The 144179-nt window shown below is 44.7% G+C and overlaps 1 long non-coding RNA gene across 1 annotated transcript; it reads right to left on the bottom strand.

Moving 5' to 3' along the window:
• Positions 1-81648: 81648 nt before the first annotated feature.
• LOC146821777 (uncharacterized) lies at positions 81649-110012 on the bottom strand. Its single transcript, XR_014962774.1, has 4 exons — positions 109955-110012; positions 82966-83051; positions 82575-82635; positions 81649-81867 (listed from the first exon to the last, which is right to left on the bottom strand). It is a non-coding gene; the product is annotated as an uncharacterized LOC146821777 (long non-coding RNA).
• Positions 110013-144179: the final 34167 nt, after the last annotated feature.

Genomic DNA, 144179 nt, shown 5'->3' with positions numbered 1-144179 from the left:
TATCCCTTAGCTGTATACACGGATTAGCGTTGGGGTCCAAATACACTCCTAAATCCCCCTGGTGAATCCAGCTGATAATACTATCACCCCGCTTTGACACATAAATTTTCCCCGATGCCATCCTGTCTTTATATTCAATCAATCCCACAAAATAACCATGGAGTTTTATTGGCTCTCCACCATATGCCAAAGGAATAATATCAGGTTTCATTAAATTGATCTTTCCTTTGAGCTTCGAGTTATAGAACTCATTAGAGACGATGGTAATCTTTGCCCCAGAATCGAATAGTACTCTCGTTTTTTCTCCATCTACTACGATTTCATCATAAGGACAAGATTTAGTATTACCTTTACTGTCAACCTGTATTACTATCTGCCCACACACATGATCTTCCGACTGTTCTAACTCCCTTTGGTATATTTCAACTTCTTTTACCTTAGGTTTATATTTTGTTTTGCATAACGCCGTAAAATGCCCCTTTAATTTACATTTGGAACATGTTTGATTGAGCGCAGGACATTTCTTGTCATTGGCTAGGTGTCCAGCTTTGCCACATCTGTAGCATTTTCTTTCAGACCACCCCTTTTCAGGATTTCTTTTTACTTCATTATTGCGATCTTTAGTCTCTACTTTCACAGTTTCAACTTTAGACCCTTTTTCTGCGTCCCTTTTAATAACGGCAACACACTTTAACGAATGCTCAATTCGTTTGGCAATAGTCAACACCTCATCCAATGTCGGTTCATCCTTTAACCACAATTCCTCTCTAATTTTCTCAATAGTGCACCCAAACATAAATTGATCCCTAATGCGTTCATCCGTCAAATTGTCAAATTTGCATGATGACGCTAATTTTCTTAGTTGGGTTATGTAATCCTCAACAGTCTCCTCAGCTGATTGCATCCTCTTTGCAAATTGATATCTTTCTAAAATTGTGCTAACTTTAGGAAGATAATGTTTATCAAGTTTCTTAATACATACTTCATAATCATTCAACCTCCCCGCCTCTGAATCTGGAAGATCTGGCAAGTGATCGAATACATCCTGACCTTCAGAACCTAAACAATGCAGAAGCAGAGATGACTTCCTTTCTGCGCTCAAAGATGGTCCACACACTCTGGCATACCTCTCAAAAACTACCTTCCATTTTTTCCACTTAATTGGAGGTGACCCAGGACATGACAAAAAGAAAGGAGCAGCCGTAACATTCTGCATGTTTGCGTGATTTGACTTCAACCAATATGAACCTAAGCGTTATCAATAAGAATGTACTATAGCATACGACCGTAAGTATTAATCTCCTTCTATTTTTAAAAACACTAAAATTTTATCACATACTATTATAAATAAAACAATGTTTAAGAGGACTCTTTTATGTGTCTCTCCTGATGAAACTTCCTTTGCATGCTTTTAAAAATAAAAATTGGCACCTCCCTGCGCGCAGGAAATGAAAACGTTTTACAGGACACTCTTATGTGTTTCTCCTGATAAAACTTCCTTTGCTTGCTTTAAATTGAAATCGGCACTTCCATGCGCGCTGTTCAAAGATTGCCGATAAAGTTTGTGCCGTTGCTAGGATACAGAAACCAAAATGGCACCCACGCACACGCAGACAATAGCGTGGTACGTGATGACACCCTCCAGAGCGTTCGAAAGACTGCTGATGCTGACGCTGCCTGTGCGTGATGACACCCTTCAGAGCGTTCGAGAGACTGCTGATGCTGACGCTGCCTTCCGACTGAAGATTCGGATCGTGAACGATGAAGGAAGCTTTACGACCCGCTGCACTGACTCTGTTCCCTGACGACGCAGAAGCAGAACATGGAACGAACCGGATAGAACAAAATTCAAGTTCCAGGTAAGAAGGAATCACGCCTCTCGAGCTCCCAATGTTTACTTTTGAATTTTTAAATATCTTCACACGCCAGAGAACGACAACAACGTAGTTTCAAATAACCTCACATCTCATGTTCTCAAATTCTCCCTCGCTCTCCGAAGCTCTCCGATGCACCATAAAAGCACAGGAACAGTCTACGCATGTATAAATATACACACGCTACCGCAACACTTAAACGTCGAAATCCTCACACATGTTCAAGGTGCAACAACGCGATGAAAAAGCCTCGTATGATTAAAAATTGATGTTCCACCGTTGCTCGCAGCTTGTAGGAATGTGCTGATGATCCAAACACCACATGTGAATTTCTTTTTTGAGTACTCCGTTAAGATGAATGGCCTTCAGACCCCTGAATGTCCTTCAATTGAGGTAAAACACGAGTTGTTTTAAACGGAAGATCAGAAGTTAAATTCCTCCTTTAGACTTTAAATGCAGCCAAGTTGTTGTTGAGATCTTCTTCTTTACTCCTGTGCCGACTACGCCAGTGAAGTAATCCCCATATCCAAAGAATAAGGTAGGCAGGTAAGTAGTTGCAGTGAGTTTAATCCATGAAAGAAGATCCCATCCATCAGGCAGCATTACATCAAACAACTGACTTTACAGAACAATCCTATTTACAACATTCTATGACATCAGAGATTCCAATAAGACATGGACATGTTTCATGTTGCTAAGCAACATCTCAGTGTAGAATGCCACACTGTAATTCTCAATTGAGAGGAGGTAGATCAGTCATGTTTAGTTCCTATGGAATTGTAATGCTAAATCCTCCTTAAGGACAAAGTCAGAATTATTGATTCAATTTTGAAAATGACACCATTAGAAAGTTACATTGAACAAGAAGAAAGAATGCACACCTCATTGTGTATGTCTTTTAAATGCTCCCAACTGTGTTATCGAGTGAAGACTGATGCTGCGGTCTGCCCCAAGTAACATGGATATGTAATTATAAATTAGTATGGCATGTGCCTTATACACCAGTCAGTTGCACAGCCATGTCCTCACAATAAACCAGAATTCATCCTGTACTCCATGTTTAATCCATATTTGTATTAATTGTTCCTAGCATCATCCATATTTTTATTCACATCCAAGTCAGCGTAATTCCACATTTTCAAATGCCATATGCATGCCCACCCGGGCTTTGCCATTGGCACGTAGGACTCAAAATCATCATGGGTAGCCTCTTGTTTTATGACCTAATGCATTTCGGGCTCTGTAGCCCTTCGTCAGAGGTAATAAAGATACATGTAAGTATTCTGTTAAACTCCCACTGCCCTTACCACACGATTCTCGAATATGCTGTTTAACAAAGTAATTGTGACATATTTTAACCTCATAAAATTGCGAAAACAAACCTACACCAAATAAAGATGAAACCTCTTGCCACCCATGAACAAAAATACCCTTCCTGAATAAAGAGTTATGTAAACCATGACTAATTCCAATCTCACACATTTACGTAAACACTCATGCAGAAAAAATGGTGAAAAAAACACTGAAAAAACCTCTATAAGCGGGAATACCCATCCTAAATCAAATGCTGTGGAAACCACCATCATAGTCACCACTCACTTATAATACCTGCTAACGAAACTTTCATCCTATGCCCAGCAGCAGAAACCTATAAATCGCTACCTTACAAGCTGTGACCGGCAACACAATCGCCTCCTTCACACTCCCTTTAGGCTCCAACCACCGTTGTTGCTGCTTCTTCACCATAACGTTCCCTTCTTTAATCCCACATGTGACGACCATCTATTTTTACACTACCGCAGAGGTGTGGCCCTGACCCCGTGACCCAGTGCTGGTTCAATCCTTACACCTTATAGAAATATGTTCCCCTTCCCCAGGCCTAATGTTAAACTTCCTCTTGAAATAAATTAACACAAATGCTGACTACCACCCACTATGAACAAAATGTGATGAAAACAATAGGAACAAGATATATACAGCCATGTATTCAAACAGTACAAGTAACATATTGCACATAAAAATCCTGATTGCATGTGAATAATTGTTTTAAATGTCCTTCGTAAAATATATTTCAGTTCCTTAGGTACAATTCCTTAGGTAAAGTTCACCTTTAATGATTGTTTATATGCAGGAAGGTGTCCCTTCCTGCACATAAACAATCATCCCTGCAACCCAGGCACCATTGCACCTTGGCACTAGGGTGTCTGCATTGGCCCTAGGCATCTTTTTTAGCACCGGCGCTAGGGAAAACACAGGGGTGCGCCATATTCTTGTGAATATGGCACATCCCTGCATGTTTTAAATGGCGCAGAGCGGGAATATAGCACGTTACAACGCGTGCTATTACCAGGCAGTAGGTTACAACGTTGTTACCAAGCATGACTTTACATCGCAAGTCGTTTTTACGACTTGCGCTAGGTGGTGCACTGGGCTTAGGAATAGTATCAATTACTATTCCTACTCCAGTTAGCGCAACAGCAGGGAAGGTTTCGGATTTAAAATCCAACAAATTCCCTGGTGTTGCACGCCACCTTACGCAAGTCGTAGAAACAACTTGCGATGTAGAGCCATACGTGGTAACGCGGTCGTTGTAACGGCCGTGTTGTTACCTACCTGTGTGGTAATAGCAGCGTTGTAAACGCTGTTTCCCGCAGAGCGGTGCTGCTAAATTGCTTGCAGTAATTTCTTTGTAAATATGCCCCTAAGTCTACTGAATGGATTGGAGACTTCACCATCCTGTGACCTGAAAATCACCACATTTATCGGCGAGCGCTCAACACACTGAGCCATCCTGCCTGCTTGGAGGACAAGAATCATACAGATGGTTACACAGCACCCCTGTTTTAATTAGAGTTTATTTTTGGGGTTCATCAGAAAGCTGTAGACTGATGCAACCAAAAAAACACAAAAAAGATTGAATGGATAACAGTTCAAAGGATAGCGAAAACATTGGCAGTGCCATCACAAGATGCAACAGTTTTCAAATACAAAATTAAGAATACACGTCCTTGTTGCAGGGACAGAAACCAGAGAGAGAGATTCATAGACATCTAGAGAATGCTTCCTGTTAGTATGAGAATGTGATGAGTGAGGACATCGTTATTGAGATAAAGTATTGTGGGAGAGGCTGGGTAGCATATGAAGGGATGTCCTTGCCTGCAAAGTGACATTTTGAGTGAGTATGGAAGAGGAAGGGAGGACTTGCCCTGTAAGCTGCTGGGCATTTTTAAGTGCCACGCCATATATGTAGGTCAAGCTGTTCCGAAAATGCAATAAAAATGGTTAGACAGTCAGCGTAGAGTCACCATGACCAGATAGATGTGGTCAAAGCAGGAAGCAACAATTACCAACATCATTTCTGTCAAAGGCAATTTTTTAGGGACACCCATCAGAAGAGCCTTCCTATATATCAGTATTGTCAAAGGCCTGGACCACTGAGCCAAGGTTTTGCTAGGGAAGGAACATGTTTATACGTCTCAAGATCCATATTTAGAATGTGTTCTTTTCACCTTATTGATGTGATGATCTAAATGTTGGTATTAACAATCAGGTAAATCCAGGAATTTAATGTTGGATCAGATAGTATAGAGATTCAATTCTGGACAGGGCCATTGTGGGGTGACTGGAGAATAAAGTATTCTGTTCTAGGTGGGCTAGGCTTCAAAAAATTAGGACACTTTCAGGTTGGAATTTGCCACACTCATTCAAGGACATGGGTTATGTCTTGCTCCATTATTACATTTACATGCAGATACATATCATACCCCTATTGGGGCATAGTGATGTTTGTTTCAAATGGAGTTCCTAAGAGATTCCATGTAAATGTTGGGCAATGAAGAGTACAGGATAGAGCTTTGATAGACCCCTTGGCTGCAAGATTGTGGGCTTGATTACGAGTTGGTGTATTAATAAGGTGCTATATATCAGACTTCATAAGTGATGATACCCCAGGGTACATTATCGGGTTCCATAAGTAGTGCCTATTATATATATATATATATCTATATATATTTTTTCGGGAATAAAATGTGGATTTTGGTATTTAACACAAACAAATCTGCATGGTACAGTAAATAACGTACACATTTCCCCTATTAAATTTTGTCCGCTTTATCTTGCCAAACTTTAACAAAGGTTGAGGTGTGTAATGCATCCTATAATAATCAGATGTGATAAATAACTCAAAACTCATAAGTACGAAAAAGTGCGCATTCTTGGGTATGCACATGGGCAAGAAAACTCTAACCCAATTGTAATTGGGCCCTGTGTCATTTTCATTTACCATTTTCCTTTACCCTGTACAAGGGAGGTAGCCTGTTTGAAAACCAAGTGCCTTATTCCAATCGTCCTGGAGAGGGAACTCCATTGCAACGGCGAAGGAGTTCCCTCCCCGCCAAGACTATGGTTGACCCACTTGATTTAAATGCTCTGATTTAAAAGATACTCTATCATTACTGTGATCAAACTTGTACGATGGTTGGACAGAGTAAGGGCCCTTAGAGAATTGGCTATGTGGTCGCCCACCTAATTTAGATGGGCGGACATATGGCTGTTTTTCAGTGCCCATCACCACCAGGAAAAACCTAGCTGTATGGGAGACTGAAAGTGCTCAATGCCCCCCACGCTGTGGGAGAGAACTTCCATGGTGAGGGGAATTGTTTTTTCTATTTTCAAAAAGAAAATCCAGTTTTGGAAAAAAAAATTGTTAATAATTTTTTGGGTAAGTGTGCCATATAGCTCGGCATTCTTGACAGAGCAGAGCCGTCTGACAAAGTCACAACACTTGAAATGTCTGCCTGGCCAGTGGACATTTCATATTGGCCTGGCTAGGACACTATTCCGCCGCCCTAATGGAGTTTAATCTGTCCACCAAATTATAAATCAGACCTCAAATTATTAATGCTGATTCATATCTAGATGTTGAGAAGCTCTCGATAGTCCACAGTGTCAATACCTGTAAAGAGTTTTCAAAGGATATTTAGGCAAATCCCATATATTTCCTAGAAGTATGGAGTGTTATCTGGTTGTTTCAGTACTGCAGCTTGGACTGCAGCCTTTTTCTATGCTTCTAATAATGTACTAGCAATATGTCTGCCCAGCTCATAGAAACTAGCGACGATTGGTCAAAAATCATTGATGTCCAATATGTCTCATTTGCGGTTTTTATATACAGGAATAAATGTAACTATCTTGATACTTTATATACATTTCCCTTGAAATTATAGTTAAAGGAGCATTATTTTCAGCAGAGTTATTATTGAGTTGCAGCAAAAGCTTGAATATTCAAGTAAGAAGATTATTTTTAGGAGGGTGTCCAGGAACAATGGGATATGTCCTTGGTAATCTACTTTGAGTCTGCGATTTACAAACTGTATGAGATGGAGATTTGACAACTGCTGTTCGCATAAAAGAAAAATCTTTAATCTGATTTTGGCTATCATCCCTACAAAGAATTCAGCAACCATGCAGCTTTCTTTTCATTTAAGCAGGGAAAGTTTTTGATAGGGAAGATGGCTGGACCACAAACATGTAATGCTACAAAAATAGCATTTTCTAAATATTGAGTTCATATGTATTGACTTTCTACAGCTGTATCAATTTAAAATATTATTCAAAACTACATTTTTTAGTTTGATAATTAATTTGGTAGTTTTGTAATATAACAACCACATGTTTACATTAAGAGATGGTTTAAAAATTACTAATCAACTCCAGCCCAACACAATTTGAGAAAGGCGGATAAAAGGGCAAGTTAACTATTCTAATTCAAAACACTTTTACATTTGGGAAAATTTTAAAATTTGTAGCGGGGTATATTTACTGTTCTAACTTCCGTACAACAAAAATTGTTCAAAGTGTTTAATTGGGGTGAAGGTGGGGACCAGAATATACTACTCATACTCCAAATATGTGAGCATTAAGCAAAATTCATACCTTTGAGGGTAAGATTCATTACTTCATGGGGCCTATTTACAAGTGGAGTTGCGTCGCTCTTGCATCCCGCAAGGTGGTGCAAGAGTGACGCAAGTCCTAAATGAGATTTATTAAGCCACATAAGGCCACTTTGTGAGTCCCTGAGTGACTCCATATATCTGGAGTAAATCGCCGCAGTGCAAATCGTTGCGTTGCCTTACTCTAACCTTGGAAGGTGTTCCATGGGCGTTGCGTGGGTGTTCTCACGCAAGTCCCCTGGTTTTTGACGCATTTCCAGATTTACCAGAACTGGTAGACCTGGTGATGTGGCAAAAGGATATGCCTTCCCAGGGGAGGTTCATCAAGGAGAAATACCTTTTTCTCCTTGTTACTTCCTCTTTCTATGTGTACTACATCCTGCAGCACAAATAGAAAGAGGAAAATGCCTCTCAGGATTGAGTTTGTGCAGGAAGGTGCACAAAAACAATCCTGAATGCAACAGAGGGACCCTTGAACCATGGTGCAAGGGTGCAGCATTGACGTGAGGCTGCAAAAAGGACGTCAGTGCAGGGGAAAAGGCAGGAATGTGCTGTATGACTTAAATATGGTGCATTCCTGCCCTTGCCCTGTCACGTAGTGCAGCTCAGCAAGGTGACTTGCTGCGCTGCATTCCGTGGAAAGTTTATAAATACGCCCCTAACTCTGGTCCTACTAATATTGGAGAAAGTTTATAATTGGGGAGGGGGTATCTACTGTTCTAGCTCCTTCCACAATACACTGAGGAAAGTGCATAATTTGCAGGTGTAAGATTCAGATTCAGTCCAGCCCAATAAACTCTGGCGAGAGAGTATGCAGGTGGGGGGTGTAGGCGAGGTCAAATAGACTATGCTAATTCCAAAATCCCAAATATTGAGGAAAATGCTCAATTTGGAGGGGTAAGAATCCAGTCCAGCTAACACTGGGGATATAATACAATTAATGGGGGGAGTAAAGAAGTGATGGGTCAATTCACAAAGATAAATAAACATGTTTATATTTACACACAGATAACTACTCCTACACCTAGAGGTCTTCACTTTTTTGCTAGTCACCATTTTCGAGTGGAAGTGTATGCCTAGGTGTAGACTTATTTTTCTTCGCCTCATGAAATGAGAAGAGAGAAGGCTCCTACAGCAGAATTTACTGCTGTAAAACCACTACTGTCAAATTTTCACCAATTGGTGGAGATCAACCCCCTTTGGGAAGAGCTCTCCTAGTGGGAAGTATATGGACATTTAGTAAGTGGTCTCTCCGTGGGAAGTTTAGGGACATTTAATAAAGTATATTACATTTTTGAAAAAGGAAGAAATATTTCATGTATAATATAAAAGTAAATAATTCAAACTCTTTATTATTAACCTTGAACCAACACAATGTTACAACACATTCACTCCTCAAATTAAATATGTATTAAATACAAAATAATTTAAATATTTTAATTTAAAATATTAATCATGATATAATAATAATAAACAACACCCTTAAAATCAAGACCCGCTTTGTTCTGGCTAAAAATTTGGCGTAACCCAGCTGCCTCGTTGACCCGAGACATTATTTTAGACTGTCTAAAAAGTGAGCGTGCTAATCACATTCCCTGGCTTAAGGCGGTACAGAAGAGTCTAGTAAGCATAGAAAAGGGGCACCTTTTCTTAGCACCTGAAACAATAGACTCTTCGCATAAGAACATAGTAAAAAGGGCCCTATTCGACCTGTACCGAGTGAATAGAGAAAACATTGAATTCGTAAAGCCATCAATCCTCAGGTATATCCCCATTCAAGAACCCTGCGCTAGGCCACACAATATGCCCCAAGGTTATTTGCGCAAGAAACTGGGCAGATGGAATAGGAGCTTGCTGTTTAGGTTCAGGGATGGAAGTGTGGTAAACTTACTTTGCTTCCCCTTAGGTTATACCCACAACTTGGGGAATTTAGACTGTCCTTGTAACCAGGGTGGAAAGCAAAGTTTGCTGCATTTTACATTGTTTTGTGGCTTTTATGCAAAATATACCAAACACTTCCTAATCCCCTATTTTAGAGTCAGTGCCTTGACGGATTTTAATGAGGCTTTCAGAGTTTTATTGATGTTAAGCACTGACGATGTAATCTTCAGAGTTAGTCACTTTCTTCAAACTGCTGTCCGTTCCCGCGCCTCAATGAATGTGGCCTGATAGGTGTTTATGACCTTGTACCATCTGCACACCGCACATTCTGCATAATGGGTGCTTATACACCGTATTGTCTCTGGCCTGATAGTCTGTATCATAAATTGCACATTGCTTTTTTGCACAATGGGTGTTCCCTTAGATATGCTTTGATTAACAAGATCTGTTTTACTGTCATTGGGATGACTTTTAATGTTTTATATATATTTAAATGGATGTGTTTTATAGAGCTATCGTTTTTATTCTTTCTCTTATTCTTTGATGTAGAACAAAAAGAAAATGGTCCGCTATATTTAGAAGCATCCCTGTATAATCTGAACATTGCTATTTGCACTTATCTGGCTGTTTTGCACATTCAATGTAATTTTTAATGTGTATAGTGATGAGTGATGCATTTGTATGTACTTTTATGGATGTTTTCAAATTATCCGAATAAAGATCATTTGACTTGACTTTAACACCCTCAATAACATTTTTATATTAACATTTTTATTGATTTTTACTTTGTCAGAGTCAGATCTACATTTACATACATTCCATTACAAATAAAACAGTTTTATATAAACATTTAAAGTGCACAGTGTTTTAGTCCATCATTGCATGCCTGTGGTCTCCCTTTTTTGACATTTCCAATTCCACTGTTGGTGAAACACATAGTTCTCCTCTATATGCGTTCCACCCGCTCCATTTTATTTCCCATTTTTTAGGACATCCCCTAGATTTATAGACATCCTTCTCAGCAATCATACACTTGTCCATTTCCGCTACCCATCCTATTGTCAATGGTCGATCCGCTGCCGCCCCATTTCATAGCGATTGCTCGTTTCCTCAATGAAATTTTTGTTTGTATTTTCTGTTTAGTAAACTTATTAAAATGTATGTATTGAAAATATTTTAATTGTATTATTTTTCTATAAAAACGTTTAAATGTTTATTTAATGATTTTTAAATCAAGTGTATTATTAAATTGTAAACATATATTGAATAATAAAAAATTATGCACAATTGTTACCCTAATTTAATATATAACTTCACTGTCAACTTTATTACATTAATATAACATTAGTTATCATGGGATGTAATTCGTTGCCTCCATTGTTGTCTATGGGAATATGTTGGAGTATCAGTGGTTGGCCATGTGTGGGGCTTGAATTCAGGGCATGGCTTTAGCGCTGGTGGTGCCTGGTGCGACAATCAATTTTGGCGCCCCCACGACCCATGACCGCTTCCTCGGATTCTCTCCTTACCACTTGCAAAGTGCCCCTCATCTCTCCTATCATAAGATATTGCTAAACACAGCGCCCCTCTGAGGTCACAGCGCCCCCCTCCACAGGTCAGCACCCAGTGCGGCTGCACCAGTCGCACTGCCCTAAAGCCGGCCCTGCTTGACTTATTCCAAGGCTAGGCTTGAGCACACATTTAAGTGAGTTTTGACACTTAGGGCTGTACTAACTTTGAAAGTCTGTTGCTATGATCTTCCTTGCTCATAGTAGTGTGTTTTGTATTATCATGTGCATTTCAATACCCCCCCTTATATTTCCCTTCACTCCACCCATTTCTCAGTAATTATTCACCATTTGCATCACCCCAACGTTTAATACCAAGTATTTCTTATGGTCAGAGTAGGAGAGGTTTTGTCACACGGTCTAATCAAGGTAGATGGACATAAGCATGGGCCACATTTATTAACATTTATTAAGTGAACGTTCTGTACTTTTAAGATGCGTTATGTTATATTAAGTGATGTTATATTATGTGTATTTGTATAATTCATGACTCACCTTGGAGGGCATCTAGACATTGAAGCAGGAGCTGTGTGGGCCGAGCTGGTGCCGGGGCTAGGTCAAGAGCCAGGTCTTCAGTTTCTTGCAGAATTCAAGAACTGAGGAGATGGCTGTAATGTGCAGGGGCAGGTTGTTCCAGGCTTTAGCAGCAATCAATGAAAAACATGCCAGATATGAATCTGTGTACGTGGGTGTGTGAGAGAGTAGGAGTCTGGCTGAGTGGATGTTTCAGGTAGGTTTGTGGAAGTTTATGCGGTTGGTGAGGTACTTGGGCCAATGTTGTTTAAGGCTTTTTAAGAGTTTATGAGGAGCTTGAAGAGTGCTCATTTGTGGATTGGGACTCAGTGGAGCTCATAGACGTACGGGATGATTTGACTAAGGGATGGGAGTTTGAGAGTGAGCCTAGCCACTTTGTTTTGTATGGTCTTGAGTCTTCTGGTCAGGTTAGCACAGATAACGGTATAGAGTGCATTGTCATAGACCAGCTTGCTGGTGATGAGAGCTTGGGTGACGGTTCTGTGAGTGTTGATTGGGAGCCATTGAAGATCTTCTAGAGCATCCTAAGTCTGTAGAAGCAGTAGACGGAGACTGCATTTACTTGGCTGGTCATGGTGAGTTGGTTTACAGAGTTCAGCAGGCCACCAGGTGGAGTCCCAGAGCAAGGTATTCTTGACAAAGATTACTACTTCCGTCTTGTCCGAGTTGAGCTTGAGTCTGTTGTTTTTTTTCAACCTGGCGACTTCGGTCATGCAGATGCAAAACAAATTGGTCCGGGTGTTTGGCATCTTGTTGGAGAGAGTATGAGCTGGGTGTCGTCAGTGTAGGATATGATGTACATTCTGTGGGCGCAGATGATGCTGGCTAGTAGGGTCATAAAGGTGTTGAACAGGGTGGAGCTGAGTGAGGATCCTGTTGGAACTCCATAGATGAGGCTGTCAGCATTTCAGGTGAAGGAGACCAGGATGACCTTCTGGGTGTGACCTGTCAAGAAGTAGCAATTCCAAATCCTGATGGATAAGGATGTGGTGGGGGAGGTGTCGGAGGGTGAGGAAAGGCCTGGTAAAGGACTGCGACATTACCTCTGTCCATGATTATCCTGATGTCGTCCGTGGTGGTGATGAGGGTTTCCTCTGTACTGTGGTTTGCTCTGAATTCAGACTGAGTAGTATTGAGGAGGTGGTTAAAGTGAATTTGGGAGGCTAGATGTTAGTTTATCATCTTTTGCATGACTTTTGCTGAGTAGGGTAGCAGGGAAATAAGCTGGCAGTTGACTAGTGTTTTTGGGTCTGCTGATGGTTTTCTGAGGAGTGCGAGTGCTGTGGCGTGTTATCAGGCATCTGGCTAGATGGCTGTGATGATTAAGTCATTCATTTGTGGGGTGAGGGTTGTGCTGCCAGTCCTTTGATGAAGATGAGGTGAGGGCAGGGGTCTGATGGTGCTCAGGAGTGCATAGACTGCAGGGTTGTTGCAGGTTCTTCAGTGGTGATAGTTGGCCAGGTGGTCAGGGTGGTCTTCTGGGTGTTGGATGAAATATGCAGGAGGGCTTCAAGGGTGTAAGGCTCCAGTTGGGGCTCTAATCTGTCATAGATGATCTTGTTGCTGAAGAATAGGGACTACTGGGAGCAGATGCCCTCAGAGGGGGTTATGCTGGTGGAGCTTGCTGCCAGAAAAGTAAAGTCATTTACTACAGTGAAGATTTGGTGGCTCTAATTGATTGTCTAAGGCAGAGATCCAGTGCTGTTTGGTTGTTGTTTGGGCCCATTCTAGTAGTTTAAATAGACAATGAGATTTAGCCCTGTGCTTCTGCCAGGGATAAATCCATTCTGGTCCATGTGTACCAATATTGGGACCGTGTCCAATGGCCTATTGGCTAACAGTTTACCTAAGCATTTATAGTCCGAAGTTAATAAAGACAACGGATGGTATGAACTCATGAGGAGAGGGTCTCTACTGGGTTTTCGGAGAGCCACTAATATTGCTTCGCGGAGAGAGGGAGGTAATATGCCCCTATCAAATGATTCCTTATAGATGGCAAGCAGACGGGGAATCAACTGTGTTGAGTATGTGGTATAAAATTCTGCGGGCCAGCCGTCCATTCCGGAGGTTTTACCTCTGGCTAATTGTTTAATAGAACTATGAGTGAGACCCTACAACTGAAGGGAAAAGCTGTCACCTGCCTATAATGAAGACTGAGCGCAGAAGCGTCTCTAAATGGCTCAACAGATATCTCAAGCTGGGAAACACAGAAATAAATATCTCAAACATCTGAAAATAACACCAGGATAGAAAGATGGCAATGATAACCAGTACACAAATATATTTTATTCAAAGGGAAACAATCCATACATACATAAGTATATTTTTATAATATTTTATATATATAATAAGACAAATCAAATAACATAGTCAAATGGAATTTGTTCACAAAAGGCACCCAAAAGAGGATTTGAATATAGCTAGAGAAATATCCCCTAGTATAAGTGAAACACGGCAAAATATAAACAAAAACATCATCATATCAGTTACAACCCAGCACTCATTCATAAGATCAATCATACCACAATCGTACTCATGCATCTATCATAAACCATACTTATAAAAAATGCACATATATAGACAGGGGCCACAAATAAAAGTAATAGTGGTATCACAAACAACCCAATATCTGGGTGAAAGAATATACTGCTTTAAACTAATCTGCATCCAAGTGTTGGCTGGAGTGTCATATTATTTTCAGTGATAAACTAGTAATCAAGCATCGCCATATATCTGTTTATTTATTCAGTAACATTGGATTCATATATCCATGAAAGAGAAGAACTGATAGAGAAAGCACATTTGATCAATACAACTTTCTCTACTGCTTTACATATACCACTATGTGGTTCCTGTCAAAGACCAGTGCTGACGAGTGTTTCGGTGAAGGGCTTCAATGTAGCCGCCACCTTCTTCAGGGCACAAACTGAATGGATTCCAAAGGGTGTGCCGTGTGAATGTTTGGGGAGAACATCGGGTGCCTAACAGAAGATCAAGGTTTCATTCTACACAATAAAATGCAAGTAGAATCAAAAAGTTAACGAAAGCTAAATATATCCCCATCAGCACAACAGAAAGTAACCAAAGGATCCGTAAAAAGATAATATTGATAAGAGTATCTCCAGAGCCCCAGTGTAGCCTCAAAGTGGACAGTGGGGTAATAACAATGAGTGTAAAATGAAGACGTGGATAGCACATGCCCCCAGAATACAGGCTGTAACATGCCAAACCATCAGGAGAACAGAAAAGATTCCAGGACAGATAAGCAACCATGAGCGTGCTTGAAATAATGGTGTGAATAGCTGAAGGACGTGATAAGAAATAGATATGCCAAAAGGCAAACACTTACAACTTCTCATGATGACCCTAAGCGTGGAATCGCAGTACGTGCTAGCTTCTAATGCCAGCATCTGATGCAGCTCACGGCCAAAGGCCAGGCTCCCTAAAGTGAAAAGATAACATCAAAATTATTATTTAAAAATGCTGTCCTGATAACTATAAAGGACAATGTAGAACTGGCACCATACAATGTAAATATATAGGTGATACCCATGGAAAGAGATGATGTACTATTAACGCAGACTGAGGCTCCATCTGAACAAAGTGTACAATAAAACGCAGACGCTAAGAAACATGAGTGAATGCGAAAGGTAGACCCCGGACCCACAGTGCAACAGAGATAACCGGTTAGCAATGAGGGTGCACGGTACCAGGAAACAGGGATAGAGCGCCCGGTTTGACCAACCCATGCGGAAAGAGGGATGTCCATGAGGGTAGGAAGGCGCCCCTCTGGGCGTCCTTACACGTCTGAAGCTAGCATACGCCCAGCTACGAGTCCGTGGTGGGGCGATGGCCCCTCTCTGGTGGGAGTCGATTATGGTGTTACGAGATATCTAGAACAATCAGGCAGAGTATAGAAGGTAGTCTCACTGGTCCTGCCAGAAAATCGACGTCCGATGTCAGTTTTGAAGAAATCGCGGGCATGGAACCAAAGGCACGAAGGTCTTAAAAAGGTCCGCCCCTAGCGTAAGTTGATGCAGGGGAAAGCCTGGACTGCTAGGCCGCGTACTCAATCGGCAGGAGGATCCGGTCGCCATATTGGAAAAGAGAAGATTCACGGTGTGGAAGTGGGAAAAGGGTACATGAGGAAGAACCGATCAAATTTAAGAAATAACGAAAAATGAGAAAAATTTAAAAAAATTGATGGATCAAACCAAGGGGACTCCTGAAGATGAGTCACTTACAATAACGGGTACAGGAAAAAATCTTCAGGTACCGAAACAAGGTTAATCACAGGAAAAAAATTATAAATAAAGAGAGGTAGTGTATAAACACACTCAAAAGTCTAAGGTAGGGTATAATACGTACAAACATCTTAATAATACCATGAAAGAAAAGTAAAAAAAAAGAAGAATATCAACAACAAAATGGAAAAAGACAAAGAATAAAAGAAGAGTGGAACAATTACTGAAATAAGGATAAACCAATAGCCCATAAATGCAAAGCAGGATGGCAGAGATTGGAAAAGAGCCCCTAACTAAGATGCCGGCCTGCGCCAGAAGGGCTAAAGCCAACTCTGTGGAAGCCCAGGGTACAGAAGTAGAACATGAATACAGCCCGAGAGCAATTAAATAGCTTGTTCCCACGGGACAGATTCTTTCAATCCTTGCATTTGGGAATTGAGAAGAAAGATCCAAAATACCTTCCTTTTCTTGCGAAGCTTGGCATTGTCCTGTCCTCTGAGGACAATGATATTCTCCAAAATTGTCCATCTGAGTTCTCTGTCTGTATGTCCCAGGTCAAGCCAGTGCTGGACCAAAGGAGCAGTGATTCTTTTAATGCGGGTGTTCGATTTGTGCACTCCAATACGTGTTCTTATCTCCCCGCCAGTTTCACCCACGTCGCAGAGGTTACATGGACAGAGAACACAATATACTACGTTAGAGGTCCTGCAAATGTCATATTCCTGAGTTCTATGCTCCTATGTCCAATATCAATCTGATCTAATGTGATGGCATTGTCGCATACTTGGCATGTGCCGCATCTATGGTTGCCTTTTATGTAACTTTTACCTGTGATGGATTCATGGAAAAATGTGTCTTCTGCCCTGGGTTTCGCTTTCACTAGAAAGTTTAGTAGATTCTTATTAAAGTTGGTTTGGGTAACTTGGGAACATCATCTCTAATGTTGAGGAGATGCCACTCAGAATATATAGCCTGTTTGATTTTTTGGTCCAGGTTAGAATGTCGAGTGACACAAACCAGTTTCTCTTCAATTATGTTACTCTTGGGAGTAAACATGGTTTCCCTATTGTAGTATTTAGCTCTTTTGAATGAGTCTCAAACCAGCCTTTTAGGATATCCTCGAGCTAAAGGTTTCTGCTTGAGAGTCTCAGCATGTCTAACATACTCATGGATATTAGTACAATTTCTACTTAATCGTAGAAATTGCCTGAAGGGAATACCATCTTTCTGACAGCACGGATGGAAGCTGCTGTAGTGGAGTAATGTATTTCTTGTAGGGGGTTTGGTATAAAGAGACACAAAAAGATGTTGGTTATCGTGCTCTATCCAGATGTCTAGGAATTTAACCCTGTCTCTGCTCTTCTTTGGAGTGAATCTAAGATTGTTATCGCATAAATTGATCCCTCGAAGAACTGGTCCAAGTCATCCCCTTCGCCATGCCACATGACGAAGATGTCATCGATGAAACTGTACCAGGCTGGTATGTTTTCAAAGGAGGGTGCGATTTCATTATAGACAAACTGCTTTTTAAAGTTGCCCATATATAGGTGCTAACCCCTTTGATTTTTTTGTATGTATAGCTCACTGTCAAATTCAAAGAAATTTTCGTTCAGAACAATTTCCAAGCACTGGATAAGGAAATTGTGGATCTGTTCTATCCCAGCCGCCGTCAAGTAGTTTTGGGCCACTTCTAGTGCCTGTTGTTCAAGTACGTTTGTATATAAGGTCTCGATATCCATCTTGACCAATATTGCGCTTTGATTGTTGAATGGAATTCCTTCTATCTTAGAAATGAGGTGTCCCGTGTCTCTGATGTATGAGGGTAGAAGGCTTACCAAAGGCTTAAGAAATATGTCAATGTATTTAGATAGGGTTTCTGTTGCCCCACCAATAGTCGATACAATAGGTCGAAGTGGCTGGTCAAACGAGTTCTTATGAGTTTTGGGAACCCCATATATAACCGGAATACAAGTAACTTTAGTAGTCAGGAATTCAAACTCTTTTTTACAGATGACGCCTTCTTGTTCTGCCCTTTGACTGATATCGAATATTTTTGTTTCTACCCTGCCCTCAGGGTCTCCTCTCACTTTGCTGTAATGCTCCCCAATATCAAACACGGCCTCCATTTCGGTTTTATAAGTGGGGGTATCAAAGATGACTATCCCACCACAGGGTTAATTGGTAACTTTGGGTTCATCCTTGAGTTTGCGAAGTGCCATGTTTTCCAGTTTGGAGAGATTGGAAGCCGGAGGGGGAATTCATTAGGTAATTCTACTGATGTTGATGAGGACTGCTTTTTCAAAAATGTCTACCTCCGGGTCCAGGAGATCTAAGCTAGGAATAAAGAATGATGGAGGTTTTAAACCAGAGAGGTTGTCTTCCTCGTTGGTGTCTCTATTCAAATAGAACTTCTTCAGTCTAACTCTCTGAAAAAAGGCAAAAAGTTATCTTTGAAGTTCAAATCTAGAAAGTCCGGTGTAAGAGACAAGGGAGATTCCTTTGGTGAGCAATCTTTCAGTATTAATCCATGTTTTTAGTAGAGAGGTTAAAAATAGGGATGTTATTTAATTGCACCAGTACTGCTGCCTCCTCGTTTGTATATACTGTTGAGGTTGTTCCTGGTCTACAAATTGATCTCTCTGTTGGTTCCGGTATCTGGGGTGAAAATTCCCTCTCCGGTTCCCTAAAAAACGGTTGCTGGTATTGAGTCTATCATATTGCCCTCTTCTGTTATTATAAGGATCAATGTAGGCAGATGGGCTCTCTCCCTCAGATTCTGTGGTGTCGGAAGCTGTTAAGATCTTCCTACTAGTCCACGACTGTTGATCTGTGTGGGAGGTTCCTTCTTTATTATAGAATGTATAGTAATTCTCTGTTAGGAATGGGTAAACTGGTTCTTGGGAGAAATACCTAATGTCTTTGCGAAGTTTTTCTGTTTTTCTCCTTATTAGGTAATCGCTAAACAAATCTAATTCTAGGTTGACCTCTTCTATTTTCCTTTTGGCTGCCTCTAGAGGGTTGTATTCTTTGAGTTTGTCCTCAAGTTCTTCTATTTTTTTGGAAAGTATTGTCATAAGTTCCCTAGCTGTCTCAATGACCAATATCATCCAGTCTCATTATTTTGAATGTTTAATAGATTCAGAGATTTCAGCCTCCGAAATGGAGGCCTACGGCTCTGTAAATTGGGCATGTGTCACCTGCATAAGAGCCGCTTGTTCTAGGAAGGTCTACACCACTTGAGAATCTCCTGGGTCGGGGGCTTTATAAAGTGTTGTGTAGTATTTATAGAAGGAGTCGTTTATCTGTTCCTGTGTGTTCACTAAGTTACCTTCCGAGGGGTAAATTGCGGTGATGGGTGGTTGCGTGAAGTTACTTTTCAGTAGCTATGCTAGTGTCTTGCCTGCCTTGACGTCTCCTGCGTGTCACTTAGCCAAGAATTGCTTATAGTCTAGAGCACATAATTTATCCTGTGTTTCCTTGCAGGCCAATCTGGCTTTAGCAAGCAAGGGTATTATGTGCGGGTCCATGGGGATTTTATATTCACAATGCTGTATTTCCAATTATAGTTAACTGAATTCCCTAGAGAGATACATGCAGGAACCATAGACTGCTTGACTGACCTGTCGGTGCAGAACACCCTTGAGGGCGTCCCACTCGATACCTTCATGTGTAGCTGTCCCCTCATTAGTTTGAAAGTATAACGTTATTGAATGCAATAGAGTGGCGCTCAGAGCAGGGTCGCTGAGAGCCTCCAATGGGAGGCGCCAGGTTGGTATACTAGGTCTGGATGCACCCCATGTTAGTTGAACTTGTAGGGGGCTGTGGTCCGACAATATGCGGGCTAAGGACTCAGCGTGGGTTACCTGAGCCAAAGCCGATTCTGTGCAGTAAATGACATCTATTCATGTGTACAGGTCATGGAGCTTAGAATAGTGTGAATATGGTTGTTCTGTGAGATGTTTAGCACGTCAGCCATCAGTCAATTGCATCTTGGTAGCCAAGGTCAACAAGTGGTGTGCGAGTCCAATAGCCTGTGCCCCAAGGAGTGGAGGCCGAGATCGATCCAAGCCCAGGTCGGAGACGCCATTGTAGTCGCCCCCCAGTTGATAGGTACCGACGGGTCTCTCAGGAGTGCTGAAGTTAATGTTTGTAGGAATGTGGATTGCCCTGAGTTAGGTGCATACAGAGATACCAATGTCATTGTACGGCCATCAAGAGAGCCCTCCAATATCGTAATATCGCACCCTATGGGTCGACTCGTGTGTGTAGCCTCTGTAGTGGGGTCCCTAGAGTCATCCAAATCAAGCCACCTCTGGCATAGCCAGAATAGGTCGTGCCAAGTACTGTGCCCCTCCATCACTTGCTCAGTGATTTTAGTGTTTGTTGCGTGAGATGAGTCTCTTGTAAGAAAGCTATGGATATTTTGTCCCTGCGCGAGTACTGATACACTTTGTGTCGTTTGACACAGCCGGCCAGTCTAATTTCCCCCCTGCATTTATACAATTAAGAGTGAGGTACAGGAGAGAAAGGGGGAAAAAGATACACAATTGTGGATAACTATGCAAATTTGAACTCCCCCCGTATATCATGAGTTTGGTTGGCATATGAATGACAATTCTATTAACTTGCACAATATGTGTCCCTATAATATGGACAGGCACCCAAAAGCAAATAATCAAACATACCCCCAACCCCAGGCCTAGTCACCAATGGGCAAAAGGCCATATGCACTTATATGCAAACATATTAAACTTAAAAGAAAAATAAAAAATCACGAAACTCAAGATAAGTCTATGACAGACACTTATAATGAATGGGCATGTTATTTCTTCTTCGTTATCGCCATGTTCTCCGTAGCCACTGTAGTAGGACATTCATGAATGAGCAAAGCAGATACTGTGGATAGTAGTCGCCAGCACGTTTTCTCACCTGCATAGAGTTTTGCGCTAGTCCCTATAGTATGTCCCATAGCTGCAGTTGATTAGCCCAGTTCTTCCAAGGTTACCGGTGTCATGGTGGGACCATCACCCATCATCATTAGTTGCTGTGAGTTAGAGAGGGTATATTCCTGTTCTGGCGTGGCCTCTGTTTCTGAGTCTGAGCGTAGAGGGGAGGTAGGAGCGCCATGTTTCTCCGCTTGCTTGAGAGGTTGCTCTCTTTTCTTTTCTGATTGAGCTTTTGTGGGGCGCTCTCCTTGGCTCAGGCTGCAGCGTCCACGATACATGATCTTTTTCCATTGCTGACGGGGACCTGTTGTAGATTTCAGAACTGGCGCCACATCATTTTGTTCTATCCCGTTCCAGCCATCCTCAGGGAAGTGGCAGAAGACCGCGTTACTTTTATGTTGCATGCGCAGAGAGGCAGGATATTGCAGGGCATACTTTCTTTCGTGCTCGCGAAGACATCGTTTGACTTCCATGAAGGAGGCCCTGCAGCGCTGCACCAATAACGTGTAGTCCGAGTAAATGTCCACCTCTGCATTCTCAATTAACCATGGGCCCCGGGCTCTCGTTACTTGTAGGATATGGTCCCTATCGCAGTAATTGAAGAGGCGTGCAAACACCGTTCTAGGGGGATTGCCCAGTCGAGGGGAGCCCCCCAGAACTCTATGGGCACGCTCTACATAAAAGAACTTAGAGTGCTTGCCTAAGAGGAGAACCAGGTTTCCAGGTACAGTTCCATACTTTGTCTTTCAATGTGTTCCTGCAGACCCACCACACTCAGATTATTCCTGCACGATCTGCTCTCCTGGTCATCAACACGGTTCTTGAGGTATTCCACCTCTTCTTGTAGTGTTTTGATTTGGGCTGCTGATGACAACAGGGAAGGCTTAACAGAGACGATTGTCGATTCTACGGTCGCCACTCTGTCCTTCAATGTCTTATAGTCCTCACATCTGAATCCTAGCTTGGCACATAGCGTGTCTATTTTAGGGACTAGAGTGGATTTAATGTTCATTATGTGTGAGAGGTCCGCTTGAGGTATGGGCTGTCCTGCTGATGTATGTTCAGGGCCCTGGGTGCCAGGTGGTGGGCCCTGTGTGTCATTGGTGTGTGGCTGCTGTTTGTCTGTTCTCGGTTTGTCCATCATAATGATGGTAATACTCTGCAGGTTCAAGGGAAGAGGGAGAGGTAATCGTTCCGGACCAGGTGCAACCCAACACTGTAGTGCGCTCAGTTAACAGAACGACGATGTCATTGTTTAATTTGCCCAATCTGCGCTCAGTGTCTAGGGTAGGGTGTGTTGGAGGGCTCAGATCGCCTCACCGCCAAATCAAACTACAACCCTATATGATGGCATGAAATGCTGTCTGTAGCAAGCTGGGCAGGAGAGGCTGTAAACCCAATGGAGTGCTGAGCACAAGCTGTGTCTTGGCAGGGCAGAGTAGGAGTGCCAGTGCCTACCGGGGCTGCTCGCTGGAGGTGCTATCGGTGCAGTCTTAAAGGCTGGCCACTTCGTAGTGGGTCACAATGAAGCGTTAGGTGAGGATCCGCATCGGGCCTGGTACTCTCCTTCACGTGGTTGGACCTTCCAGGCCTGGTGGTGCCGGAGAATTGTGTGTGACTGTAGTGGGCTGTGGATTGCAGTGCCAGATGATGGCCCATGCTGGGCCTAGTGCTCTTTTAGGCGTGATCAGGCCTCACAGGCCTCGTGGTCAAAGTAGGTTGCATGAAGCTGCAGAGGGATATCGCCTTGTGGGGGCCAAGTCCCACACGTGGTTGCTAAATGGTAAGTCTCGGTGTGAGGAGCCTCAGTAGCGTTTAGGCACAGATCGGCCTACCTGTTATGACCAGCAGTCCCTTTCCCAGGGTTCAACGGGGGGTCCTCCCCGGTGCCAGATTAGAGATGGGGCACCCGGCTAGGCAGTGCCACATGGCATCGATCTCTGGGTGCTGCCGTGTACCTGTAGTCCTGAGTGTGCTAGTGGAAGACACGGCCCACGCCGACTCAGGCGCTCCACAGTCGGGCACGTCTCCACGGAGGCCCTGGGGGGAAGGGCTGAGATTTCCAGGGCCCAGGCTGCCGCGTATGTGCCGCACCGCCCCACGTCACTGGTTGGGGTCCAGGGGGCGCAGCGTGATCGTGGGTTGTCCAGGAGTCGATTACCACCGATCTTGTGAGTTGCTGGAGATCTTCTGCCGGCTAGGAACAAGATTATTGGCGGTTCGGTGCAGAGTGCGCTGAAAGAGTGTCTGCTCACATCGCCATCTAGGAACACCCCCCCCCCCCCCCCGGTTCATGCTAAATCAAAGTTATTTCTGAAATGCATAGCTGCCCTGATGTGGGGCTTCTTAGTGCTGGTCACTGATACGATAATATGCCAAGAGTAATGCCAGACCACCATTGAGGAAAGCAGGCAGAGGCCTAGGCTGAGAACTGCCAAGTCTTTGGCTGCTTTTGAAAGCTCAAATGATTTTGAATCTTCCTTAACTGTGGAGGCAGAGTATTCCATGAGGCCGAAGCCAGTGCTTTGAATTGCATTCTCTTCCCAATAGGCAGCCACTGAAATTTACAGAGGAGTTGAGAGACAGAGCAAAATTTAGGGAGGGAAAAAAGTAATCTGGCATCTGCATTCTAGACAGTCTGTAACCAATTTATAATTGGTCTTTTGGCGCCCAAATAAAGTTTTTACAGTAGTCCAGGTTCGAAATGATAAATGATTGGATAATCATTTGGCGAACTTGTCAAAGGAAGAATTCAATAATGGAGCTGAAGCCTCTCAGGGTGCCAAAGCATGAGACAGCTATTGTCCTGACTTTCAAAAGAGAGATAGTCATCAAACCCTACCCTAAGTTTTGTTTTATACAGGAGATTTAGGTTTTGAAGGAGCCTTAACACCTCGGGTCACCACTGATCTCCCCAAGTATCGCTATTTTTACCCAGCAGGAGGATCCCAGTTTTGTTGACATTCAACTTAAAAAAATCCAACATAATAGAGGTTTGACCCATCTCTCTTGAATCGTGAGTGTGCGATTTACACCCAGGTAAATTAGTGCGATCACCACATTTCTCGGATATATTTGTTGGGTCCTTACCTACAGGTACTACCTGTGGCCTGCTCTATCACCGGACCCACACCCACATCACTTAGTGCGAGTGGGTGGGTTCTATACATTTGTGAGTAGAGCGCTTAAAGGTGCAAAACAAGGGATTATAAGTGAGTTAAAATTGCCTCAAGGATCCTAAAATTACAATTTAATGAGCAAGGTCTTTGGGAAAAGTCTAAAAACAGTGGGATGTCACTAGGATATGATGCTCCTTGACATCAAAAGGTTGGCATGTTTCAGCCTTGTTCTAGGTAAGAAACAAGGTCCAGAGATCCATGTTGCCAATTTGTTATAGGGATAGGGAGGGGGTTAACTCGAGGTATTGGACCTTACTGACCTCTTATTGTAGTAATAGGGAAACACATGAGTACATGCTCCTCCTTAGTTAATGCTAATGTTGAAGTTCCATTGATCAAGAAACCGCATGATTCCAATTTGATGTTTTTTTTATATATTATTTTTTTAATCTTCATCTTCATTTCATGATTCACAGATTATTATTGTTTTCTAAAGTGTTACAAAAATGTTTTTTTTGATGTTGCAGCAGCCGACATGTACTCACCTGTTTCCCCACGTTTCAGCCTTGTAACAGCCCAGAGGGACACTCGTCTTTCTTCAGGACCAATTATACTATGTTGAATCCCTAGGTGGCGTGGTTGTTCTTTACAACCTATCTAAATGCATTCGTATGAATTCAGTAAAGCATTCATGCAATTATACAGACCATAATTAGGATTGTTTCCTCAATATGGTCTTGACTAAAAAGAGAGAATAAATGTCACAGTCATAGATTTATAAGACTTTGAACATTGAATGTCTTATAACTTTGGCACAATGTCCCCTTTATGTGCAGCAAAGCATGTGAACAAGTGTGAGTCACCCTTCAATTCGTATTTCTACCAGCACACCAGCTCCTTGACATGTCACAATCAGATGGCATCAGGATGATACTAGACCACGGAGACACGCTTGACCGCTTTAGACACAATCTGCCATCCCACCCTAATCGGAAGGCTACACAAGACAGGCATAGAAGGACATGCCCTTATGAGTATCTGTTACTTCCTCATGGAAACAACACAAAGAATCATTAGCCACCCTAGGCCAAGAAACTCATCCGTGGAGTACCCCAGAGTTCATCCCTCAGCACAACGCAATTCAACATGTACTTGACCCCACTGGTGGACCTCATCAGGTCTTACAACATCAGCATACTCTTCCACGCAGATGACACCCAGCTGATACCAATCCTGTCGGGCAAGACCCCCACCATGAAAAATAACTTTGCCACATGCATGGGGACGCTAGGTGGCGCACTAGCGAATGGTCGCCTTCGTGTAAGGCTCCCGCAGTTCGGCGACATTTATCCTTGCAGACCTCCTTAATTGGCGACCCAGAAGGCTGCGACCCCACCAATCGCATCCCTGAGAGGTCCGGTGTGGACTGTCCAAGTCCTGGTCCGCTAGCTACTACCGCGAGGAAGATAGGCGCCCTGGAAGTCCCGGCGCCTTGCGCGGCTGGAAGACAGGTACCGGCCCGCTGGGAGACGTCCGCTAAGCGAGACCGAGGCTGCACTAACTGCCGTAGGCCGCTGCCGGCTGAAAGAGGCGCGAAGCGGATTTCGATAGCCGACGCAGCTGGAGAGACCGGAGCGAGCCCCCCCCCCCCCGGGATCGAAGATCGGGGGCCCTGTCCCCCCCCCCCCTCCCGCCCCACCGGAGCTGCGGGGGAGCCGCGGACGCTGGCGACAGGGCCGGGCGGGTCGCGAGGGGCCCCACTGCGACCCACCCCTTAGGCGGACCTGCAGAGGCTGACCAGGAGCTCGAGCGGGCGGCTGGGGGTGCCGCTGGCGGCTGCATGGTGGCCGGGAGGGGCTCGCGGAGCGGAGCTGACCACCGTACCTGATTGGGCTGGACAACCGGTGAGAAGGCGCTGCTCGCTGAGACAGGGGGCCTGCACGGCGTGTCCCGCCGACTGAAACTGCATACCAGCGGAATATTGGTGCCGGGGGGAGCAGCAGAGGCGGCCCATATACCCTCCCTTGGGAGCGGTAACAACTGCACCAGTAGAGGACGTCGGCTGGACCGGCCTGGGCATTGGTGCTATTGTCGGCGGGGGCTAGACGCAGGGTCGTCCCTACCCCTCTCACGAGTCCTCAGAACGACGCGGGCCCGGGCCTGCTGCGGAAGGGCCTGCGGAGTGGCCGAAGGAGCGGCCTGACCTGCCAGCAGATCGTGATGGGCAAGCCGGACGCGCGACAGCCCAAGCTGTCTTTTGATACCGGTAAGAAAGGGACCAAATCATCGGAGGTGGTGCAGGCCCCGGCTGGAGTGAGTGGAGCTGCAGTAGAATCCTCGGCTGCCTCGGCGGACATGCAGGAGATGCTGCGCGAGATGCGCCAGGGATTCGCGACGATCGCAGACAAAGTGGACAGGATATCGTCGAGAATGGACGCTGTGGTGCATAAGTTGGATGCGCATGAAGAGCGTCTAAAGGGTGCGGAACAACGGATATCAGACGCGGAAGACTCGGTCTCGCAGCACACCTCGCAGCTTACCAGGATGGATAATTTACTGCGTATCATCGCGTCCAAGAACGAGGATTTGGAGGCGAGAAGTCGGCGCAACAACGTTCGCATCCTAGGGATACCGGAGACGACCAATGTAGGCAAAATGGAGGAATATGTGGAACGGATGCTCCGCACAGCGATTGGCCCTGACGTGTTCTCACCTCACTTTATTGTGGAACGGGCGCACCGCTCCCTGGCCCCCAGACCGAAACCGGGGGCGACTCCCAGGCCCATCATTGCCCGGTTACTAAACTACCGAGATTGAGACGCGGCCCTGAGAGCGGCGAGGAGCACCCGGTCTCTCTCGTATGAGGGCAATGCATTCACATTGTTTCCGGATTTCACACCGATGGTCCAGGAGGAGCGCAGAAAATTCATGGCGGTGAAGGCTAAGCTGCGGACGCTGCAACTGGACTACGCACTACTCTACCCAGCGAAACTACGGGTCACGTACCAAGGCCGTCAGCGGTTCTTCACGAATCCGCAGCAGGTGGAGGACTTCCTCAAGCACTACAAACGCTCCTGCAACTCGGGGGCGGAGGTGGACGATGAGCAGGCACTGCGGCCCGGAGAGAGGCCGGACGGCGAACTGTAAGTAGCGTGGATGAACATTCACCACTATCCCCCGGGGTCGAATAAGTGAACTGCTAACGCATTTGAAGAAGGCACAGCTTTGGACTGGTGCTCCGCGGCCCTCCCCGGGGCTGCGGGGCGGGAGGACATGGGGGGGACCGTGGAAAGGGTTGTAAGTGTTTGCTCTTGCACGAGATATTTGGGGATAATACTGGGCGAGATTACTCCTTACGTTGTGGATTGCGGGGAGGTGAGGATGGCATGCTGGGGTTGCCAAGGTTTCTAACGCCGGACACCCCCTCTAGGACCTCGTGCTCGGCTGCCACATTGGTGGAGGACCGGGGTAGATGAGGGGGAAGTAGTGAAGCCACCTAGGCGGATTCCCCGAAGGGAAATACCCGAGAACTTATGGGGAGCTATGGGGATAGTTTTCGCCCCTGTTCGAGGGGTGGTTGGGGGAGGGACGGGGAGGGAACATGGCTGGCAGATTGGGGTTTGCTTCAGTGGGTGGGGGGTGAGGGGGGGGGGTCGTTGGGGAGCGGGGAGTTCGGAGTTTCAGGTTGGGGGAGGGAGTGTTGGGGGTGGAGGGTGTATGTTGTTCGTGGAGAGTACTTGGGATGGAGTGGTTGAAGATGACTGTGCTACTGCCTCTCTTGGGGCTCCTGCCGCTGCTGCGGAGGTGTGATTGGCTGACCGCAGGACTGTATGTGAAGGTGAGGGGCTGGGAGATGAGATGCTGCCGGGAAAACGAGTGTGGGCCGAATGATGACTGAGACGCCCAGGAGAGGACGGATTACGGTGCTATCGTGGAATGTTCGGGGCCTAAATGACGCTAGAAAATGCAGGAAGGTGTTGGCATACCTAGACCAGCACCATATACAGATAGCGCTGTTGCAGGAGACACATCTTGCCCCCCGAGCGCACTATGCGCTGGCTGGTAGATGGGCGGGGGTACGCAGTTTTTCGTCCTACTCAGGGTACGCTAGGGGGGTAGCGATTTGGATCAAGAAGACTGTGCCGTTTGTGAGGCTTGGTGAGCGTGTGGACACGGAGGGTAGATATGTGCTGCTTTGGGGTAGGCTGGGCACTGACACCATCACGATTGTGAACTGCTACGGCCCCAATGTTGACTCGCCAGTGTTTTTCGCACACCTATGGGGACAGATGCTCCACATAGGCTCTATGCATATCTTATGGGGAGGTGATTTTAATGTGGCTCTGGCCCCTGGATTGGACAGATCGGATAGTGGTGTTCACTACAATAAGAAAGCGAGAGATGCGCTGGCGGGTATCTTGGAGGAAGGCCACTTAATAGACAGCTGGCGCTTCGTACACGGTGGGTTGCGGGAGGGTACGCATTTTACAGCTTTTGCCAACTCCTGGGCTAGACTGGATTATTGTTTTGTGTCTCGGGGCATAGCGGTGGATTTGGGGAAGGTTGTGCATCTACCAAGGACATACTCAGATCATTGCCCGGTACTGGCCCAGATAGCACTTCCGGGATACGGTGGAGCGCCCGCAAGATGGCGGATGCAACCCACGGCCCTTCTGGACCCGTTATTTCCAGCAGAGCTAGGGGAGGAAATTGCAGAGTTCTTTCCCCGCAATAAAGACTCGGTGGATAGCGTAGAAAGCATCTGGGAGGCATTTAAAGTGACGGTTAGAGGCTACTACATGGCGAAAAGCTTTGGAGTCCTGAAAAACTTACGACAAACGCTCGCGAAACTGGAAGAGGAACTTAAAGGGTTGGAGACTAGGATGAGTCAGGGGCAGATGGGCCCCCTCCATGCAGAATTCAGGGAACGTCTCACGCAGTACGAAAAAGAGGCGGAAAGGGAGGCCCGGTTCTGTGGCAAATATTGGCAGGCTCGCAGGTATTGCGAAGGGGAGCGGCCAGGGCGCGCGCTGGCGGAAATCACTCGGCCGCCGCGCTACAACACCCACATACTGGAGTTGCGCACGTCGGAGGGGGGTACCAGTCGAGATACCAATGGCATTTTGGAGCAATTCACTGCACACTACAAGGATCTATATACAGCGCGCAGTGTAGGCGAGGTGGACTTTGGGGGGTTTCTCGATGATGTCGCCCTGTGCTGGTTGAGTGATGACCACAGACAGTTCCTAGGGGCACCATTCGAATTAGACGAAATTCGGGAAGCCATTATGTCTCTTAGCAACGGGAAGGCGTCGGGCCTGGATGGGCTGCCGGCGGAATTCTATAAAAGCTACGTGGATATTATGGCCCCCGTTCTTAAGGAGGTCTACGAGGAGTCTTTGGAAGTAGGAATGTTGCCTGGGTCCATGAGAGAGGTGTTGATCACCTCGTTGTTGAAGCCGGGCAAGGACCCTACCGACTGCGGTGCGTATAGGCCACTATCACTGTTAAATTGCGACGCTAAAATCCTGGCGAAGGTGCTCGCTAATAGATTATCGCTCCTGATGCCCAAAATAGCCCTCCCAGACCAATCCGGGTTTATCCCGGGGCGCTCCACGGCCAATAACTTACGCACTCTTTTCTCCCTAATGCATACCATTGCGCCGGAGTTGCCGGTGGCGGCCGTATTCCTCGACGCTACCAAAGCATTTGACTCCGTGGAGTGGAACTATCTATTTGCTATCCTATATAGAATGGGGTTTCCGAAAATATTTGTTGCTTGGGTGCGCTTGCTATATACGGACCCGAGGGCGAGGGTCTTAATTAATGGCGAAATGTCGCGCCCGATCTCATTGACCAGAGGTACGCGCCAGGGGTGCCCACTATCCCCGTTGTTATTCGCTATTGCGATCGAACCACTGGCCTGCCGGGTTCGACAATTGCACAAGCCGAGCGCTTTCAAATGCGTCCAACGTCAGATAGACGTGTCATTATATGCTGATGATTTGATGTTGTATGTGGTGGATCCGGAGACGCATCTTCACCCATTGCTCCGGGAATTCTTGGTATTCGGCCGGATATCCGGGGTACAAATTAATTGGCAGAAATCGCAGTTCTTTCCTCTGACCCCTGCAGTGCGCCGCTTCCCGCTGGAATACCCACTCGATTGGTGCGATACCGATCTGCGGTACTTGGGGATACAGATCTCTCAGACTCGGGAAGAGACTGTCCGGTTAAATTATGGTACAGCGGTAGCGAAGTTAACGGAGGATGTGACAAGATGGATTTCCCTGCCTTTCACCATGGCTGGGAGGGCCTCACTCATTAAAATGGTAGTGCTGCCTCGGTTTTTATATTTATTTCAGAATATCCCTTACTATCCGGGTGCTTTTTTCTTCCGTACACTCCGCACGGAACTGATACGGTTGTTCTGGGCTGGAAAGCAGCCAAGATTAGCATGGTCTGTTATTACCCAGCCTTATGGGACAGGGGGGTTTGATGTCCCTGATTTTATGGCATACTACATTAGCGCTCAGGCCCAATTTGCGTACCACTGGTTTGCGCCCACGCCCTTTATGCCGCAGCTGGCTGTGGAGGACTGGATTGTTCGGCCGCTGCCACTGAAGGGCATTATTTACGGCCCGGTCGGAGCGCTCGACACTCCGGCGGCAACGGTTACGAGCACGATGGACGCATGGCAGCGGATCCTCCGCAAAGTAGCGCTCCCCTTCTTGTATGCGCCTAGAATGCCACTAGCTTATCACCCGGAGCTCTCCCTGTTGCGGGAGAAGGGGTTCCAGGAGATGTGCGCTGGACTGGGGGTTGGGACCTGGGGGGACCTCTTCCTGGACGGGCGGTTTAAAACACAGGAGCAGTGGTTCCATGGGGCCCAGCATACCCCGCTGGAGATCTTTTATTATCTTCGTCTGCGGCAGGGGCTGAGGGTCATTCTTCCGCACTTCCCAGAGGAGCCTGAGGTGGTAGTGCCTCTACAACTAGTGCTCACATCAGAGGATGGCAAACATCTGGTCTCCCACCTATACCGCAGTATTCGAGAGCATTGTGGCGACGGGGGCGGCAGAGCGCTCCGGCAGTGGAGTGCGGATCTAGGGAGGGACGTAACGGAGGAACAATGGGCGTACTGCTGCGGGATGACCTCGCAGATAGCGGCTAGCTGTAGGCTACGGCTGATCCATTATAAATTCCTGCAGCGCATGTATTATACGCCTGCGAGGAAGCTGCGGTTTCGCTTGGCAGAGGATGACAGGTGTGAGCGATGTCACATGGAGGGGGCGGATTTTTTGCATTTGGCCTGGCTCTGTCCGGCGGTGGCGGACTACTGGACACAGGTCCACAAAGCGCTGACGACCATGATAGGAGACGCGGTCGAATGTGATCCGCTTATGATGCTGCTGGGCTACACCATGAAGCTACCCAAGGCGCATCGGAAGTTTGGGGACATCGCCCTGTTGATGGCGAAACGGAGAGTCGCTTGTCGGTGGGGGAGGGGCCGGGCCCCGAAGTTTAAGGAGTGGATTGCTGACTTATTACACTGTCAGGAACAGAACCTAATCTATGCAGAAACACAACCAGTGCGTAATAGAGCCAAGGATATTTGGGACCCGCTCAGAGCATATTTAGGGGCCGAGGACACTACTGGGCTGGACGGAACTCGGGAGGCGGGCGGGGGCACGACTGGGGACTGATGTGGGTGGGGGGTGGTAGTTGGACTATTGCTCCGATATCCATGTGAGGGATTGTGTCAGCTCTGTACAGAATAGACATGCGAGCTGATAGATCAATGCACCGTTATGGAACTACGCTCAGTGTGCACAGATCTGAATTAAGGCGGAAGAAGAGGGATTGCTCCTCGCCACCGGGCCTCCGGGCTGTCGGATATATGGCTGTGTATCATACAGATGATAGCTAGAATTGTGATGGACAGTGGCCGGCCCGAGGGGTTGTAGGCGTGAGGCTGTGTTGTAGATGTACTCTCTCGAATAAAGGTTTTGAAAAATCAAAAAAAAAAAAAAAAAAAAAAAAAAACTTTGCCACATGCATGACCGCCGTGATTTCATGAATGAAAACAAACTGCCTCAAACTCAACATGGAAAAACTGAAGTAGTGATCTTCAGAAAGAAAACATCCCCCTGAGACTTAACCTGGTGGCCTACTAACATCAGACATCTATCCCCACCACCAAAGCAAGAAATCTGGGAAAACTGTCACTCAGGCCTTGATCACCAGCAGAACTGAGCACAGGAATCACTAACAAGGTACTGAACCGGCACCAGGCCATTCAAAAGACTGCAGCAGGCCTCATACTCAACCTCCCTTGCCACAATCACAACACCCCACAGTTCACTGAACTACACTGGCTCCCAAACCACAAACACACCCAATTCAAACTGCTCACACACAAAGGACTACACAAAACTGGTCCGCATACCTGAACAGCGGCATCCGATCTTCCCACCTTTTAACAGGTCTTGTGCTTGTAGCTTGCCCCTTGTTCGCAGAGCCAGTAGCTGTGCCTTCTCTTATCTCTCCCCCAAAGCATAGAACCACCTCCCTCACCATATCAGAGCCTCCTCTTCACTTCTCAAGCTCTGCAAGAAACTGAAAAACAGGCTCTTTGACTAACCTCTCCAGGCGTCAGCCATCTGCCCTCCTGCTAAAGTGCCTGGATACCCCTACTGGTGATTAGCGCACTATGAAAATAACTATACAATAGCATAAATGAATCAGCCAGATTTTTGTTATGAATGCAAGATTTTAGTTGTAAGGTGAACATACTTTTAGATTATTTTTCTCGTTTGACTTTACAGTTTAAGAATATCAAGTTGCTCTTGTCGATGATGCTGGTATACCTCTCTTTGTAAGGATAATAGTCTATGGATTGGTAAAATGTTGGAAAAGATTAAGGTATTTATTGGAAAGGGTTTTGCCTCATAAAGAGATGATAAAGTGTAGTAACAAACATTTTTGGGAAGTTAGATCTGTATTGTCAATAGACTATTAAAGCATCATGGGAGGTGATAGAGTCTGATATGTCTGAGCACCTTCTGTACCCTCTAATCTTCCATTAAGAAGTTAATTCCTAAGAACTGGAGCTTCTTGAATACAAAGCTCCATGAATCTTGACCAGTCGATGTTTGCATCCAAATGTGGCCCTAACCTTAAGGATTTCTTGGTACACACTATACTGAGAGCCAAGAAAGGAAACATCCTAGACACATTTTGGTCCCTTCTGAATGTGAAAGAACATTTACCATGTGGTTCGCCTACCATTTGTCAACTTACCAGACATGATACGGAGTTTGATTTAGGTTCGATGAATCCATTGGGAACTCAGGTACCATACCAATAGTAATAGTAGTGGCTTGCTATATCTCATCACATGCCCATGTGGCCTTCACTGCATAGGCACGATTTAGCACAATTTCAAGATCAGGATCTCCGAACATTGATACAATCAGGTGCAAACAGAACAACACCAAGATGACCCAACATTTTCTTGAGTGCAATCACAGTAACAATGATTGATAAGCATGGATATTTACCTAATTTGTTCGATGGGCATAACTTTCTTCATCAAAGAGAGCAGCGTTGGGTATTTTAGTTGAAAAGCCATATTAGGGACCTAAGCAACAATATATTTGTGGAACAATGAACTGAGGGACAGCCCCTTTTTGAGCTCTAATACATGCCTTGATGCTGTGTCAATAAGAACTTTGTTGTGTACAGTCCTCATCTGTGAGCACAGTCACCAGTGCCCACTACATATGACTATTTTTAACACTTGTTACCTGTTTTAGTTCACAATATAAGTGATTTCACCTGATAGGATGGCTACTTAGACCTTTATTATGGGTTTGGTGGTAAACACCACCAAACTTGTATACATGGTAAATACTGATACAGCAGGGTTCGGTAAATAACACGTGTTAAATAACACTGATTATGAGTTTTTACTGAGCACCTCAGACTTGTTATTCAGCGCATGTGTTAAATATTGAAAGGGCCTCATTACAAGCTTAGCTGTTATTTATCGCACATGATGAATAACAAAGTGTGCTATGTAGCGCATGTGGTATATACCAAATGTGTTATTTAGCACATGTGCAAAATACCTCACACGATGAACAGCACAAACACAAAACATCAGAAAGGGACTATTTTCAGGCAAGAGAAGGTCCTCCAGTGTGGAAATTAATCCCTACGGAACAGAAACAGCCAGAGCAACAATCAAAAGCCCCTTAGGACACCCCCAAAGTACACCAACAATTCCTTACTCTGTGGGAGTGTACAGACATTTATTTTGTGTTTACAAAGCACCTTGAAACAAGACAAACCAAATCCGAGGCCATCCTCTGATATCACGAAGTAATCACAAGTAGAAACTCTGCAAACATTTCCATCATGGACCCAGACAGGGAAAAGAGTACAAGTTTACAAATGCTGAGTGGGAGGTCCTGACCAAAGAGGCGGCAAGACACCAAGGAGCTCAAGGCCAAAATTAATATTGAATCAACATATCCTCATAATGGTGAGAACATTAAAAACAGGCTCTAAACCTTGAAATTCGAGGTACTTAAGCGAGTCGCCAAGCTCAAGCACTAAAGCAATGCAACTGGTGGTAGTTCTTCAACTCAGCTCTACTTCAAGCTGTGTGAAGAACCAATTATCATTATACCAAAGTTGTCTTGAGTGGAAGATATGGAAGACGGTATTGAGGTCAGAAAAATCCAAGTTAACAGTCATGAGAAGTGTAGTGGAAGTACATGTTGTTGTGAAAAGTTGACTTGGCTGAGAATTGTCATTGTTGTGAAGAGTGGACAATATAATTTGTTACACACATTCACATTGGTCTATGGGCTAACAACTGTCTAATGGTTCTGCTGAAAAGTATAGCGATTGGGCTAAAACAATCATAGTGCTCTGTCATCTTGATAATGAAGGGGGATTTGTCTGCTTAGTAACTTAAAGGAGATGTGTTACCACAATATGACTTGTGTTGCTTCTTGTCAGCATCATAACCTTGTGCTTCCATACAGAGCACCTAACACACCAGTTCAGTATACACAGATTCATATCACACACCATTTGTACATAAATAGTGTGGGCCTGATTCACAAAGGTAAACTTACACTTTTGTGTACGTTTACTCTTTCTGGGAATTCATAAACCATAGGTTCATAGTAAATTTACAACTCCTGATCTCTGCAGTCGGTGCAGGGAACTCCGTACTTAAAAAGATAGGCCCGTCCTATCCTTTTATGTGTGGAGTTCTCCGCTCTGCCCCAACTGTGATTGTGCCCATATCGAGCCTGTATGTCCTCTTGATCTCAAGCTGACTCGTTTATGGGTTCTAGCCATAATCTGTTCATCCAGGTTCTTATCCTGTGTTACTGCGCAATCTGTGGGCATTGATTGGTAGCCTAGTTTCCATCCTCATGCAGAACATGGATCTGGCACGTATAATACAGTGGCTTAACTGTGCTGCATCTATTTTGGTGGACTGTAGAATGGAAGTGTGAGCTGCTGCAATCAACCTGTGTGAACTTCCCTGTGAGAGCTTCACCTGCCCCTGGATGTTAATGTAGATCTGGCCCTGGGTGCAGGTGTGTGCAATATTTTATTAAATTCAGCTTAAACAGTGCACGGACTGTGGGCTTTTTTCTTTTTTTGCATTATTGTGTTGGTCTGAATTGTAATATTGTTTTGCAGCTTTTCTTTTATTCCCTAATTTATCATGAATTTCTACCATCTGCTTTTGATTGGTGGTATTTAAAGATTGTATTTTCCACTGGTTTTAGTGACCTCTCATACTTGTAATTGGGTGATATTTACCACATGTGTGATTTTTCGCATGTGTTAAATAGCACATGTTAAATAGGGCACGTAGACTAGACACGTGGTATTTAGCACATCTGTAAAAAAAACACATGCATTTTTTAACTCGTGATCAGATGATTTGTTAAAGTCATGCTCTATTTACCGCTGCCTGAGGCAATTACCTCTATGCCTAACTCCTAATCAGGTCCTAGGGCCAGATGTAAGACGCGCAAAATAGCTCCTTGCAAATTGCGAGTTTTGTGCGACTCGCAATTTGTGAGGCGCTATTTTGGATGTACAACAGTGTGTATCACACTGCTTGCGATTCCCAATGGGGTTGCAAATTGAGAGGCTCATAAATATTAATGAGCCTCTCGCAATTTGCGATCCCATTGGGAATGGCAGGCCCTCCCCTCCCCGGTATGGTGGATTGCTGGGCTCAGCAGACCTCCATGTCTGATACTGCTTTTAAATAATTCAGTTTTTAGGTCGAGCCTGTAGCAGAGCGCATGCGCTGCTCTGCGAGACTTCATGTAGGGGGTTCTGAAAGCTGACCACACGCTTGTGCGTGTGCTTTTGTTTTTGTCGGCTGCAACTGGCTTTTGCATGCGTCTTTTTAAAAAAGACAGCATGCAATTGGTGAAAGGCGGGTGCATGTCCCAGCTTCCTTTAGAAACGTAACCGCCCATGGCCTATTGGTGTCTGTTACGCGCAGCAGAGGCATCTGGTTTTAATTATAAACGTGTTTATAATTAGCGCGCGTTCGCTTTGCTGCCGCGCTCCCTCGCCCCTGCTCCTCTGTGGTGCCCGTGCACCACTGGTTTCGATTCCGTGCTTGTTAATCATAGTAATTCAACTTCATACCAGCAAAAAAAGTCTTATTCCACAAATAATATTCACAAATTTCCTGCAAGTAACCTCTAAAACTATTCCTCTTCCGCCTTCGTATCCCCGAAAGATAATCTTCTTGTCCTTCCCTAATCTCTTGTTAAACTTGTTTGGCCAGTCAATCACGACTCCGGATTAACCCTCCTGAAACGTGTTTTCTCTCTGGTCCTCCCAGTCCAGGACCAATCACAACCCCTCATCTTCAAAAACGTCACAATTTGCTATTTTAAAAGCCACTCCGCATAAATAGGGCTTCGTATCTCGTCAATCCACCCTAATTCTTTCTAATCTACGACTGACATTCCCCGTCTGTTCCCACAGACCAGCGACAACACAATCGAATTCTCATATTCCCCATTACTGAAAGTCTGGTTTTATTAGCCAATCCCTAATACGACAGACCGCAGGGGAAGCAACAATTATTACATTCTTAAAACATTTCAGCCAATGACATGCAACTTAGCTTCCCAACGCGGACTGTATAACAATGTTCTGTGTGAACTCAGTCTTTCTATATCATACGTTATCCTTCTTATATTCCCACCAATCACAACCGGCCCGGACCGGAGTGGAAGCCACGTAAATTCCGACGAGGTGGAGTATCCATCAATTATTATATCCCAACTAGCATACAAGGGCCTACACAGGTCGGCCCTTTCCCCCCTCTCAGCAGCGACCTCTCGACCAATCCCAGGCCGCCGGACTAGAGTGGGAACCCCATCAGTTCCGACGGGCTGGGGTACCCACCAATCATATCTTTTCCACTCGCCTACCGTGGGCCTGCTCGCAACATCCCGTTAATCTTTGTCAGTAATGGCCACAACATACCTATATCTCAGCCCTCCAAATACCCAAGTTCAGCAAACTTAGTAGCTCCCAAAATAATGGTCCAAAAACTAGCCTTGAGCCTAGAGTGTAGAATTCCACGTGATTTGTCAAATACAAAGATCTAATTTCATTACTACCAATCATGTCAGCTCATCCCTCCGCAATGTCGCTCGAGGGCGGCATTCCTGTCAGAAAAAACAAGTAATTTTTTTTATACTTATGGTTACCAACAGTCCAGTAGGCCCTAGCACGAATCTGTTCAAAATACGAATTCATTCCCATTCATTCCCATTACGGTCCTCCACCTTGTACCCCTTGAATGTATTTCTGACAGATGGAGTGCCCCCCTTGTCCAGTGCTACATACTGTCCTCAGCTCTGCACTGATGTCACAAAAATGTAATGTAGCTCATGTTCTATATCAAGACCTGGGAACTCTCCCTGTCCCTAAAAAGAAAGTGAACAAGCATTGGCATAGCCAATAGGTCTCGCCTTTGGGACCTTATAAGTGTTTAGCCATGCAACAGTTAATGTTGTTGCAGTAAGGATATTGTGCTGCATAACTAAATACTTATAAGGTCCCAAAGGCAAGACCTATTGGCTATGCCAATGCTTGTTTTTAAATGCAGCCCGTTTTCCTTAAAGGAAAACGGGATGCATTTAAAAAAGAAAAAATGAAACGTTTTCGTTTCATTTTTAAGGGCAGATAGTGGTCCCTGGGACCACTGCCTGCCCTTAAAAAATATTTTCCCCTGCATTTGCAAAGGGGAAGGGGTCCTATGGAGACCCCTTCCCTTTTGTGAGTGCATGGTGGTAATTTGCGAGTGTTTTGCAACCACAATTGTGGTCACAAAACATTCATACATGGGCTTGCGCTCGCTATTAGGAAGGGAACGCCCCTTCCTAATAGCGAGTCGCAAAACCTATTTAGCGAGTCGCAAATAAATTGTGACTTGCTAAATAGACTTTGTACATGGCCCATGCTGTTTTTGCATGCGCAAACGGGTTCGCAAACCCGTTTGTGCATGTAAAAACGGTCGTACATCTGGCACTTAGCCTTTAATATATGAAAATCCACTGCAATCAGTATGTGAAGTATTAGTTAAGTGCTCCTTGGCTGTATTAATGAAGTCACACAAGTGATTAAACCTGAGAAAATAGCCATATAGCCTTTAATATATGAAAATTCATGCCAATGGGCCCCTTAGTTCAAGACAGTTTTTATTTCACATGTGTATTCTGTACCATGGATAATACATGTCATATCAGGATGACATTTATTATGTTTGATGCACTGGAGGAAATATTTCCCATGATTCCTACATAATATGCAACATTTTTATGTCAGACGTTCATCTAACAGGCCATTTCATTGCACGGTTAGTTCGGTGGTTTAGGAACTACATTTGCCATTTTAATGAAAGATGCCAGATTTGCACGCCATCCTGTGTGCTGAGTAGGCATTATCAGGGCCATCCAGTGTCTAACACGGGTTCCCCCTCGCTCCAGGCAGCTGATTGGTTATGACAGTAGACTTATTGAGGTAACATGCCCTTGAAGTTTGATCATCTCCTGTGGATGGGCATTTATTCATTTGGTATATGGCCGCAAGGACTCGGGTAGTTGCTTGTAACTTCAGTATTTGTGACTGCATAGGTGATTTTGGATTTAATAAACCAAATATTATTCTGATGCATGCTATGGGAGGGCAACTACAAAAGATTATGTAATTCATGTAAATCCACCAACAATCTGCACAAGTGTAAAATATTCTACAAACAGCCAATTTGTATTTAAAATAAAACAAATTATAGCACTAGCTTATGTCCCAGTCACAGAGGTAGGTAGCCACTGCAATTTACTTATAGAAAGCTCTTTCTACCAACAAAACGAAGACATACTAAGCCCCCTAATGGATTATTTTGAAGACACTTGGGTTGGCAGACTACATCTCTCTGGACACAGAAGCTAACCCAAATTCCAAATAACATGATGGAATGCCTATGACAACACCTTGGCACAGGAAGACAGAACAAACAAAGCAGTGAAAGAATACCACAATGCCTTCCAATCCACACTAGGCAGAACCCAACCTACACTCTATAAAATAATAGAAGCATTACAAAAAGAGCAAAGCAACCAACAATTGCGAATGGAGCAATCTCTTAGCCAAATTGCCTCAAAAAGAATGTTCAACATGCTGGAAATTAAAGTCAAACTCTTCATAAATAATAAAGGAGTACATTACTTTGAAATTATAGCCGAAAGCATATTATAAAATAAATAGTAACCTACGAAAGTACTAAAAAAATTACCAAAAAACCTAAACCAACATGACAAATAATTTTCTTATAAATAATAAATATAATATTTTATTTCATCAATCAAAAAAATAAATAAAATCCCAACGTTAATGAAGACTGGGGTAATAACATGATATATAAATTATTTAAACAAAAGATTTATCCTTCATCAGCCAAGAAAGTAAAAAACAAACTGAATCAAATTAATTACAACACATAAACCACACAATTCCAAATAGCAATCATATAATATTTACACAAACAATAAAATACCACATTTCCCACCCAAAATAAATAAAATAAATAAAACGTACTTTTCTGCAGCTGCAGATCTGCTTCTGTATACACACAGTCCAAAAATAGTAATCCTCCAATATTGTCCAGGAAGCCACAAAAAAATGCAAAAATAAAACAAATCCAAACCAGATCCTTTGAAGCAATCCTAAGTATCTAGAAACCATAAAAACCCTGAACACATAGATTACAAAATAGAAATTAGAGGTAAAGAAAATGGCCATTAAATAAAACTAAAAACTAAGACTATCGCTCCAAAGGAATGAATGTGAAATAATGCAACATTTTTGAATAAATCTATGGAAAAATGGAAAACAATTCTAAACATATAAAACATATCAGAAATGTTGTGCAAAAATATTAAAAAATTGTAAAGTATAAATTAAATAATGGAATTAAAATATATACAATTATTTCATATATACTGAAAAAGCTTAAACAATGGGAACAAAAATTGGAAAATGTACAAGGTACAATAGTGTTTAAATATAATTTATATTTTTTATTTAATAATAAAAAAATCATTAAAAAATGGTTGATTTACTTAGCTATAAATACATGTTTATTTTTAAGTTGAAATATATGTTTCAAATGTAAAAATATACATTTAATAAACTTTAAAAATATACATAACATGAGAAAAATGTGGTCCATGTCTTTATTGTATAAAAAATGTAATTAAGGATGTTATTAATTATAAAATACTAGTAACACTTTTCTTATTATATTTCTAAACACCAATAATATTAACAAAGTAATACAAACTATTTCTACGACTTACAAATGAGCAGAGGATTTCAGCCTGAACTTATAAAATTAAATATTCACTCTCCAACATACACTGTTTTTAAGAAAATGTTGGACACTAAAAGGGTGTAATTCACTATTCTCACTCAAACCTATACCAATTTGGGGAAGGTGTTTGGCACTAAACAGGTAGCATCTACTATTCCCACTTCAATCCATGCCAATTTGCTGAAGGTGTGGGAGACTAAAGTGGTGAAAAATGCCAATCTAAACAATTTGGGGAGAGTGTTGGACACTAAAGGGGTGACATGTACTAGTCCCACTCCAACCTCTACCAATTTAGGGAAGGTGCTAGACACTGAAACGGTAACAGTTACTTTTCCTACTCCGATCTATACCAATTTGAAGAGAGTGTGGGGCAATAAAGGGTTGAAGAATGTAATTCCCACTCCAATCTAAACTGATTTAGTGACAATGTTGAATACTAAAGGGGTGACATTTACTATTCCCAATCCAATCTAAACCAATTTGAGGAAAGTGTGGGACACTAAAAGGGTGTAATTTACTAATCCCACTCCAACCTATACCAATGTAATGAAGGTGTTGGGCACTACAAAGGTGGAAAATACTATTCCCACTCCAATCTAAACCAATTTGGGGATGGTGTTAGACACTAAAAGGGCAACATTTACTATTCCAAACTTCAAGCTATACCAATTTTAGGAATGTGTTGGACACTAAAAGGATAGCATTTACTATTCCCACTCCAGTTTCTACCAATTTAAAAAAGGTGTTGGACAATAAAGAGGTGAAAAATACTATTCCCACTCCAATCTAAACTAATATGGGGAAGGCGTTCGACATTAAAAAGGTGTCATTTACTAATCCCACTCAAACCTATGCAAATTTGGGGAAGGTGTTGGACACTAAAAGGATAACATTTACTATTCCCACTGAAATCTATACCAATTTAATGAAGGTGTTGGACACTAAAAAGTTGACAACTACTATTCCCACCCCAATCTAAACCAATTGGGAACAGTGTTGGGCACTAAAGAGGTAACATTTACTATTCCCACTCCAATCTATATCAATTTGAGCAGGTATTTGACACTTAAAGGGTAACATTTACTATTCCCACTCCAATCTATACTAAATGGATCCCTTAAATGGTGACATTTACTATTCCAACTCCAATATAAACCACGTGATGGAAGGTATTGGAGAGCAAAGAAATTACATTTTCTATTTCCACTCCAATCTAACCCAATTTGGGGAAGGTGTTGGACACTAAAATGTTAACATTTACTATTCTCACTGCAATTTAACGCTATTGGGGGAAAGTGTTGGACACTAAAGGGGGTTACATTTACTATTCCCACTCCATGCCGAGTTGTAACATGTCACAAGCCATTTGCCACTTCAGGCACAGTATTAAAGCTATAGATTGGTGTTAGCTCAGCATGGATGGCACTGTGCTAATCCTATGCTTAAAAACTTACAAAAACAGACATTTGAGATAAACAGATTTAGAGCATTGCTTGTGTTGTAGGATGCTCTATATAGGAGCTAGTCTCCACCTAAACATTTGACGTAAACTGCATGCTCCATCATGTCTGGACAAAGTGAAACCTCTCTGAAGAGATGTAATGACGGCGAAACACGTGTCAGGGCTTGCCTTTATTCATTCCAGGTTGATTGAATGCTATTTTACCAATCCAAACCTGAAATATCTTTTTTTTTTAACTTATTTTATTTTTAATGTAGCATAAAAGACATTTTAAAATACTTCTTCCAAGATTTACATAAAGTGCTTATAGAGATTGAAATACATATCATGAGTAAATACATTAAATATGAAAAAACTTTAAAAATTATTCATACAAAATAATTGATTAGTTCCATTCTGTCCATATTCTATTCAATTTAATTAATTTAATTACAGAACCCACTCTCCTTGCGTATATAGTTTCACAAATAAAAATTCTACTCATTTTATTTACCCATTGGGAGATAGTTGGAGTTACTACTGATTTCCAATTAGCCAAATTAATGATCTTGCTACCAGGGTGGAAATGAAAATAAATTGGCGTTGAGGTAGAGTTAAACATTTCAAGCTTCTACTTGACCTAGGAGAGCTATAGAGGACTCGGGGGGGGAAGATCAACTGCTAGAATTCTTCCTACTTCTGAAAAAACATTTTGCCAAAAGCTTGCAATCTGGGTGCAATTCCACATGTAGCCAATCTCCTAGAGTCTAATGGCATCTAAAACATCGAGAGTCGACTGCTGGGGAAATTTTATGGAGTTTGGCCGGAGTAAAATAAATCAGCCATTTACTGAAAAATGCCGTCCTCCTTAGGTTAGCTGCTCTTATTGCTTTATAACTCATTTTATTGAAGCTTTGCCATTGCTGAGGGTTAAGACGGCAGCCGGTTGATTTTTCTAGGTGAATTCAAACTATTTGATCATTCTGAGTCGATTTAAACATGTATACCAAATTCTCAATTCTCCTGACTTTAAGTATAAAATGAGATTTACTTAATAATAACCCCTTACAATTGTCCGAATTCCTTAATCCTGAGGATTAAGGAGTTTATCTGGAAGTAGCTAAAGAAAAGAGATGTCTTGATATTGCTATTATGCGTCCTGATTTCCTGCCAGGTTCTCAATCTCTTTTGAAGCTTAGGGATGCACAAGAAAGGAGCAAGACTGATCTCCATTACAGATAACATTATATCAAGAAAAAGTTAGCGGAAGACATCTCTTCCGAGCTGTTGTAATTTAACCAATTGATTAATGAGACTTGGTAGTATAATCGTAAATTTGGCAGTGCAAGACCCCCATCTTCGACTTCTAGTTGTAGAGTTTCTAGCTTTAGTCTTGATCTTTTGCCTTGCCATATAAAACATCTTATTTCAGAATTAATTTGCTCAAAAAAGGACTGAGGGACCTTGACCATTAAGGTTGAAAATAGAAATTAGGCCTGGGCGGTAAATTTCGTTCCGCTCGCGGAACTTGCGGAATTTGGGTAATTTTGCGTTACGCAGAGAACGCGAAATTACCAAAAATTCTGCATTCCGCGGCTTTGTGGAATTTTTTGCTTGTTCGTGTTCTCAAAATGCGTGTTCGCGAGATAATTCCCCCGAGCACGCAACAGCGATCGCGAACAGGAAAAAAGCATCGCGAACAAGCAATCCCGCGTGTTTGCGGAATTTCTGCGTGCTTGCAGAGTTTTTTACCATTTCGCAGAGTTTTGCATAGCGCGACTACGCAAATTCCGCCCACCCCTAATAAAAATAAGGACAATGGTAGTTCATTCATTTTAATAAGAGCTATTCCACCCATAATTGTCAAAGGAAGGTCTTTCATTGGGATAACGGATTTTGCATCTTATTAAAAGTAGGGATAAAATTGAGCAAAAAAGGATCTTCCAAATGGGACGTAACAAATATTCCCAGATATCTTATAGAATGGGACCTTGGGTATTGTCCTTGCATCGAGAGAGGTAGGACAGCTGGAGAGCAGGTAAAACGAAGAGTCTCTGACTTTGCTTGATTTTTTTTGTAGCCCCCAAAAGCTGTAAATTCATTTATTTGCGCCGGATATTGTCTTCCTCAGCTGCCAGATATAAGGCCATATCATCGGCGAACAGCTTCAATTTAGAGGCGCCGGGGACTGGAGGTAAGATAGAACCATCCTGCCTTATTGCACAGGCTAGTGGTTCCAAGAATAAGGAACACAGTATTGGAGAAAGGGGACAGCCTTACCGCGTCCCCCGGCTAATAGAGATAATGCCAGCTCTGTTGCCATTTATTATTATGGACGCCTGAGCACCTAAGTAGAGATTTCTAACTGTTCAACAGAGTTCCGATGGGAACACAAATTTTCTTAAAATATTAAATAGAACGTTACACTCTGTCGAACGCTTTCTCTGCATCAAACATCATAATGACTGCCTTTGTTTTATTGGTGATAAAATAATCAATTGATTGGCATAGATAATGAGTATTAGTAGCTAAACGTCTACCTGGGATGAAACCCTTCTGGTCCCTGTGTACAAGAGAAATAGACACTTGAGATAAACGATTTGCCAGAATCTGTGAAAACATCTCGTAATCATTATTAAGTAGACTTATCGGTTGATAAGAATTGACCTCCTCCTCTGATTTACCTTTTTTAACAAAGCGGACTACTACAGCTTGCGTGAACGAAACAGGGACCATTTCACCTTTCAAAATTTCATTAAATAACAACTTCAAAACAAGACTCAGCTGTGGTAAAAAAAAAGCTTGTAAAACTCTATAGGGATCCCATCGCACCCACATGCTTTAGAAGAGGATGATGACATCACACAGTGGTTTATTTCTTCAACTGTAATTTCCGTGATTGAGCTATCTTTTTTCTCCTGCGCTATTGAGGGACAATTAATTCCATTAAGCCAGGCAACTGCTGCCTCTGATGAGGTGTTCTGAGAATCGGAATAAAGCTTCCTGTAATGTTCCAGAAAGATGGCCGATATTTCCTGAGATTGCAAAGTAGATCTGCCAGTAAGTGGGTCGTTTATTTTTTTGATAGTTTTCTTATTGACCCTGCGTTTTGCTGACCACGCAAGATATTTGCCTATATGTTTGTTCTCTTCATACCTTTTCTGCAGGACCGCATCGTGAGCTAGGATTTCTTTGGGAACAAAGAAATCTTGAAAGTTATGTTTAATGCGATGCAGCTTTATTTTATTTTCCCTGGCGGGCACTGCTAAATACTGAGCCGTGAGAATCGACAACTATTTTTATTTTTTTTCTTAACAGAGGAAATTGCAGGAAGTAAGGCTTACCAACAAAAACTCTACGAGGAGAGCCAGCAGATTGGCAGATTTTTGGCCTGGTCCACGAAATCACAAAATGCTGCACAATTAGTCTCTCAAATAAAAAATCCAGCAACAGGTCTCCTAGAAGATGATTAGCAGGCTATTGATGAGGTGTTCTGTGCACATTTTAACCATATCTATGGAGAGGGGGTGGATGAGGCAAATCTTGGGAGATCTTTTCATTAATTGGAGCTTCCTTTGCTATTGCAACAGCTCTCAGAGGCATTGAGCTCTCAAATAGGAATCCCTGAATCACAAGTAGTACTAAAAAGTATGGCTAATGCCAAGGCTAGTGGAGCAGACGGGATTCCTGTAGAAATTTATAAGGTTTTTCAGGATGAACTACCTCCCTTTTTGGTAAGATTGTTTAATGAAATTAAGGATGGTATAGATATTCCCAAAAGTTTTAAGGAATCGGTAGTAATAGTTTTTCTTAAAAAGGATAAGGATCCTTTGGATCCAAGCTCTTATCGTCCTATCAGTCTGTTAAACACAGATTATACATTTCTTATGAAAATCTGGGCAAAAAGGATAGCTCCCTGTGCACAACAGGTGGTCCATAGTGATCAAAATGGTTTTATTCCTGGACGTTTAATGGCATTGAATACGTATTTTTTAATGCAAGTCATCGATTACTTTTCCATTAATCAGACTGATGCGGTGATTATGATGATGGATGCTGAAAAAGCTTTTGATTTGGTAGACTGGAGTGCGTTATTTTTTATTTTACCGAAGTTCGGTTTTCCACAACAACTTATAGGGATGTTAATAGAAATGTATAGAGGGGCAGAAGATACAATCATGATGAACGGTTTAGTAAATGCTAAGGTTACTATCAAACGTGGCACCCGTCAGGGGTGCCCGTTGTCTCCTCTCCTATTTTCATTGTTTATCGAACCCCTAGCTGAGAAGATCTGGAAGAGCATAATAATCGTGCCTCCCATTGATGGTATATCATAAATTAAGCTTTATGCAGACGATATTATTCTATATCTGAAGGCAGGGGCAGATAACCTACAGTATGTGTTGGATGAAATTCAAAACTTTACGCAAGTTGGAGGATATAAAGTTAACCACGCAAAAACCAAAATGTTAGCATTTAATATGACTCCTTTGGATTTTCCACCTGCCATCCATCTAAAATCTCTGCACCCAATTAGATATTTGGGGATACATGTCACTAATGATTTTGAGCAATTATTATCTTTGAATTACACTAGATTGCTCACGAAAGTCAAAAAGCTGTTTGATAACTGGTCTCTGCTTCAACTGTCCTTAGATGGGAGGGTCTCAATGGTTAAAATGAGGGTCCTTCCACTGTTTTTGTTTTTATTTATTAATCTGCCCATGAAAATCCCGAATTATTATTTCAAGGAGCTGGATCAATTGATAAGGAAGTTTGTTTGGAATAATAAACAACCTAGGGTTAAGTTTTCTATATTGCAACTTGATGTAACTTCAGGAGGACTAGCACTCCCACATTTTTTAACATATTATCAGGCTTCTTTACTTAATTTATTTTCCCAATTGGGTAAGGAGAATTCTGTTTTTGATTAAAAAAAATTGATACATATGCTGAATGAAAGCGCCATTGGACTCCCCGTGTTCCTACGTTTGGCGAAACAACCCAAAAAAACATGATATAAGGTTATCTTCACACTGGCTGAAAGAATGCAGTTATTTTTTAAATCACGCGTTGTCCCTTTATTTCACGCTTACACCCCTATGCAGGATGGGGTAGTAGGAGGTCTCAAACTCTCCAGAAGGCTTTTTCAGGACTGGCAAGAACTGGGTTATCGCCAGGTCGGGGATTTCTATAACCATGATTCTTTAATTAACTGGGAAACGGTTTGTTTCCAGGCCATTACACCGAATACCGCGCTGGCCCTGAGCTTTGCACACATATCCAACTTCCTTAAAATTAATTACGCAATGCTAGATGAGACGGTACAGCCAATTGTTAAGCAGATTGTAAATAAAATGGTAGGGGTTGGTTGTTGGTATCAGTTTCTTCATCAAAAAGCCAACTCGGAAGAGATCCTGACAAAAGAGCTCCAAAAAATTAATTCAGCAGCTTAGTGATCTTGCAAATAAAGCTCTCAGAGGTGCCAATTTTAAAAGAATGAATTTTCTATCGAGATGGTTACTATATTTGACACCCCTGAAATTGTCTAAAATGTTTCAAACCTGCCCGAATAATTGTTTTCGCTGTAATAGAGAGGGTGAAAGGGGTTGGCTACTTATATTTTTTGAATATAATGATTTACAATATTTCTGGAAGAGGGTTTTTGCGGAAATTTCCTTGATTCTATCCTTGGAAATCAGTCCGTCAGCCATGCTGGTGTTATTTGGTTTTTCAGGAGAAGTGAAATGTTTTAGAAAAAATCTGCAATATTTTATATTAATTGTCATCACAGTTGCTAGATCACTTGTTCTGCAAAACTGGAGAACCAGTTTACAACCTAGCATTGAACATTGGTTTAATAAAATGAGCAGGACTTGCAGACTAGAAGAGGGCTATGCCAAACGTATAGGAGCTGTGGTAAGATTCAGGGGCATATGGCGACCTTTTTTCCCCTATGGGTTCATAGATGAAACATGATGATGATGAATTAGTTAAAAATAGGTCATATATGCACGAGGCACTTTGAAGAAATGATGGTATCTTTATATTTGTTAAAAACAAAACAAAATGATTTGCACTTGGCACTTTGCACTTTATTTAGTAATCCTGCTTAATGTAATAATTTATTATTTAACCCCTTCGACGCGCATGACGGAACGGTTCCGTCATGCACGTCGGTTGCGCTGTGCGCATGACGGAACCGTTCCGTCATGGCCCCGCCCGCGCACGGAACCTTCAGCGTGGCGCGGAAATCCGCGCCGCGCTGAAGGGGTTAAAAGTGTACGTCAGGATGTATTAGTTAGAGACTGTGGGAGTCTGATTCCTTATAGGTTACCATTGAGAAATTGTAATGTGGAATGCTTTTTATAACTGTTGATTATGCTTGATTAATTTACTGGTCTTGCTATTGATATGTAAATTGAGATGTAAACTATTTACTTTATCTATTTTTCCTGTTCTAATAAAAATATTTTAAAAAAATAAAAAATAAAAAAAATCATTTTTCTAGCTGAGACTTTTCTTCATTCTCTTTTCGCCTTTTTTATGGATTGTAATTGATTACTTCCCCTTGAAAAAGGGCCTTCAGAGTCCCCCAGACTGCAAAAATCGGGGCCATATTTTTATTACGTTTCACAAAATCCTCTAGCAATAAACACATGCCACCCACCCATTGCTCGTCCACTAAAAAAGACTTGTCCAATGACCATCGAAGCTCAGTTCGAGCATGAGTTTGGATTTGAAATTGGACCTATATTAAAGCACGGTCAGAGAAGGGGTTTTCAATGATCTCAGATTTAGTACTTAAAAGAGCGTGCGTGACAAGAAAAAGGTCAATTCGTGAAGACGAATAATATCTATTCGAGGGGCAAGTAAACTTCTTCTCTGGGGGAATTCATCGCGCCAGCAGTCAACCAATCTAAAATCCCGTATCAACTCCTGACAACGCCTGTTGGATTTCGGTTTAGTCTGAGTTTTCTGGGGCCGTGATGAGTCAATGGTTCGATCAATTAGCAGGTTAAAGTCCCCCCAATAACCAAGCATCCTGCTTGAGCAGTGGCAAAATCATATAGTGACTGAAACGTCTCTGGTGAGTCTTCTATTGGGCCATATAAGCTAACAAAATTAAATATTTGATTGCAGATCTTCATCTGTAACCACAGCCATCTTCCGCTATTATCCCTCTGAAAATGTATGATATCCCCCTGTATCCTTTTACTATCTAATATGGCTAAACCCCTAATGGCCGCACTTGCGGAAGCATAAAATTCATATTGAACAAAGGCAGGTGTTTTATCCCTTGATGTTCCCTCCTTATAATGAGTCTCCTGTAAAAAAATGATATCGGCTTGAAAGGACTTAAACCAGGCCAACATTGAGCGGCCCTTCAGTCTGTTATTAAAACCGTTTACATTGCAGGGAATAATCTTTAATGATCTAATAGTCATTTAAGAATAGGAATAAGAAAAAGAATAAGAAAAATTGTTATCTTGATCCCTTGCATTTCTATGAAAACTTCACTACATTTTTTTTCACCCCCGTTCCCAGAGAACCCATCTCCGTTCACTCCTCCTACCCTTTGTGAAGCCTTCCTCCCCACACCCTTGGATCGCCTCCACATTGGAGCCTCCCTCGTCTGAGGCTCCCTGAGGTGACTCCCCCCCAGTGCGCCTAAATCCCTCCTACCCACCCCGTGTGACCCAACCCTTCTCCCTACATTTGGGGTGCTGTGACATGGCACCCAGGGTGGTGAACCAGTAGCTGGGGTCCAAGAAAGCATTAAAAAAGTGCAGAAAAGAAACAGAGAAGGAGACAGCAAAAAAGAAAAAAGGAAAAAAAAGAAGAATGGAGAAGCAGAAGGAAGAACACCTAGTTCCAGCTTCATCTAATTCTTCTTTTGCTTATACCAAGCTTTGTCAATCATTTAGCCACACTCCCCTCTGAATGTTGCAGAGAATGGAGGCGCTCCTGCGCCTCTTGAGCTGATTGAAATATGTGGACTCTCTCCTTATGGAGGACTTTCAACTTCGATTGTTGGACTAACCCCGCAGGAGCCCCCACCTGTTGAAAACAATTTATCATGCCTCTAAATTCCTTTCTGCACTTAACCAAAAGGGCGAACATAGCTGAAAAAAATGTAAACAAAAAATTGTCACTTGTCTGATACCCTTTGTCACATATTGCACAGGCTACAATGTTCTCCTTACTTCTAAAGTCTCAGAAGTTGACAATAATCGATCTCGGATATTTGGCGTTTGGATATTGAATGGCGGGAACTCGGTGTGCACGTAAGATCCTTCATCTGGGCAGTGGCTTCAGGGCAAACATATTTGGTGACCAAGTCTGTGATAACTTTGCCCATTGCTTTCCCCTTCTCATAGCCTTCCAGAATCCCTGTAATATGTAAGTTGCATCTTTGAGTAGGATTTTCCACATCGTCTACCTTAAGCGGAAGACTTGCTAGCTCGGTTTGTAGTTTAACTACCTGATCTGCTTGTCGGGGGGCAGTATCTTCAAGATCAGATATACGTTGTTTCACTTCCGAGACTCGAGATGTGAGCTGCTGAATATGAGATTGAATTGAGTTCAGTTGTGGCTCTGTCCTTTTCTGAGCTTCTTCTTGGGAGTGTATCATATTTTTGAGCTCTGTTAAGATCTAGAGATGAAGAGTTTGTGTGGAATCTTATGTGACAGACACGCTCCTTGAGTCTAATGGCATTGAGACCAATCTCTGGGACATTTGGGCTCTGAGACAAAATCTTAACTGGCTTTGCAGTTGGCGGCTTCCATTGCTGTAGTAAACAGGGACGCGTCCAAAAGCCTGAAGCACGGGGTTTATATTAGGCTTGGATAAAATTAAACTTTTTAAATTAGACTGTGTCTGATCCTTTGCGTTCAGTCCCAAAGAGAGCGGGCAGGGAGCATGCTGTTTACCAGCTAGGAGGCCCTCCGTTGTTGAAACCACTGGTGTTGTCAATGAGGAATTATCGTTGCATTGGCGAGAAACTGAGTTAGCTGGGCTGAGGGGAGGTTTACCGCTGTTATTCGTATCTCCTGAAGACTGTGTTGTTGATTGGGGCAACATTGCTAGATTATCTTCATACTCCTGGGGAGCATTCATTCATTGCTGATTGTCAAGCTTCTGTTAGATTCCTGCACCTCCCAGACCTAGTAAGCCTGCGTCGTAAGAGCAAGAGTCCATCTCTCAAAGACCTCGAGTTCAGGCTGTTCAGCGGTGGTGGATGAAAAGATTCATTCAATAAGCCTGCATGCTTACTAGGACTTGCGTATATCTTTGGCGCCATTTGACGAATGTACACAAAGTTTTTCTCAAAAAGTGTACCGGTGATTCTAGTTATGCATAGAAAGTTTTGGGGCGATCCCTCAAGCGGGGCCGAGAAAAAATGGAGGAATGAAAAAAGTGTGTTTCCCATGTTAATTCCCGTAGGAATTTTGAACACCACTATAGCCCGAACTGCAAGGCGGAATTGCGCTAAATTTGGTAGGAATCTAGCTCTTTGTCCACAAAGAGTGCTTTTTGTTATTTGATGTAAATCCGTTCTGCAGTTTTTTAGATATTAAAACTATTACAAATTAATACCTGAGCTAACTATAGTGTCACCGACCATGTCTAGAGTGATGTAATATGTGAGTTCATAAGTAGTGCATTGCGGGACGTAAGTTATATTTAGCTCAGGTAACTATAACTGCTGACTGGGGGGAGGAGCCTAGCGCTTGACCAAGATGGCCGCGTGAGCTTAGAGCTCCCGAGACCCTCGCGCCCTCCGTCGACTATCCTGTCTCTAATCCTGATGGTATGCATGGCACCGTGTTGCTGAGTTGTCAGGGAGGCGATTGATGCTACCCGCGGTCGGATCGCCCATCGGGAACCGGACTTATGACTGGCGAAAGATTGCGGCCTAACTCCCGGAGATGCCAGGGGCTAGAGTTGGCAGGATGCCCGACTCCTAGTTGATCAACAACGGCCTGGTGAGGTGTGAACTGTCGGACGGAGGCCCTCGCTCTTTCACTTTCGGTTTCGTTCCCTTTGTCTGCCCGGACACTGTAGTGCTCTGGGTGGCTTTATAACCCCAGGGACGCTCGGTGGGCTACTTTGGCAGAACAAGGCGGACCTGCTCACTCTTCATACCTCTCTCTGAGAGGGGACGGTCTTCAATGCAGTGGACTGCCTGGAGTCCATTATGTCGGGCAAGGCAGAAGGAGATCGGCTGAAGACTAAGTCCACCAGGCGGGGAACGTATTCCCAAGTCAACAGTATGGACCGCTACGCCCTCCTGAAGACATCACCGAGTGGATCGAGCCAGGCGCCGGATGCCCAGAAGGAGGACTCGCCTGGGACACCGGAGCTCTCCCTGCAGGATGTCATGGGCGCGCTTGATGGGATGCAGACCTCGATGGGGAGGCAATTCGAGGCCCTGGCGCATAAGGTGGATGCCATCCTGGTGGATGTCAACTTGATCCGCTCGGACCTGGGCAAGACAAACGAACGCGTTAAGGACCTGGACCACAAGACCACGGGCCTTACTGATGAGGTTGCGGATCTGCAGAACGAGGTCCGGAAGCTGAGGGCCGAGAGTGACCTCGCCGCCCGCCGGCTGGAGGACTTCGAGAGCCGGTCCAGGCGCAACAACGTGCGCGTCATCGGGGTCCCGGAGTCCTCGGATGAGGCTTCGGCGGACCTGCTTGTGGAAGATTTGGTCCTCAATCACCTGAAGCCTAAGGGCCTTGGAAAGTTTTTTGCGGTGGAAAGGGCCCATAGGGTGCCGGGCGGACGGCCCAAGGCGGGTGCCCCGCCGCGGCCGATTGTCGCCCGGCTCTTCCATTTTCGGGATCGGGACGCTATCCTGCAAGCTTCGAGGGTGACGGGCCCAGTCCCCTTCCAGAATGCGTCGGTGAATTTTTATCCGGACTTCACCCAGCAGGTGCAGAGACAGAGACAGAGCTTCCTGGGGGTGAAGCGAAGACTTCGGGAACGGGACCTAAAATATGCCATGCTTTTCCCCGCCAGACTACGGGTGGTGCATGAAGATCGGACATTCTTTTTTGACTCTCCTGTTATGGCCGACGAATGGCTGGACGCTTTGCCCCGGCGACGGACCGGGGACGACACAGCTGAGCATGGAGACAGTGGCCGGGATGGACAGGGCTGATAACTCAAAGCCGGCCTGACTTGATTTGACCATATTTGAAGATTTGAACAGAGTGCAGTAACTGTGGAGGGTTGCGGGAGGACGAGGGGTGCTCTTTTCCTCCCTTAGGGTACTTTTTGTAGATTTTTGTTTTTGTAGGGCGACAGGCACACTGCAAGTTGGGGGGGCTTTTTAAGCTGCAGCAGGGGTGCAGGGTGGGGGGTGTTATGGGGAGTTTGAGTTTGTTGTTGGGGGGTTTATTTCTGCAAGGCATGATGATTATCCTCAGGGCTGTTCCATGGTGGCGCCTCGGGTGTGGGGTGGGCCTCTTTCCGTTTGAGGATGGGGGGTAGAGGCCTAAGTGTTATAAGCTGGAATGTTAATGGTTTGGGGGATCGCATTAAGAGGGGGATTGTTTTGCAATTTCTGAAACGCTCAATGCCAGACGTTGTACTGCTGCAGGAGACGCATCTCATAGGCAATACGTGCTATGCCCTGAATAGGAAGGGGTATAAATTCATTGCACACTCGGGATTCTCTTCTGGGTCCAGGGGTGTGGGCATCCTCGTTAGAGCATCGCTGCCTTATGAGGTGGACTCCACCATTGTTGACGATAGGGGGAGGTTTGTGGCGGTGGCGGGGCGGTGGGAAGGAAGGACTTTGGTTTTGGTTTCGGTTTATGTCCCGCCGGCCCTGCAGGCCGCCACATTTGCTGAATTGGGCAGGGCTTTGCTGACTCTCCCGGGGGGCATGCTGGTAGTGGGAGGGGATTTCAACGCTGTGGGTTCCGGACTGCTGGATAGATACCCGCCCAGGGACACAGGGGGTGCTCAGAAATGGCTTCCAGACCTCCTGGACACGTTTGGCCTGATAGACTGCTGGAGGCTCCGGCACCCCACACAGAGTCAATACACGTTTCATTCCGGGGCGCATGGTAGCCTCTCCAGGATTGACTATTTGCTCACTCTGGCCGCACATGCCTCGTTGATATCCGAGGCGAGGCACATGGCACGTGGTATCTCTGATCACTCGCCAGTGTGGATCCGGCTGGATCTCGGTCGGGAGGGAGGGGGGAGGGTGGCCCCCATTAACCCATGGTATTTCCGAGACCCCAAGATGCGCAGCGCCCTGGTAAAGAAGGTAGATAATTACTTTAAGGACAATCTGGGAACCGTGGACTCGGCGATCTCGCTGTGGGAAGCTTTTAAGACCGTGCTTCGGGGGGAGGCCCTCTCCCTGGTGGTGACTGCCAAGAATCGGAGGGATTGCGAAGTGCGGCAAGTGGAGGAGGAGATTGCTGCCCTTGAGGGGGATATGGAGGAGGAGGTCACAGAGTCCTCATTGCATGAGCTTTGCTTGAAGCAGGCGGAGTATAGGGACCTGGTGACGGACGCCGCCAAGATCCTCAGCAGGGAACAACAGGGCCGTCTGTATGATGTTGGAGATAAGGCAGGGAAACTCCTGGCGTAGCTGGACAGGAAGGAACGGGTCAATAGAGTGGTGCCAGAGTTGATTGGAGAGGGGGGAGAGGCGATTGTGGAACCTGAGGGGATTGTGGAGTGTTTCGCGGAGTATTTTCATAGGGTTTATTCCTTTGTGTCGGACAGGCCGCCCGAAGACTCGTCTGATCTCCTCCGTGATATCGAGTTGCCCTGCCTCTCAGACATAGATAGGGACGATTTGGATGGCGACATCACGGTTGACGAGGTGGCGGGGGCGATTCGCGCGTTGAATTCGGGTAAGGCCTCTGGACCGAACGGACTGCCGATCGATCTGTACAAACTGTTCCCGGATAGGGTCGCCCCTCACCTGCGCGCCATGTTTTTGGAGGCGCGGGTAGATGGGATCCTTCCGTTGGATCAGCGGCTGGCGTCGATCGTGGTCATACACAAAGAGGGTAAACCCCGAGATAGATGCGCCTCCTATCGGCCCATTTCACTCCTCAACGCTGAGCCGAAAATTCTGGCCAAACTCCTGGCTACCCGTCTGATTAGGGTACTTGGCGATCTGGTCCACCCGGATCAATCTGGCTTTATCCCGCACCGAAACACAGCATTGAACCTTAGGCGTCTTCATGGCGTCATCGCCAGGGCGGGCACGCTGCGTGAACCGGCTGTTGTGGCATCTCTTGATGCCACGATGGCCTTTGACACGGTGGAGTGGGCATATTTATGGGCCGTGCTGGCCAAGTTTGGTTTCGGTCGCGGGTTTGTGAGTTGGGTCCGGTTGCTGTACGAGGGGCCACTAGCGAATGTTGTGGTGAATGGTCGGGCATCTACTCCGTTTCAGCTTGGTAGGGGTACTCGGCAGGGCTGCCCCCTGTCGCCTCTGTTGTTCGCCCTCGCCCTTGAACCGTTGGCTGCGTGGATACGTTGGCACCCGGATATACGGGGCCTTCGGTGGTCGCCTGATCACGAGGACCGTATTTCGCTTTATGCCGATGATATCCTGCTGTATCTTGCCTCACCCAAGAAGTCACTTATAGTGGTCTGTGACGTACTCGCATCGTTCGGTGGGAACTCGGGGCTTGTGATTAATTGGGGCAAATCGTACTTGTACGTTCTTAGTGGCGAGGTCCCACCGATCCCTAGAACATGTTCGATACAGGTTGCCCAGCAAGGTTTTGTGTATTTGGGGATTTTTATATCCATGGATCCTGTTGTGCGCTATGAGAGGAACCTGCTCCCCCCCTTGGCACGCTTGAGGCGAGATGTTGAAGGTTGGCGGAGGCTGCCGCTCTCCCTTGTTGGGCGTGCGGCCCTGTTCAAAATGATGTCTCTTCCCCGCTTCCTCTACGCCCTCCAGAACACCTTGGACTGGGTACCGGCCAAATACTTTCGGGAGGTCGAAGGCCTCCAAAGGACGTTGCTGTGGGATGGGCGGCCGCGAATAGCTATTTCAAAGTTGACGCTCCCATGGTACGATGGGGGCATTGCGCTCCCAGACATCCGACGGTACTATTGGGCCACGCAGCTGAGCGCGATCAACCATGGGTTTTACGGCCCTGCCCTCAGCCCTGGGTATGCCATGGATAGGTGGCTGCTGCGCGGCGGCAACTACTACAGGGCGTTGTATTCGCGGTCCCTAGACTCGTCCCTCACGGGGCCCACAGGTGTGGCGGTGCGCGTATGGAAGATGGCGACCGACTCGCTGGGCTGGAAGGATAGGCTAACCCTCGCTACCCCATTGTTTGAATCGGAAAGGTTGGGAAGACTCTGGCATACGAAGGGCTTTGATAAGTGGGACCTGATAGGTATATCCAAGGTGGGAGATGTGCTGCATAAGGGGAGGGTGAAGTCCTTCGAGGAGTTGCAGACTGAGTTTGAGCTAGGGCCTTCAGAGTATTTTAGGTATATCCAGCTGCGTCACGCCCTCCGATCAGTCCTCGTGGAGGGTGAGAAGGTGCCGGAGTCCTCCCCCCTTGAGGACCGAGTCCTTGATGGTCATATGCCCGAGAGCACGATTTCGCTCATATATAAGAAGTTGATAAACGTCCGGGCAGACTTGCTACTGGGGCTGAGAGAACAGTGGACCAGGGATGGCCTCGAGTTGGATAATGAGGACTGGCAGTCAGCGGTTTCTTCGCCTAAGGAGGTTGCGATCCCGTCGCGTCTGAGGCTGGTGCAGCTTAAAATACTGCACCGGGTGTATGTTACGGGGCCAAGGCTGGTCCACATGGGATTCTCGGAGGACGGCCTGTGCAGAAGGGGATGTGGTATGGTGGGTACTTTCCTGCACATCATTTGGGAATGTGGTGTCATTGTGGAGTTCTGGAGGAGAGTCCATGCAGTTATGGGGGAGGTGACGGGCATTGTGGTACAGCCGGAGGCGCGGTGTTGCCTCCTGAACGTCTGGGGGCCCACTGATCTCGATGAGGCGCAGACCCAATGGGTGACTCTGGGTAACATGGTAGCTAAAAGGGATATCGCGCGATTATGGGGCTCCTCGGGACCCCCTACACTGACCGCGTGGAAGGAGAACATGGATTGGAGCATGTTTAGGGAGAAGACGGTCTACTGCTCTAGAGGTCGCCCCCGGAAGTGGCATGCCATCTGGGGGCGGTGGAACCAATACAGGGGGGGAATATGTCTTGCCCCGGACCTGGAATTTCCCGAGGAACAGCTTTCCCCCTGACCTACCTTCCAGCACAGTTTGGTTTTGGTAACCGTCCTGGGCCTCTGCTGTTCCCCTTCTTCCTCCGCACACAGTCTTATACTTCGTAGATGAGTGGGGTCCTGCCTCCCCTGGGGGCTTTCGCCATGGGCTTTCAATGCTCTGCCTTGCTGGGGTTTGTTGTGTGTTTTTTTAAAATTGGACCTTTGCATTACTCATCATACTGTATCGGGGACACATTACTGTATCTAACTTGCAATGCTGCCGAACCTTCGGGCTGTCGGCTGAATAGCTGTGTCCTGAATTTCGAAATAAAGGTTTTCAAAAAAAAAAAAAAAAAAAAGTGCAAAAATTAAACACATTCTTTCTGCTAAATTAAACAAAAAAAAAAAAAAAAAAAAAAAAATAACTGCTGACTTCCTATGGTTTTGTACAAGTGAAATCGCAGCCGAACTATAATGCCCCTGTAACCTTTGTTTTTTTCAGTAAATTCCTACGGTTTTTTCAAAATTCTATTTCCTATGTATAACGCCTGTATAACCTTTGGTTTTTTCAGTGAATATATATATAGATTCCAGTCGCATAGAATGCCTAATCACATTTTATTTCTTATAGAAGTTTTGTAACCTTATTTTGTTCTCCCAATCCAAGATGGCCGACCTTTTTCTAAATTAGGTCACTTCCGATTTCTCCACTATATATAGCAGGTCCATTGAGAAGTCCATTTGCATCACTATTGTTTCTTGTCTTTGCTCACTCCTAGTTTCTGTGCCTCTCTGCTGTTTCCAGTAGGCCTCCACAACTTCTTGTTGGACCAGCCTGAAGGTTTTATCTCTGGTCTAAAGTTTTTCCTTCCTGCTGATTGTTTCCTGAAGCAATGTAGCACTCTAGTTACAATCTGACATCCAGACCTGCCTCTTGAGATAGACAACCTTATCTTCGTGAGAAGAAACCTTTGCCAGCATCACTGAGAAGCCCAGCTTTTGACAACCAGTTATTGTGCTGTTAGCAGCGAAGTGATTAAACTGTCTTCTGAGCGGTGGTAGAATTTTTTTAGAATATTTTTGAAAATCAATCCAGTCCAGAGGTCTTACTCGACGAGAGTTAATTAATGACATTGATTTCCTTCAATTTTACATGTGCATTGTTCAAAGCTTTTTAATGTCATGTGATTTTTAAAATAGGTAATTTGTGTTTTTATTGTTGCGTTATTTTTTTGGTATATTATTAATGAGAAGGATTCCATTCTTTGTGTTTACTGCATTAATGAAAGGTCTTGATTTTCTTTTCTTCACGTATTTTGGTAATAATCGACCTATTCTCTTGTACTTTGGTCTACTTTTAATTTTAAAAAAATCTATATTTCCTAATTTGATTCTGGTCAACTGCTAACCTAATTATGGTATTTCAATGTTTGCTTTCACGACTCCTTCAATATATCTTATTTGACATCAAAGAATGTACTTTCTCAAAGAAGCATTGTAGCTCAGCCTTGTGTTTTTTATATTGTTGTTGTTTAGACTGATGTAGCGCAAAATCCAATTTTCACGGTAGGGGTGCATTATAATCACACGCGTAGACTGCATCTGCAAATAATCTTCTGTTGTGTTAACCTGAGTGTTAGGATCTTGCATATGGCCATGTCTGAACTGGGGTGGTGGAGTGAACTAAAGAATGATGATGGATTAAACCCAGATCAGTCAACTGGGGGTGAGTGCTTGCATTGTTCAACACTCCGTCCATCATCCCCTTTTGTTTTGCTTTGTTTTGTTTTAGCATCAGGATGCCCAAAAAAGGAAGTTTCAAACTCTGTAACATGAATAGAAATAAGCTATGTATTTCGTGCATCGTTGTCTCTGTAATGCCTGACCCAGACTATGCCCCATTGTTAGATTGGATTTTATGTTTATCACCAGCTAATTTTAAGTCTTCGTTTGTTCAAGCAGGCTCCTTCAGTTATGAGACATCCTCTTGCCATTTTCTCCCATGTTGTCTTTTTAAGAGTGCCACCCTAGGGGGCGTGGCTAACCGACAACCGAGATGGCCGCTCTGGGGTAGAACTCCAGTTGGCCGCCAGCTAATTCCCCACAGAAATCCGCTACAGAGATCCGTCTGACCAGAATCATCGAGGTCAAATGAGCGCCTCCAGCCACAGATCACCTGGAGCTATCCCTAAGGCGATTTGATCATTGGATGCCGGCGCCAGCACCAATTTCATTCTGCGGCCGTGAGACGAGGGCGGGTCTGGCAGTGAAGACGCGTGGCCTGAGTTGCGGCTGGGAAGCGCGCTTGGAGCCGTCGGCCCGGGACGCTACTTGAAACTGCCGGATTTCCTTGCCGTGGGAAGGCACGGCCTGGACACGGTTGGAGGCGCTGGAAACCACTGAGCTGTGCTCCAGTCTGCCGGTGAGTTGCGTCAGCCCGGGGTGCCCTGCTTAAAGCGCCCGGGCTGAGCGGATTGCGTGGGACATTGCTGCCTGAAAGATCCGAGCGCCGAATGAGGGCTGGGGGTCATCCTCTACAGCTTTGCGACGCTTGTTAGTGGGGATAATGTGGGGACCCATGGACGCCTAGAAGCCAGTGAGGCTGGCTCTCCTGGACTGGATCTCATTCCACCTCCCTTTCTTTTCTCCAGCTGAAGGTCTGCCACTACAGGGAGTGGGGGGCTCAGCTCCCCAGCAGCGGGCAGTGACACTCCTTGAACTTCCCTGTGCACTGATGCCGGGGCGGCATTGACCCCGAGAAGGAACTCCGTGCAGCCCAGGCTGCGCCGCTATACACTTCACCGGCTGCCATTTTGGGACACGCGCGCAGTAAGGACAGGTACCTAGCAGCTGTAAGATGTTCTGTGGTTGTGCTCGCACACCCCTTGGATATCCTTACTTTTGCCGCTTTCTGCTTGAGGTGGAGGAGCAAGACACAATGGCCACATCAAGGGGTCCCAAGCCATCCACTCTCCAAAAGTTGTCTAAATATGTAAACTCCAAATCCGGAGACTTGGAGGTGATGCCACCAGAGGAAGGTACGAAACAGCAGTCAACGGATGAAGGCTTGACACTGGCGGACATAATGGAGGCGGTACAGGGGGTCCGCACAGTGCTGGAGCTCAAAATTGATACTGTCTCCATAGATGTCAACTTGATCCGTACTGATCTGAGAAAAATGGGGGACCGAGTCAAGACAAACAAAGGGTCCATCACTACGCTTACGACCTCCACCACACGCCTGCAATCGGTGGTCAAGACTTTGCAAGCCCAGACTACTGACCTCGAATCCCGGCTAGAAGATTATGAAGGGCGCGCAAGAAGAAACAATGTCCGCATTTTTGGAGTTCCCGAACGGGCGGAGGGGCCGGCTACTGATCTTTTTGTGGAAGACTTAATCCAAAATCATTTACAACCACGGTCCCTTTCCGACTACTTCTCCGTCAAACGCGGCCACAGAGTACTGGGGGGCCCTCTGAAGCCGGGCACTCCCCCTCGTCCCATCTTGGCGCGAATCTTCAATTTTCGGGACTGTGACGTTATCCTCCAGGTCGCTAGGAATGATCCACCCTTAAAATACGAGAATTCCAGCATAACCTTTCTTCAAGACTTCACTCACAAGGTGCAGTTGAAACGTCTCTCCTTCCTGGAAGTCAAACGTGCTCTTCAGGGGCACACTTTGAAGTACGCCATGCTCTTCCCAGCAAAGCTACGAGTGCAGTTGGACGGCAAGTCGTTGTTCTTCCAGTCCCCAGAGGAGACCTGGGACTGGTTAGAGAGGTGAAGATCAGCTTCGGAAAAGGACGCTGTTTCCCGGGACCACACACAAGACTCCGAACGTCCTCCAGGGAGACTTAGTTGAACTCGGATGGTGCAGGTAGCAAAGTAATCAACGTATATTGGGACTCATTTTTTGTATTTTGTAAGTGAATGTGACATTGTTTGAGCCTCTGGGTTGCATTCCTGGGGCGCTGTGGTCGAGACTCATTTGTTAAGTGTATACTGGATTATGTATATTTGTTTTTCGGTAATAATTTTTGGGTACACCTTTAGTCCACTCGAAACAGACCCCTTGAGTGAATGGGACTGATGGGATGTGGTTTACTGTGGTGCTCAAGATCAAAGACTCCCATTTAAAGTTGCTCGTTCTTTAGAGTTAGATTCTGGGCAGATATATGGTTCTTTTGGGGGAAGAGGGTTGAATCTTGGGACACGTTGGTTAAGTAGCGTTTCCCTCTAATCGGGTTCTTTATGGGTATCCAAGCGCTCTGCAAATTGGGGTGGTGGGCAGTTCTGCGTCCACGTTGCAGGGAGGCAGGGTGGGAGGGGACCCAGGGCGTTCTACAATGGGGGTTGTTTGGTTTTTGTTTTATGTTTAAAGCAATCCGTCTGTGCTGCTCATGAACATATATACGATGGTAGCTGTTGCATATGGCGACTCTCTCTATACGTCTGGTTTAGTGCCCTAGTGTGTAATGTGATTCATTGGCCTGGTGTGACGTGGGGCTCCTGTTCCATGATCCTAATGGGTGACACTCCTACATTCTCAACTCCCCGGAGTTGAATCAAACTGATTACCTGGAATGTTAATGGTTTAGGAGATCGGATCAAAAGGGGGTTAGTCTTACAATATTTGAAGCAGCACTCCCCAGACCTTATACTGCTTCAGGAGACACACATACAGGGCACCACATATAAGGCACTGAACCGTTGGGGCTACAAACTGCTCGCACATGCGGGTTACACTAGGGGATCCAGGGGGGTGGGTATCCTTGCAAGGTCTTCCCTTCCCTTTCAGGTTAAGAAAGTCACACACGACCCGGATGGACTATTTGTCACCGTCTCCGGGGATTGGGAGAGCTGATCTCTCAATGGGACCTCCCTGTATAATCCCCCTAAACTTCACTCTGCCACTTTGACCGCCTTGGTCTTACACCTGTTGAACTTACCTGATGGAGACACCTTATTGGGGGGAGATTGTCACGCCGCCATGATCGGAGAACTAGACCGTTTGCCTTCTCGCTGAGCTGAGTCACAGGGGAAACTGCTCTCGGAATTTTTATGGACTGACTGACCCATGGCGTACTCTCCACCCCTTCGATCGGGAGTATACCTTCCTGTCCGGAGTCCATGGGAGTCTGTCCCGTATTGATTATCTTTTTTGCCAAGCCTCCCAGCTTTCCATGTTTGGCGACATTTCCTCTTTACAATGTGGAAATGTGGATTTTCCTGATCAGTTATGTCCCCTATCTTGGACCCCAACGGTTCTATATGCATGTCACAAGTACATGTATGTTCCCTCCAGTTCCAGTTTCTAAGACGCAAACATATGTGTGTCTACCGTTAACATGTTCTCTGTCAGATCCGCCATCAATGGGCTGGATATTCGATTCCTAAGTATGAAAGGCCACCGACTTTATATGGCTAAGTTACTCCATTTTTACAGTTCAGGCGAGTAGGCCCGACTCTGTCCTCAAAGCCTTTCCCTGCTCTCTGTCTCTGACAGCTTCAGCTTGAGCTCGCATCTGTATCCATGAACTTTGTCCTACTCCCTGTGCAGCTAACGGTGCCTGCCTCGGCCAGTTTTCGCCTGTCTGCCAAGAAGTTGTATTTCACCTTCGAATTATCTATTCTGCTCTTCAGCCGATGCATTCCTGTCCAGTGATTTAGGTAAACATTTCCTTTAGCTCACAAGCAAGGGACTCAGCCTTTCCGTCCTCCTGCAAGTGATTCATAGCCCTGTTGCCATGGAAAGTTTTCTATCCCTCGCATCTCATATAGACACTTAGACGCTTGTACACGCACACAGTCAGTATAGAATAGATTCTGTCCGAGAGTTCTTCCTTGTGGATAACATAGTTCTTTAAACATAGGATGTTAGATATGATTTGGGATTAGGATGACTTGACCCCAGACTTCTCGTCTCCACATGTAGAGCTAAATGTCAAGTCCCCTTCACCCCCTAGTTGCACGTCAATTACACGTCATGCTGCCGCGCGCGCATCTATGCCAAGTATTATCTTATAGATCCACCTATGTCTGATAATTCTAACCAATCATGTTTCTTTTATTCCTTATTACGCCTAGTTTCGATTATGTCACTGTCACGTCACTTTTTCTTATCAAATGTTACGCCTTCTACATTCGTTTCATTGTAATGTACCTATTATAAAAATACATGTCTGTTAATGAATTATTGTACTTCACTTCCTGAACCTTCGTGGTGACGGAACCTGAGGGCCGCGACTCGAGTCGGCCATTTTGAATGGAATAAAGCCCATTAGAAAACCTCTTATACCACGGATTCTGCCTCTCGTTATTTTGAGCTATTTTACTTTAATTTAAGATTCCGCATGAAATTCAGTCAGGTAATATTTATTTTATTTACCACATAATGGCGCCCGAACAGGGACACTTTCTCATCTCACGCGCCGGCGGTGCGTTGCAGGCCCGGTCTCCTGCCACAGCTGGACGGACCATAAACGCGTACCAGCAGGATTTCCTGTAAGCTCCCTCCGGTCAAGCGGGGGCGACTGAGGCTGCGATCAACCCAGACGAGGCGGTGAGAAGTGCGAAGTATCCCGACCAGAGCCTAGCTGAGAGAGCAAGATCCGAGGTATACAGAGGCCCACCAGGTTTTCCGAAATTCCGACGTCCAGAGGGTCCGATGTCCGCAGTTATCGAGTCCTGTCCATTCTCTGAGGCCTTCCGTTTCAAGGAGCTACTCGGTGAGTACCATCGCCGAGGAGGCGTGTTGACGCGCACATAGGTTGTGCCGGTCAAGACGGATTTGGGTACACAAATCCGGTCTGCACTGTTTAGCAGTGTATATGTACTGTTTAGCAGTATATCAAGTATTCCGAAGTATTCAGTTATTGTCAAGAATTCAGCGTGGTGATTAGTCAAGCAGACTGTCATCATTGTCGATCATTGTTATAATGTTTAATGTTTAATGTTTAAAGTATTCAGAAAATGTCTTGCATATTGTGGTATGAATGACTGTTCATTGTTCACTGTTCATTATTGTGTTTCTCGTATTAAGTAAGTTCAAGAGTAAGTATCAGGTCAGTTGTCAATATGCCGCTCTTCTCGAAGTTAAGACAGATTACTACCAGAAAAGGGGTGCTTGAAGAAGCAGTTCCTATTCCTCCTAGAGACACTCCAGGACATTTCATGTACCATAAACATGGCTTAGATGCCATATTGTTTCTTGATCTATGGGTAGATTATACCAAAGGATTACCGGAAAGTCAAAGGTGGCCCATAGCGGGAACCTGGGATGCAGAGTGCATCATGAAAGTGGAGGAAGAGTTATGGAAAAGAAAGGTCAGACAGTCACAGAAAGACGCTGTTGAGTTATGGCGTAAAGAATCTCATAGACGAACAGAAAAAGCACGTAGACAAGAAGAGAGGAGTAAAGAAAGTTCAAATAAAGTTCAAGAAAATCTATTAATTGAGGAAGGTATCCGAGTGAAATCAGAACAAGAAAATAGACAAAGAAATGCTCTTATGAATGGTATGTATCCCCTTCTAGCCGAAGGACTACCTAAGGCTGTTACGGAGGTGCCAAAAGACTTGCCACCCCCATTATTTCCAATTAAGGTACATCCAAAGGGACATCCCAGAACCGCAGAAGATGTTTTTCTTTCCTCATATCTAGACGATGCAGCCCCCGAGTATGCTAACGCCACACCACATAGACCGTCTGGCGGAGGGGTTCAACGTCAGGATCAGGTATCTGTCCCCGTGCAACAGCAAGTTCCGACACAAGCATCGGCAAGCACATCTGTTTCCGCATCTGTCTCCGCAGTCGACTCTACAGGGGTATCGACACCCATAGTTGCTGTATCACGTTCAACGAATCCATTCACACCCGACGCCCCAGATGGGGCCACGGGAGGTGCTAGCAGTACTTTTACACCACCTAGAATAAATAAACTTGTCTTCCAAGAGTCAGCACATTCACGTACACCTAAGTTCGTAAATGAACGTACGCTTAAGGAACTCCTTGTAAATTGTAGATATGACCCAGTGGTTGGTAAAGAGGACGAAATGGTCCTGGCATCATTACGTATCAGACGAGCCGCAGAGTATTTAGCAAGGTTACCAGGGATGACTACGCATCTAGATAACATATATCATTTTGTTCAAACAGGACGAGATCCAGGATGTATTAACAGAGCTATGGAATTCCAGAAAGTAGAAATACAAGGGGAACTGTTACGTTTCCTCATAAACTGTGTAATCAGAAATCAAGATCGTCCGGGGGTAGACCGGAATGCAATGCTTATTCTTACAAGATGGAGTCAGAATATATCAGAAGGGAGACACGATAAGCAAAATTGTATAATAGCCATGTGCCGGAAAATACGTAAAGAAATAGAGCGTATTCATGAAGAGAGATTGGGAACAGACGAGTTTGAGCAAGACGAAGTGTCCGAATCAGGGAACTCTGCAAGACAATCAGAGACAATAGCCTATGTAGGCAGAGGAAGATCTTGTGAAAATACTAGATGTTTTTCTGATCCAATACACTCTGTATGTCCAAATAATAGCAGAACGTATCCGACGCCTGTAATAAATCTGAAATCTCCTGAACATTCGTTTCAAGCCGCAGATAAAATACTACGAGAACGAAGAGGTTACCACCTCCTCGATTCCATGGATGAGCAAGAATTAGCCAGATCAGCCGTTCATTGGATTGTTAGTCCTGAAAAATACGGTGATGAGACCGTAGCACACACGTTTCTCAACCTCAGTACAGATGAACAACGTTTAGCTGGAATATATATGATTCAGCAACTCCTCATATTATATAAGAGCCAACATGCTGACCCTGGTCCTTTACCTGATATATTAACGGAACTACTCACGTACAGATGGAGAGGTTCTAGTAACAAGCTAGTTAAAGAGATATTAGTGTCACGTAAGCAGTACGTCCTTTTTGTAAGTCCAGATTCTCTCTCCCTGGCCCCCAGAGAAAGAGCACCGTACTACATGGATAGACAAAATCCTTTACGGGAAGTGCACCCAATAAAAGGCGAAGACAATGAGTTTCACCGTGTATTTGTTTACACACCCATATCAAAAATGGAATTATTAGAAATGAAAAAAGTAGTACCTAGTCATGACAAAGACCCAGCGGGTTTCCACCGAGAAATTAAAGACATGTTACTGATGGGAGAGTACACCTTTCCTGATATTATGACGATATTAAAGGTGCTTTTGCCTGCTGGCATATATGAAAAACTGAAAGAAAAAGAGTGGGAAGTGGGAGACCAAAAGATAGACTGGACAGCATTAGCAGAGGAAGAAAGGGGCCGAGCCGCAGGTTCAGGGCTCGGGGATAAAGTTAAACTATTACCAGGTTTACTAGTACAGGTATTGCCACGTTTATTAACTACAAAAAAGGAAGATTGGGGTGCAATCACAGCCTGTAAACAAAAGCAAGACGAAGACACAAGTGATTATTATGCTCGATTTGAAAAATGTTTTGGTATAAATAGTGGTATAAAAGCAAGTAGTGACTCATATCCACATTTATTTGTGACAAAATTAGTGGAAAATGCATTGCCTCCAGTGAAGAATAGAATACTAAAATTCGAGAGTACCTGGCAAAGTAACACTCCGTCGCAAATGCTACAAATGTTACAGTATCATCACAATAGAATTAGGGATGAACAAGAACACGAGCATAAACGCATGAAGGATACAAAAATGAAAATGCTAGTTTCTCAGACAGTACCAGCAGATGGTCACAAGAAGGGTGTGACACATTCTGGTGATTCTGCAATTCCTGTAAAAGGAACCTGCAATTACTGTAAACAACTAGGCCATTATGTACATGATTGTCAAGTCCTGAAACGAAATATAGCTACAGGTATTGCAAAGGAGAGACCACGATTAGTTAGACAAGATCAGAATGAACAAGGAGCTATGCAGCATGGACAGTCCGTGCCAGTTCAGCAACAGTCTATGCCAGCCTCACAGCAACCCATACAGTTTGTGCCAGCTGCACCACCGTTGCCTGCTACTGCCACACAAACCACAACACAACAAATGTATCAGACTGCACAGTATGAATACCCTGAGTATCAGCGTTACGCATGAACCAGCCTAGAGAGGGAAGTTGACTTACCGCTTATCGAGATTCCGGTAGATCAAGAAGGACCTTATGTACATAGTGAATTATTAGGTCAAGATAGAAAATTCTTACTCGATACAGGGGCAAGTCGAACAACCATAAAACGTAGTGAAGTTCCAGGGGCACCCCTCTCAGGCTCTCAAAATGTTTCCCTTGGTTTTTCAGGAAAACCTATTGTTAATGAAGTATCACAGCCTCTACCACTTACGATAGGACCTTTGACACGAACTACAGATTTATTGCTTACTAAATCATGCCCAGAAAATTTGTTAGGAATTAAAACTCTGAAAGCACTAGGAGCCATAATATGTTGTTCTCCGGAAGGAGTAAGGTTGTTTTTGCGTGATTTTAAAGGTCACTATGTGTCTAGAGACATGGATCCCCGACTACAGACTTTACCAGTACATCTATGGGCACAAGGCCCTACGGATGTTGGCTGCATGAACATTACACCCTATCGAGTTACATTGAAAGCAGGAGTGGTACTACCACGAATGCGACAATACAAGTTACCGCATGATGCTGTAGTGGCTTTGCTGAAAATCATTGATGAGCTAATTGCCCAGGGAGTAGTTGTAGAAACAGACTCCAATGTATGTAATTCACCGATAATTCCGATTCTTAAACGAACTGATCCTACTGCTCCACCAGTGTACCGATTGGTTATTGATTTGCGTGAACTAAACAAGTGTATTGTACCACAATTCCCTGTGGTCCCTGATATATCATCATTGTTGACAGCAATTGATTCCGAAGCAACATTTTTTACTGTAATTGATCTCAAGAATGCCTTTTTCAGCGTCCCAATAGATCCGGAAAGCCAATACTTGTTCGGATTCAGTTTAAATGGGCGCAGCTTTAAATTCTCACGCGCTCCCCAAGGATTTACAGAAAGCCCCAGCATCTACAGCCAAGCACTGAAACGAGAACTTGACAGTATCCACATGCCAGTCAATACAGCACTGCTTCAATATGTCGATGATCTGCTGATCACCGCGAGAAGCGAGCCAGAATGTGAAAAAGCTTCTCTGACAGTTTTACATTTCCTAGCCGACAAGGGGCACAAGGTGTCCCCTTCTAAGCTGCAATTCTGTGTTCAGCGAGTTATTTATCTTGGTCACTCGCTGTCCAAGGAGGGAAGGCAGCTTACACCAGATCGCATCCAGTTAATTGTTAATATGTCAATACCCCAGACACAGAAGGAGGTGCGGGCTTTTATAGGCCTCACTTCATATTGTAGGCAGTGGATCCCTCAGTACGCATTTCTAGCAAAACCACTCATTCAGTTAACCACACAGGAGGCAGCCACATCGACTGTTCTCCCTTGGACTCAGGAACATACACAAGCTTTTGAAAGCCTAAAGGAAGCTTTATGTCAAGCACCTGTTTTAGCAACACCATGTTATAGCAAACCTTTTACACTCTTTGTTACAGAACGCGAAGGTACTGCCTTGTCAGTACTCACTCAGGATCAAGCAGGATCACGCAAGCCATGTGCTTATTTTTCCAGTACATTAGATCCCGTAGCTCAGGCTTTGCCTGCATGCCTGAAATCAGTGGCAGCGACAGCTTTAGCAATCAGACAAAGCGATGCCATAGTATTAGGACACCCATTGACAGTTCAAGTACCACATGCAGTAGAGGTTCTTGTGAACCGAACACAAACGCAACACTTGACCATAGCAAGACTTACCGGTTATGAACTGACATTGTTTCAACCACACATAGAGATCCGACGGTGTAATACATTGAATCCTGCTACACTATTACCTGTAATTGGAACAGACCCACTAGCTCACGATTGTATTGAAATCATCGAAATAAAGACGAAACCTAGACAAGACTTGACAGACGTTCCATTGTTAGATCCAGACCTGACGTTGTATGTAGACGGATCATGCATGAGAGCAAGTACAGGAGATTTAGTGGCCGCGTATGCAGTCACAACAGACACTGAAGTTATTGAGACACATTGTATAGATACTCTGTCAGCCCAAGCAGCAGAACTTATTGCTCTAACGCAAGCCTGTATTCAAGCCACAAATAAGAAAGTTAATGTATACACTGACTCACGTTATGCATTCGGAGTTGTACACGACTTCGGCGTGCTGTGGCGAGAGAGAGGTTATCTAACGTCCCATGGTGCCCACATTCAGCACGGACCCCTCATTCATGCTTTGTTAGACGCAATACATCTACCCACTGCTATATCGATTATGAAATGTAAAGCACACACGAAGGTTACTGATACCATTTCTCAAGGCAATGATTTAGCTGACAGAACAGCTAAACAGACTGCTCAGAATCGCACATTAGACATGACAAAGCCAATAGTTCAGACACCAACACAGTGTATGACAATTAAGGATCCCACACTTGACGTAATTGACATACAGACACATGCCACAGCAGAAGAAATAAAGAAGTGGACTGAACTAGGAGGGATCCAGACAGATCAAGGATGGATGACGAAGGAGAAATCTGTATGGTTTCTCCCTGATTCCATGGTTCAAGCCATTATAGCTACAGTTCACAGTCCAGCACATTTAGGAGAGAAGGCTATGCTAGACAGCATTCAGCACATTTGGTTCAACAAACATTTACGAGCAGCAGCTAAACAAAAAGTTCGTACCTGTATGATATGTTGTCAGTTTAATCCAGGAAAGAGTGTTCCCGTAGAGCAGGGTGGATTTCAGCCTCCTGACCATCCTTTTGAAGTCCTCCAGATGGATTATATTCAGATGGAACGTTGTCGAGGATTCAAATATGTCCTCGTAGTTGTCTGCGCTCTCTCCCGTTGGACAGAGGCGTATCCCGTATCAGATTACACTGCCCCGACTACTGCCAAACAGCTAGTTCGAGAATTCTTCCCACGGTACGGTTTACCACGTGTTGTATATTCAGATAACGGTCAGCCTTTCTCATCCGAATTAATGAAACATGTCTCACTCTTGTTGGGATATCAGTGGAAATTCCACTGTGTCCGACATCCCGAGGCAGCAGGTCTCGTAGAAAGACATAACCAGACACTGAAAATCAGACTGTCCAAAATATGTAGAGAGAAAGGTGTCGACTGGATAGTAGCATTACCAGTTGCACTCTTTTACATGAGAATGGTAGCACACTCTAGAACAGGGCTATCCCCGTATGAGGTGATCTTTGGTAGACCACCGAATATGTGGGGGACGCCTATACCACGTAAAATAACTGATGTTGACTGTAATATGCTGACAGATTACCTGGCTTCCTTGATGTCTGCACTACAATCTTCTCGTTCACAGGTAGCTGCAGCCTTTCCCGACAACACTGAGGCGAAACCCCATGACGTTGTTCCGGGTAATCTTGTCTTTGTGAGAAATTTCGACAGGAAGAGTCAATTGGAGCCCAGGTGGAAAGCACCCAAGTTGGTCCTGTTGACCACAAGAACAGCCGTGAAGATCGAGGGACGAAAAGGGTGGATTCATTCCAGTCACGTAAAAAAATTTCATGGACTACCTTCAGATATAGACACTGTGCCCTGCACTCCCTCACAGACTGATTCAAAACTTCCTTTTGTTGAACAAAATGACTCTCAGTGCTATAAACAGAAACTCAGGTCCAGATCTAAACTGTCGGACGATTTGATTGTTTAAGTCCTCTCCAAGGTGAAGCGGTTGAATCTGTCCCGACATGTACCCCTTAGGTCTGAATCATGTAGAGTCCAGAATCATAATGAAACGACATGCTTATTGTAAATTACTGCGTAACCACTGTATTGTGACTTTATTAATTTCGTTTTTATTGAGTTTTTAATAGTTACTGCAAGTATATTGTTGCATATGTATTATCCTGTTTCTAAACGTGTTTTCAATATAACTGATGAACATTCTTTTAGTGACCTACCGCCACATGAATTATCTTATAGACTTGCGCTGCGCAATAACACATTCATTAGTATGTTACATCATTCCCATCAGACTAGTAATGCGACCAATTGTTGGGTGTGTGGCCGACTCCCTCCCTATCAGAATAACAAAGGAGTTCTGCCTTTTTTTCCACATCCGTTCACACACAATGGCTCCTGTGGAGCATGGTTTAGTTTATTAAATTCCATAGACCCAGACACAGCAGTTTATCAACAACATTGGATATGGGGAAATCTGAATCTAGTTTTATTCAAAGTCTGTCACCCTAATAAGGAGGGTCACCTCAGTAGAACAGGAACTGATTTAGAAAATGAAGTGTATAAATTAGGTAATTTTACACCTAATCTTATGATTTTGAATGTCAAATCCGAAGTTGAACTAATTCTGCCCACTATGTCAGTATTTCCAGTTAAGGGTGAATTATGTGTTAGAAAAGTTGGTTCCAAACACATGGGCCATAGCCAATGCGTTACTACAGTAGAATATAGTGATCAAGGTAAATCTTCATTTAGAGCTTCTCGCCATTCCTACTTCATATGTGGTCAGACTGCATATATGCGTCTGCCTCTAGATTGGGATGGTACCTGTTACATAGCATTCCTTTTGCCACCTGTTTTCCTAGCTCCCCCTGATTATTATCGAAATGTTCATTTAGTACACAATAGAGAGCAAAGAGATCTCCCAGTTGTCGATTATACTGAGACATCATGGGACAAGTATGTAGATTTCAATAAAGGTATCTTTCCCTATATAGGTACAATATCAAATAGTAAGCTGATACGCAGACTCACCAAGACTCTTGAAGCTGTAGTAAACGAGACTATAGCCGCCCTAGGCAATCTGACAGAGGAACAATCAGTGATGAGAATTGTTGTTCTCCAGAATCGTCTTGTCCTTGACGTCATCCTGGCCGATAGGGGCGGAGCTTGTAGGGTCATCGGATCCAGCTGCTGTATATTCATACCAGAAAATTCGCCATCTGTATATAAAGCTATAACACGCCTTCATAAGATTGTAAGCCAGATACACGAGAATCCAGGCACTTGGACGTGGTCCGGGTGGTTTTGGAGTGTGATATCAGCCTGGGGATGGAGAGTTCTATCCCTCCTAGGTATTGGCCTTCTTATGCTCTTCAGTTGTTGTCTATGCCTACAATGTGGACCAGCGATTTGTGGTCTGTGTGCCACATCGTGTATTCCACATCAAGGTTTTCGTTCAAGATCCCGGAAGAAGAAAGAAGAAGAAATGATGCTCCATGAGCAAATCGAAGGATTAATGAAGATTGATGTCTCGTGAAGGGCAAGAAGGGGACAAGGAGGGAATGTGGAAATGTGGATTTTCCTGATCAGTTATGTCCCCTATCTTGGACCCCAACGGTTCTATATGCATGTCACAAGTACATGTATGTTCCCTCCAGTTCCAGTTTCTAAGACGCAAACATATGTGTGTCTACCGTTAACATGTTCTCTGTCAGATCCGCCATCAATGGGCTGGATATTCGATTCCTAAGTATGAAAGGCCACCGACTTTATATGGCTAAGTTACTCCATTTTTACAGTTCAGGCGAGTAGGCCCGACTCTGTCCTCAAAGCCTTTCCCTGCTCTCTGTCTCTGACAGCTTCAGCTTGAGCTCGCATCTGTATCCATGAACTTTGTCCTACTCCCTGTGCAGCTAACGGTGCCTGCCTCGGCCAGTTTTCGCCTGTCTGCCAAGAAGTTGTATTTCACCTTCGAATTATCTATTCTGCTCTTCAGCCGATGCATTCCTGTCCAGTGATTTAGGTAAACATTTCCTTTAGCTCACAAGCAAGGGACTCAGCCTTTCCGTCCTCCTGCAAGTGATTCATAGCCCTGTTGCCATGGAAAGTTTTCTATCCCTCGCATCTCATATAGACACTTAGACGCTTGTACACGCACACAGTCAGTATAGAATAGATTCTGTCCGAGAGTTCTTCCTTGTGGATAACATAGTTCTTTAAACATAGGATGTTAGATATGATTTGGGATTAGGATGACTTGACCCCAGACTTCTCGTCTCCACATGTAGAGCTAAATGTCAAGTCCCCTTCACCCCCTAGTTGCACGTCAATTACACGTCATGCTGCCGCGCGCGCATCTATGCCAAGTATTATCTTATAGATCCACCTATGTCTGATAATTCTAACCAATCATGTTTCTTTTATTCCTTATTACGCCTAGTTTCGATTATGTCACTGTCACGTCACTTTTTCTTATCAAATGTTACGCCTTCTACATTCGTTTCATTGTAATGTACCTATTATAAAAATACATGTCTGTTAATGAATTATTGTACTTCACTTCCTGAACCTTCGTGGTGACGGAACCTGAGGGCCGCGACTCGAGTCGGCCATTTTGAATGGAATAAAGCCCATTAGAAAACCTCTTATACCACGGATTCTGCCTCTCGTTATTTTGAGCTATTTTACTTTAATTTAAGATTCCGCATGAAATTCAGTCAGGTAATATTTATTTTATTTACCACAACCCAAGGGCATATCCGATCATTCCCCGATACTGGCGCATTATGGTGGTGCTCCTCCCCGTTCACATCGAGAGATGGCCCTTAACCCTTGGTATCTCAAAGTTCTGGACATATGAGATAAGTTGATAAAGGCCACGTCCGACTATTTTGCAGCAAATGAGGGCTCCGTCGATTCGGATGTCACGCTGTGGGAGGCATATAAGATGGTGATTCGTGGGTGTGGGGTGGCAGCGGTGGTAGGCCACCGCAAGCAAAAACGTAAGCGGCTGGAAGAAATTGAATCAGAGGTGGCTAACCTTGAACGTGATCTTATTACATCTGCTTCCCCCGATACTTCGCATAGGCTTGCAGTGAAGCAGAAGGAATACCATGATATTGCTAGTGAGGCAGCCCGGGCGCACTACCGTTTGACCCAATATAGGGTATATGAAATAGGGGATAAAGCCAGTAAGTTATTGGCATGGTTAGATAAGCGAGAAGCAGCCAATAGGTGGGTGGCTGAAATTGCAGCTCCGGATTGAGAGAGACATAGCGACCGAGACGGAATTGCGGAGACTTTCGCCAATCATTTTGAACGTCTCTACGTCCCTACATCTACTTCTACTCAGGAGGAGGCTGCCGACTTACTTTCCACCCTCCCCCACCGAGCTTAGACCTCCAGGATGCAACAGCCCTTGACGCTCCCCTTGATTTCGAGTAGGTGTCGAAAGCTATTGGGGCCTTGCGTTCTGGTAAGGCCATGGGACCTAGTGGCCTCCCAATTGAGCTATACAAAGCGGCCTCATTGGTTATAGTTCCTTATCTCCTGCGAATGTACAATGAAAGTGTTGAACATGGGACCCTCCCCGAGACACAACGCTTGGCTAACATAGCAGTTATATACAAGGAAGGGAAACCCCGAGATCAATGTGGCTCCTATCGACCGATTTCCCTTCTCGACTCTGAGGTCAAAATCCTGGCTAAACTTTTGGCTCTTCGCCTGTCACCCCTTCTACATAAATTGATGCACCCGGACCAATCAGGCTTTATGCCAACCAAAAATACGGCACTCAATCACCGCCGCCTCTTTGAAGTGTTGGGCAGGTCCTGCACCATACATAAAGACGCAATAATTGTGTTCCTAGACGCTAAAATGGCGTTTGATATGATGGAATAGCCCTTTTTATTTGCCTCCTTGGAGAGATATGGCTTTGGTCCACGCTTAATGGCCTGGATACGTTTATTGTATTCCAAACCCTTGGCCCGCGTTACAGTCAATGGTGGCAGGTCGGCAATTTTCGAACTGGGGGAAGTGCACGAGGCAGGGCTATCCCCTGTCGCCTCTGCTCTTTGCGTTAGCGCTGGAGACCTTAACGGCGTGGATTAGATGGGATTTGTCCATCCGTAGACTAAATTGGGCTCCAGACTGGTCGGATAGAATATCACTCTATGCTGATGATATTCTTTTGTATTTAGCCAAGCCCTGGTCTTCGTTGCACTCAGTGCTCCATATCCTGTCCCTTTTCCAGAAATACTCGGGATACACTATTAATTGGGACAAATCCTTGATATATGTCCTCAGTGGGAATCCTCCACGGCTCCCCTGGGGTTGTACGGCCGGTATTGTCACGGAGGGATTCCGTTATTTGGGTATCTATGCCACAACTGACCAGAAATCTCCTTCCTCCCCTACATCGCCTTCGAACGGATGTGCAACATTGGAGAGAGCTACCCCTTACCCTACTTGGAAGGGCAGCCCTTTTTAAAATTATGGTGCTCCCCTGCTTTCTGTACGCCCTGCAGAATACACCCTACGCAGTCTCGCTGCATCATTTTTTAACGATTGATTCGGAGGTCCGCTCTCTGTTATGGAATGGCGGCACTCCCAGGATTGCATTGGATAAACTACGTAGTTGATATGATGGTGGTATTGCTCTCCCCGCAATTAAAACATATTATTGGGCCTCTCAGTTGGTGGTCCTTAATCACTAAGCCCATCGTCCTGTGACTGATCCAGCGTATAGAATGGACCGTTTTAATATGAAGGCAGGTAATTATATGAGGGCACTATATGGCGGGCCCAAGCATGTACCTATATTTCCTCCCACCTCCACCACAGTTTCAATTTGGCATGCAGCTATCACCGCGCTGGGTTGGAAGGGTAAAATTACATGAGTTACTCCATTATTGGAATCCTGTCACCTAGGGATGTAAAACCATCCCGGTTTTGATAAATGGGACCTTATTGGCCTCTCTGCAGTCGGAGACATGTGGGGGAAGGGCATGGTGGTTTCATTTGCTGAATTACAGGCCAAATACCAGTTGCATGAGGGGGAAAAATTACGCTACCTACAAGCACGTAGCGCACTCACCAAAGCCATCCCCAAAGGCTCTGATCTCCCCGTTTCATCACCTTTAGAAGATAGACTCCTAGACGACTACCTGTCGGATAAGGCTATTTCCTTAACTTATAGTAAGATACTTAATAATCTGCCAGAACCACTCGATAAAATTCACAAGAAATGGGTGGCCAACTTAAGGGACATACCGGATGATGATTGGAGGGAGGCCCTGGCATCTCCTAGGGAAGTGGCCACCAGGTCCCGATTTAAATTTATTCAACTGAAACAATTACATAGAGCTTATTATACCACCACAGCTCTAGTTAAGATGGGATTCACAACCTCCCTACTTTGCCCCGTGCTTGTGGTGTTGTGGGCACTTTTCTAAATTAATGGTGGGACTGCCCGGTTCTCCAACACTTCTGGAACGAGATCATATCCACGATGTCCTGAATATGTCAGAAACCGATAGGGCTTTCCCCTAGGCTCTGTCTCTTAAACATTTGGGATGCCACAGATCTGAATCGCACCGAACAAATGTGGGTCTCTCTGGGCTGTATTGTGGCAAAGAGGAACATTGCCAGAACATGGAAGGGAGGAGTCGTGCCTCGCCGTACGGACTGGGCTACAGATATGGATTGGTGCATGCAAGCCGAGAGGGTGATATATGAAGGTAGAGGCTGTCTGGGCAAATGGACTAGACTATGGGGCCCATGGAATGAGTATAGAGGGCTCTTATGTACCCCCTTTGCAGATGATACTCCATATAATATCGATAGGGAGTCCACTAAGAGATTTAATACTATGTGATATCTGTATGTCATCACTACTGTTTATTTTGATTTTATTGATCATATATGTGAGGCATTTATTTTGAATGATGTGTCCTATTTGACAGTTGCTTTTTTCAGTTGTCGTTTTTCATTGTATTGCTATTTTATGTTCATAATAAAAAGATTTATAAAAAAAAAAAAAAGAGTGCCACCCTAATGAAGGGTTTCTATCTCACTTTTGGCAAACACTGATGCAATGGACATTGACACGCATCAGAGAATACCACTTATAGGAGCCACCCTTATCTGTCACCATATTCTGCACAGAATTCCCAGCATGAGGTGTGAAGAGAATATCCAAGTCTGCTAATTTTTGCCCAAAGAAGCAAAATATTGCATAGGGAAGGAGCAGAACCTTATTCTCCACAAATTTTTATTTCAACTTCTCCCTCCAACCCCTCATGGATTGAGGCACCAACATCTTCTTTTTCAGGAGTCCTGTTACTGATAGCATTATAGAAAATGAATGTAATCTTCCTCATTGCTGCAGCCATGATATCTAACTCCTCCATCCTCATTTCACTGAGGTGGGCTGCAATGTATTGGTGAAAGATAACTGGCCTCCCCGAGACATTAAAAACCCAAATCCTACCCTGCCCAAGCAACACTATACTCAGAACAAGATCAATACCCTTTCGGGGCTGTCTGGTGCCCATCTAGAGCAGTCTGCAAACCCCATAATTCCTCACCATACCTGACCCCTCACTTTGAGCTTCCGTATCAGAAGTCTGTTGAAAGCTCTAGGGGAACCAAATACCTGCTCATTCACTGTCTTCCATTGGTGTCTGCTTAGCCCCCACCTTCTCTCAGGAGCCTCTTGGTGTGAGATGATTTGCTTGCTGCCCTATTGCCACTTTCTGTTCCCTAAGCATCTCTTCTGCGGATGGTTTGTATGCCCTCCTTTTCCTGGTCACATTCATCCACTTGTAGTGCTTAAGACTGGCTCCTTTTTAAATAGAATGTTTATTTATTTATCCTGTTAGCAGTCATCAATTTGTAGGATCTTTTCAGCTTTAGTCAAAGTTTTCACATGGTGCTGCTGATCATCTCAGTTGAAGTGTATACTGTAGGTGTGTTTACGTCGATATGGTGTTTTGTGGGATACAAGGTAGTCTGTAAATTCACCAAAATGCTCTCCTCTTCTGGAGAGCAATCACTGAAACATCTTGGAAAAATATTATTTTATGACCATTGAATAAGAAGCAGTCTTTGTGGCTGGAGTCGGCAATTATCCTTTATTTTAGTTGGCAAGGATGTAGATAAGTCAGGATGTTGGGCAGTATATTCCTCTTGAGGACACGAGAAGCTGTTATATCAGTTCTGTCCAATTTGATTCAGTCAGATGTTCTTTCGTGCAAGCAATGCAAGCAATTCTACAAATCCTCCAACTTCTCGTGTAACATGACATTCGGTCTTGCAACATATACACCTCCTGCCTCAAGCATTTCTGACTAATAACCTACAGTTCCTGCTTCTTCCTATTTAAACACTTGCTTACCTATATCTTGAACATCTTTATTCATTTCATGCAGCTGTAGTCTGGTATCCAACCAAAGGGAGGCAACAGCTTCCTGAACGCATTGTGAAACATTTATGCATTACGTAATTCCTCACTTCGGAACTTGATTCCTGAAGGGATGCTGTAGAAAGGTTTCCCACAGTGGATTCTGCATGTTTTTTTTTCTTCTGTAGTTTCCCTTTTTCCTGAACAGACCCCAACAGCATCCCTCTATCACTGTCATTTCCTGCTTCCCATTGGCAGATGCTATAGGTGCCTTAGTAGTTAATTATATGTGCCTTTACAATTCTAGAAGGTCGTCTAGACAAAGCACATCAGGATCTACTGACAGCTTCAACTATGCACCTTAGTCTCAATGTATGCAGATCTTGGACTTATGCAACGGTGCAGTCTAGATCAAACTCACCTTTTCCTGGCACTTAAAATGCCAGATTCACATAGACAATCTCCAGCACCATCCAAGGTAGATGGGATAGCTTTGATGTTTGTTTAGGTATTCTGAAGGGATCTGTACTAGCTTACTCCTGTGGAATCCCTACATCACCAAAGCACCAATAACTCAAGAAACACCTCATGCAGTCGATGTGTTCATGTGTGCCAGAAAATCCTCGGACAGACATTCCCAAACCCCTATCAGGAACTCTTTTTTTCTCCCCATGGTCTGGGGCCAGTGGGTCGGCCAGTTGTGCTTATTGTGCTAATGGCTATACCCATGCATCACTTCTGTTGGGATTGGCTCCAATAGTCTATAACTTGTTACCACAGTCCCAGCCCTTTCTACCACTTCCCCTAAAACAACACAACCCATGGGAGCCAGCGGCAACCCAAAATCCCTCGTGCTGCCCAGCGAATGATTGTACACTGTCAGTGTTGCTCACTCAGGCCCTAGATCTGCATTCCCAGGGGCTTGCTCCACAGATGATCCTATCTCAGTGAAATGCTGTGGGCAATCCAGAGTGGTCTTTGTCCATCTTGTGATGTTTGGCAAGACCCCTTGTGTTGACATACCCGACCCTTCAAGTAAGATTCACTAGAAACCACTCCTCACATGGGCCTGAATGGGAATGCCAAGACAGACCAGTAGGATCTACATCCGTTTCCTTGTCATCCATGGTCACACCCCTGTGACAGCAATAATTTTGGAAAAAATGAATGATTAAATCTTTGTTTCTGATTATAGATTTAATAGAAAGTAAATGGAATTCATATCTCTCAACGTCTAGTGTGAACACAAAATGATCAAAGATTTGGGTTCCAGGTGGCAAGAAGCCGTACAAAAATACCTGGATCTACTTTTTTTCAAATAACATGAATAAAACGTTATCAAATGAATCTCATATATAATATAAAAATAGTTGCCATCATTATTATTTTAGTAGGGCCAAATTGAAGCTACCAAGATGACCATTGCCTATTATTAAACATACAAATGTATTGCTCCTTCAAATATTTCCTAAAACCTTTTTTGTTTAAATTGATGCCTGCTTTCCAAATTATGGGGCCACAAAAAATCTGTATGCCCTAACCAAACAAAGACTGACAAAAAGACTTGGCGACTTGGAAGCTGTGAATTTCTATGGCTACCAAACTGGTCCCCATTTGGCCAACGGCATTTGGTGAATGTTGAACTTAAAATCAGAAGCTAAGTTGCCATTATGGCTTACCATTGAGGAAGACCTATTGAAATTTCCCAGTTTTCCTTTTTATCCATAATCCCAAGCCACCATGTTGCCTGAAAGCTCCACCCACAAGGAACCAGACACTGGAGTCATTCCTGGTGGGGCCCCTCTTACAGTTCAAACAATGTCTAACTTGATAGGGGACTCAGCAGCCAGCACTTCCATCTGGGGAAAGTCTTGCCCAACCTTCTTCATGTCCAATTTCTGAGAAGAAGAAGATGCTCTTAGGATTCTTAGGAGAACTGCCATCCTCACGTTTTCCAGGTTCTTAGCCTTAGTTTTTAGCCTAAGAATGGTGTAATTACTCACTGTTGAAAGCAGTCCCTTTGTTCATATTCTACCTTATCCATGATACTCTGTTTTCAGGGTAAAACAGCATTAGTTCAGCTGGGCTACCAGTCTTTCCGCATGTGGGCACTCGCAATGTTCTTCCAATTACAATGGTTAGTGTGCTGTATCTCCTTTATAGCAGAAATAAGTACATTCTATCTATGGGTGAGGCCCAAGACCTGAGATGTAACTTCCTCTTACCCCCTCAGGTTTCTTTTCACAATCGGTTTTGGGTTAAAAATAAATATTTGTATTTGGTTGACTTTTTCGTTTTGTTTATTTTCCTGTGGGTACATGCTCGCTACCATTAACCACAAGTGCTGCAATAGGCCTTCACACTACTGCTAGCTGTTGTCAAATGTATTCATCATCCATGTGCTATCCCTCATCAGGGCCTAGTTAGCTGTCAGTTTGCAGCTACATGATCCTGCTGTGATTGATGAACCAGTCAGGGGAATCACAATCCACTTCCTTTTGCTATGATGGCACTCACTCTGCCCCAGGTCCCTTCACAGTGAGGGTTCTAAGAGCTCAATTTCATTACTTGAAGTTCTTGGTGCTGACTCTCACTCCTGCAAAACTACTGTCTTGGAGATTCAGCACCAGGACATGAGAGAAATGACAGCCTTTTATAGGGAAAGTGTAGAGATATTTATTGCTGATGTCATAGGATGGTCACCTAGCTACGGGTGGAATGTAAACGAAGAAAGGTTCCAAGGAGAGCGGTTACTGAAAGGAAGATGGTGATGTTGAGGCTGTCTTTTGCTGGGATGCTGAACTATGAATAAACCTACATAAACTACAAGAAAACTTGGAAGGCTCTTCTTTTCATTGCGACGAGTGGTCTGCTCAAGGAGGCAGAAACCAGCATCCCATCCTTGGACTATAAAGAAAAGATAAAGGGAAGATAAAGGCACGATAAAGGCAAAGAAAACATAGCTCTCAGCTTTGTGAGTACTGTATCAAATTTTAGCTTTTCAAATTCAAAATTCAAAGACCGTGCAGTTTAGGAACTGTGAAGGATTTATAATACCTCAATAATACTAAATTTTATGAAGTATTATTTAATATTGTCAAGCGCGAGTAGGAAATCAAGAAAAAGACCAGGATTGATAACAACTTTGATGCGCTTAATAACCAAAACTACAGCTCTGTCTATCGCGTTGACTGCAACACTGCTATTGCGTGCGAAGAGTACCGCTGTATGCAGATATGCGTGTTGTTGTACAGATTTATTGAATTGACTTCGCTTGTGGGCTTGGCTTTTAGACTTGCATAATTGCCAAATTGTAAGCGCGATACTCACAAAATTATGCACTAGCCTAACTAGACAAACTTTTAATGCGCCCGTTCAGACGCTCGCGCGTCTTGTTTATAATTAAACACTAAGACTCGCGTGCGTGACCCTGAACGCGCTCGTCTTTGCATCGCGCGCTCGGTTCGCGCACAAATCAAACGAAGGGACCGAGCACGTTCGTGTTTCATCGCGCATGAACGTTTACTCGCAAGTCAAGGGCTGAAATATATCGCATATACAATAAAAGCTGCAAGAACACTCTAAAGTGTCTAAAACATCATTAAAATACTCACGTTTCAAGGATTTTCGTCTCGTTGGTTCTTCACTCCGTGTTCATGGAACGTAGCAATAAAGCTGAAATAAACAAAAAGAAAGGACTAACAGTTACAACAACATTAAGAAAGGACTAATTCTTTACATCAAACATCAAAAAAAGACTACTCCACTAAAAAGAAATTGGAATTTGAAATATTCAAAAAGATAGCAATAATAACATCTTAGTAAGGCATTGTTCAAGTTATTATTTTAACTTATTGTTTTAAATTTTTATTTTAGACTTAACCTATTTTTCCTTTGCAGGGGATAATGTCAGACCAATCAATGTCATCTCCACCTCCCTTTTTAGTGTCTCCTGGGGAACCGTTTATACCATTGTTACAATGGAAAAAATTATTTGTAACTTACCTTTTAGCCATCGGGGGAGACAAATATGGTCCTGTTAGACGACAAGCAATCCTTTTGCATCATTTGGGAGTAGAAGGTAGAAGAATCTATGAAGAAATACCAGAAATATCTTTAGGTATGGGAGATGGTCAACCTACTAATATATACGACATGTCTTTACAGATGTTAGAATTGCACTTTAAACCAAAAACGAATGTTGTACTTCAACGTCATAAGTTTTTTACCAGGAACCACAAAGATGGTGAAGATATAAAATCATATGTATCTACCTTGAGAGGGTTAGCAGTGACGTGTAAGTTTGAACAGCTAAACGATTCTTTAATTAGAGATCCATTGGTACGCTGTGTAAATAACAAAAAAATAAGAGAAAAGTTGTTGACAAAAAAATACAGTTTAGATGAGACAATTGGGATTGCAAAGGCAATGGAACATACGGATATCTGGATAAAAGAAATGGATAAACCTGTTAATAGCTTTAAACAAGAGAAAGTCGAACTTATCGATAAAAAGAATGACAACAAAAGTGATGCAAAGACTAATCTTGACAATAAGAGGTTACCACCTCAGTCGTCTAAAACACGTTATCAACCAAGAGCAATTAAATGTTTCAGATGTGGCGCTCCTGGGCATATAGCTACTAGTCTTAATTGCGCTGCAAGAGGGACATTATGTAGAAATTGTGGTAAGAGGGGACATTTTTCTAAAATGTGTCAAACGAAAGGTATTGTAAGAAATAAGATCCAAGAAGTAGAGGATGTCTGTGAATATGTTGATGATATTTTTCTAATGGTTGATGTTGATCAAGAAGAAGTTCAGGTAAATGAGATCAAAGAATTGTCTCATACTGATGTGAAAATGGAAAGTACAGATAAATTAGAAAAACCACACTGTAATGTGATTCAGGACGTTTGTATACTCTTGTGTCAAAAAATTATTTTGAAAAAAATTGGTCCAAAAACCACAATCCGTCTATGTGCAAATCTGATATCTGTGCAGTGGGATATGCTGGGAAAAGAATGGAAATTCTAGGAATGTGCTGGATGACTTTAAGATTTAAAAGTGACGCAGTGAGGGGTAGAGTCTATATTACAGACTTTGGGTCAGATCTCCTGGGATGGAGACATCAAAAAGATTTAAATATCATCATTGATCCAAATGCCAAAGAACCTGTTATGGTCTTAGAAACAGCAAATGTACAAGACATATCTGATGACGGGAGATTATTTGATAAATATCCCAATGTGTTTTCTTCCAGATTAGGACTGTTAAAGGGATTTTCACATGAGATCATTTTAAAAGACAATGCGAAGTCAGGAATGTACCTAATTTAATGTTAGAACCTCTACTTCAAGAAATTGACAATTTATTGAATCAAGGTATCATCGAGCCAATAGAAGCCTCTGAATGGTTGGCTCCTATTGTGATCGCGCCGAAAGAGGGAAAAAATGTTGCATATGTATTGACTTGCGCGATCTAAACAAAAACATTTGGGTAGATAGGGAGCCTTTACCTAATATATCTGAAACGTTATCAACTATGGGCAAGGGACAAGTTTTTAGCGTTTTAGATATGTCAGCAGCATATCATCAAATTAGCTTGCATGAGGCATCCAGACATTTAACTTCGTTTGCCACGCCTTTAGGTGCGTTCAGGTACAAAAGGATGCCATTTGGTCTAACATCAGCTTCGGCTGTCTTTCAGAGGGCAATGAAAAGTATATTTAGGGACATGAAGAAGGTCTGGTGTTTTCAAGATGACATTTTGATTGCTGGTGGAGATCATTCTGATCATGATAGATTATTTGAAGAGGTGATGAGAAGACTTGAAAAACACAATTTAACTATAATGAAAGAAAAATGTCAGTTGAGAAAGAATGTAGTTGATTATTTGGGGCACGAAATAAGTACAGAGGGCATAAAACCAAAAAAAAGTATTGTTAAGGCAGTGACTTTAGCACCAGAACCAAAAAATAAGGATGAATTAAGGTCGTTTTTAGGACTTGCAGAATATTGTTCAAAATATGAAAATAATTTTGCGGAAACTGTTGAGGCCTTAAGAGAAATGATGAAGAAGGGTGTCCCATTTGAATGGTCAGAGAAATGCAAAACAAGTTTTGAACTTATAAAAAGGAAAATTTCTGAGGCACCCACATTAGGACGGTTCGAAGTTGGTGGGAGAACGCTTTTAACCACAGATGCTAGTGGTGTTGGCATTGGGGCGGTGTTATCACAAGTGATTAGAGGGGAAGAAAAAATTATTGGATTTGCAAGTAGGAGACTGCAAGGTGCAGAGAGGTCATATTCAGTAATAGAGAGGGAAGCGTTAGCGTGTTGCTGGGGTATGTGTCATTTCAAATTTTATTTATGGGGTCTCCCGTTCAAAGTGAGAACTGACCACAAGCCCTTACTGTACATCTTTAAAGGGGGGAAAGGATTGGAAGGAAGTGTAACACCAAGGATCTCTAGATGGTTACTATCTGTCATGGAATTTAATTAGAATGTTGAATATGTCAAGGGAGAGAAAGATGTGATTGCGGATTGTTTATCGAGAATGCCCTTGGAGGAGGATTCTGATGAAGTATGCGGTGATATAAATGGTGATATCTGTGGTAATGTAGGGGTGTGTGCTTTGTTGTCTGAAGATTGGGAGAAAGCTATGAAGAGTGATTCAGTGTTGGAAAAATTGAAGTCAAGAATTGTTCAGGGCTGGAATTTGGATGATTGCAAGGATTCTGATTTGATTAGAGTTTTTTAAAGTTAAAGAAGAATTGAGTCTTTGTGGTGATAACATTATGAGAAGATGGCAGATCATACCTCCGAAGGAGGTAAGGAAACAGATTTTGGAAATAATTCATGAGGGTCATCCAGGTCAAGGGATGTCTAAACGAAGAATTAGAGAATCATTCTGGTGGCCGGGGATTGATAGTGAAGTCGAGGCCTTGGTGAAAGATTGTCAATTTTGCTTGAATAGTGATAAATCAAAGATTGTACGTCAACCTCCTCTACAATGTACTAAGTTTCCGTCAAAACCTTGGGAGAAATTATCCATGGATTTCATTGGGCCGATTAATAAATTAGGAATGAGGGATAGGTTTATCTTGGTCCTGGTTGATTATCATTCCAAGTGGTTTGTAATACAAACCATGGGGGAAATTAGTACCGGTAATGTCATAAGGTTCCTTGAAAAGGTTTTTCTGGAGGAAGGATTACCAGGCAGTATTGTGACTGATAATGGGGTGCAGTTCGTATCAAGAGAGTTGGTAGATTATTTAAGTAAGTTGGGGATTGTACATGAGAGAGTAGCTCTCTTCAGACCACAAGCAAATGGTCTAGTGGAGAGAACTAATCGAATTATTATGGAAAACATACAATTGTCACTTGCTAATGGATTGTCGTGGAGAGAAGAATTGAGAAAAATGGTGTGGATGCACAGAATTACTCCCCATTCTAGTACAGGAGTAGCTCCTTTTGTGTCGCTCAAAGGAAGGGAGCCTGGGAAGAAAGAGTGTCCTGTATGGCTGTGTAAGAAGGAGAAAATATGGGTTGACCGTGAGGAAGTGTTGAAAAAGGTGCAAGGAAATCAAGAAAGAATGAAAGGGATATATGATTCTAGAAAAGGTGTAAAACGAGTGTGTGTCCAAAGAGGAGATTGGGTAGTAGTGCGGAAAAACGAGTGGGTTCGCAAAGGAGAAAGCAAGTACCTTGGGCTTTTTCAAGTCAAAGGTGTGAGATCCAATGTTGTCGATTTGGAAGATGGCACAACTTGGAGTTTGGGAAATGTTTGTAAAGTGCGTCAACCATAAAAATGTCAAAAGTATAGTCAAGATGATGGTCAGTCACGCAATGTTAACTATAAATGTATTTGGAATATGTTGATATAAATTTAAGTAATTTTAGGTTAAATAAGTTTTAGGATTGGATTTAGAGATATATTTGCGTGTAAGCTTGGATAGGAATTAGTTTGACTGAATATTGTATATAGTTATTATTTGGTACTTCGTTTTCTTCACCCATCTTGTTAATACATGTTTTTATATTATCATTTGTTGTCAAAAAAGGAGATATGTAGAGATATTTATTGCTGATGTCATAGGATGGTCACCTAGCTACGGGTGGAATGTAAACGAAGAAAGGTTCCAAGGAGAGCGGTTACTGAAAGGAAGATGGTGATGTTGAGGCTGTCTTTTGCTGGGATGCTGAACTATGAATAAACCTACATAAACTACAAGAAACCTTGGAAGGCTCTTCTTTTCAGAAAGGCCATCAGCCAAACAGGCTATTGGGTTACTTCCAAAGTATACTGCCACTTGCTCCAGTCTGGATGCCCCAGCAATCAGCCCACACCATAGCCTGGGTCTTTAATTCTGACACTTGAAGGTAGCTGGTCTGGAGTCCCATCATCTGGTGTCAATCTCTCCAACCCCTTTCCTTCCCTCACATCAGACACTTTTTGAGAATCAGCAGTCACTATCATTTGCCTGAATACAGGCTATATTTAAAACAGATAATATAGAGCTTCACAACTTCCTTAAACTTAAAAGCCCTTTGCTCAAATTCAATCTATACCCGACCTGGCCTCCCACCAAATTTAAATCAGAGACTTAGATTTCAACAACATTTTGAAAAATGTACTCAGTAAATTGATAACTTGTTAGCTAGTTTTAAGAGAAAAGCAGGTCGCTGGTTGACAGGTACCAATAAAGGGAGGTACATTCAATAGAAAGGATTTCTCTTCTGGTCATAATTATCACCACTCAAAAAGCAGTTCAACACATAACATAACACCCTTGGAGACAGGCATCTAATTAGAGCACTTCAAATATTGTTTCAGTTTCCTCTCTTTGCTGCTCTTCGAATAAGGGAGATCAACTACTTCTTGATGCCACTTATATATTATTGCTGCTCTCAAAGCCTGCAACATCATCATCATCAAGAATCTTTATTTCGGCAATTTTTCAGCCATAAAAGAGCACATTAAAAAATATGTACAATATAAAATACAGTGATAAGACAGAACTACAATTTCATGATCAAGTGTACACCGAAACTACTAGCCACTATTTGCAATTATAAAACTCCTTTTGATCCAAATAGCATACAAATAATTCGAAAGTGCAAACACAATATGACCTGCAGTATCAGATTTAAATATCCTTAGTGCATCAGAACATTTCTTGAATCCTAAATTTCTGCAGATAGGTACTATCCATTTCTTCCTTAATCTACTATAAAGAGGACAGAAAAATAAAATATGGCATTCATCCTCGTTATTCATACCACAACCTGGACAATGGGAGTCCCTGGACAGGGACCATTTACTAGTAAGGCGTGCTAAAGGAAGAGAGCCAAACCTCCATTGTATGTAAAGCTTCCTGGCCATGACAGGAAAAATTACATCCAGATAGTCTTCGAATAAGTATGCAGATTTGAACTCTAAGAACGATTTTACCATGCTACCATTCTGTGAATTATGCAGCCAGACATTAGAGCATCGAGATCTATAAAGCTCAGTAAATAGATTCCCTGAAATCTCGCTGCAGGCTGAAGCTGGATTAAGCCACATGTCGGTAAGGCCCATTTTCACAAGTTCATCTTTAATGTAGGAGAGCCAAGGAATATGCACTGCCTTGCCTAAACTCAGAATTTCTTGTAATTCGATTCTGTACTGCAGGAGCTCGGGGGTCAACCATATCCTCCTCCAAATCCTAAGGGGTTTGATGGCTAGTTCCTCCTGAATAGGGAGTATGCCCAGATCGAGGTGTACTTTGGGGGAGCGAGAGCAACTGCCTCAGAAAATTATTCTCTGCTTTGATCAATCCAGGTCTGACGGCATGCCCCCACAATTCCCCACCGTACAGTGCTGCCGCTCTAGCCCTCGTTTTGTAGATTTCAAGGCCAGGGCTAATGGGTTTGTAAGTGGAGGCATTTGACATTTTTAATATTCCCCCCGCAATTTGGGTCAATTTAAGTTGTGATTTAACAAGATGGGGGGCCCAGGAGAGATTTTCACTTAGTGTAACACCTAAGTATTGAAATGTATGAACTCTCTCTAGCGCAACCGAGTCTAAAGTGGGGGGTGGTCTAGTGTGTGAGGAAGGGTTAAAAATCATGTATTTAGTCTTGTCTACATTTATCTGTAGACCATGTTCACAGCAGAAATTGTTAAAACCTTCCAATATGCGTTGGATCCCCATGGGTGACTTAGATAGAAGCAAGGTGTCGTCAGCAAACATTATAGCCGCGACTTTCTTGCCTGCCAACCTGGGTGCATCATTATTAGGCACTGCGTCCAGGTAAGATATCAACCCATTTACATATAAGCAGAACAAGGTAGGGGCCAGGACACAGCCTTGCCTGACTCCCTTGCTCTCCGTGAACCTAGCAGACGAAACCCCTCCTCTAGCGCACCTGACCTGAGCAAAGTTCTGGGTGTGTAGCCTCACCAATATCCCCAATAGGGAATTGGGAACTCCCAGATCTCGTAGAACAACCCAGAGTTTGCCCCTGGGGACAGTGTCAAACGCAGAGCGTAAATCGACAAACACCATATAGAGGCTGCCACCCTCTATTACCACAGTTTTCCAGTACAGCATAATTAATCGGAAAATCTGATCCATGGTGGATGTTTTGCTTCTAAAGCCGGCGTGGTATGGCGAAAGGATTTCATTCTCTTTTTTTTTTTTTTTTTTTTTTTTTGAAAAACCTTTATTGATGTTTCAATCATTTACATGTATGGGCCTACAACCCCCCGGGGCCGGCCGCTAAATAATCAGGATAATAAAAAGCGAATGTCAACACAGGCGGCACCTCGGAGAGCGAAGTCTTAAGTTCAGTATAGTCCGGCCAATAAGCCGCGCAGGTAGGGCACCAGGAAAGAGAAGGTTTTTCATTTTATGATGAAACAAAAGAATAGGATCAGGTGCCAGACAATTTACCAACAGTGAGAAGGGCCAGGATAAGAGACAAACAATTAGCAGCAATACAGTTAGGCGATGGTGCCGGCGCGAGAAAGTACGGATAGGGAAAGACATCAAAGAGAGTTGCGCCTACTGGTCCCCGTACCTAAAGCCCAGCGGACCCCCCAAAAACTGTGGCACACATGAAGAGCAAACGATTCACAAGCAGGGTGGTGTATCGCACTGATCCCAGAAAAAAAGGGCAAAAAGAGACAGTGAAGAAAAAGGAGGCCATGGAAAAGAAGATAAAGACGAAAGAGTCCCCTCCCCCATCCCCCCACCCTGCACCTCTGCAAATGAGTATGGCCCCACCCCCCAGCAGTGTGCCTGTCGCCCTGGAACTAGACCCGAAATATAGAAGAGACAGGGAAAAAGAGAGTGAGAAAGAGCCCACCCAGACGGGTGGGCGGAGAGAACATAATAAGTTGGAGGAGGGCCATCAAAACATATCCCCGGCTTCTCCCTCCCGCACGGTGAGGTCTCCCCCCGACAAACAAGCAGCGGCACCAAGCCGATTATATCAACAAAAATAGGGGAGGGGGGGGGGATGGGAGGCATTACACACCAACTGTTCGAATGACCCCGGGAGCGCACAACCATGAGTCCGCCTATCTATGAAGTGATCCCCCTCGAAGGATCAGCCTCAGCCTTGACCACTTTTTGCGATTCTGCCCATACCTGCCCCTTGACCCAGCACCATGTCCAATGTCCCAAGGTATAGAAGTGACCAAAAACAGTTGGGAAACGCCGCACACAGGTGGGGTGGAAGTCTCTTGGCATCCGAACAGACCGCTTCATGGAGGGGCATCTTTTCCAGTATTACCCAAGGATCTGCACTGCCCACAAGGACCTGAGAGGCCGGAGCAGCCAAATGAAATACACGGTGCTGAAAGTGTCCCTGGGCCTCCAGAGACCGCGCACGGGACAAGGCCACCATCTTCCGTGCAGGTCCAATACCTCCGGAGCAGATCAAGTTCACCGTTGGCCGATCACACGGTAGCATATGGTCCGAAGTGTCCGGCTGTACACTACGCGCGGGGGGGGCCACAACATCTTTCTCTTGTGGGCAGTGTGGAAAGCCACTGCGTATCCGTGGATCAGTATGCCGCCACTGTCCCAACGCTGTTACCACATCATCTAGCTTCCCCCCCAGGACCCCGGCGCCATGAGCGAAGGAGTAATGAAGGGCACCCAGGGCCTCCAGGAGGTCGCCATATCCCAGAGCGGCTCCCTCCGGTCGCTCCGCCACACTCCCGAAAGTCACACACCCCCAGTCCCGCTGCGTCCCAGCGGACAGGATGGCCGGCTGCATAATGACAAGATGGCCGCTGGGAAGGCCCGACTCATATAGGGGCCAGGACCAAGGGAGCAACGCCTCGAGGGCCACGTCGCTGGAGACAGAGATCACGGGACAGGCATCGATCCAGCCGTTGCGCAGTCACAGGCAACTGTCGCCTCCGCCACGGACCATCTCCCGCAAAAAGCCGGGAGCAGTCCGCAAGGATCAAGGCGGGCCAGGGACGGCGCCCAGGCAGCTCACCAACAAAGGCAGGGGCAAACGCCACAGAATCCGGAAATCGTACACCCGGGCATGTCCTCAATCCGCAGCGCTCAGTAGAGGGGAGCGGCCACGGCAAAATGCAGGCCGATGGGGGCTCCACTCCGGTGGACCGGCTCCACCCAGGCACCACAGGCCGCTGTTGTTCAACTGCCACCCGGCCAAGGTGCCCACTCGAGGTCCCGGCTTCGGGACCGCACGGGCCGCAAAGTTCGATCGCTGATTTCTCCGGGTGTGTGGCAGTCAGAGACCTCGGAGTCACGCGGTCGGTTGCCACGTTCACTTACGAACGCATTCTCGTGGTGCAGAAGAAGGATCTCTTGCAGGATATCCGTGCGGGGTGCGGAGGCTCGCGGAGCCGGGAATCTACGCTGCCGTCTCAGTCGCCATCTTGGCTCCTCCAAAGGATTTCATTCTCATCGGTCCACTCCTGCAAACGATCTAATATAAGTCGTGCAAATATTTTTTGGGGGACGTCAATGAGGCTAATGGGCCTGTAGTTAGCGGGGAGCAGGGGCGAACCCTTTTTATATATTGGTATAATTTCCGCTCCCAGCCACGAGCCCGGAACCTCTGCACCATACAAAATGGAATTGTAAAGTGCGCATAAATACGGCGCCCATATCTTTGGCTGTTCTTTGAACATATCCGCTGGTAGCTTGTCGATACCTGGTGCTTTGCCCGTTGCTAGTTTTCCAAGGGCAATGGAAACATCCTCTACGGAAAATTCCAGAACCTCGGCGTCCCCAGGAGAAGGTGGATAAAAGGACATGAGATCTAGATCGGAAGTTGCTGCATATAAAGATTTGAAGTGGGATTCCCACACCCCCGCATCTAAATTAACTTCAATTGCGTTACGGGGTTCCGCACACCCTGAATTCACAATAGCCCAGAATCTTCTCAGTTCCTTATTGGCAAGTGCAGAGGCTAAGTTCTCCCATCTCTCCCAGTCCCAGTCTATTTTTGCCTGCTTTAGTACTTCTTTATAGGCAAGCCTGAGGGCACGAATCGTTAGCCTATCACTGCCAATTTTAATGGCGTTAATCAAATCAGATTTGGATCTCCTACATGTGGCATTGTACCATGAGGAAGTGGTAGTCCTGGGCTTCCTGTTAGAAGTGGTAGGGTTAAGAATACCTGCAAGAGTGTCAACCAAATCCTGGTGGAGAATAAGCAGGTTCGCCAAAGTGTCCGAGGACAACCCTTGGGCCCAGATATCACTTGCCATTTTGAGCAAGGGGAGGATGGATGTATATAAACTAGAGAGTGCGTCCCTCCTCTCACGCAGAATCGCCCACTTTACCCTCCTCCTGTTGTTAGTAATAACCAGGCCTGGGTCAGTAGTCGGTTCCATGTGGGCTTTTGCTGGTTTGGGCAGTTCCATTTTCAACAACAGTGCGTTGTGATCGCTGTCCGTTCTATTCAATACCTCCAGATCCACAATCCTTGACCACATCCTGGTCTGAACCATGATGTAGTCTAGATGGGATTCCTGATCTTTTTTATTGTAGGTATACTTGGAGGGAATATCTGAGGGCATCCGACCATTAACCGCCCTAACTGAATTATGGAGGGTTAGGGTCATAATCTGCATGGCCAATGGAGTCCAAGCCTTTGCAAAAGTGGACCTACATTGAGGGATTCCCCAAAACTCGTCTTCATCCAATATTGACCCCTCATTCAGCCCTTGCAAAGGCTCGTAATGGCAGTTAAAGTCTCCTGCAATCACATAGTGAATGTCTCGATTTAAAGATTCAAGAAAAGATGATAATTCTCCAATGGTGTTAGATTCCTTTGCCAAGGCAGTAGGTCGGGAATACACATTCACTAGAGCCAGTTTGTATAGATTGGGCCATATCAAAAGGACGCATAGGATGTCATCCGAGTTAGTCTGAATCAATTCCACCCTACAGCCCAGATGAACGCCGACCCACGTTGACAAACCACCGGAGGGACGGCCCTTGCCTCCCCATCGAGCTAAGATATTATAGGCCACAAACCCCACTCTATGAACCTCCTCCCTGGCCCAAGTCTCCTGGAATAGGATCACATCAGCAGTGTCAACAAAAGTACCCCATGCTGGACAGGCTAGCTTATTTTTCAAACCCGCCACATTCCATGATATTAAATTCATGTACTGTGGGTAGCACGGGGGATGTGGTGAGGGGTCCAGTAGGCGGAGAGAGCCACACTGCTGGTATCTTTCAGATGACCGGGGAGCAGCAGTGCCAACACTTTCTGGAATGACTGGTAATTGCTGGGGATCAGAGGTCAATGTAGAATTCTCAAGGGGGACACTACTAATGATCCGTACGGGGGTAGAGGGGCTCCCCTGGTTGCAAGGTGGCAAGATCCTTTCCCTTATTAACTCAATAAGCTCTGAGCCTGTAGTACTACCATCCAGTGAACCCAGTGCCACATGTTTATACCTGGCCAGTCAGTCAACCTGATCGAGGCAACTGAACTTATTTGAGCAAAGGGGATAGGACCATTTTAAGTCGTAGGGGGCTTGCCTTGGTTGCCCACCACCTCCCCTATGCGAGTGCGGGATATAGGTCCAGCCAGTTTCTTCTGGCCTCAATTGTTCATTGGGGTAAAAGTAGGAGAGAGGGCGCACCCCAATTTTTGTGTCTGAGCGAAAAGTGTCCCAATTACTGATATAATCTGCTGTCCGTGCGTCCCGAAAATTAACTATGACGCAATCGCCAGGTATATTCTTAGGGGTGCCCCCCACCCAATTTACCCTTCTGGCCATAATAATCTCGCATCTGGCATGCAGAGGCAAAGGCCTATGAGTGCTGAGCCAGTGTATTACCTTATTTTTCAGGTTGGGAAAATCTTCAGTACTGGGGTCATTAATTTCAGGAACCCCAGTAAGAACAACCAGGTAAGGGCTTGCTTCCGGGGGCAGATCTAGTCTCAGGGAGGGCCTAGAAGCATCTCCCTGAATGTGCTTCCGTTCCAACCTCCCATTTGCACTATCTTTGACCGAAGGGGCCTTTCCTGTGATAATACAATCTGTGTGATGATCGTTGGGTGGCCTGGCTTGATGTTGCACTTGTGGGGGAATATGTAAAGTAACCGGGGCTGGCTGAGGTATGACAGGTGGAATAATGGATGGCCGAGTGTCTCGACAGACAACAGAAGGGTCAAGCACTACCCCCCCATCCCTAGCAGTGGAACCACATTTACAAGAACATGGGGGAGGTGATTTGTTATTAGCACCATCTACTAAACCCCTTATTTGATGTTCAAGCTTAGCGAGAAGAGTCACCATACCCTCCAACCTTGATTCCAAAGGACCCAAGAGGGTACGCAGCAGTAAGTCGAGTTGTTGCGATGGTATTGCATCCCCAGGTGTCTGTGTCAAAGGGGTAGGAGAAGCATGTGCCTGTACAGGGGGATCCCCAGAGGACTTAGAAGAAATAAGGGCTAGGGGTGAAGAACAGCTTCCCAGGGTTTCTGTTTCTATGGCCACTGTATTAGCCTCTGGAACTATGATGGTATGTTGTTTTGTTTGTTTAGCTCCCCCTAACTTGGTACTGACTTTTCCAGAAGATTTGGGCTTGGTCTTCGAGTTCAGCCCATCATTAATGACCCTTTTTTTACGCAGGATCGGTCCTTGTCTGGGCACTGGGGGGGATAAAATTCTCGAGTTTGTAGTGAGATCGTTACCACTCGAGGAATCACTGTCGGAGGTATCATCCACAAATTGGGTGAGAGGTAGAATGGTATTGCTAGCACCAGTACCATTAGGGGTACGCGCAGTTGCAAGAGGGCCCAGAGAAGATCTCCTAGCTAGGGCCAAGTCCTGCGACACTCTGCGCTCCATGAGTACAATACCCTGATCAATCACCGAGTTAGCTCTTACTATAAAATGATCTAGAGTGCCTGTCAGATTAACCTTGGACACATGATTGCTACCCTCTTTGGCTGCCATTTCTCAGGTGCTATAAACACAGTAAATCAATCGTGGTAGTTAAGCGTCAATATATCCTGCAATGGACCAATGGAAAAATAATTGACCACGGTTGATGTTCAATACAGTATGATGGGTTAAAATGAACACATACGGCTTAGTCCGCAGATGAAAGAGGAGGGGCCCGGTCCGGTCTCTCTCGGTCTCAAACGGGCTACAACGGGTCCGCCCTTGGCCCGGGCTTCGCCCGCGCTGCGCCCCGCACGCGTCCCGCTCACGCGAGAGGTGGTAAAAGTTAAATAGGCAGGAGGAGGAGTCGGGAAGAGGAACCAGGTCCTCGCCAGGATCCTTTAGATAGGAGAGTTCTTGCCCATCCAAAGCGTGGTACTGTGTCCTGAGCCTACGAGCGGCTCCCGCGAAGCGGGGGCCGCGAGGCGTAATGTAGTGGCCGAGGGAAGAGTCGGGAAGAGGAACCAGGTGCAGGGAATCAGCAGTTGAGAGAAGCACCCTGGTTCTCGCAGTCCCGTGGGAGAAAGAGTTTCACTTTAAAAGCCCCGTGCCTTTAAAAATATTGCAGCGTGCTGTCCTCGCCGGGATCCTTTAGATAGGAGAGTTCTTGCCCATCCAAAGCGTGGTACTGTGTCCTGAGCCTACGAGCGGCTCCCGCGAAGCGGGGGCCGCGAGGCGTAATGTAGTGGCCGAGGGAGGAGTCGGGAAGAGGAACCAGGTGCAGGGAATCAGCAGTTGAGAGAAGCACCCTGGTCCTCGCAGTCCCGTGGGAGAAAAAGTTTCACTTTAAAAGCCCCGTGCCTTTAAAAATATTGCAGCGTGCTGTCCTCGCCGGGATCCTTTAGATAGGAGAGTTCTTGCCCATCCAAAGCGTGGTACTGTGTCCTGAGCCTACGAGCGGCTCCCGCGAAGCGGGGTCCGCGAGGCGTAATGTAGTGGCCGAGGGAGGAGTCGGGAAGAGGAACCAGGTGCAGGGAATCAGCAGTTGAGAGAAGCACCCTGGTCCTCGCAGTCCCGTGGGAGAAAGAGTTTCACTTTAAAAGCCCCGTGCCTTTAAAAATATTGCAGCGTGCTGTCCTCGCCGGGATCCTTTAGATAGGAGAGTTCTTGCCCATCCAAAGCGTGGTACTGTGTCCTGAGCCTACGAGCGGCAACATCATTAATAGGAGTCTGTGATACTGTAGTGTAATTTTGCAAATTGTCTGGTTGCAAAATGAACTGGGATAGAAGATCCAAGTTCGATTTCCCCTCTTGAACTAAAAACTCTGAAGGCAATGTACTGGGATCAGGTGGGGTCTGTACTACTCCATCGCCCAACTTGGGGAAACAGACCGAATCTTTCCTAGAATTCAAGGCATTCCCTTCTCTAGAGAACTACATGGATGAAATAGACCCAACCTAAATCCAATGTACAAAGCATTGTACATTAGATTTAGTTTGGGCACCTTACCTTTAGCAACGGCCACCAGCAAGTGGAAAGCCAACCATAGGTGCTCCAATTCCTGTCCTGAATGTGGAGAAGCAGAGGAAACGACAAAACATGTACTTTTTTTTGTTCAAAATACTAAAAGCAGAGACGGCGCTGGATAGTTCCTCTATGCCGTTTCCCCGGTGTCCGCCACTACAGGGTAGCAGTGAGAATTTGTAGAGCTAACATGTCCCCAGTTGTAGTTTTCTCAATTGCCAAATTTTTAGAGAGCATCTGGCTCATTCAGTGCAAATGTTTAATGTCTTTTAACTCCACATTGCAGCCTTGCCCAACAGCTGAGGATATTTAACTCTATTTCCAGAAATGTGCTGTGTGACTTTATACATCTGACTAGTGTTACTATCATTGTTATGCCTGTGATTTTACTCATTTTAATGCACGTTTCTAGACTTGATTTGAAGTAATTTATTTGTTTTGCATATTTTATGCTCATTGCTTTTATGGCATATGACCAAAATAAAGTAAAAGGAAATGGAAGTGATGTGCTGCCTTTGAATTCCTACACTATGGCCTCCTCTAAATCTGGGTTACTTTTTAAATGGCCGCAGAACGTAACCAGATATCTTGGAGTGCGCACCGGCAGAGAAATAAAGGCTGTTGTTTGCCAGAATGTGACACTGCTCATAGACGAAATGGCTTCTGACTCGAGTGTGCCCTGTTTTTAATTTGCGGTGTCCGTTTGGTAGACCGGACCCGCCATTTTGTAAAGTGTGCGGTCTAGTCTTTTTGGGGCCCACAGCTACAAAGGGACGCGCTGGCATGGGCGCGCAGCAGGAGAAAGGCATTATTTGATGTGCTGACAGATGTATGTTGCACGGGGAGCTGCTAATTAACTTTTTTGTTTTTGTACATGAAGGGGAAATCTTTTTAAAGTACAGACTTTCTTTTAAAATAAACGAGGAGCTGCTGTTCGATTTACGTTTTGCACATCAATTGAAATAATTGTTTTTAAGAGAGGGTTTTTATAAACTGTTTTTGTGTCCTCAGTGTGCCACTCACCTCCGACTCGAGTGTGCCCTGTATTTAAGTTGCAGTGTCCGTCTGGTAGAGCGGACCTGCCATTTTGTCAAATGTGCGGTCTAGACTTTTTTGGGCCCACAGCTACAAAGGGACGCGCTGGCGTGGGCGCGCAGCGTGAGAGAGGCATTATTTGATGTACTGACAGATGTATGTTGCACGGGGAGCTGCTAATTGACTTTTGCGTTTTTGCACATGAAGGGGAAATCTTTTTAATGTACAGACTTTCTTTTAAAATAAACGAGGAGCTACTATTCGATTTATGTTTTGCACATCAATTGAAATAATTGTTTTTAAGAGAGGGTTTTTATAAACTGTTTTTGTGTCCTCAGTGTGCCACTCACCTCCGACTCGAGTGTGCCCTATTTTTAAGTTGCGGTGTCCGTCTGGTAGAGCGGACCCGCCATTTTGTAAAGTGTGCGGTCTAGTCTTTTTTGGGCCCACAGCTACAAAGGGACATGCTGGTGAGGGCGTGCAGTGGGAGCGCCACTGGCGCGCCAAAGGCAAGCCCGTCTACACCCGTCCGCGAACTGACCGCGCCCAGCGCCAACCTGGCTGCCCGTTTCAGACCGCAGCAGGCTACCGCAGGAGGTTGCTGTATTCGCTATACAGGTATGGAATTACGCTAAATAGGTGTGCTGGGATAGGGGAAGGGGAGGTTCAAAATTGAGGAGAATGCGGGCCCTATCTCAGATTTTGTATTACAGGAGCACCTCCTTTGCGGGTTACTTAATGTAAGATCTCTGCCCAAGCATTGTGTGGAGATTCAGTTGATGTTGGAACTCCACGAATTGGATATTCTATTCATGACAGAAACCTGGATACATCTAGAAAGTGACTAGGATTGGCATGTCCGCCGGGGTATAAAGTCTGTCATAAACCTAGACTGAGTGGGAGGGGAGGAGGAGTAGGTGTGATCTTTAAAGAATCATTGAATCTGGTTACTATTGAGATCGATGTGATAGAGGGGTTCGAAATGCTTGGTTTTGCCATAAAGGATTCTAATGGTCATGTAATGACTGGGATTGTTTGTTATAGACCTCCAGGGGCTATTAGTGTGCAGCAACAGCAGTCACTGATTGTGACTATCAGCAATTTGGCGGTTACACACGCTAGGTTGGTGGTTCTGAGTTATTTCAATCTTTGGCTTAATGGATCTTTAGACTGTGGCTTTAAGAATCTACTTCAGTCATGTGAGGGTTTTAACCTACATCAGCAGGTCTCTGAGCCTACTCACAAGGGAGGACACACCCTGGATTTAATTTTCTCAGAGGACCACACACTAGGAATATTGGACATTCTGCAGGTGGTCTGGTCCGACCATAATCTGATTAAATTCCAGGCATATATTCCGATTGGCAGTCACGTAACCAGAGAAACAAAAAATTATGTTAGCAGAGATTGGAAGGCCCTTCTAAGAAAGGGCAGTACTCCTCCGGTGTTTGCTCTGGATGGTTGCTTTGTGTCAGGCAGACATGTGGAGGAGAACTATGCGACCCTCTGTAAACAGATCACTTCCACTCTGGACCGGATTGCTCCTCTGAAAACTCGTAGGAAAATAGGTAGACCCTCTGCCCCAAGGTTTAATGATAGACTTAAAGATCTAAAACTAGAAAGTAAACAGGCAGAGAGGAAGTGGAGAAGGAGGAAGTGGAGAAGGAGGTATGAAGTTAAGGCTAAGTCTGCTTGGAAAATAGCAATTGCTAGCTATAAAAAGGAGATTATTATCGCAAAAGCGGAATACTTCTCCGGTTCTATCCTAAATGCTCCTAATAATACTGGAAGTATTTTTAAAATAGTGAACAACCTGATGAGTCCTGATTGCGTTAAGAAGCAGATACCTCCCACCCAAGATCTTTGTGATGACCTTGCTAGGTTTTTCAATGATAAAATTAAAACTATCATTGATGGCCTTGGTAGGGACACTGTGGAAGAGGAAGGAGTTGGCCCAGAGCTATATGAGCAGCGGAGGAGGGTCTCTCCTGGCATTAGGATAGATCTAAAGGTTGGAGGACAAGAGACAGAGAGCCCGAATTCCCTGGTGGAATTTGAGATGCCCACTGTGGAGGAATTCGGTCAGGTGGCCCTAGGTATCTCCTCGGGTTCACCATTGGACCCTTTGCCTCTGGAAGGAGCTGGGAGGAGAATTGTTCCCTGTACTCCACCTTATTTACAATCAATCTCTTTGCTCTGGAGTAGTACCGAGCAGCTGGAAGCAGGCACTGGTAACTCCTCTTTTAAAGGCAACTTTGGATCCTGCCTGTCCAAAAAACTATAGGCCAATTTCCCTGCTACCGTATCCAGCTACAATCGTAGAGCGGATAGTTAGTAGATTATTATCCAAATATCTGGAAACTAACAGGATCCTAGAAGATGTGCAATCGGGCACAGAGACTGCCCTGGTGACAGTAATGGATGAGCTTCGTGTGCGGGCAGATAGAGGTCAAGCGGCGGTTCTTATCCTGCTTGACCTCTCTGCCGCGTTTGACACGGTCAACCATGCCATTCTTCTGACAAGACTGAGGGAGGTGGGAATATCAGGGATCGCCTTGAAGTGGTTTCAATCTTTCCTCTCTGATAGGAGTCAGGCAGTGGCGATTCTTCCCTATCAATCTAATTTTATTAATACCTCGCATGGCGTTCCGCATGGCTCCGCGATCAGCCCGATCTTATTTAATATATACTTGCAACCTCTGATCCCTGTTATAAGGCCACATAATATTAGGATTGTTAATTATGCGGACGACACTCAAATGATCCTCTCCTTGGAGGGAGAACAGTCCACGTCCCTTGAAGTGTTTCATAACTTACTGGCTAAGGGAAAACTCATTGCAATTCAATGCTGATAAAACCGAAGTTCTCTACTGTCTAGCAGGGAAGGCACCCCCCATGTTGCCCTCAAACTTTTGGCCATCGAATTCGGAGCGTCCACCGTTGCCTGTCGACAATGTTCGGAAACTTGGGTATCTTGTTTAATAATAAGCTGACGCACGAATCTCAGGTTAATAAAACTGTGGGGAGCTGTTTTGCTATTATTAGAGTCCTTCGCAAAATCTTCCCGCTATTGCCAATCCATGAGCGAGTATTGGTAGCCCAAAGCACCATTTTAAGCCGATTAGACTATTGTAATGCTTTGCTGCTGGATTCCCCGAGCTATCTAATAGATAGGCTCCAGAGTTTTCGACCTCCTTGGCTTTGGCAGAACTGCACTGGCTTCCGGTCTTGCAGAGAATCCAGCTTAAGTCACTTCGCATAGCTTTTAAGGCCTTGCATGGATTAGGACCGGAACTTTTGCAGAGGAAATTTGCTTGGTATGTTCCTGAGAGAAGCCTTCGCTCTTCGTCAGCTAGACTAGTGAAGGTGTCAAGATTCAAAAAAATGAAATCCGGAGGCAAAGCTTTCAGCATCTCTGCCGCCCGATTATGGAATAAGCTCCCAGTGGAAATGAGACATTTGGTCGATCTCTTGCCTTTTAGGAAGAGATTAAAAACTTGCCTCTTTCCTAGTGCATGACATGGTTATTCTAGCGTTTTCCTGAAACAGTAGTCTATCAGCGCATGTATATGCCAGCGCCAGGATGCCTGATTGGTGATAGTGCGCTCTATAAATGCTAAAAATAAATAAATAAATAAATACATTTTCCAATTCCTTATTAATTCTTGAATACCGCAAGGCACCACATGCGAATTGTCAGAAATCATTAGTTTAAAACCAACCAAAAAATGATCGGACTAGCACAGAGGGATTGCTGTAAAACATTCAATACTGGATAAATTTGAAAAAATAGGATCCAATAGGTGGCCAGCTTTGTGCGTAGGTCCAGAATTATGAAGCAGAATATTGATAGCTGCTAAGTCTGAAATCAGAATATTACTAATGGTACAGGCAGGATCCTCCAGGCGGAGATTGAGATCACCTAAAATTGAAAAATTAGCCGATCTGAGCAGGAAGGGAGTGACCAGATCAGGGAAGTTTGTGACCCAAGGACTGGCAGGCCCAGGGGGTCTATAGACCAATATCCCTGAAAAAGTGAGGTGTGGAGTTAGAGTCAATTTAAACTGCGCAGTTTCGCAGTCTGTGACCTGTAAGTCATCAAACTTGCTGCTATATGCATTTTTATAAATTATGGCAATCCCCCCACCTCTTTTATCCTCTCTATCCTTCCTGACTATAACATAGTTAGGGGGCAGAGCGGCGGCTATATCCGGACCAGAGCTGTTGTTTAACCATGTCTCCATAAGGAAAATAGCGTCCAGTTGTTTGTCGATTAGAAAATCAAAAACATCAGACTGATGTTTAGGGAGTGAGTGACAGTTAATTTAAAAAAAGAAAAATTCCTTAATAGGTGATTCGTTGTTTTCTGGTTGTGAGTTGATTGGTTGTTTAATGTAAGTAGAAAATGTTGAAACATGAGATGGCCCACATAATCCTAAATGCACTATTAAATTACATCCCAAACAGGAGTCGGTATCCTTCTCAAGATTGAAAAGTATACAATCTGAATGTGGGCCAGTGCGGTAATCCAACAATTGTTTAGAGGAATAAGTTAAAGTGTTCCTATTTAATGAACCAGGGGTCATGGCCCTGGGCCCTGGCCTGGCGCGGATGGGCTTGCCTTTGGTGCGCCCGCTGCACGCGTTCGCTGCACGTCCGGGCACCCGTGTTGTTTTTATAGTGCTCCAGGTAGCGAAAATGAGGAGGGGGGGTGGAGCTACGTCCCACACTGTGAGCGGCAAAATGCGGCCAAGAGAACCAAGTGCAGCAGGAGAGAAACGGAAAAGGCAATGCGTGCAAGTAAGCCTCGTTTGTTTAAAAATCACACACCAAATTGCGGGGGATACGAAAAAACAATTATTAAAAGCAAACAGGACAGTTATCATAAAATACCATGGAAGGCAGACAGCTGTCAATTCCACACGCTATCGTCTTCCGCATCATCTGTTTGTCTTTTGCTAAATGTAGTGCCAGCGCAGGGGAAAATGCAGGGCTGCACCATATTGTTGTGAATATGGTGCAGCCCTGCACATCAGAAGTGGCGAGCGCGGTGTTAAGCCAAGGAGGCTAATGCCCCACTCTGCCAAGTCATAGTAAATATGCCCCTAGGTTTAGATCCTTGCAGGACGTACCCTGCTTTCCTGAGTGGAATGCATCTTGTCTGCATCACAACCTCATACATGCCAGTGTTAGGCTGCATTTGGCTTTTTCCCTCCTCCAAGGAACTGTCTCTCAAGTTAGAGGTATTCTAGCTATCCTGACACAGGAGAAGCCTCGATTAGATATATTTACTACCCAATCGAATATTAAGCCCTTGGCCTACTTGTCCAGGGAGACGGGCAAGGGGAATTTATGTTGTGTTCTTCTCTTGGATGACTTCTAACTCATTCTTTTCCTTCTTGGGTCCTGCACAAATTTACAGCGGAAGGCTCTTCAGTACTTGTTGTTCTGTATCGCATCTCTTGAAATTGATGGATGAAAGATTCCTCGCACTGTTTCATTTGCCACATTGGCTGCTAATTCTGGAGTGTCTATTACTGACCAGTTTATGACTTACAGTGTAGTGGATGAATGATGAGGTCTTGGAAGGCTGGATGTTCCACACACAAGGGTAGTATAATTTCAGTACTTCTGCTTCAGGACTGCCACTCGCAAGTCTTCTAGTAAACTTTGCAATTTGTTTTTGTGATAGTTGGACTGCTGTTATTATATACATTTGCCCACTGTTGTTGTATACATCACGCGCTGGTGGAGTTCCCTGTGCGACCAGCGCGCGACACATGTTTTACTATACCATTTGCTATGTGTTCTTTTGAATCTTGTCCTGATCTCTAGCATGGAGCATCGCTCGGTACAGTGTTCAGGTAATGCTGTCAGTTATTATCCGGACGGCTGGCCGACTGGACGCTCCGTGTGTCGGGTGGAAGGATTACGAATAAACTCCTGTTCTAATCTACTCGCGTCCTGCTGATGATTTTACACCTATTTCATCTGGCGACGACTGGGAATCTTCCACCCGCATACCCACGGCCGTACCAAACTTCACCTACCTTCAAGTTGATTCGTAAAAGTCTGAATCTTCAAGTCAGTATGTAGGTCATCTTTAATAAGGTATGTGTATTCAAATTGGTCATCGGAGCTCCCGGTTTTTATCCGTGGTTGGCAACATGAAGTTTGCCCTCTGTAACGATTAAGACTTTATCGGAGCCAGAACATAATTAGATTTGCCTGCTGACGTCATCAAGTTACGGTACGCGGCGCCATCTTGGATTGGGCCCACGCACATGTAACATCATTGACTACGCAATGTTAATCCTCACTTTGGAATTAATCGCGTGTGGTGAACTTCACTACCCGACGACACGCACGTCAATTTCAAGCACATACGCGTTCTGCCAACCAAATTGCTCGACAACACGCACGTTAATTCCAAATTCATACGCATGTCGTCAACTTTAATTCACGATGATACACACGTCATTTCATTCAGATTTAAATATTCATTTGCATACAGCCTATTTATTTAAGCCAGTGAATATCTACAGCATATTGCACAATATTATTATCATTTTTCTAGCTATTTGCATCTTTATTAAGTGTGATTACAACTTTAATCCTGGAACAAGATTAAAGGACTTTGTTATCCTACAAGTTTAAACTAAATTTCAGCGCGTCCAAACAGTGTTTTAGCGACGCGCACGCTAGTGTTCAGTTTTTCTCATCCTTCAGCGCGTTTAATCAATATTTCAGCGACGCACACGCTTGTGATCACCTTCATTTATTCATCCTTCAGCGCGTTTAAGCAAGATTTCAGCGACGCGCACGCTCGTATCCAGTTTCAGTTCTACGACAGAGTTTACAGTCAGCAATTTATTTGAATTATACATTTAACTATGGCCTCAAATATCAATCCAATCACTCAACCATCTCCTTTCTTGAGCAAACCAGGCAGTCCACCTATTATCTGGAATGAATGGTTCAGACTTTTTGAGAACCATTTAGTGGCAATAGACACAGTAGACTATTCAGCTGCCTGCAAGTTTGCTTTATTGTTTGGTTGTCTGGGGCAAGCTGCTCAAAGAATTTTCGATAGTGTGGTCCCAATTCCTCCTCCAGCTTCTCATTCTGGTGATAGTCAATGGAATGTGTACCTAGAAGCTGTAGCACGTCTTAAGAAGCAATTTTCAGACGAACCAAACATCATGTCATCACAATTTCTACAAAAGGAAACAAAAAGAAGATGAAAAAGTAGAAGAATATATCTCAACTCTTAGAGTACTAGCGACTACATGCGGTTTTGGGCCACTAACGGATAATTATATTAGAGACCAGTTCGTATTTAACTGTGCATCCAGAAGGATCAAACAGAGAATTCTAAGCTGCAAAAATCCACCCTTATTGAGGTGATTGACTTAGCCTTGAGTATCGAGTGCTCTACAATTTCAAGTAAAGTCATGCAAGAAGATAATAAACCTGGAGTTAATTCTGTCACTTCAACCGACGATGATCACAAGAACTCTCTTGCAGCGGTAAACGTTAATAGTAGACCGCCTAGGTTTCCTCAAAAGAAACAACCCCTTTTCTGCTACACGTGGGGTTCAAAGAACCATATTGGAAATCACCCTGGTTGTCTGGCACTAAAAAAATTGGTCATTTTCAAGGACTGTGCAGAAACGCTAGGAAAGCAGTCAATGTTCGTTATATCGATACTGAAGTGGAATCATGTTCCGACTCTCTTAATAATACCGTTGTCACCCTAGACTGCGAAGGGGACGCTATCTCGATAAAAGGTCCCCTGTGCCAAGCATCCATTGACAACATCGCTCTACAAGTCATGGCGGACTCAGGCTCACCGATTACTATTCTTCGAGGTACTACATTTTATGACCTGTGGAAGAATAAACAATTACTTCATTCAGACGTATACCCAAAAACCTTCGGCGAGAAAGTCATTAACATGATTGGGTATTTCCTTGGTGTTGTACAATGTCTTGGGAGAGGAACTGCAACACAAATGTATGTAGCGGAAAAAGGGAAAAATATTATTGGATGGAAGGACTTAGCTCGCATGGGTCTATACTTGGTCCCAGGTGATGAGAACCCAATAAAAGTGGGAGATCTATCTGTATGCAATGTTAATTGTTCTGATTCTGTTACCAATGTGGAAATAGTTGACAAAATAATTGCTGAATTTAAACCTGTATTTAGCGACAAAGTAGGTAGAGTTAAAGGTGTGGAACATCGTATCAAATTAGTTCCTGGTGCACAACCTGTTTCACATAAAGTACGTTCGGTCCCTATGAGTGTAAGGGAAGAACTTAAGCTCACTTAAAAAAATTTAAGTGACCAAGGTATAATCAAAGCCACAGATTCTTCACAGTGGGTGGCCCCATCGTAGTGGCACAAAATAAGTCTGGCGAGGTCAGACTTTATGCAGACTTGCGCTCACTTAATAAAAATATTTTGGTGGATTGTAACCCACTGCCAAGGATCTACGAACAACTTGCAAATATAGGAGGGGCTAAGTGGTTCTCTTTGATTGATCTGAGATCAGCATATCACCAGGTGTCCCTATCCAAAGAGTCTCAAGAGTTGACTACATTTGTCACCCCTTTTGGAGCGTACAAGTTTCTCCACCTTCCTTTTGGATTGGCATCAGCGGGTAGCGTGTTTCAAAAATTGATGGACACACTGTTTCACTACATTAAGGGTGTTCAGGCATATTTGGATGATATTCTAATTTATGCTAAGTCATTTAAGGAGCACAATGACATTCTCAAAAGTGTTCTAACGATATTAAAATCTAAGGAAATGACTGTGAGACCTGATAAATGTAAATTCGCTGTACAAGAATTAGAATATCTAGGTCATAATGTTTCTAGTCAAGGGATTAAGCCTACTTTTTCAGTGATCAGAGCTATTGAAGATGCAAAAGCACCTAAGGATAAAGACACCTTACGCTCTTTCCTCAGCTTAGAGGAATATTACGCAAGATTTGTACCATGCTATGCTCAAGCCGTTGAACCTTTAAGGGTATTGCTTAGGAAAGGTCAGAATTTTGTATGGTCTGAGGATTTAGAAACTGCATTCAAGAATGTAAAAAAATTTATTGTTTCAGCACAAGCACTTCATGCTTTTACAGACGAGTGTATGTCCATGATAACCGTAGACGCAAGTGTGTTGGGTCTTGGTGCGGTTCTAGGCCAAAGAGTGGATGTACGCATACTCACTGTGGTATTCGCGTCTAGAGCTCACAACAGCAATACAGCACGATCGAGTGTGAAGCGTTAGCGTGCGCGTGGGCTGTTCAGAAGTTTAAGATGTACATCTGGGGACGCAAATTTGAATTGATAATAGACCATAAGCCTTTGGTGTACATTTTTAACAAAGTTAACACTTCTAGTATGTCTGCAAGATTAATGAGACTTGTATCAAAACTACAAGAATACAACTTTGTGGTTAGACATATACAAGGTGGGAGAAATTTCAGAGTTACTTATGGTCAGGGATGATGAGGAGGACTTCACATTGGAGGATATTGAATGTGTCGCAGTAATAGATTCAGTTCATGAATACGATTCTGTGTTATCCGAGGGTGATTGGAAAACAGCTTGTGAGAATGATGGAATTTTGAAAAAGGTGATCGACTACTCAACTCATGTTTGGCCTGAATCTAGGTGTCTGAATGGTGATTTGCGCGTTTTTGCGCAAGTTTCAAACGAACTATCCGTCGAGAACGGTATCATTCGTCGGGGGGATAAGTTTGTTCCACCTGCTGGGGTGCGACCTTTGATCATCAACAAGGCTATAATGAAAATTAAGCTCCATTTTTGGTGGCCTTCTTTGGACTCAAAAGTCAAGAGTGTCATCGATGGTTGTCCTGAATGCCTCCTGTCTGATAAGCATTGGCAGACACTTAAGACACCTTTGCATCCTACCGAATTTCCTAAAGCCCCATGGGAAAAAATCAGCTTGGATTTTTCTGGCCCTTATTCTACCTTAGACCAAGATAAAAAATATGTTATACTGGCAGTCGATTATTTTTCTAAATGGATATACCACTGTTTTGTTCAGTCTCCTGATACTGAATCTACGATCTCATTTTTAAACAAAATGTTTTCGTTAGAAGGTTCTCCCAAAACTATTGTAACAGATAATGGCACACATTTTGTTTCCGATAGAATGTGCAAGTTTCTCAACAAATTAGACATGAAACACCTCAAAGTGGTCCTATATTCCCCTACTTCAAACGGTTTAGTTGAACGGGGTAATAAAGTAGTGAAAGAAAGTATTCAGACTGCGCTAGCTTCAGGGTTGGATGTAAGTGAATTCATTGTTCAAAAGGTTTGGAGTTATAACACATCCCCTCACTGAACGACTGGAATACCACCTTTTACTTTGTTGAGGGGTAGGGAGGCCCACACTACTTTGTTTCCAACTTGGTTAAAGGATATGTCTACTAATTCAAGGGTCAATTTTGATGATGTTTGTCATAGAGTTCACACCAAGCAGTTACATATGAAAGAGAGTTTCGACAGGAAATGTCGTTTGAATGACGAGGATGTTATGGTTGGAGACTGGGTCCTTATTAAGAAACCTGCCATGGTTAAAAAAGGAGAGTTGGAGTTCTTGTCCCCGGAACAGATATTCAAAGCCAGTAAAGGGACTGCTTTTGTTCAAAATAGGGGGTGGTGGAACAAAAGACAACTCGTTAAAGTCTCTCCCGATCAAGTTAGGATATTACAAAGGAGACAAAGAAATTGTGAAGACAATCTTGATTGGGGTCACTGGTTAGTCTCTAGAGGTTCGTCCAGTTCTAGCAATCTGGTCCATTCTTCTCAGGTAGCGAGTACTAGTCAGTTAGCTGCTAACTCTTCCTCTCTACCCGTAAATGCTAAGGGGAACATTAGTTCCTCCAGAGGCCGCATTTTAAATGTTCCAAAAAGATTTGAGGATTTCATCAGATATTAATCCTGTTCATCGTTACTCTCGTATTATTTTATTAACCTTGTTCATTGTAACTTTTGTATTATTTTTGGTTACTCGTTTATATTGTTTTCTTTTAAGGGGGAAGGTGTTGTGATAGTTGGACTGCTGTTATTATATACATTTGCCCACTGTTGTTGTATACATCACGTGCTGGTGGTGTTCCCTGTGCGACCAGCGCACGACACATGTTTTACTATGCCATTTGCTATGTGTTCTTTTGAATCTTGTTCCGAACTCTAGCATGGAGTGTCGCTCGGTACAGTGTTCGGGTAATGCTGTCAGTTATTATCCGGACGGCTGGCCGACTGGACGCTCCGTGTGTTGTGTGGAAGGATTACGAATAAACTCCTGTTCTAATCTACTCGCGTCCTGCTGATGATTTTCCACCTATTTCAGTTTTTCATGGGTCTTGCCTATGTCTGTCTCTCTTCCCACTTCCTACGGTTCTCTACATTTTAAGGAATGGTTTCCTGTAGAACCTTGCTCCCTCCTCATTGTGGTGGCAGTTGTATGGCACCAGAGTGTTCAGGCAACTGTGGTGGGTATTATCACAGTTTAGGACCTGGTCTCTCACTCTGGAAGGATTTGGGCCTTCCCGAGCCAACTGTCAAGCCAGTGATACCTTTGTTGGACCTTTCCTTTGTCTGAAGCCCTTTGAGCCCTTTGAGCCTGTGCCTGATGCTATTCTCATTGTTATGCTCAAAATTGTATCATGCGTGGCACCCTTATTAAGAAGGAATATGTTGAGGAAGAGAACGACTCAGAGTAACGAAGGTTAGTTTCGAGCTCTCTAGAAATTCCTTCACACAGGTGTCTTTACTTCTTTGCATTTTGATTCGTAATTTCATCTGACAAGCAGACTAGAGAATCACATATGTACACGTGAAAAAATGGTTAATACACGAAGCTCAAAAATCCAGCTTCCCGCCACGATTTTACAACTCAAGCGTGGTGCGAAATATGCTGGACTTCCTAAAGCTTCCACCCAGGCCTCTGCGAGGGGCTGCTTTATGCACTTTCCAAAGTTCACACCGTAATGGCAAATGGTTTCTGTCTCACCTCGTTATGCGTTGTTTGGATTGGACCGCCTTTGTGCGTCTCCTCATCTGAGGAAGTCGTAACGTCCGTATGACGAGATGGTCCGCGCTAATTGTTCCTACGTACAGACACGGCACGCGCTTCGTGAATGGAGCTCTGTGGCGAGCTGAGCTGCATGGCGACTGGATGACGAATTCTAGCTTATCCCTTCAGTGTGTTTAATGCGTTTACAAGGGGCGCCATTAGAAGTAAATAATGATGTGATACACGAATTGCAGAGCACTTCATTACCCCAATGGAAGTCTAGCACTGTGTCTGGCTACGGTAAAGAATTCCAAGGACATGTCTATATGCTCTAAGTGAAGTGTTACAATAATTAGTATTTTAGCAGAGGGTTATTTTATGGTGCAACACCTCTCATGCTATCCTTTGGCTATTTTGAACCCAGGTACAACGCTGAGATCTCCCAGCTAAGGACCATGTCGAAGGGCAACATTTGTATGCGCTCACAATGTGCATCACCATCTCCTAGCTAACTTTAGAAATAATACATTAAATGCTCAATCATTTTACGAAATGAAGTGTTGGTGTTTGGAAGTTGGACATTTCACCAATCGATTGTATTATTTAAAACATTGTCAATATTTTGACTGCCGTGAAAAAATCGGAAACAAAATCCATCCAGGGTAAATATTGTTATTGAACAATATCGGGTGCTTCAAAGTGATGCCGGCACCCTTGCACCATGGTGCAAGGGTGTCTGTGCTGTAAGGAGGATTTTTTTTTTTTTTGAAGGAAGGGCTGAGATATTTTACTTTTTCTATGTGAGCTGCAGTATGAAGCACACATAGAAAGAGGAAGAATCGAGAGAAATAAAGCTATTTCTCCTCGTCATGACTCACCTGGGAAGGCGTAGCTCTTCGGCGCTTTCCCAGGTCTACCACTTTTGATAAATCTGGAGCGCCATCAAAATTCATGGATGTTGCATTGGAACACCCATGCAACACTCATGGAATGCCTCCCTGGCGCAGAGTAACACAATGCAGTGATTTGTGTTGCGTAACTCTGGATTTATGAAGCCACTCAGGGCCACGCAAGGTGGCCTTGCATGGCTTCATAAATCGTATTTTGGGCTTATGCTGTGCATGTTGTGTGGTGCAAGCGCAATGCAACCCCACTCATAAATATGCCACCAGATTGGCCACTCATCCTATATTTTGCTCTGCACCGGTTGGCTCCCGTTCTGCTGTCTGCACAGAGACACTGCAATGCCATTTCGGACCCCCATCACTTCTGAGCCCCTGACAGAAAAAGCAAGAGAGGAGAATTAGAGGTGCTAGACAGGACACATCAAGTAGTCTTTTAGGGCCATTGGCGGGCGGCCATCAACATTTTGAACCGGTGCAGCACGTAGACTGGGACTGCTGGTGCACGTGGGTTGGCACATGTGTGCCTCGCTAGAACCTTATTACTTAAATTGTGTCTGGGCTGCTCCAATCAATCAAACTGTACTTATAAAGCAGAGCATATCACTAAAGAGGGTATTCAGGCGCTGGGCTGTGGGTCTCAGTCGAAGAGCCAGGTCTTGAGCCCCTTCCTGAAATGCGCTTCCTGAAGTCTGACAATGAGGGTGCTGTTCGAAGGTGGAGGGGAACAGCATTCCAGGATTTGGCGGTTTGGTGTGAGAAGGATTGTCCTCTGGTGCGTTAGATGTAGCTACCCGCTGTCTGTGCGAAGATGAGGTGAGTGGAGGTTTCTAGATGGTTGGTGGAAGTTCAGGCTGTGGTTCATATATACTGGTCCTTGGTCATGGAGGGCTTTGTAGGTGTGGCTCTAGAGCTTTAAGTGGCATCTCTTCTTGATGGGGAACCAGTGGAGGTCTCTCAGGTGCTGGGAGATTGGGTTCTTTTGGGCAAGGTGAGGATCAGCCTGGCTGCTACGTTCTGGATGGTCTGGAGTCTTCTCATGAGTTCATCGGTGGTGCCTACATAGAGTGCATTGCCTTAGTCTAGACGGCTGGTGATGAGGGCCTGCATCACTGTTTTCCTGGTGCTGGTGGGGAGCCACTTGAAGATTCTACGGAGCATGTGGAGGCAGGCTGGCCTTGACGTGTTGTTTCATGGGGAGTCATCTATCAAGGATGATGCAGAGGTGCGGGCATGATGTTTCAGAGTGAGGGTGGGTCCGAGTCCCAGTGGCCACTAGGAGTCATTCCAGAGGGAGATGTGGCTGCCGAAAATCAGCACTTTGGTTGTGTCTGTGTTGAGGTTCAGGTAGTTGTCTTTCATCCAGGATGCAACGTTCTTCATGCAGTTGTGAAAGTTGGATTTCATCATAGTGGGGTCCGCTAAGAGTGAAAGGACAAGTTGGGTGTCGTCGGCGTAGGAGATGATGTTGATGTAGTGAGAGTGATGATGATGTTTGCTAGCGGCGTCATGTAGATGTTGAAGAGGGCGGGATTTATGGATGAGCCTTGTGGGATGCTGCAGATGGTGTACTTGGGCTGTGAGGTGAAGGGAGGGAGGCAAATCCTGTGAGTGTGCCCTACGAGTAAGAATTCTATCTATCTAATAGCATTGTCCTTGATGTCAAACTGGTGCAGACGGTTGATGAGTATGTGGTGGGAGATGGTATCGAAACTGGTGGAGAGGTTGAGAAGGATTAGGGCAGCTCGTTCCCCTCTCTCAAGTAGAGTACAAATGTTGTCTGTCATGGTGATCGGGGAAATCTCTGTGCTATGTTTGGCTCTGAATCCTGATTGGGAGGGGTCTAGAAGGTTGTTTCTCTCCAGGTGTCTGGTGAGTTGGAGGCTAATTGCCTTCTCTAGGACTTGAAGATGGCTCAATCACTGTTGCTTCTGCCGGAGCGCCATTTTCTTTCCAGTTGTTTGCATCTGCATTTTTCAGCATTGAGTTCTGGGGTGTACCTGCAAATATATACTTTTACTTCGCATGTGTTACATCGCATGCCTTTACAACGCGGTTGTTACAACGACCGCTAGTTAAAACTCGAACTATTACATCACAAGTCATTTCAATGACTTGTTGGAGGGGGGCACTGTACTTAGGAATAGTATCATTTACTATTCCTAATCCAGTTTTTGCAAAAGCAGGGAAGGTGTTGGATTCTAAATCCAACACCAGTGCATCCCCTACTGCAAGTCATTGAAACGACTTGCGCTGTAATGTTTCGAGTTGTAACAACGCGGTCATTGTATCATCCGCGATGTAAAGGCATGTGATGTAAGCAATGCTTTGTTATGGCTGATTCCCGTTCCAGCTGGCCCGTTTGGTGGATCCGTGCCTTCCGGCTCATTTAGTGAGGGAGACTTGGTCGGCGGCTCAGGCGATCCAGGCATTGAAATTCTCTACTGCCTGGTTCAGGTTGGTGGAGGTGCCGGGCTGGGAGAGGCTGAGGGTGTCGGTCCATTGGTGCTGAGTGACCTTGGTCCAGCTGCAGAAAGGGGCGAGGTGACGGTTGTGGGTGTTGCGGAGGTGAGCTAGTGATGGTAAAGTGTACGATGGAATGATCAGACCAGGTGAGTTCTGTGGTGTGGCTGTATCTAATTCTGTTGCTAGACGTGAAGATGGGGTCTGAGAGTGGGGTCTGAGACCAGCTGCTGGAGGCCAATGTTGTCCATTCGCTACAGGAGATCGGTGGAGTTGATGTCTGTGGGGTCGTCTAGGTGAAAATTGAGGTCTCCCAGAAAGACGTAGTGCTTGGATTCAATGGCGAACGGGGTGAAGATTTCTGAGATTTTGTCATCTGAGTTGATCGGGGGTTGCGTCTCCGCCGGTGGGGAAGGCAGAGTGTGGGATCCTGTCAGTGCAGTCGGTCCTAGGGAGGTGATGAAATGGCAGTGGAGACAGGTGAAAGGTCCCACTGTGTAGACAGGGGATGCGAGGCAGCAGCTTTGTTGCATCCGGGTCCAGGGTGCACAGGTCGGATGCGAAGTACCTGTGGGAGTCCGGAGGTGCTGGGTGCGGTCCAGGTGTGAATGGCACAGACGGGCTTGCCTTTGGTGTGCAGGCGGCACGTCCGTGGCATGGCTGCACTGCGGCATCCATTAAAAAGGTCCTGGAAGGGGTGCTAGGGAGGCAGAAAGTGTGGGAATGGAAAAACGTCACGGGGAGAATGGCGGTGAGAAAACGGGGCAAGGGTGTAGGGCGTATGGCACCCTTGGGCACTGGAACCTTGGCAAAAGTTGCAGAAGGCAGGAGGATGTGCTGGATGGTGGGCTTACTCACAGGATAAGAAGCGGCCTGCGAGCGTGGCAAGTCTTACAGCAAAGGGGATCTGGTGAACCTGCTCACTGGACCCGTACTGTGGCCTCCATTAAATTGGCCCTGGGAGGGGCGCTGGGGAGGTGGGAAGCATGGAATGGAAAAATGGTGCAGGGGAGAACAGCGTGGCAAAACGGGCAAGGTTGCAGGGCATGGAGCACCTTGGGGCACTGGAACCTTGGCAAAAGTCGGAGCAGGCAGGAGGGATGTGCTGGCTGCAACAGCAAGGGGAAGCTGACGGGACCAAGTGACTGTGACCTACTAGGTAATGGCTACTTCTCAATACGTGGAACCAAATATTTCACACAAATTCAGTATTTTGTAAATTGCCACAAACTTTCATGTTGCTCAAATTTCCCAACTACAGGCCTCATTTATAAGGAATTAGTGAAGGGTACATCTTTTTGCTGCGCTGCCCTATGCCAATGTGAAAGGGCAGGAATACGCCGTATTTATGAAATACTGTACATTCCTGTCCTCTCCCCCTGCGCTGGCGCACTATTTGCTCCCTAGAGCCAATGTAGGCACCCTTGCACAATAGTGCAAAGGTGCCTCCATTGCAGGCAGGATTTTTTCGTGTGTAGGAAGGGCCACCTTCCTGCACAAAAACAATCCAGAGAGGCTTTTTCCTCTTTCCACGTGTGCTGCAGAATGCAGCACACAAGGAAAGAGTAAAAAACAAAGAGAAATAAAAACATTTCTCCTCGTTACGCCTGCTCTGGGGAGGCATAACGTTTTGGCCAAATCCATGGGTATTGCATGGGAATGCAAAAAGAACTATTGATGGACAGAATGCAGAACAATATCATACATTCACCCCAGTACAGAGATCTGGGCCTAAATCCATCGTTTGTTTGCTCACCATGCCATTCTAGTTTGGACCCAGCCATATGCAAATCAGTCTTGACCCTGTACCCAATGGGAACAGTCCAGCCCAACTGCCATGCCAGGTCCTCCCTGGACTGGAAACAAGCATCCTAGGACCGGTTTCGGGGTTTCACCCCTCTTCAGCCAGGATAGCTTGATTCCAGTGGCATGGAGAGCACAGGTCTCACGTCTGAGCATACCTGTCCCACTCAGGGTGACAAATGCAAAAAGAACTATTGATGGACAGAATGCAGAACAATGTCATACATTCACCCCAGTACAGAGATCTGGGCCTAAATCCATTGTTTTTTTGCTCACCATGCCATTCTAGTTTGGACCCAGCCATATGCAAATCAGTCTTGACCCTGTACCCAATGGGAACAGTCCAGCCCGAACTGCCAGGCCAGGTCCTCCCCGGACTGGAAACAAGCATCCTAGGACCGGTTTCGGGGTTTCACCCCTCTTCAGCCAGTGAAACCCCGAAACCGGTCCTAGGATGCTTGATTCCGGTCCAGGGAAGACATGGCGTGGCAGTTCGGGCTGGACTGTTCCCATGAGGCACAGGGTCAAGACTGATTTGCATTTGGCCATGTCTGAACTGGGGTGGCGTGGTGAGCAAAATAATGATGGATTAAACCCAGATCTGTGACTGGGGGTGACTGTTTTGCCAATGTGCAACATTCCGTCCATCATCTTGTGTGTTTTGCTGTTTGCCCTATGTGGGAAGGGTATGCCCAGACGTGGGTCCCGTGTTCACTACGCCACTGGAGTCAAGCTATCCTGGCTGAAGAGGGGTGAAACCCTGAAACCAGTCCTAGGATGCTTGATTCCGGTCCAGGGAAGACATGGCTTGGCAGTTCGGGCTGGACTGTTCCCATGAGGCACAGGGTCAAGACTGATTTGCATATGGCCATGTCTGAACTGGGGTGGCGTGGTGAGCAAAATAATGATGGATTAAACCCAGATCTGTTACTGGGGGTGACTGTCTTGCCAATGTGCAACATTCCCTCCATCATCTTGTGTGTTTTGCTATTGCATGGGAATACCCAACGCAACTCCCATGGAACAGTTCCTTGACGCAGAGTAAGGCAACGCAGCGACTTGCACGCCTTTGTCTTACTCCATAGCTATGAGGCCATTCATAAGCCACACAGGGTGTCTTTGCTTCACCTCATAGATATGATTGAGAGGCTTGCTCTGTCGGAGCGTCAAAAAAGTGACGCTCTAGTGGTGCAAGCCTCTTATTCATAAGCCCCTAAAATATCTGTGTTTAATCCTGAAATCATCTCTACCTTGATTAAAGCCTACAATCTTGTATAGGATTTTCTCTTCAGACCTCATCAGTAGGGCCTCTAAATTAAGGCTACCAAATTATGGAACACAGCTTTATTTTCACCAGCGTAATTTCCAATCATCATTCAAAATTCAAAACGGTGATAGGAAATATCAAAACACAGCCATCCTTGAGTGTCTGCGTTTATAAGAGAGAGAGCAAGAAACTGAAAGTGCAAGTGAGAAACAGAAGCTGAGAAAGAGAATGATATGAGCAGAATTAGGCAGTGTTTGGGAGATTGAGTGTGTGGGAATGACAAGTGGGGTTTGTGGGTGAAACTATTTGAAAGAGGGAATGGAATGTGTGCATGTGTTTGTGAGAGGAGCAGGTCATCGAAAGGTGAAGGTGTACCAGTGTGTCTGAGAGGAAATGGGTTGGTAAGAAGTGTGTGTGGGACAGAGAAGAGGAACTTTGAAAGAAGGGTGTGAAAAGATTAAACTAGAATATATGTGGAAGCAAGATGTAAGAAATGAATGAATGAGTGGCAATCTTGAAATTAATGTCAGAAAGAGTAGTGTGTGCTGTGCTGCTGTGGGAAGTGAGAAGGATGGAGAGAGCAGGGTTTCAGAGGATAGACTGGAAATGTCTGTGCACATGAAAAGTGACAGAGGGCGTTATGTGAGATAGAGAAAGGAAGGTAGACACTTGAGAAGAGAAAGGGGATAAATGACAAAAAACAAGTTCAAGAGAGTAGTTGTGAGAAAAGAGGACAGTGTAAAACATGAAAGCAAGAGAGGTTTTTGTGATGGAGAAAACTAGGTGTATGACTAGGCTGCCACCAGAGGAGGGGGACTCATACTTCCAGTACAAGCAGCAAGTGTGGCACCATTGCTAGAGAGTGCAATACAGAACAAGCATTTGCAATGCAATAGGTCTCGCATTTGCGAGTGTTTGAGATATTGGCATTGTAAATGACAAGGCCTTTTATTTATGTGTTTAGAAAAGCTGCAAGTGGTGCGTAAGCACACACTTTGTACTTATAGTCATTGCTTACGAGAAGCAAGGCTGGCAGTAAAAAGGAGACGTAGTTACTGCAATTGCTTCTCGTAAGCAATGACTGTAAGTACAAAGTGTGTGTTTATGCATTGCTGGCGGTATTTTAAAATACATAAATAAAAGGCATTGGTATTTACAATGCCAATAGCTCAAATGCTGGCCAATGCGAGACCTATTGCATCGCAAATGCTTGTTGTCTTGGGATATGATATAGTTTGCTTGGCCCTTGCAAACCACTTGAATATTAAATAATAAACGGAAACCAAAATCACCACATTGATGCTTTTGAACACAGAGTTCTAGAATCTGGTGTAAGAAAGAATGGCGAACTGGTCAAAGAACGAATAACCGTGTCACTGTCACGTGGACATCAGCGGCGATCGTGGTCCTGACAAGACTCGCAACGTAGAGGTCCTTCAGGCGTCTGCTGGGTCTCCTGCTGGAAGTGGCTCACCCGGAAGAAACACTTGCCAGACTTTGCAGATGAGGTGTTGATTGCATTCAAATGAGCAATTAGCACCTCTGCCTGAACAGAGCGGAAACGTGCACTGTCAAGGTTCAGTGCGTTTTTTTTTTAGATGTGCCACAGCCACTTCATCTAAATTCACTGACCTCTTGGCGCTTTGTTTCTCCTCTCTCAAGGAGTAACACTTTTGCAAGTTGAGAGCGGCCTTAGAAGGGGGGTGGCACAGGAGTTGGGAAATGTGCTTTGTTTAATGTAGGGCGTGTGCTTTGTTTAATGTGCGGTGTTTGTGAGGAGAGTAAAGGATGTTCACTCTTGTAATGAGACCCTTTTTGAAAGGCCCCCAAAAGAGAGGAATGCTACCATTATTGTACTGTATTTCCCTTTAGAGAGTAGGTAGCCTACAGCTGGTGGCGATGTTCAAAGTTCTTCTCTGGATAATCGAGGAAGTCGCTTCTGTGTTTCATTTGTATAGCGCCTCATAGCTCTGACATGATCATAGAGAGAGTTTCAATTGGCACGTAGTTGCTGGATGCATGATTTAAAGAGTGTTTGTGGGGGCGTGGCCTAAATGGAAATAGTAGGGTGCAGCCCATGCACTTTGACGGAATAGTCGTGAACATAAATAGGAAGTGATCCGCAGAGAGTAAGAATTTGTGCAACTGCGCATTAGGCATGGTCAGTATTGTATAAGTTAATGTGGCCATTACAATACCCTGCACACTTGAATTATGCCTCATGCCAAGACCCAAAAAGAAAAAATGCTGTGTAAATTCATATACTTGGCCCTGATAGTATTTAAGGGCCGCATGGCCATGTCATGGAAGGCAAGCCCCAGAAGTAAGATTGTGGATGCTGTTACAGTTAGCGCTCTAGCGTTTCAGCTAGAGTGCCGCAAGACACGCGTAGGTTGCGCTCACGTCCCCGACGTGAGCGCGTGTATAAATAATAAACGGGCGGGCGAACCAGTTAGTTCGTGCCCAACCGAGTGACAGTGTGTGGTGTAGTCATTGCGCGGCGTGCACGCTAGGGCCCCCCTTGAATACCCCGACTACAGTAGCGCTGATCCAAGGCCCTAACCTTCCAAGACAGAGGTCAGGGAGGGAAACATTACACTGGCGACGAGGGGTGACTACTGAACCCCAGGAACTCCTGCTACCAGCTGCACAGCCCAGGAGGCCTCGCCTGACGGCGCAGCGCGCTGCACCTGCCCACGTGCGGCGACCGACCCACCAAGTGAGTGCACGACGACCCCTGCTCACACGTTGGTGGTTTCGACACCAGGATGGGTGATGATGAGACGCCCGGCCCTGCAGGGGCGCTGCCCCATCACCCCGCTTCAGGAGTGCTACCTCCTTTTAGCGAAGCCGCTGACCCCACGACCACTGCTCCGCGGTGGCAGACATGGCTGGGGAGGCTGGAAAACTATTTTGTTGGGTCCAGAGAGACGGATGGAGCAGTGAAACGCTCTCTACTGCTTCACTACGCGGGGGAGGAGATTTACCTTCTGTTCAAGCACCTGCCCGACACGGGTCCCCCGATGGACTATGAAGCAGCGGTTGCGGCCTTGAACGCACATTTTGACCCCCAAGTCAACCCTGATTACGAGCACTTCAAACTTCGCCAAGCGAAACAGCGCGAAGGGGAGTCGGTTGACGCGTTCCACGCGAGGCTGAGGGTTCTTGCGGACACGCACCTGGTCGGAGACCGGGCTAAAGAGGAAATCAGGGCGCAGCTGATCTTGGGGATCAGGAGCAAAACGCTACGAGGCATGATACTTCGCAAGCCTAACATCGCGATGAACGACATCCTCGTCCTAGCCAGGACTCACGACCTGTCAGCGGCACGTGCGGAGGAAATGGATTTGGCCCTAGTGAAAGGAGCTGCTAGCACCGTGGAGGTGAAAGTGGAGAAAGCGGACGCAGTCTGGAGGAAAGAACGGCCGCCAAAGCCCCCGACCGGCGGACCCCCGATCAAGCCAAGCAATGTGGGTACTGCGGATACGCCGAACACCCCCTCAAAGCATGCCCGGCTCGAGGGAAGACATGCACCAACTGTGGTTCCGACAACCATTTCGCGTCAGTCTGTCGCAGGAAGACGCAACGGAGCAGCCACAAGCGAGACAAGCCGATGAGGAAGCTGGTACGGCAACTGTCACACATGTCATTATCGTCGCAGCCACGGCCCAGGAGAGAACAAGCCAGGGAGTACCCAGACTCAGACACTGAGTCCAACGATGAGGAAGAAACGTACCTTGTGTCGTTTACCAGAGCCCTCAAAAGCACCCGGCGACCTCAGCCACGCTGCGATATATTGATAGCTGGATCGGAAGTGAACGCTGTGATAGACACCGGTGCGTCGGTGACAGTGATGGGTGTGCAACAGTACAACCGCCTCAGACCAAGGCCGGAGCTCCGACCGTCGAAGGCCAAGATCTTCGCTTATGGAAGTGACACGCCGCTTCCGCTGAAAGGCAAGATGACGGTAGCAGTACAGTCAGAGAAGGCGGAAATCGTCATCGACGTTCACGTCATCGACGTTCACGTCATCAACCAGGAAGTAGACACACTTCTCAGCGGCCATGCGGCAGAGGACCTAGGACTGATCACATTCCTCAGAGTGGTCCAAGACCGGCATTTCAGGGCCTGTTCTCAGGACTAGGAAAGATCAGAAGGCCGCCCGTACGACTTCACATAGACCCCGCTGTGCAACCAACAGCCCTCCGGCACAGGCGCATCCCGTTTCACTTACGCCCGTTAGTAGAGGAGGAACTCCGACGACTGGAGGAACAAGGCGTCATAGGGAAGTTTACGGGACCCACACCATGGGTGTCACCGATGGTGATAGCCGAGAAGCCACGACAACCCGGGAACATCCGGCTATGCATCGACATGCGCCTCCCAAACAAGGCCATCACAAGGGAGAGGCACATCACACCGACCATGGACAACATTGTCTCCGATCTGAACGGCGCCCGATGGTTCTCGAAACTGGACTTAAATGCGGGGTACCACCAACTCACCCTAGCTAAGGAGAGCCGGTACATCACCACCTTCAGCATGCACTTGGGGCTACGGTGATACAAACGCCTGAATTTCGGGATCTCATCGGCTGCCGAAATGTTTCAGAACACGATTAGAGACATCCTGGTCAGACTGACTGGCGTCCTGAACGTGAGTGATGATATCCTCATCTACTCCAAGACAGTAGAGGAGCACTAACGACACGTACGGGCCACCCTCGCGTGCTTCCAAGAACACGGAGTCACCCTACACCGGGAGAAGTGCCAACTGTTCCAACAAAAGATTGAGTTCTTGGGCTACATCTTTACCAAGGAAGGCATCCAGGTAGACCCTCGAAAGTCGCAAGCCATCAAAACGGCCGCAGCCCCCGCGTCAGTGGCGGAAGTGCGCTGCTTTCTAGGGATGGCCACATACTGCGGAAGGTTCGTCCCAAATCTGGCCACCCTGGCTGAACCCCTGAGATGCCTCACCAAGACCGACGTGGCGTGGCAGTGGACTGACGCCGAAGAGCAGGCTTTTGAGGCGATCAAGGAAGCGCTTCTAGACCAGACAACACTGGTCTATTTTGACCCGACCAAGAAGACCGAGATCCTGGTGGATGCCAGCCCCGTAGGGCTAGGGGCAGTCCTAACGCAAGAACAGGAACCGGGGCAATGGGCAACTCTGGCGTATGCTAGCAAAGCCCTCACTGACACGGAGAAGCGATACTCCCACATCGAGCGGGAAGCACTGGCGATCCCGTGGGGCTGCCGTCATCTCCATCTGTACGTATGTGGACACCCGTTCACAGTGGTGACCGACCATCAGCCGCTGGTGCCGCTATTCCGGGGAACAGCACCACACCCGCCCCCACGCATAGAGCGGTGGGCTATCGGTCTGCAACAGTATCACCTGAGTGTAGTATACCGGCCAGGGGCCAAGAACCCGGCAGATTTCCTGTCCCGCCACCCAGAACACGACAGTGCACCCGAGCTCAAAGACGCTGAGGACGAAGCCGAGGAGCACCTTGACATGGTGGCGGCACTGACGTGCCCCCTGGCTATCACGCTTGAAGAGCTCCGAGAAGTAGCCGACCAAGACCCCGTAATGAGCAAGGTCAAGTACACCATCCTCGAGGGAACCTGGCAGTCGTTTCTGCAAACGGCGAACTCGTGGGCCAGTGGAGACCGAGAGGATCTTCAGCACATGTGGAGGGTACGCCACGAGCTAAGCGTGACCAGAGGGGGACTCCTTCTAAGAGGTTCCCGACTCGTCGTCCCAGGGGCACTCCGGACAAGAGCGACACAGTTAGCCCACAAGGCACACCAAGGTACAGAGAAGATGAAAGCCCGGATGAGAGAGAAGGTTTGGTTCCCGGGTATGGACGAATATGTCACCGACACCGTCCGCAGATGCCAGTCATGCCAGCTAACAGGGGAAGCCCAACCACCGGCACCCATCATAACTGAAGAGCATGGGCATACCCCCTGGGAAAAGATCAGTGTGGACTTTGGGAGCCTGCCCGACGGGCGAGTCACCCTCGTTATCATTGACAGTTACTCGAAATACCCCATCGCAGAGGTCCTGCCATCCACCGCCTTCGTACATGTGAAGCCCGCCCTGGAGAAGATATTTGGGATGTTCGGATACCCCAAGGAACTGCGGAGTGACAACGGACCCCCGTTCCAAGGGCATGAGTTCGAAGAACTCCTGAAGGCACATGGCATCAGACACAGGCGCATCATCCCGCAATGGCCCCAAGCCAACTGGGAGGTGGAGCGGTTCATGCGCACCATCAATAAGATACTGAGCATCGCCGTGTCCGAACAACTAGACCCGGAGCAAGAGCTACAGCGATTCCTAGGAGAATACCGCAGCACTCCCCATTGCTCCACCCGACAAGCCCCCTGGGCACTGATGTTCCAAGGAGCTCACAGGGATGGGCTGCCAGTAGCCCCAGGCTGGGTAGCGCCGCCTTTCAGTGAGGAAGAAGCCTTCCGAAGGCGCCAAAGGCAAAACAACAGAGTCAGTGAGGCCCGGAGAGCTGTGACCCGAGAAGTTCAAGCTGGAGACACGGTGGTCCTAAAAGAGCGCCGGCCAGGAGGAAAGTTTAAGACTCGATATGAAAGAGGGTACTGGAGAGTGGTTGACCGCCGAGGGACCATGGTGACAGCGCGTCGAGGGAGAGACCTGGTCACCAGGAACATATCGTGGTTCAAGGTGGTGAGGAGACCTGCGGACGACCCAGAGACGACAAATCTCGAAGTAGACCACGACTCGGGGGACGCCCCGGGGGACATATCCCGCTCCGACCCACGGAGCAACACAGACCCTGAGCCAGGCGGCGCCGACGGCACAGGTGGTGGGCCAAGGCAAGAAGTGCCACCGGAAACCTCGGCCCCAGGCGCACGAAGGGCCGCCAAGTATGAGCTGAGGGAGAACCCCAAGCCCAGCAGTCGGCTGAGAGACTTTGCGTGCCAAGTAAGTGATGCGGCGGAGTAACAAGTGAACTGTTGTCAAGGACTGAGTTGAGAAGGGATGTTACAGTTAGCGCTCTAGCGTTTCAGCTAGAGTGCCGTAAGACACTCGTAGGTTGCGCTCACGTCCCCGACGTGAGCGCGTGTATAAATAATAAATGGGCGGGCGAACCAGTTAGTTCGCGCCCAACCGACAGTGTGTGGTGTAGTCATTGCACGGCGTGCACGCTAGGCCCCCCCTTGACTACCCCGACTACAGTAGCGCTGATCCAAGGCCCTAACCTTCCTAGACAGAGGTCAGGGAGGGAAACATTACAGATGCGTGATCTATTGGCATGGGCTAAGGCAGAAGCTGCTGCTATTGGCACAGTTCTACAAACTGGGCGTGGCCATGTGGCACTAATTTGGGACGTTTACGAAGGTGGAAGGAAGTTAAAAAGGACATTAAACCCCTTTACTTTTATTTTAAAAGCAGACAGTACATACAATTGCAAGGGAGTATAGGCCGGTCATCTGCTGTACAAAAGGGTAACAGTTAGATAAACAAGCACGCGCCTCGCGCTGAAAGGTTAACAATAAAAAACACAAGCCCGGGAGTGGTGCGTGCGCGCTGGGGAGAGCAGTCTGCTGTTTTTCCAAGCACATACTCGTGCTTGTGGCGCCCCCATGAGATGAAAAAACAAAGGATATATTGAGTGCAATTGCAGAACATGCCATGAGTGTTCAACATACTTATGATATGGCAGAGAATCACATAGTGTTCATTTACAGTTCCATACTGTTAGAAATTGGGTACTTCATTTATGAAAAGTGATGCATTGGTGGGCAAAAACAACGATGCATCACGTTTCATAGCACCATCCTCATGACACCATGGATGCGCCGTATTTACAAAACAGCGCTCCATGGCTCAAGGATTTACAGATACATCAGAAATTCTAACGTATCTGGTGGTGCAAAAATTATGAATTGCTGGAGTGATCCGGAAAACTGAAGCAACTCCAGCAATATGTCATGACCTGTGTCAATGCCTATGCCTGCTTGAAGCAGGCTTAACGATTTTGAAGCAGTTAAGTCGTACAAGTGGCGTAGTGAAATCTCATAAATTTCACTCTGCTACTACTACAAGGCTTTTCTACAAGGGAACGCCCACCCTGCATACATTATACCTGACACAGGTATATTGTAGCTCAGGTCTTTGCAAAGTGACACATCTGCCTAGAAGCGTCACTTTGTAAATAGGGTGCAGTGTGGCACATTGACTAAGTCGCGGCAGCGTAACAAAAAAAGTAGCACAGCGTCGGCGCAAGTCCTTCATAAATAAGGGCCTGGATTTCTGGTTGACAGAGGTATGCACCCTGCCAAGCAAGAACCACAATCCTAGTCAGGGTAAGTTACAATACACCGTAGATTATAATGTGCTCATGCTGCGTTAGCTTGGCACAAAGCAGTCATCTTAACTTAAGAGGCAATGCATAAAGGTATTTGTGCAACACTTCAAACAGTAGCAGTGAAAACATCACAAAAAGACTCCACACCAGTTAAGAAAAATAGAGGCCAATTTGATAAATTAAACAAGACCAAAATGACAAAAATGCAATAAGTTTAACCTATGAATTTTTAAAGAATAAAAGCAGAAAACAGCACTTAGAAGCAAAGCAGTAAGTGCATAAGGGGATATCTGGTCACGTCGTACAGGGACAAGTCAAGAGTTCAGGCTGACTGCAATGGAGCTTGGCCCAGATACAGAGACCAACTTAGGCCAGCCGAACAAAAGTACCTAGCTCCTTGGTTTGCATTGACGAAGATGTGTGGTGCAGCCAAGTGATGCGTTGGTGCTCTGCATGCAGTTGGGGTGATGCACCGGATTTCCCCATGCAAAGACGGTGATGCGACGGTTCCAAAAGTGATGTGCCAGTTCCGAGATGGTTCGGTTCCAAATGCGATGCGCTGGGTTTTTCCACACTGTAGAGAAGACGAGTCGATCTTCTCCACACAGTGGTGGCGATGTGTTGGTTTTGAAGCGGCGGTTCTGTAGGCGATACGCTGGCTCCGAGTGTGATGTGCTGATCCCATTCATGCAACAGCAGCGATGCATTCGTTATGCTCTTGCAGCAGACAATGCTTCGGTTTCGCTGGAGCAAACACCTAGGCCTACTTCCAAGGGTCCAGGACTGTGGTAGCACCACTTGGCACGGCAGACTCACAGACAGTAGAGTCCAAGTGTTGGAGCAGGTGTTGTGGAATTCTTTGGTGTCCCTGAGACTTCAAACAGGAGGCAAGTCAGCAAGCCCTTGGAGTCACTTTGGTTCTGGGATGAAGAGATGCAGGTCCAGTCCTTCTCACTATTGGGTAAGAGGACAGCAGGCAGCAGGTCAGCATAACAAAGCCTTACCTGACCGGAACCTTTGCTTTGCTTCCAGCCATGAGGGGAACGGCTTGCTGGTGCTCGCTGTCGAGGAGGAAACCATCGGGGCCATTGTGGTCCAAACGCCGCCGTGAGGGGAACGGCCTACAAATCCCATCATCCTCGGCGGCCGCGCATGCTAGTGACGCTACGCGGCTTCCGCAGAACCGGCATAAAGCCTGCCAGGTGCCCCCGCAGCGCGGGACGCGCCCGGGCGAAGCCCGGACCAAGGGCGGGCCCGTTTGTGCCCGTTGGAGACCGTGTAAGGCCGGGCCGGGCCCTCCCTCGTCGAACCTCATCACAAGGTCTGTTACTGCTAAATACTGTTTGATACTTGCAAGGTGTTTGCTGACATTTGTCCTGAATTTAGCGGGCTGAGCCCCCCCAATGTACTATACTATTTTATAAAACGGATTTGGTGCTCAGAGTACTTGTTGGTCAATTGTGTCTGTATGCAAGGAGTTAATTAACCCCCCTGAATGATGTCTACTGCCCCAGTAACAGGCCGGAAGTCCCTTGTCGGTACACTTGACCAATTCTTGGTAAGAGCTTCCTCCATTTTGGACAGGGAAATTGACCTCACTGAGAAGCGCTTGTCGCTGGGTTCTCTTAATAACAAACGTTCCTCGCTGGGCTATTTGTCACAAATACGTTCCCCTGTTCGTAATATGGAACCAGGAGCTGATACCGGCGACGTATGCCTTGTGTTGGATGCCCCTGGAACTAACTCCCCCTGTAACGATTCACCAGTGTACTGTATCCCAGTTTCTGAGGGAGCTAATCTTAATACCAGATCCAAGAAGGGCTCCTCAAATCTAACACAAACCATTGGTGTGTCGGAAAGTGTAAAGACTAGGTCTGCCACGAACTCAAAGGCTAAAGTACCCATTTCAACAAGTAAAGAAAGCTCGAAAACTCTGAAACCCAAGAGAAAGCGGAATGAACCGCCAAATGCTGGACACATAGCGAAGTCTAGAAGAATCAGCCTTGGGGCCACACATGCGATCACTCCTGATCCCAAAGGAGTAACTTCAGTTAGTGGGATGGAGAGTGCACAAATGTTGCCTTCCTTGACCCCGCCTAAGGACCTGCAAAACCCGGGTGAAGATTTTTGGGGGAAACTGGAGTCAATTTTCTTTAAAACTTGCCAACTGATTTACGATAGGTTGGATAGTATAGAAAATAGACTGACTTGCTTGGAGCTGATGTGTTCTTCATCACAGTCCCGGCAGAAATATGTCACCAACTGCCGGGGGTGTGAAAAACCTACTGTGAATCCTCCAACCATTAATGTCCCAACTACTGACACTGCACCCATCCTTAACCCAACCATTGCTAAAATTAACCCGCCTGAAAAGGTAACTGGGAACACAATGCACATCCCCTATGTAGGCAACCCGGAGAGCGGGGGAAATCCACCAGCGATAACTACTAGTAGTCAGGTGACGAAAGAAGTAGAAAGGGAAGCTTATAGCCTCGCAGCCACAAGGAAACACCCAAACATACACCTCCCCCCTGAGTCAAGTCCCTACGTGGTAATATTGGCAGGAGTTAAACCCTTGGGCTTACACACTAGGGAAGACCACAGGGATTTGAAGAATAAGTGTGTGTATTGGTTAAACTGCAATCGCCCCTTACCCCAGAATGTATCAACAGAAATCCTCTTTGTACGCCGAGTCAACTGGGTGGGCCCAAAAAAGAAAAATATAGAAGGAGATTGTGTAATTATCAACTTCAGAGAGAGAAGGGCAGTTGAGCATGTTTGCCATTGGCCGAACCCAAACCCCTGTTCTCCTATTCTCTCCCTGCATTTGTCCTTCTTTTATGGCAACCAACATCAGCCCAACATAGTAGATTCCGGCGACAGAGACACTGGTACATGGTCTAGGAATAACAGTTGCCCAAATGCACAGTCCGATGGTATTAGGTCCTCTGGCCTGGAAGACTGTGATTGACGATCAAACTCTTCTAGGCCGAGGAAACACCCACGCATCGTAGATGTAACTCATGTAGAAAAACGGACAGCCAGTCTTATTTCAACTGAGGACGACAATGCTGGCACAGTCATCATTAATCAAACATTACCGGCCCTGTGCCAGCTGGTGGAAACATACCGGCTACCATCTGGGATTGGACTTATAGCCCCAATGAGTTCTGATACAGCGGCATCTGGTATGACTGGTAATGTCGAGGTCGATATTTCTACTAATGTGAGTACTAGTAGTACCAACAAATTGATTCCTCCAGCAAAGGATAGCTCTAGCCAAACACAAAGGATCCCAAGACCTCATATGGACGGACAGTCTGCAAATGGACAACTGTCAATAATGTCCTGGAACATAGCAGGCCTAGGCCAAAAAATAGTAGACCCTGAATGGCTGGGCTTCATATCAAAATTTGATTTGTGTCTCTTCCAAGAGACTTGGCTGATAGATCCCCTGTTTTGCAGTGGTTTTCTAAATTATAATATCCCAGCCCTAAAAAGAGGCAGAGGTCGTCCATCAGGAGGACTTACTATATGGATTAAACAAAACCTAGGATGTCGAGTCACTCAAAGTTCTATTATTAGCGAAGACATCCTATCTGTAAAGATTGCTTCAAAGGGTGTGGTAAACCTCGATATTTTGAATGTTTATGCACGAGGTCAGCCGGGGGGGAAAAAGTCTCCGGTAGTACAACTACTGGAAGAATTAATTGAATCTTTGCCCTCAAACCACCTACCTATCATAGCAGGCGACTTTAATGCCTCATTTGAGCCCCTGGACCACGAAATATCCCAGCTTACTGCTGAAGAAGACGCAAGCTGGGGAATTCCACCTCTCGAGATTGCTCCGGTAAAAAGGTGGTCCGAGGCAGCAATCCAGCTAAGCGGATTATGTCTAGGGAGCCATCTGAGAGCAGTCAACGGCAGGAGCCCGTCTGACAAATGTGGCTCAAATACCTTTGATAACGGTCGCAGGGCAAGCAGAATTGATTATTTACTGATCCACGCTAAACTCTGGCCCTATTTTATAGATATGGAGGTAGTTCATAGAATCGAGAGTGACCACCACCCGCTAGTCTCATCATTTAACTCATCTTTACTTGGCGCTATTGAAAAGCTTCAAACTATTCACGAGCCAGAGCACCACCTGTCTAACGATATGCGCCATCTAAAATGGGAACGGGTTGCTGATGACCCAGAGGTTGTACTAGCGATAAAAGAAGAAGTCGCTACTGCACTAGAAGAACCGGGATTATTGACTGAGGGTCAGGACTCCCACCAATGTATAGTGGAAATTCACCTAAGGCTTTTTGCGGGCCTGCGGCAATATTTCCTCAAATCTGCCCCCAGAAGGAGTTCCAAGCCCCAAAGAAAAGTGGGCTGGTATAATGACAAGTGTAGGAAAGCCCGGGACGAACTAGGTAGTGCACTAAAACAGAAAGACCCAACTTCTGTAAGACTTGCCAGATCCATATATGGGAAAACTCTTAAAGAGGCAAAGGTAACTTTGGAAAACGACTTTTGGAAGGATCTCCTTGAGGCCTCAAAAAGCAAGAATAGTAAAGTTTTCTGGGACACATATAAATGGGATAGGGGTGGTATAGCAGAGAAACCACAAAATAGCGTACCACAGAACGCCTGGTTAGAGCACTTTAAACCCCAATATGCCGCGCCCACTCAAAAAATCCCTGCTGACATCTTTCCTTATGTATTTTACAAAAAGGCCATATTTACACTGAAGGATGTGAATAGAGCACTAGATGGAGTTGTCCGGGGTAAGGCCCCCGGAATGGATGGCATCCCTGCTGACGTGTTTACTGATGATAGAAGCCTCTGGTCCATCTATATCTTGCGACTTGCAAATGCAATTGTCCAGGGAGCAGAAATTCCGCCCTCATGGAAGGGCGCTGAAATTGTCCCTGTATTTAAAAAAGGAGACAAATCAATCCCAAGTAATTACAGACCAATCAGTTTGATTGATTCGGTCCAAAAGATCGTAGGCCGCATGCTTCTTTACATAATCCAAACCTGGATGGATGACCATGACATCTTAAGTCCAATCCAGGCAGGGTTCCGCTCCCGGACGAGTACAATCGACCAAGTCTTCCGTTTTGTTAATCTATACTGGAAGACGGTGGTCTTGGGGAAGGGCGCCCTCTATGCGGTCTTTGTGGACCTAAAAGCTGCATTTGACTTGGTCCCAAGAAGCAAGCTTTGGCAGGTCCTGAAGGAATTGGGAATTGCACCCGAACTTCTCACCGTGATTATCCGCTTACATGAGGGAAACGTTGCCAGGGTGCGCTGGGGTGGTCCGGGCGAGGTGACTGTCGACTTCCCGGTTGACAGGGGAGTGAGACAGGGGTGCGTTCTGGCGCCAACCCTGTTCTCGCTCTTCGTCAACGGAGTGGCCGGTTGGCTCTCCCGGACCCCCACAGATGCGCCGATTTTGGCAGGAGTGCGTATCCCTATCCTCATGTTCGCGGATGACACGCTGATAATCTCTAAGACCCCTAGCGGTCTGCAGAAGGCTGTTGGGCTTTTTGAAGAATTTTGCATTGAGAGGGGCCTGTAGGTAAATACGGGGAAGACGAAGTTCATGTCCTTTAACGGATCAAAAACCTTTAGAGGGAAAATATACATGAACAAGCTTCCCTTGGAGGAAGTGTCATCATTTACATATCTAGGGATAACTTTGCAAAAAGATATGCGATGGGGTTGTCAATTAGATCGTGCTGGCTTACAACATAAACAAAAAGCAGGGGCACTTCTGGCTAGATTCAAAACCTCACTTACCAAACCAATCTCCCCAATTCTAGAAATTTATGGAACTAAGGTCCTGGGCTCATGCCTATATGGGGCTGAGCTCTGGGGCTTTAACAACCTGAATAGCCTGAAAGTTCTAGAAAACGCTTTCTTGCGTAAAGTCACAAACCTTCCTTCAAGTACACCACTACGGCCGCTATTATTGGACTTGGGCAAGAAACCCCTGGAGCACCTGGCGAGGTTACGTCCAATACTATACTGGCGTCGTCTCTGGTGCACTGATGAACTAACCCATTATAGGAGTGGCTTTATGGACACTATAGAATCTGACAGGTCCCAAAAAATACCATGGCTGTTAGGAATAAAATCTACTCTGGGAAGTTTAGGCCTGATAGATCTTTGGAAAAACCCAGCAAACTCTGTTTTCCCATCTAAAGAAAATCTGAAAAATGTGTATTGGGAATGGGTATACATGTTGGAATTTACCCAAGGCCTTTCTACCCATTTAACAGCCCGTTTTCTTGATCTAAAAGTTCTTCCCCACTTAGAGGATTATTGGGATATTATTGAAAAAACCTCTGATCGTAAGCTATATTTTCAGTTACGGGTGGGCACATTACCCACAGCAGAATTCACCTCTAGATGGGAGAAGCAAGGCAGTAAAAATGATAAGTGCTACAGATGTGCTGATTTATGTGAAAATATCGGACATGTCTTATTTTTCTGTCCTATGTATGTGGTACCTCGTAAAAGATGGATACAACCAATCTGCAAGCTTCTGGGTACCAGAAGATATGCCATAGCTCTTCGCATTCTGTGCACCGATCCTACTCCCCCAACATGTATAGCAGTGGCCAAATTCCTAGGGTGGGCCTGGAGTATAAGATCAAAAGCTCTGAGGTTACCTGCCAGCTCCTTGCTTTTGAGTTAGCATTGATCTTGCAAATTCACCACGGTGAAATATCTTGAAGCTGAGAGCTGGAGAGTTGGGGCGTGAATCTAACGTCTAGCTACCTTCTGTATATAACAATTCGACATGTTTATCTTCTTAATTTTTATTTTTAATTCAAGCTCGTCGGCTATTCATAAATTTAATTGTAATTTTAACTTTTTTAGGTAATTTATGTGTATTTATATGTAATGTCTGTAAATGTGCTTTTATGACTTAATTGCCGAATAAAGCTAATTGATTGATTGATAACAAAGCAGGAGTCCAGCAGAGTAGCAATCCAGCATAGTGGCAGTCCACTTAACAGCACAGCAGTCCATCTTCCTATCAGAGTATCCACAGGTCCAGAAGTGTACTGAAGTTGTAGTGTCTGAGGTTTAGTCCTTATACTCAGTTGGGCCTTTGAAGTGGAGTAGACTTCAAAGAGAGGCCTTTGAAGAGCACAGAGTCCCTTCTTGCCCTGACTCCAGACTCACCACAGGGGGGTTTGCAACCATTTATGTGGGGGCAATACATAGCCTATTCAGGTGTAAGTATCAGCTCTTCCCACCCATCCTGCCCAGGATGCTCATCAGGATGTGGATGGCCAGTCAGTCACACCTATGCTCCCTTTGTGTGTGTCTGTCTAGAGGGAATGCAAAAAGCCCAGCTGTCACCCGCCCCAGAATGCACCAGGTGGTTAAAGTAAGAAAATGCCATATTTCCCAAAATTGCATTTTCAGAATTACAATTAAAATAGAACTTCACCATCAGTTAGGATTTTAAATTGTGATTTCTGATACACCAAACCGGAGGGTCCCATCTATTTCCAATTGAAAATGACATAAAATGTAATAAGGTAATCCCAATGATATCCTGTAGGAGCGACAGACCTTGTAGTAGTGAAAAATTAGGACTTTTTCACTACCATGACATGTAAAACGTAAAAGAATATGTCCTACTTTTTACATACACTGCACCTTGCCTTTGAGTTGACCGGGGCATACCTTAGGAGTGACCTATAGGCATTAAAAAGGATGGTTTGGGCCTGGCAAGAGGGTTAACTTGCCAGTTCGACATGGCAGTTTAAAACTACACACACAGGCTCTGCAGTGGCAGGCCTGAGGCATCTTTAAAGGGCTAATTAAGTCGGTAGTACATTCGGGACTTATAAGTAAATTAAATATGTCAATTGTGGACAATCCAATGTTACCATGTTTTAAGCAGAGAGCACATGCACTTTAGCACTGGTTAGCAGTGGTAAAGTGTCCAGAGTCCTACGGCCAAAAAAACGAATTTAGCAAAAAGGGGAGGAGGAAGGCAAAATGTATGGGGTGGCCCTGCAGAAAGCCCCATTTCCAACACATACAATGTATAAAAATGGCGCTGAACCAGCCTGACCCATTGAGGAAGCATGAGGCTTATATATAAACAAGAAATTAGCTACAGCTGATTCTCACCTTCATGTCTGCTACTGAAGCAAATAGGCAGACAACTTGAATGTAGTGGAGCAAATACTACGTGATTAGGCCAATAATACTACTGAATGTAAAGAAAACTTATTTCAGCTGCTGCTGCAAGAAATTCTTATGCTGTGTACATTATGGACGTGTGTATTTTTTAATAAGAATTGATCAAGATTTACAAAGATTTCCCTGTCCTAAATAGTGATAGCACAATATCACCTGCTCAGGAATTCTCTGGAAAATTCTTTCTATTGAAATGTCAATGAAGAGAGTCACATTGATGTACCTCTCTGGTTCTAGTAAAAATATTTAGCTGCCTTGACTGAATGCAGAAACGTTGATGTGTTAATCTTTGGCAAATATATGTGAATTAAATGTGACTTTTCCGAGAGGAATACAAATTAAAACACGCAGTTTTATTTATTATGCCACACATATATATATTTATATATATATATGTATATATTATCTACTGGCGGTCGCCAGTAGATAGTTATAGTTAGGACCTATTTTCCATAGGAAATCCGCAACATTCTATTCCCAATAAGTCTGGCGCCGGTTGATGAATCCTCGCGAAATTTTCCAAACTTTTGGCCAGCTCCGCTCCGCTCCTATACTTAAAGTTTCGTGGTGATTCGTCAAGCGGGGGCCGCGAAAAAAGGGGGGTCCCAAAACACGTTTTCCCCCTGCAATTTCCCGTAGGATCTGTTGTCGCAGCTACAGCCTGAACCGCTGAACAGAATGACACCAAATTTGGCAAAGAGATAGTCCTTAGTTCAGACTCGTGCCTTTTGCATAAATGGTGTGAATCCATTCAGTAGTGCATGAGAAAATTAGAGTTAAAAGTACATAAATATCTGTGGCCGGGGAGGATCCGCAGACCCTATCTGCACCGTATGCGCACCCTCCCCGAACCAAGCGCGCACCCTCCCGATCGCGCGCTGAATGCTAATTGGCTGTCGAGTGTCTGTCTACATTCGAAACCAGGAATTGTTGGCGGCCATTTTCTGCCTCGGTAGAAGCGAGGCTGAAGAAGCAAGGGGAATAAGTGTGTAAAACATATAAAGGGGGCAGAATGGAAATACTCTGACCCTCTAGAGGTGCTTAGGGGGTCCCAGAAGGACCCCCTGGGGCCCCCTTTGAAAAAACAAAAAACGGCAAAATGAGCGCACGGTGCGCCCATCCTATCGCGTTGGGTGCACGGATTCTCTCGCGTTGAGTGCGCGGATCCACGGAATTTTTTGGGGAAAAAAGACAAGAAATCATTGGTTGTATGACTACTTTCTACACTCAAAGGTAGGGTGTATATTTCTGTTTGTTAAAGGTATGATTCTTATTGGTTAACAAAAACAGATTGTAAGGAACATTATATATGATAAGCTGATATGTTGAAAAGTCAAGCACACTTCCTGTCTTGTTTAGCAACATTGTGTGCTGAACTTGTGACCTGTGTGCTCAGTGCAGTGTTTCATGACCTGTTTCTATAGTAAGAGGCAGAAGGCAGATTGGGGGAAGGGTTGAAATGTATTTCAGTTGGAAAGGGTGGAAATTTTAACCAATAGAAATGTGTGTTTGCTTTTGAGTGTATGTGTGAAGGATTGTGATTTGATGTTTACATGTATATGTGTGGAAAATGACAGGGAAACTTTTCTATTCTTTGCTTTTGCTGAGAGGTGCACAGTGCAGAGATTCTGTAAAAGAAAATCTGGTGTGTGACTGATATACTTCTTAATCTACAAAACAACTTGAAAGGTGAGTTATTTAATTGTGAGGGGATGTATGTAGAGTATTTTGATTGTAATCAGACTAATGTATTTCTCCTGCTAAAGTGTAGGGAGTACTTTTTTTCTCTACAATCTTATTGACAGTGTGTGTTCATGTAAAAACCATTCTGTGATAAGCATTTGTGTTTTTCATGTGTTTGCAGACAGATAACTGTGCTGTTTTTATATTTTGGTAGAATTAGAAACCAGTCATTGTTTATGAATTTGTGAAATGAGTTATGTTATGTTTCTATACTAAAATGTAGTACTTCTTCTAGATGAAGAAATGTGTTTTGGTATAGTGCAATGGATAGTGTTGTTTGTCTAGAATCTCACAGTGAGTATGTGTGCATTTGGGAACCACTGTGAGAGAAGCATTTGGTAACATCGTGTATTTCCCGACAGATAACTGTTTTAAAACCTGTCATGTTGTCAAGTTTTAGTAGCATTAGAAGCCAGTCTTTGTTTATGCATTGATAAAATAAGTCATGCTTTGACACTAATGTGCTGCACTTTAATATGTAGATTGTGTGTAGTCTCCTTACCCCTTGCACAGTAGTGAATGAGTTTTGGTAAGCTGCTAGGGATAGTGTTGCTTGTCTAGAATCACACTGTGAGTCTGTGTGCATTTGGGAACCACTGTGAGAGAAGTATGTGGTAATATCGTGTATTTGCTGACAGATAACTGTTTTAAAACCTGTCTTGTTGCCAAGTTTTAGTAGCATTAGAAGGCAGTTTTTGCTTATGCTGTGATTAAATGAGTCAGGCTTTGACACAAAAGTGCAGTCCTGAAATATGTAGATTGTGTGCAGTTCTCTTACCACTTGCACTGTAGTGAATTAGTTTTGGTAAACTCCTAGGGATAGTGGTGCTTGTCTAGAATCACACTGTGAGTTAGTGTGTATTTGGGAACCACTGTGAGAGAAGCATTTGGTAACATTGTGTATTTTCTGACAGATAACTTTTTTAAAACCTGTCATGTTGTTAAGTTTTAGTAGCATTAGAAGCCAGTCTTTGCTTATGCGTTGATTAAATGAGGTAGGCTTTGACACAAAAGTGCAGTCCTGAAATATGTAGATTGTGTGCAGTTCCCTTACCACTTCCACAGTAGTGAATGATTTTTGGTAAACTCCTAGGTATAGTGGTTGTTGTCTAGAATCACACTGTGAGTCTGTGTGTTTTTGGGAACCACTGTGAGAGAAGCATTTGGTAACATCATGTATTTGCTGACAGATAACTCTTTTAAAACCTGTCATGTTGTCAAGTTTTAGTAGCATTAGAAGCCAGTCTTTGGTTATGCATTGATAAAATGATTCATGCTTTGACACTAAAGTGCAGTACTGAAATATGTAGTTTGTGTGCAGTCCCCTTACCCCTTCCACAGTAGTGAATGAGTTTTGGTAAGCTGCTAGGGATAGTGTTGCTTGTCTAGAATCACACTGTGAGTCTGTGTGCATTTGGGAACCACTGTGAGAGAAGCATTTGGTAACGTTGTGTATTTGCTGACAGATAATTGTTTGAAAACCTGTCATGTTGTCAAGTTTTAGTAGAATTAGAAGCCAGTTTTTGCTTATGCTTTTATTAAATGAGTCAGGCTTTGACACAAAAGTGCAGTCCTGAAATATGTAGGTTGTGTGCAGTTCCCTTATCAGTTCCACAGTAGTGAATGATTTTTGGTAAAGTCCTAGGTATAGTGGTTGTTGTCTAGAATCACACTGTGAGTCTGTTTGCATTTGGGAACCACTGTGAGAGAAGCATTTGGTAACATCGTGTATTTGTTAGCAGATAACTCTTTTAAAACCTGTCATGTTGTCAAGTTTTAGTAGCATTAGAAGCCATTTTTTGCTTATGCGTTGATTAAATGAGTCATGCTTTGACACTAATGTGTTTTAACGATCGTCACACTTGTGGTTCAGGGCTATAGTTTCTTAGTCAGTTTTTATATAAAATGTGTTTGTACAGTAATGGAGTAGTATAAATTTGAAAGTTATTAATATACATTTATTTGTGATTCTTTTTTACGGATACAGAACAGGAGTGTTTCTCATCTGTTTGCACTCTTCTCGTGCAAGATTGTTTGGATGAAGGGTCCTTAGGTGTTTCATCATACTTGCTGTGCCGCACGAGTATTTTTTGTTAGGATCCCCTCGTAACAGAACTCTTTTGCAAATCTTGTGCATGACGATGGTGACATTGGTGTTTGTTTGCCCCTCAAGAAAAGTAGAAAATTTCCTCCTAGGTATAGTGGTTGTTGTCTAGAATCACACTGTGAGTCTGTGTGCATTTGGGAACCACTGTGAGAGAAGCATTTGGTAAAATCGTGTATTTTTTAGCAGATAACTCTTTTAAAACCTGTCATGTTGTCAAGTTTTAGTAGCATTAGAAGCCAGTCTTTGCTTATGCGTTGATTAAATGAGTCATGCTTTTTCACTAATGTGCTGTACTTAAATATGTAGATTATGTGCAGTACCATTACCTCTTCTAGACTAGTGAATGAGTTTTGGTAAACTGCTAGGGATAGTGTTGCTTGTCTAAAATCACACTGTGAGTCTGTGTACATTTGGGTAAGGATTGTGAGAGAAGCATTTGGTAACATAGTGTATTTGATGACACATAACTGTTTTAAAATCGGTCATGTTGTCAAGTTTTGTAGCTTTAGAAGCTATTCTTTGCTTATGCATTGATAAAATGAGTCAGGGTTTGACACTAAAGTGCAGTACCATGTACTATTCTCTTCACTGTGCCAGAACTGAAAATGTAAAGGTTTTACCAAGGCACTAATCTAGCAGTAGTCTGATGATTTAGTCAGTTTCCAAGTACTCATGTTGTGAACCATACATTACCACATAGATTGTTTCAAATGTCTATGCAGTATGCATGCAGTCTTCTAACATACTATACACTTGTCTTTCACATTTTCAATTCGCTAGTCGGTATCCATACACTTCTAGGAAACACCCTGTAACTCCCTTTGCAGTCCTCTAGTGACCCATTCAGCATCATGTACTAATCCATTCACTGTGCCAAAACCCAAACACTTATAAATTCACCAAGATACTATCTTTGCAGTACTCTAATCATTTAGTCAGTGCCTAAGTATTCATGCACTGAGCCAGGCCTTAGCACATGGACTGCTTCAAACCCCTATCCACTATGTATGCAGTCTTCTAACCACCTAAACACTTGTCTTTCACACTTTCAATTCCCTAGTCAGTATCCATACAGTCCAGCAAACATCCTGTCACTCCCTTTGCACTCCTCTAGTGACCCATTCAGTACCAAGTACTAATCCATTCCCTGTGCGAAAAGCCTACCACTTATAAATTCACCTAGGCACTCTCCTTGCTGTACTCTAATCATTCAGTAAGTACACAAGTACTCATGCAGTGAGCCAAGCCTTAGCACATGGACTGCTTTAAATGCCTATCCAGTATGGATGCAGTCCTCTAATCACCTACACAGTTGTCTTTCACACCTTCAATTCCCTAGTTAGTATTCATACACTTCTAGCAAACGTACTGTCACTCACCCAGTGTGTCTCCTTATAGTACTGTAATCATTTAGTCAGTTAGCATGTAGACTTTTAGTGAGGTAGGCTTTAGGGCATGAACTGCTTCAAAGTAGTATGCACCATGCATGTAGTGTTTTAACGATCGTCACACTTGTGGTTCAGGGCTATAGTTTCTTGGTCATTTTTTATATAAAATGTGTTTGTACAGTAATGGAAAAATTTAAATTTGAAAGTTATTAATATACATTTATTTGTGATTCTTTTTTACGGATACAGAACAGGAGTGTTTCTCATCTGTTTGCACTCTTCTCGTGCAAGATTGTTTGGATGAAGGGTCCTTAGGTGTTTCATCATACTTGCTGTGCCGCACGAGTATTTTTTGTTAGGATCCCCTCGTAACAGAACTCTTTTGCAAATCTTGTGCATGACGATGGTGACATTGGTGTTTGTTTGCCCCTCAAGAAAAGTAGAAAATTTCCTCCTAGGTATAGTGGTTGTTGTCTAGAATCACACTGTGAGTCTGTGTGCATTTGGGAACCACTGTGAGAGAAGCATTTGGTAAAATCGTGTATTTTTTAGCAGATAACTCTTTTAAAACCTGTCATGTTGTCAAGTTTTAGTAGCATTAGAAGCCAGTCTTTGCTTATGCGTTGATTAAATGAGTCATGCTTTTTCACTAATGTGCTGTACTTAAATATGTAGATTATGTGCAGTACCATTACCTCTTCTAGACTAGTGAATGAGTTTTGGTAAACTGCTAGGGATAGTGTTGCTTGTCTAAAATCACACTGTGAGTCTGTGTACATTTGGGTAAGGATTGTGAGAGAAGCATTTGGTAACATAGTGTATTTGATGACACATAACTGTTTTAAAATCGGTCATGTTGTCAAGTTTTGTAGCTTTAGAAGCTATTCTTTGCTTATGCATTGATAAAATGAGTCAGGGTTTGACACTAAAGTGCAGTACCATGTACTATTCTCTTCACTGTGCCAGAACTGAAAATGTAAAGGTTTTACCAAGGCACTAATCTAGCAGTAGTCTGATGATTTAGTCAGTTTCCAAGTACTCATGTTGTGAACCATACATTACCACATAGATTGTTTCAAATGTCTATGCAGTATGCATGCAGTCTTCTAACATACTATACACTTGTCTTTCACATTTTCAATTCGCTAGTCGGTATCCATACACTTCTAGGAAACACCCTGTAACTCCCTTTGCAGTCCTCTAGTGACCCATTCAGCATCATGTACTAATCCATTCACTGTGCCAAAACCCAAACACTTATAAATTCACCAAGATACTATCTTTGCAGTACTCTAATCATTTAGTCAGTGCCTAAGTATTCATGCACTGAGCCAGGCCTTAGCACATGGACTGCTTCAAACCCCTATCCACTATGTATGCAGTCTTCTAACCACCTAAACACTTGTCTTTCACACTTTCAATTCCCTAGTCAGTATCCATACAGTCCAGCAAACATCCTGTCACTCCCTTTGCACTCCTCTAGTGACCCATTCAGTACCAAGTACTAATCCATTCCCTGTGCGAAAAGCCTACCACTTATAAATTCACCTAGGCACTCTCCTTGCTGTACTCTAATCATTCAGTAAGTACACAAGTACTCATGCAGTGAGCCAAGCCTTAGCACATGGACTGCTTTAAATGCCTATCCAGTATGGATGCAGTCCTCTAATCACCTACACAGTTGTCTTTCACACCTTCAATTCCCTAGTTAGTATTCATACACTTCTAGCAAACGTACTGTCACTCACCCAGTGTGTCTCCTTATAGTACTGTAATCATTTAGTCAGTTAGCATGTAGACTTTTAGTGAGGTAGGCTTTAGGGCATGAACTGCTTCAAAGTAGTATGCACCATGCATGTAGTGTTTTAACGATCGTCACACTTGTGGTTCAGGGCTATAGTTTCTTGGTCATTTTTTATATAAAATGTGTTTGTACAGTAATGGAAAAATTTAAATTTGAAAGTTATTAATATACATTTATTTGTGATTCTTTTTTACAGATACAGAACAGGAGTGTTTCTCATCTGTTTGCACTCTTCTCGTGCAAGATTGTTTGGATGAAGGGTCCTTAGGTGTTTCATCATACTTGCTGTGCCGCACGAGTGTTTTTTGTTAGGATCCCCTCGTAACAGAACTCTTTTGCAAATCTTGTGCGTGACGAAGGTGGCATTGGTGTTTGTTTGCCCCTCGAGAAAAGTAGAAAATTTCCTCCTAGGTATAGTGGTTGTTGTCTAGAATCACACTGTGAGTCTGTGTGCATTTGGGAACCACTGTGAGAGAAGCATTTGGTAAAATTGTGTATTTTTTTCTTTTAAAACCTGTCATGTTGTCAAGTTTTAGTAGCATTAGAAGCCAGTCTTTGCTTATGCGTTGATTAAATGAGTCATGCTTTGACACTAATGTGCTGTACTTAAATATGTAGATTGTGTGCAGTACCATTACCTCTTCTAGACTAGTGAATGAGTTTTGTAAACTGCTAGGGATAGTGTTGCTTGTCTAAAATCACACTGTGAGTCTGTGTAGATTTGGGTAAGGATTGTGAGAGAAGCATTTGGTAACATAGTGTATTTGATGACATATAACTTTTAAAATCGGTCATGTTGTCAAGTTTTAGTAGCTTTAGAATCTATTCTTTGCTTATGCATTGATAAAATGAGTCAGGGTTTGACACTAAGGTGCAGTACCATGTACTATTCTCTTCACTGTGCCAGAACTGCAAATTTAAAAGTTTTACCCAGGCACTAACCTAGCAGTAGTCTGATGATTTAGTCAGTTTCCAAGTACTCCTGTTGTGAACCATACATTACCACATAGATTGCTTCAAATGTGTATGCAGTATGTATGCAGTCTTCTAACATACTATACACTTTTCTTTCACATTTTCAATTCGCTAGTCAGTATCCATACACTTCCAGGAAACACCCTGTAACTCCCTTTGTAGTCCTCTAGTGACCCATTCAGCACCATGTACTAATCCATTCACTGTGCCAAAACCCAAACACGTATAAATTCACCAAGATACTATCTTTGCAGTACTCTAATCATTCAGTCAGTGCCTAAGTATTCATGCACTGAGCCAGGCCTTAGCACATGGACTGCTTCAAACCCCTATCCACTATGTATGCAGTCTTCTAACCACCTAGACACTTGTCTTTCACACTTTCAATTCCCTAGTCAGTATCCATACAGTCCAGCAAACATCCTGTCACTCCCTTTGCACTCCTCTAGTGACCCATTCAGTACCAAGTACTAATCCATTCCCTGCGCCAAAAGCCTACCACTTATAAATTCACCTAGGCACTCTCCTTGCTGTACTCTAATCATTCAGTCAGTACCCAAGTACTCATGCAGTGAGCCAGGCCTTAGCACATGGACTGCTTTTAATGCCTATCCAGTATGGATGCAGTCCTCTAATCACCTACACAGTTGTCTTTCACACCTTCAATTCCCTAGTTAGTATTCATACACTTCTAGCAAACGTACTGTCACTCACCCAGTGTGTCTCCTTATAGTACTGTAATCATTTAGTTAGTTAGCATGTAGACTTTTAGTGAGGTAGGCTTTAGGGCATGAACTGCTTCAAAGTAGTATGCACTATGCATGTAGTGTTTTAACGATCGTCACACTTGTGGTTCAGGGCTATAGTTTCTTAGTCAGTTTTTATATAAAATGTGTTTGTACAGTAATGGAATAGTATAAATTTGAAAGTTATTAATATACATTTATTTGTGATTCTTTTTTACAGATGCAGAAAAGGAGTGTTTCTCATCTGTTTGCACTCTTCTCGTGCAAGATTGTTTGGAGGAAGGGTCCTTAGGTGTTTCATCATAATTGCTGTGCCGCACGAGTGTTTTTTGTTAGGATCCCCTCGTAACAGAAATCTTTTGCAAATCTTGTGCGTGACGAAGGTGGCATTGGTCTTTGTTTGCCCCTCGAGAAAAGTAGAAAATTACCACACCACTGAAGGAAAACGTTGTGGGCGTGGTGCATCCTCCAAAAATTCATCCTTAGATTCGGTGAATATTTTAAAGCGACAAGATTTACAGTTTTTGTAAGTTAAACTTATAAAATTTTGTTAGCTGTATGCATTTTATATATCTGTGATTTGTATCTTGTTTTTTTTGAGAATAGCATGTTGTTTTGTTTTTTAACAATCTTTGAGATTGTTTTTTTTTTTGCCCGCTGTTAAGTGATGAGTACGATTGAAATCACTATTTTTAGTGAAATTTTATATATTCTGAGAACAGCGAAAAAGGAAAAAAAATTACTTTGTGGAATTTATGCTGTGTTGTAAAAAATGTATTATTACATGTAATAATTTGTTTTCCTTTTCTTTCACAGATCCAAATTTTAAAATAAGCAATTTATATGAATTTATATTTGAATGAAAAACAGAAAAGAATGTATACCATTTTTTATTCCTATTACTGTGAAGGTAAGTTTAACTAAGTCTTAATATGCAGAATGAAGAGGCCTGCAAGAAGCTACAAAGTTGAAACACGTTTCTGAAAACACTCTGTTTTGTAGTTTTGAAATCTGACCATAATCAGATATCATGTGACCTGCAAAAAAAGAGATTTGAGGGGTGCATAATATTTCCCATTTTAGCTGTTGAAGGACTGCAATCATTTCAATCATTCTTCTTTGAACATCTTTGCAGACAAAACTCTGTGCTTACCTTCTATCATTTGCAAGGAATTCTAAAAACGGAAATATTATTGCGCAAGACACTCTTTCATATTTACAAAGAGAGGAAAAGGCACTCTGTGCACTTTTTATACTCCATGTAAATACAACCTCATTATGCACACCACTTTGCATTGAAAGGGTGTTCTATAAGTGTTGTTGTGCATGATTGCAGTGAATACTCATAGAACAAGACACATGTCTAGATGTATTAGAAATCATGAATCTCAATATGTGTGTGAATGCTGCACCATTCTAAAATTGGTGTAGGAAAGCACAACAAGGAGAATTGTTTTCATTTCTCCACATTTTTATATCTTCAATGCATGCTGAAATGTTCAGCATACATTGAAGGAGAACAATGCATTTTCTCATTGTTTTTGTGCAGGAAGGTGTGTCTTCCTGCAGAAAAACAAACAGCACAAGACACAGATATCCTTGCACTATGGTGCAAGGGCGCCTGTGTCACCACATGGCTGCAGTTTAAGCAGCCGTGCAGAGAGAAGCATAGATTTGCAACATATTTATGTACATATGTTGAATCCCTGTGCTTCGGAAGAACTACAGCACACTGTAGTTAAAGAGGTTACTGTGTGATGCTGCAGCACTTCCTCATAGTTCTGCACTTATACATTCACCATACGCTACTAATGCATTAATTCAGTCAATTACGTACTACACATACGTTCATCTAAACTTTCACACACTAACAAAGAAATTTAGCTCTTTTTTTAAACCAGGAAAGTTAGTTCTTGGAAAAACTTTTTTTTTCTTCTTTCTTCTTTTATAATTTTTTGGGGTTTTTCTAACAATTTTGTGATTTTTTGGGTTTTTCTGAAAAACAAAAAACAAAAAACAAAACAGGAGAAACCAAACAATGAACTTCAGGGAACAATAAAAAAAACAAAAAAAAAAAAAACGAGCAAATGTGACTTTCTTGCCGGCGGCAGATCAGATCGATCGACTGCTCACCATAGCACAAAGTCGCATTGCACTTAGTGCAGAGCACTTTTAAAAATTGAAATTGAGGACGGATGTCCAAGGTTTGGGCTGATGAATGCACTCTTGATGTGCTCGGCTGCGATGAGGTGGAAGGGGCAGGAGCAGGAGTGTTTCTCATCCGTCGGCACTCTTCTCGTGCAAGATTGTTTGGATGAAGGGTCCTCATGTGCTTAATCATACTTGCCGTGCCGCACAAGTATTTCTTGTTAGGATCCCCTCGCGACAGGACTCTTGCAAATCTTGCACGTGACCAAGGTGGCATTGGTCTTATTCTGCCCCTCGGGAAAA

The sequence above is a fragment of the Triturus cristatus genome, chromosome 6, assembly GCF_964204655.1.
Source record: "Triturus cristatus chromosome 6, aTriCri1.1, whole genome shotgun sequence".
Lineage (NCBI taxonomy): Eukaryota > Metazoa > Chordata > Amphibia > Caudata > Salamandridae > Triturus > Triturus cristatus.
Note: the sequence above shows the minus strand (reverse complement) of the source record. Positions and strands in the feature narration are given on the sequence as shown.